This window comes from Mya arenaria, chromosome 8 (assembly GCF_026914265.1).
Source record: "Mya arenaria isolate MELC-2E11 chromosome 8, ASM2691426v1".
Lineage (NCBI taxonomy): Eukaryota > Metazoa > Mollusca > Bivalvia > Myida > Myidae > Mya > Mya arenaria.
Window position 1 is genome coordinate 59,889,068 of NC_069129.1, and position 144,179 is coordinate 60,033,246.

A 144,179-nucleotide genomic window follows, 5' to 3' on the forward strand; every position below is an offset into this window, starting at 1 on the left:
TCTCACTAAATAAACGTTCAGCATACGAATCCATAAAATTCCTGGTTCTCTGCACGAACCATATATGACGTCAAACCTATTCTGGACCTATGCCCTACAGTCCACTGCTCCCGCACCAAAAGACGTACAGTCAAACCTGTATTAAGTGGCCACCTTTGGGAAAAGGTAAAAGTTGCAGCTTACTACAGGTGGCCACTTAGTCCAGGTTGGACTTTTCTGACACTGTTCAAACAGAGGTCGATTATGTATCTTAACCACCACCTCACCCCACAATCAGTATCATAAGTACCATTAGAAAACGAATACAAATGTAGAATTAACAACTTTATTGCAAAATTACAAATAGAATGCAATAGATTAAAGCTAATACATAGCATACACAAACAACACCAAAAATTAGTCCACACAACTACATGTAGATTTTTGAGTTCAATTTTAGAAGTTATCAGTCATTTTCATTTGCTTAACTTCCGTCTCTAATTTAAAGTGGAATTACATTGAGCCGACATGTCACCCTGTGAGTCAAAAACCATGAATACAAACGTTTATGTAATGGAAAAATGGCCTGACGATATATAATGAGATTTGTTATTTTTAATGTTCGCTACACAGAGTTTTAAAACCAGTACTAATTTAGTTCCTATAGTTGTTGTTATTTTTTATAATTGTGAATACTTTTTTTTTATATCTTAATGGATATAAATTATTGGCGGAGTCAATAGAGGTATTGTACCCGAAAAATTAGCGGTCGTTCTCGTGCCACAGGTACGAATGAACAGCAGTGTTTCATGAAAATATCGTTCAAATGGTTCTGATATTAGTATTACACGACAAAGTAAAGGTACAAGTATGTTATCGATTGGAATGATATTTTTGCTACATCATTTGAAAATCATTTCATTTTGTTAAAAGCCAAGAGACCCAATCGTGGCAAAGAATAGACGTCAAGTCAGGGTTGTTAAAGAGAGTCATTTCCGGGGATGAAGTGTATAACGCTTTATTAGTGAGGGTTCACGTAAGGCTAGTCAATACTTACTTTGTTATGTCTTGTTGTAAGTGTTTCTATGTGTCAGGAAACATTTATTTGACGGAATTATCTACTCTACTCGCAGGGAAAGGAGGTAGCAGAAAAGGCAGCAGCCGAGCAGCGCCAATTGGAGAAAGAAGAACGCGAAAAACGGAAAGTAAAAGAAGGGACAGAAGACACTGCTAAAACAAAGGCGAAAGAGGGAGAAGCAAGATAGAAAGGCCAGATTTGAGGAAAAACAGGAAAAGAGTGAAATAGGACAGCTTGCTCAAGTGAAATACACCGCTGTTTGTGGTGTGATTTGGACGAGTAAAATATAAGAGTGTTGGTGTGATGTGGTATGGGTGTGACGAGTGCGAGCGTTGGTTCGACTGTAATTGTTTGGACCAGGGAGAGAGAGAGAGAGAGAAAGAGAGATGCTACAGCTGTCGATCGAAGAAGACTGTCAGTGGTTTTGTTCGGTGTGTAAATCATGGTTGTTTTTAACGATGGCGCTTACAGAGCATCCAAATACAAGTACTTAACATTTATATAATGCAAAAAATATAAAATATTCCATTTCGCTTCACAGTAACAGAAAACAGTTAAAAATAAATCCACATTTCATTGCTCAAAACTTTCAAAACTGACTTAAGAGATAGGTTACAAGTTTGATCTAAATATTTGCAAGGCCAGTGGAAGTCTTTTCTTCTTTAACAAATGTTTAACAAAACAAGTGAACTTTTTTTTAAAATTATGTAAAATACAAATATATCAAAACAACACATACAAATATAGCATATAATACAATTAGCTTACTTTAAAATTGATAATATTACTATGAACATGCAACGAACAAGGTACGTTTGGAAATGTTACCGTCGTGTTATGGCAATCATTTTATGTATATTGTAATGACCCTGTCATTATGCAGGTTACTCACATGGACATTTACTTGCCATCTTCCTGTGGCACTAATATACAGTACTGAGCTATATTTAAATACTATGATATGATTTATAAATTGATAATTTAACGTTACACGCACATTAGGTAATGTCAGTTTAAATTCCATCCACTCATTTTATTCCTGTTGCTATGTACATACAAGGGGGTTCTCCACCCACCTTACATATACGTGTTGAATGTTTTGAACTGATAAGTATAACTGTTGCATCATCTTCTTAACTAGATTAACATTATGTATTCATAGTTGTCCTAGAATAATCATTTATATTTTGAGCCACTTCATTTATATACTGCTTGATTTTATGTTTTGAATTTGTATTTTTAATATTGTAAACAAACTGTCATGGCTGCTGGACCGCCCGGTTGGCACTGGGAGTACCGCCCTACCGGTCCTTCTGTTTTGTCATGGCGGTCCCCCGGTACTTCGGTGATTGGTCAACGTTTCACCGGCCCTCCGGTAATGGTCGGACGTTTCACCGTGCGGGCCGCCATTGGTCAGTTTGGATCACGTGGGCATCTCTTGTTCTCTATATAAACAGCGTTCCTTTCGGGATCAGCAGCTTGACTTTTGATGTCGGATAGCTCGTTTGGGATAGGTTACACCCGTATGTTTGAGCTTGAATTCGGAGTTCGGATAGCTCGTTTTGGTTAGGTTAAAACCGTGTGTTTGAGCTTGAATTCGGAGTTCAGATAGCTCGTTTGGGTTAGGTTACACCCGTATGTTTGAGCTTGAATTCTGAGTTCGGATAGCTCGTTTGGGTTAGGTTACACCCGTATGGTTGAGCTGGACTTTTGATGTCGAATAGCTCGTTTGGGTGAGGAAAACACCCGTAAATCCGATCTATTGGTCTAGTAGTTTGACCGTACGTAAATTCGATTAAGTCTAGTAGTTTGACCTTACATAAATGACAAGTTGTTTTAACAAAAGTTAATTGTTAGCAAATATAGAAAACGTGAGAGCCCATGCAACTTAAACTATTATCTGATGACTATACACGTGTTTGTTGTTCATGATTCGAAGATTAAACTATAAACCGATAAACGTTCAACTTGGTGTTCGTTGTGTTTTAACATCTCCTTGACTTTTAAGGAAATTTTGCCTCGACTGCGTAGGTCGTTACAATTTATTTGCACTGTATTTTTGAAAAGATTTTCGGCCAATTCGAACTTTGTGATAAATGTACAAATACATAAATTATTTTAATGACAAATAATAATTTATATTACTTACTGGTTTGCACAATCAAAATTTAAACATATGAAATAAAAAAAATCGATTCAGTGACGGTTTCCCGGATTAAAACTTCTACAAGTCACCACAGACTCTACTTGTCAAAACTACATTTAAGCTTTTAGAAAACTTCTCATAAACCACTTGGCCATTTTGCTCAAACTTCACAAGAAGCATCCTGGCTTTGGTCTCTTAAATTGTTCCGGTCCATTGCAAATTATTGGTCACAGATATGAAAGAGAAAGTTTTTTCGTAACATGACAACTAATTTAGATGGACTGTTCACACAATTGTTTTGTTTTTAAATTTACAAAGTTTTTGCTGTCTTGTGAATTGAATTGTTTTCATTCAATTGTATTTTTCGTGTACCGAGTAGAGGAGGATTGCTTGTTGTTTGGCGAAGACCTCTAAAACGGCAGATACCTGTGATGATGTTCCATTTGAATACTGCTTTGGTTTCTACCATGAAAGACAGATATGGCCTCATGCAAAAGGATGTTGGCCACAGGGCAGTTCAAGTTGTCTCCTCAGCATTTTTTTTTAAAACATGGCAAAGCAATGATGTCTCCCTTCTTGGCAACAGAAAATGACGACTATTAACAGCTCGATGAAGTCATCAGTAAAATGAAAGAGACAGTCAAGAACCAAGGTTTGAAAATTATGTTATGAAAATAAACTTATCAGAGAATTCGGGATTCACATTTTGGACAGACTTGGCACAGAAGATGAACAGTGAAAAAAAAGATCGAGATAATGTGAGAACTAAAATGAGATTTGTAACCAGACTATAACTTAATTTGAATGAGCAGAAAATGCTTCACCAGCCATTAATATTTTTGTAAGTGCCCAACAGTTCATGAATGTGTAGTGAAGAAACTTTCTAGCGAGAGCAGCTCTCCACATATTGCTGTGGGTCTTGGAGGCTACATCAAACAGACCAGATTGTAAAAGGGAATTCTGAGGCGCAGGCAAGAAGACAAAAGGAAACAGAAGAAGCAAAAGCTTTTCTGGAATAATTTGAAGCACGCTGGAACTCTAAAGATCACAGCTGTCGCTAATCGAACAGAGCGATTGATGAACCTGAACAAAAGGCAGGTAATACATGGAACTGATGATTTGGTGAAATTGAAAAACAATCGAGTGAGTCAGATCAGTTAAAAAACTAAAGATCAACGGCCATCGATGTAGAAATTACTCAGATGATCATACCAAGGGTGGCTTTATTTAACATGAGGCGGATAGCTTAAGTTGACAAACTTAAGGTTTCAGATTATGAAAACAAAATCAGTGGAAATGAAGTGGGCAATAATAGAGAAAATCATCAAGCTCTTGATGTTGTTATGAAAGCTTCATTACAAAGGTAATGGATGGAAGATGCCTTAGCTTCGTCTTTTTATATATCAATATTATGGAAATGCCCCGAGACAGACCAGACAGCGGCTATGCCACAATGGTCTCTTAACTTACCCATTCTTCACAACACTTGTTGTCATGCAAGCTTGACCAGCCAGATAATCCGATTAACTCCTTCAAGTTATGGCAATTTCAATGTCAAAAATTGACTAATGTTGCAAAATCCGGTCCTTAGGGATGCAAACAAATGGCAAAACTGATATTTGATTACTTGCAATTTTTTAGTTTAATAGTCTGATATTCGGACGAAAAATATTACCTTTTTTTAAAAGGTAGATGTTGTTAAAATGTGTATATCTGCCCTTACATATCTTTTGACCATTGCAATTTCAACGACTTCTGTATTATTTTGTATCAAATATTTTAAGCATTGTTGGAACACGAGAATCTGTGCATCTCAGCATTCAGATCTATCAGCCTTCATAAATTTATCAGGCATTTTAGGTGTGTCATTTGCATGATGATTAGACAAGTCACATCACTAAGAAAAATGATTTTGTTTTTGAAACATATAGGTGTACATGTAAAGGTAACTAACATGGTTCGACTGGGAGACAAGCTCCGACAGGTGACTTGTAGTGGGTTGATTATGTGAGACATGTTCAAACTAACTCGTTGAGTTATACAGTGCTAAAATTTGTTGCAGACATTTGGTCATTGTTTGATGAAGGTCAATTGACAACCGGTACCAAGTAAGTCGGATCATTTGCCAGTTTGTTGCATTGTGAATGACCCATTTTTTTGTTTAGTATGCACACAACACATATCGTTCTTTAGGTAAGAAGGTAAAAAGGGTCAATGTCAAGTTTATTTTCAGTACAATACTTGAGAACAATATAACCATCAACTCCTATTGATAGGATGCCCTTGATAAATATACTTCAACTATTGCTTTTGGATCAGTAGGCAATGTTCACTTCAAAATCTCATGAAACATTGATCGCGTTTAATGATTTTTTTTTGTCTTTATACTACTGTTGTTCACGTTGGTGCAATTAAAATAAGTTATTGATGCATTTTCTTACTCGCACATACTGTTTCAATATTCAACGAGCATTATGTAGCATGTAGTATGAACATATTTTGTATATTAATATTAATGAAGAGAAGGCAGTTTGTGGTAAGATTGGATGTAAATGATTTCGGTGATGATTAAGTTATTGAAGGATAAAGACTATCGGCAATATCAATTTAGCGCCTGGTCGACTTGGTAGGCCCACAACTTGAGCCTAATACTCACGCCTTGACTCAAAGGTAACAGCTGTTGGTTGGCTTGAAGTACTTCGCCACCGGGAACATTCAACTATCCGATGGTGATTTGCAGGTTGTATCACAGCTCAGAAGAGTTGGAAAACATCTTAGGGGGCTTTAACCGGAAATCACGAGTTCCTAATGTTGTGGGCGTCGGTGACGGGACCCACATTAAAATTCAAGCCCCTGCCGAAGATAAACCTGCTTACGACAATAGGCTGGACTACCATTCCACAAATGCACAATGACTGTTCGACTCCAATTACACAAGGTTTATTTTTTTCTAAGCTCGCTACAGAGAGCTATAACCAATGTCACCTTTTGCATGCTCAGTATGGCCCACCACATGTAACGGATAAGGCCGCACGATGGCCAGGCAGCACGCACGACAGCATAATGACAGTCAGCAGAATTCAGAATATTATGGAGAGAGGACTGCCCGGGAATGGGTACAACTATATGTTGGGAGAGAGCGGAAACGGGTGTAAGAAGTGGCTATTGACTCCTTACCATCGGAAAGTTGATCAACACCAAGATGCGTACAATGGGTATAACAAAGTTAGCACATTTCATTGCGTAATCTATTAGCTCAAATAACACTTGTGTACATTATTTTTATGGTTTTGCACTTGGAAGACATCCCGAGATATCATTTATCAATTTAGTGCCCATAAGACCACTAGATACGCAGTTGGACGTGGAATTTGGCAGTTGAATATGTTTTGCACGGTGATATCCGCCTTCACCCTGACAAGGCGTGTAAGTGAGTACAATGCAGATAAATAACCAATCAAACCACTATACTATTTGGTAACCTTTTTGCTGGTTAATTGTTTACAGGGTAAATGTTGCATGTTTTGTTTTGCACAATTTTTGCAATGAAAAAAACCTACTTCTGCCTGGGGAAAACTTTGAGGCAGTAACACATATGTATTACCAACGCGTACATGTCAACGTGGAAGGGCTGTGGTTCAGAGATCATATTGCAGCCTAATATTTCCAGGTATCATTACTCATTAACATGTTTATTTTTTAAAACATATCCGTCTATAACTTTCCAATTTAAATTCGTGATCAACGCCTGTTTCCTGAGTATTAAATGAAAAATAATTAATCTCTTTTGGTCCATCGACAATTCTTTAGAATTCTGTAGTTAATGATTTTTAAAGAAGGTGATATAAGGTATCATTGCTTAATACTTTTCAACGCTTTATACAAGGGTCAGTCGTAAAGTTCCCGGACTTTCCTTATAAAATTCGCATTTTTTATTCAATCGTTTAAATACTCAAGTGATATTAAACTTTGACACGTTACAGTCCGGTAAACAAAAACTTAACATATTTTTAAACGATACAAATATATATATATATTTTTTTATAAAAAGTCATTAATGTTGTCTAGGTGTTAAGGAACAGTTTAAAATTTTACATACTTAGAAACAAAACATAAATTTATTTTCTCTCTAATCTTTAAATTATGGCGCGTTAACGTCATAATTTTAGACATGATCTGGTGAATACTTTCGGAAAGTTTAGACGTCATATCCGTTATAACAATTGAGAAATCGCAAGCTGAGAGTCGCTACCACGCAACAGTTGCAATGGGAAAAAAAACAACTTTGACGTCATTTCGTACGGAGCTACGTGCAGTGATCAAGTTATGCGCAAGTGCAGAAACGTTTAAATTCATGGAAAAGGACATTTATAAAAAGGTCAGTCGAACACTAGTCTTTGAATGGCATCAGCGCTTCATGGACGGCAGAGATGAACTAAGACAATCACAGAGCTGGTCGGCCAACATTTAGCGACAAAGATGTTTGTGCTGTAACATGCGAAATTTCCGACCACAGACGAAAGTAGGTTGACTACATAGCATCTGCCACGGATTTGAGCCATGGAACAGTTCATAAAATTCTTAAAAATGAGGTCAACATGAATAAAGTATGTGCGCTCTGGGTGCCGAGATTGATGCCTGTCACAGAAAAGGCTCCTATAGATTTCGCGTTATTCCCAAGGTTAAAGGGTGAGCTTCGAGGCCGGAAGTTCGAATCGCTACAGGAACTGGCGATTGCTGCACGGACGCATATCCAGGAATACAACCCAGTGTGTTTCAGATATATATTTGATAAGTGGGTAGAGCGACACCAAAAATGTATCCGTGCGTGCGGTGAATATTTGAAAAGGCGTAACGTTAATCGTGACGTCGCGTTATTTTTGCTTTGCAAAAATGCTCCGTGCTGTTCATGGTTATGTGTAAAAGGGTTATGCTATTTTATTGTATGTTGTTTGTTTTCTTTAAAATCTGCAACACCACTTCCAAATACATGTGTCTACCGTACTGTTGTATTATTTTGGTTATAAAGTAGACAGTTTCGATATGATAAGCAGTGTCCGGGAACTTTACGACTGACCCTCGTACATCTATTCCACAATATTTAGTTGCAAAAATATTTACTTCTCTTATTGAAAAAAACATTTGCTAGGGAGAAAACTTCTTATATGGCAGTTCATGATAAATGGATATGCATATATGTCATTGAAGTATAACTTTTGTACTGAATAATTCTTAACTAATATTCGGTATATGTTTATATAAGCAAACAAAAGGCATTCCAATTGGTGCTATCTACGCACCTCAACATGCAGGCCTCTAATACTGCTATGTTAGTGAATATATGTTTGAAAATATATAAGTCTGATTGACGATATTTTAAATTTGAATAATCCGGTATTAACAGATAATATTAAATCGACATACCTTTCACCATTGCAACTTAATAAATCTTATACATCAAATTTAAAAGCATCCTATTTATATCTGCAACTCGAAGTAAGGGAAGATAAATAATCTTTATGATAAACGTGATGATTTTAACTTCAAATTATTTAATTACCCTTCTTAAAATTGAGATGTTCCTAGTTCGCCATCATATGGTGTTTTTATTGCTCAGTTGATAAGATTCGCTAGAATATGTACAGATGTCAACAATTTCAGCTCTCGCAGTAAATTTAAGAAGGAAACACTTCTTAAACAGGGCTTCAGATATCATAAATTAAGGAAAACTTTCTCATATATGTCAACTGTCATTATATTAAAGTATATTAGTAGTCTCAAATCGCTGATTGCTAATAATATTGCTCGTCCCGATTTTTATGGTAATGTTTTACAGAAAATTAGTAAAATTAAAATGTTTCCAGCAGCTAGTTGGGCAGACAGACTCAATAAGTTGCTTGGATTTTACTTAAATCGTGGATATATTGGCAACACTTTGAAGCAAACTTACCGTCTTGTTTTGAAGATGAATTCCTCTGACAAAATATATGGAATAAAGCGTCCGTACAATAACTTTACTTTCAGTGCTTTGATTTTATGAAGAATTTGCAGATTCGTGTTATCTTTAAAACCGTTGTTGGCTTATCTATGTCTAGAGATCTCGCCCTTGGGCCGTATTCAATATGTATCTTAAATTGGTTTCATCCTTAGATTGGTCGTTTTGGTCTTAGATTCTCCCTCAGTCCTACCAGAATCTAAACAAGAGCTGTCACAGTATGTGACGAATGCCCCCGAATGTGACATTGACCTACGAACAAGGTCAGTACATGAAAAGTTGATCTTGCCTTTATGTGTCAAATACATATGGCAAGTTATTTTAAATTTCCTCTGAACATAAAAAAAAATACCACCCATACTTGACAACCTACACTGTTATGTCCTTATATTCAGAATTCCCTTGTGAATAAACACTTAGTGTATCTTTCACCTTAGAGGTAGGGACATGGGTCTTGCACAGGACACGTCGTCTTCGTATGTGGAACACATGTAGCAAGTCATTTTAAAATCTGTCCATGCAAGGGAAAGTTACAGCCCGGACACGACAACCTATACTCTATGTCCTTGTATGCAGCACTCCATTGTGAATAAACACTAAGTGTGACCTTGACCTTTGAGGTAGGGACACGGGTCTTGCACGCGACACGTCGTCTTGGTATGTGGAACACATGTGGCAAGTTATTTTAAAATCTGTCCATACAAGAGAAAGTAACAGCCCGGACACGACAACCTATACTCTATGTCCTTATATGCAGCACTCCATTGTGAATAAACACTAAGTGTGACCTTGACCTTTGAGGTAGGGACACGGGTTTTGCACGCGACACATCGTCTTGGTATGTGGAACACATTTGGCAAGTTATTTTAAAATCTGTCCATACAAGAGAAAGTTACCGCCCGGACACGACAACCTATACTCTATGTCCTTATATGCAGCACTCCATTGTGAATAAACACTAAGTGTGACCTTGACCTTTGAGATAGGGATACGGGTCTTGTACGCGACACGTCGTCTTGGTATGTGGTACACATGTGGCAAGTTATTTTAAAATCTGTCCATACAAGGGAAAGTTACAGCCCGGACACGACAACCTATACTCTATGCTTATATGCAGCACTCTATGGTGAATAAACACTAAGTGTGACCTTGACCTTTGAGATAGGGACACGGGTCTTGTACGCGACACGTCGTCTTGGTATGTGGTACACATGTGGCAAGTTATTGTAAAATCTGTCCATACAAGAGAAAGTTACCGCCCGGACACGACAACCTATACTCTATGTCCTTATATGCAGCACTCCATTGTGAATAAACACTAAGTGTGACCTTGACCTTTGAGGTAGGGACACGGGTCTTGTACGCGACACGTCGTCTTGGTATGTGGTACACATGTGGCAAGTCATTTTAAAATCTGTCCATGCAAGGGAAAGTTACAGCCCGGACACGACAACCTATACTCTATGTCCTTGTATGCAGCACTCCATTGTGAATAAACACTAAGTGTGACCTTGACCTTTGAGGTAGGGACACGGGTCTTGCACGCGACACGTCGTCTTGGTATGTGGAACACATGTGGCAAGTTATTTTTAAATCTGTCCATACAAGGGAAAGTTACAGCACGGACACGACAACCTATACTCTATGTCCTTATATGCAGCACTCCATTGTGAATAAACACTATGTGTGACCTTGACCTTTGAGGTAGGGACACGGGTCTTGCACGTGACACGTCGTCTTGGTATGTGAAACACATGTGGCAAGTTATTTTAAAATCTGTCAATACAAGAGAAAGTTACAGCCCGGACACGACAACCTATACTCTATGTCCTTATATGCAGCACTCCATTGTGAATTAACACTAAGTGTGACCTTGACCTTTGAGGTAGGGACACGGGTTTTGCACGCGACACGTCATCTTGGTATATGGAACACATGTGGCAAGTTATTTTAAAATCTGTCCCTACAAGGGAAAGTTACAGCCCGGACACGACAACCTATACTCTATGTCCTTATATGCAGCACTCCATTGTAAATAAACACTAAGTGTGACCTTGACCTTTGAGGTAGGGACACGGGTCTTGCACGCGACACATCGTCTTGGTATGTGGAACACATGTGGCAAGTTATTTTAAAATCTGTCCATACAAGAGAAAGTAACAGCCCGGACACGACAACCTATACTTGTGACCTTGACCTTTGAGGTAGGGACACGTGTTTTGCAAGCGACACGTCATCTTGGTATGTAGAACACATTTGGCAAGTTATTTTAAAATCTGTCCATGCATGGGAAAGTTACAGCCCGGACACGACAACCTATACTCTATGTCCTTATATGCAGCACTCCATTGTGAATAAACACTAAGTGTGACCTTGACCTTTGAGGTAGGGACACGGGTCTTGCACGCGACACGTCGTCTTGGTATGTGGAACACATGTGGCAAGTTATTTTAAAATCTGTCCATACAAGAGAAAGTAACAGCCCGGACACGACAACCTATACTCTATGTCCTTATATGCAGCACTCCATTGTGAATAAACACTAAGTGTGACCTTGACCTTTGAGGTAGGGACACGGGTTTTGCACGCGACACATCGTCTTGGTATATGGAACACATTTGGCAAGTTATTTTAAAATCTGTCCATACAAGAGAAAGTTACCGCCCGGACACGACAACCTATACTCTATGTCCTTATATGCAGCACTCCATTGTGAATAAACACTAAGTGTGACCTTGACCTTTGAGGTAGGGACACGGGTCTTGTACGCGACACGTCGTCTTGGTATGTGGTACACATGTGGCAAGTTATTTTAAAATCTGTCCATACAAGGGAAAGTTACAGCCCGGACACGACAACCTATACTCTATGCTTATATGCAGCACTCTATGGTGAATAAACACTAAGTGTGACCTTGACCTTTGAGATAGGGACACGGGTCTTGTACGCGACACGTCGTCTTGGTATGTGGTACACATGTGGCAAGTTATTTTAAAATCTGTCCATACAAGAGAAAGTTACCGCCCGGACACGACAAGCTATACTCTATGTCCTTATATGCAGCACTCCATTGTGAATAAACACTAAGTGTGACCTTGACCTTTGAGGTAGGGACACGGGTCTTGTACGCGACACGTCGTCTTGGTATGTGGTACACATGTGGCAAGTTATTTTAAAATCTGTCCATACAAGGGAAAGTTACAGCCCGGACACGACAACCTATACTCTATGCTTATATGCAGCACTCTATGGTGAATAAACACTAAGTGTGACCTTGACCTTTGAGATAGGGACACGGGTCTTGTACGCGACACGTCGCCTTGGTATGTGGTACACATGTGGCAAGTTATTTTAAAATCTGTCCATACAAGAGAAAGTTACAACCCGGACACGACAACCTATACTCTATGTCCTTATATGCAGCACTCCATTGTGAATAAACACTAAGTGTGACCTTGACCTTTGAGGTAGGGACACGAGTCTTGCACGCCACACGTCGTCTTGGTATGTGGAACACATGTGGCAAGTTATTTTAAAATAACATACAAGGGAAAGTTACAGAGCCGGACGGACGGTCTACTACTTTTGGGTAAGGGGCCATTATAGTCGCCCGGACACAGTCAACGGGCCATCCATAGTTAAGGGGCCATGGCCCCTTAACGGTTGTCCAAACAACACTAAGGGGCCATTATATTATGTCCGTCACGCTCTAGTTATAGTTTAGCACGCGGCATACGTCATAAACACTACGTCATAAAATTTGAAAATAAGGCACGCGGTTATGGCAGTTTGGTTAGACTGGATGTTATGTGCTTATATCATTGTGTTATTGGATGTATTATTAATAATATGGCTGCTAGAGTTATAAAACAAGCGGCAAGTGCTAAAGACTGGTGTTTTACACTAAACAATTACACTGAAGAAGATTGTACAACACTAGAACAGTTAGATGTGCAATACATATGTTATGGACGTGAAGTAGGAGAAAGCGGCACCCCACATATTCAGGGTTTCGTGCAGATGAAGAAAGGGATACGTATGACTGCATTAAAAAAGATCACACCTTTCCATAGGGCACATCTGGAAAAGAGACGTGGAACAGCACCAGAAGCAAGGGACTACACATCAAAAGATGGTGAAGAGAACTGGGTGGAGCGTGGTTTCATGAGCGAAGAGGGGGTGGGGCAACTCACCACCCTTACTGAGATGGCCTTACAAAACCACGATGCTGAAGACCTCTACACACTCATAAACGCAAAATTGATGAGGCAGTCGGCGCCATCAAGCAAGTTAGAGAAAAAAAGGTTAAAGTCAGCCACGAGTAACGCCCAATTAAAGGTATGGCAAGATTGGTGCGTACATCACTTAGACTGTCAAAATGATAGAAAGATACTATGGATAGAAGAAAGTCCATGTGCTGTCCAACAACCTCCCTTGTTTGAACAAAATGTCGAGAGACAGATGGGACATTCACCGCTTGACCAGACTGACAGACACCATCGCAGATGACAACATTATCTGGCAAGAATATGACGGAGAAGCACCATGTGAATGTCACAAGTGTAACCAATGGACTGAGAGATGTCATTGTAACCATGAGGAGTGACCAGTACTATGAGTTTGGACTCTGAAACGAACTATGGACAACAACAAATGCTTTTCATTGTATATATGTTTATTAAACTATGTTAACAGTTACACGAGTTATGTCACTGTAGCCTCTCCGGCCGCATCCGGCACCTTGTCCGTCGTGCATATGAACTTTTCGCGGGCTTAGTCAGTGCAACTAATTAAGATCACCGATTGTAGGATGACGTCCGGTAAATCCTAACAACAATTTCACGTCGTACTCCACATGTCCTCGAACATTCATTATACCGGAAGTAGGATAATGCACTCCATCACTAACCAGGAACTCCTCTTTGGTATAATGTGACTCCTTTGACATCACGACCTTTGCCTCTTCGTACATAAAGGTAAAAGGACCGGCAGTCCCCCCAACATCCGGTACAATACCAGTCTCTGTAATATCAACTACCATACGACGAAATATCTGGTCAACTGAGTAAGTGCTACTGTTAATGACAGCGGTCAACCAGGACAAAAAGTTCTGCTGTTGGTGGTCACTTCTTGTAAATTGCAGCCACTTTGCGAAATGCTGAGAACGCAACCTCCTAAAGTACTTGAACGTAGGCTTTGTACTACCACAATACAAGGTCTTTGGCTTGTACATCTTGTTTTCATCACCAGTACCATCAGCATCCTGCTTTTTAATTTTATTATCGTAATCCCAACAGTACATTATGTCTGTCTTGTTACGGGAACGTGTCTCTGTGTTCACTACCTCCATCTTGGCACCATGAGCATCTTGACTGGCATAGGATATCGTTTCTTTGATATTGAAGTTAAATACTTCAGCTTTAATCCAGTTAGGTTTATACTGTTCATAAGCAGTGAAAAAGTTCATCACACCAGGAGCAAATTGATCTGTAGTAAGTGTATTCTTACCAATACTGAATGGCTCAATGAAGAACACCTTATAATCTGGATTGCTGTATGTCAAAGTGTCGTGCTTGTACTGCCTTCTCGTGATGTCAAACACAAAATGTTGACTTTTCTTCACACCAAACCGATATCTATTCTTAGGGTACACCCCTCTACGTAAACGTCTGCCTCTACGTCTTCTAATTAACCTCTTCCGTCTGAAGACCTTTCTTTTCTTGCGAAAAGCTCGCTTCTTTCTCCTAAATCTTCTTCTAGCAGCGAGAGCTCTTTTACGTGACCGCATCGTAAGAACGCTAAACGTAGAATGACGGAAAGTCCCTAAGATATATGACGTCGACTCGTGACGTCATCATCATCACGTGGATGCACGTGAATTAATTCCTGACCAATTAAAATAACCAATTAACACTAATTAGAAATAGTCCCACGATAGTCCCGCGGGCGTGGTAATACTAACCACGCCTCGCGGGACTATTTTCAAATTTTCCTATTTTTCACTAAAAAACGTATGGACACCGGAAAATACACAAAATTGAAAATGGCCCTTTAACCATAAAAGGCCCCCTAACCAAGTTTGGTTGCACGGACGGACGGACGGACGGTGCGATTTTAATATGCCCACCTTCGGGGGCATAAAAATGGACTTAGTAGTTGCAAGAATCTGAGATTTCAACTTAGATCGTTTGTAAATGTTAAGAAGGCGTTAACCTTCCTTTAATATTTCATTAAATAATAAGATTACGGTATGTTCTATCGTTCGGTACAGGTACCGAGCTAGTAGATAAGTCCAAGGGAGATAACCGGGAACCAGGACCTGGGAAGAAGGGAGATGAATCCGAGGCATGAGGCCAGTGGCCGTATTCAATATGTATCTTAGATCGGTCATATCCTTAGATTTGCCATTTTTTCTTAGATGGGATCTTAAACCAACTAAAATCTAAGAATCCGACTTAAGTTTTGCACAAAACTAAGATTTCTACTTAGATCGTTCTGATAGTTTAAGGAAGCGTCTACCTTTCTTAAAGGTGATCTTAAATATAATTATTGCGGCGATTAACGATATTTTTCTCTTTTTTTCACCGAAAAAACCTGCTTCTAACACACGCCGGTAAGTAAATTATCCTTCGTAATAGTTCAGTGTAACATGCTGTACATTAGGGAGTAGTATTTCAATGTGAAGGACGAATAAGGAAGTTTACCAAAATGTGAGTTTTTTTTTGAGAAGTCTCAGTTTCTGTGACTCTTATTTTGTTCACAGATAAGTAGATTTGTTTAAATTAAATCATGAGAGACGCTACGGATATGTATGATTGTGTGATAATTTCACAAATACCTTGAACATAATAAACATTTTTTTTCGCACTGTCGACTGTTGAAAGCAAATTATGCATTTTTCCTAAATATATATTTATTGTTTGATCTCAAATTAACAGTTTTTTGTGTTCTTTAAATATGTAATGTATTTGAATTCACATTATACAGAACTTGACATTGACAGAAATGGTTAAAATATGCAAAAATGGATATTGCCTCGGAAAATGAAAGATCATAAGTTTCAAATGTGAACGGGTGTTTTTATGCAGGACTTGTTTTAGGTCTGAGTTAAATCATAATTCGAGTCTTGCTGTATGCTACCCAACACATCAGTTTCTCCGTGCTATGAAGCAACAGATTGTGGCCCGGATTGTTCATACATGAAATATGTTTGGTAAGGAAATCTATCCGTGATTTTTAAGGTATGAATATTATGTATAATTTTGAAGTAATAATAATGGCGAAAACACTTCAATGAGTATTATTTTACATATTTCTTTCCTTAAGGTGAATCATAACTATCATTTCAGTCCATGGATCGTGCACCGGATTTGGATAATCTTCAAGATGGGGAAATCATCGAAAGATACAGATTTGACCGGAATGGAATAGACTTCTTGGTTGCATTATTAGGACAGTCGATACAGCCCAAAGCGGTAAGAAATCAGGCTTGAGCACAAAGCAGAAAGTTCTCATAATTTTAAGATACCTGGCAACAGGCCCAATTCAGCTTAATGATGCTGACATACATGGGGTGAGTCAGCCAACCGTGTCAAGGGTTTTATCCCAAGTAATTGCAGCCCTTTCTTCGCCGGAATTGATAAGGCGTAATATCAGATTGCCACGCCGAATTGAAGAATGCAGGCGGAATGCTGAGCATATCAGAGGCATTGCGCGATTCCCTTATGTTATTGGGGCCATAGATGGGACTCATATTAATATCGTGGCACCTCATGTTCAAGAGGAAATATATGTGAACAGGAAGGGACAGCATAGTGTTAATGTCCAAGTTGTGTTTGATGGTTCATACAACATCATGGATGTTGTTTGCCGCTGGCCCGGCTCAGTTCATGACAGCCGCATTTTGAGAGGAAGCGGCTTGTTTCACCTGTTTGAGAATGGCCACATGCCCCAAGGGTTCCACCTACTAGGTGACAGCGGATACCCTGCCAAGAGGTGGCTGTTAACACCATACCTGGCCCCCTCAACACCTGCAGAACATGCGTATAATAGGAACAGTATTCAAGTTACAATCAACATCTAGTAGTTTCCGGAAATGCTTTTTTCAAAATATCTTACAGCTGTCATGCCTTATATGGGATTGATATTCCATTACATGCTTTCTTGTTAGTAAGAGATTTATAAGTATCATAATTTCACTGTTAGTAACTTTGAAATAATATTTTGCATTAATGTGTCTCACAGTTTTGATTTTTTTTTATCCAAAGACCATTTCTAAAAGCACTGAAAGTAGTATTTATAAGTTACCATACTGCAATTTATGAGATGGTTGTCCGGTTAATGCACTCACTTCCCACCGAGACAATATAGGTTCGATTCCCGGTCTGTACGTTGGGTTGGTGGTCACCAAGCCGGACAAGTGGGTTTTCTCAGAGTACTCCGGCTTACCCCACAACACAAGACCACACTCTCGCGAAAAATCTTGCAGAATTATAGTGAATTAGTATCCAGTGCAAAGTTAGTGCAGGGGATTGCAAGGTTTCCGAAAATCACTGGGGCCATAGACGGTACCCATATTAACATTGCGTCACCCCATCAACAGGAAGAAATTTGTGTAAACAGAAAAGGAAAACATTGTTTAAATGTACAGGTTTTTTTTACGGATAGTACAATTTAATAGATGCTGTTGCACGCTGGCCTGGATCCGTGCATGGCAGTAGAGTTTTACGAGAAAGCTCATTAAACAACCTTTTTTTAGGCTACATGCCACGCGGTTTCCATCTGCTTGGGACCAGCGGCTATCCAGCCAAACGGTGGCTGCTTACCCATTTCCTAGCTCAGCAAACCCACGCCGAAGACGCCTATAACATGAACTTTTCAAAATTATTTTTACTCTACATAATCTGAAATGCATAGCCCTACATGTATTGATCTTGTAACATTGTGATCGATTTTGAAATTAATTAATTATAGAGCCCAAATTATTTTGTTCTGTTGTCTGATCTCCTGGATGTAATCGGAATCAAGACAAAAAGTTATGCAACATTTAGATCAACATAACATTAGCAGCTCAATCTCTGTTTTATACACACGCAGGCTGTTTCATCAATAATATTTATTAAAGGAGCAACAAAGTCACCCGAGCTTTGGTTGAGAGAGGGATAGGCCAGTTGAAGAAGAGATTTGGCATTCTACATAGGGAAATAATCCACAAACCAGTTAAAGTGTGCAGGTGAATTATAATATAAGATGAACAATTCTAGTGTATCATAATTTATTTGAAAGTTTACTTAAAATAAAACTATCACACTATTAATGTTAAAGAATATACAATACAAGTACATTAAATCATTAATTGTAACACCTTTACTTAACACATGTACAGCAATAAATTAGAACAACAATCTTTTTTATGAGTGTTTATTCAATACGGAATTCAATATAGCTGGTCGAATTTGTGTTGATTTCAGTAAACATTTATAATAAATTTTGAATTAAGATTTAAATGGTCACGCGAGTGATACTATACCTATTTCAGGAGTAAAGGAATTGCACTATTAAGATAAATTCTCAAATTTTTTAGGTTAGTTATAAATCAAATTTACTCACTCAATACGTGAGTAAACTAATTATTCACTAATCTCAAAATACAACAACACAAACAGTTTAGGAATTGGCAATGTATTTGGTGAACATGTAAACAGGAAAAGACAGTATTCGGATGCTGGAAGATTGGTAATAGCGTCTAAGCACATCTGGATCTTAACCTTTAGAGTCAGCAACAACTTTTAACGGAATATTGAAAAACGCCATGAAGCAACTGGAACGAAACTTAATATACGGTGAATCTCAAATCATAAACGTAACAAATAAGTTACTAACTTATGTAAGACACTCACAATGGAACTCTGTAAATGAAATAAATATACATATTAATAGAACACATGATACAGCAAATTCAACCTGAAAATAGGGATGGGATGGGCGGAAATATGATCAAATTTATATCTTCACTTTCAGACATCGTAAAATACATTCTAATGTCACCAAATACAAAACCTCGAGTGACGAAAACAGAATAGTTTCCCCATATAACCAACCAAAACACGAGTCCACCTGAATACTGAAGTACCACGGGTACTTGAAACAATCTCATGAAATCAATAATGTATATATTTTTCGGAACGTAAATAATTGTATATAACTTATATTTAAAAGGTTAGTTATTGCTTGTTGTGTTCTGCAAAACATTTGCAAGCAGCGACCCATTCCCATGGCAGCTATAGCAGACGACAATGGTGGTGGAAATGGTGATGATGGCAGGGTGCAGCCTCTAGCTAACAATCTTGTTGGGCTAAGATACAGAGACCACTTTGTTTCAACATACTTTGGTAAAATAATTTTATTTCAACATTAACATTACCAAGTATGCTTCAGCAACTTTTGTCAAGTTATGCCAATGTTTATAAATATATTATTTTGTTAAAAGTATCAATCAGGTTCAATCTTTATGATAAACGTGATGATTTTAATTTTAAAATAGTTTATTACCCGTCTTTAGATGGAGATGTTTCTAGTTCATCATCATATGGTGTTTTTATTTCACAGTTGATAAGATTCGCTTGACATTTACATATGTCAAATATTTCAGCTCTCGCAGTAAACTAATGACTGAAAAACTTTTAAAGCAGAATTTCAGATATCATAAATTAAGGAAAACTTTCTCATAATGTGTTAATGGTCAGGGATATGTACAGGTGTCAAATGCTTCAGCTCTCGCAGTAAACTTATGACGGAAAAACATTTAAAGCAGGATTTCAGATATTATAAATTAAGGAAAACTTTCTCTAAATATGTTAGTGGTCATTATAATATTATTTATAATTTTATAAAGTACAATAGAAGCCTTAAATCGCTGATTGCTAATAGTTTTTGCTCATCCCGATTTTATGAGTGCTGTTTTTCAAGAAAATCCGTGAAATTAAAATGTTTCCAGCATGAAGATGGGCAGATGGACTCAATAAATTGCATCGATTTTATTTAAACCGTTGCTTTCTAGTTTTTGAAGATAAATTCCTGAAACAAAATAATATGGTTGAATATATCGTCCTTTTTAACTTTAGCTTTTTGTCCTTTGATTTTATGAAAATTGTGCAGATTCATGTTATTTTTAAAACCGTCTTTGGCTGGCTCCGAATGTTCCGGCATGTGACGCCATTTTCTTGAAATATTTTACATAGAAAAACATTAGGAAGAAAAGATGAGCTAATATATATCGCTTTTATTTTTTATTCTTTATTTGTGCCAAGTCTTAGTACAATGATGCCTTTTATTATGAAACTGACAGCGAGGACAGAGCTATTTAACCGTTGTTGTTTAGGCCATCCTTAAAAAATTGTATGTTTGCTGTAACGCTACCCATCATTTTTACAGTGAGTAGGTAGGTAAGGATTTTTTTTTCCCCATTGTGTGCCTTAAATTACTCAGTAAATAAGTTTCTTATCATTTCAGATTGCTTGACACTTCATTTTGGACAGACCTCATCCATTAATCCATTATCATGTAGTACAGTGTGATGACTATCATCAGACATGTCTCATTCCATCATCCTCATTTGGACAGATCCCATGGACACAGACTTAGATACTTCATCAGTGTGTCTACATAGTTGTACAACAAACTCTTAGGATTACAATATAAATAGTTACAGAACATTATGATAATAAATTTGGTATTTATAATGAACATCCAAAATAAGTTTCCTGTTAATAAAGTCTAATGCATTGCATCATTTTTGTTTATTGGCTTTGTTTGAGTAACATTTTTAGAAACCTACTCACAATGTTCCTGGGCAATCTCAGTCATCCTGAGTTGTTTACCAGTTCTATAAAGTTCCCATACCCCTATCAGTAACTGAGAACAGCAAGAGGGACCAAAATGCTGTAGAAATCATGTACAAATCATGACCCATGAATGTGTTGTAAACCTGGATTTTGGGCTGACCTATGATATACCATGTTAAAGTAAAGCTTACATCATTTTGATTGCTCATGATTAGTCAGGCTAGACAAACCAGGCGAGACAGTAGCAGTCAGTTGGGCCTAAAGGAATTTACAGCCTAGGGCCGGACCCCTGCTACCTTGCAGACACCCTAATCTCTTGAAATTGTGTATTGACCCTTAATTATAATGGATACACTAGGCAGTGGACAAATAAGTAGGTACAGGCAAGCTAAACTTCAGGTCCCACTCAGGGTGTAGTTTTAATTGTGATCGTGACATACTTCAGAGTCTAGTCAAAGTCATATAAGACACTTTTATCGTAAGTATCTGGACTGAATTGTGTAGGATTTTCCAGATTCGAGGACACCTGCACCGACGCAATTTTCTCAAAATGTTCATCTATTTCAGGGTCAATTGCGACATTTTCAGTTAAAGCGGAAAAGACATCAAACCAGGACTCGTTTGTGCTGAATTTTCTAATGGAGTTTCGAGCATGGAATATGGTTTCAGGCCCCTTTTTCTCGATAACTGTAACCGCAAAGGTTACACGCTCGCCTTAGTCGGCCATTTTGTCGATAAAAACAAAAGTCAACCGCATGACGTAATATAAATGAGCCGAAGGAAAATAATGAGCGGAAAGAAAATATAATGAGCGGAAAGATTATTTTCCGTACGCTCGGAGATGCGAATTTTTTTTTTCGTCCTGGAGGGCCTAAAAAAAAAGTTGAGTCGCGGTAATTTCGTGAGTCGGTCGCGTTTCAGCAAACATTCAATTTTTTAAGGATGGCCTTATTTACAGGTATTGTTTACAATTTCGAAAGATCATGCGTAGCAGAGTTCAAAAATGTGTATCTTACTTAATTTGATTAAGAATCGGATTTTTTTTACGATTTTTCATAACTCATATATTTTGTAAATGTTTCTGCCAAATAAGACACAATTTCTAAAAGGACCACTATCACTAGTAAAATCCTTCAATATTATTTACTTTCCCAGCAAATATATGCATTTAATGAAAGGTCATGCCAAGTCGAGTTCAAACATGTATATCTTACCTAGTTTGATGAAGACTCGGAACACTTGAAAATTACAAAAGTATACATTTGAAAATTTAATCAATATTTTGTAGACATTTGTTTCATATACCTGTGTTTTGCGCTTAAACACACGGAATTCAGACTTATACGGACAATGTACACACAGAAATAAAATCTGTATCGAGTTTCAGGCTTAAACTAAGCAATCCTCCGAAAAACAAAAAAAACACGAGTAAACTGTGTTACAATGCGGGTACTCTGCACCTATTTTAAAGATCCTACCTTAATATTCACCATCCGTAAATGCCGAAATTATAGTTTTAGCGGGCGAATTATTCGCAATCTTGTTCGGCCGATGTAATATAGCGTTCATGTGATACTCCCCAGTGTATTAACAGACAATGACTAATGTTTAACAAATTCAGTTTAAGCGTTATATATTTATATATATTTTATATATATGTTAAATACTTTGAATTTAATGTTTTATTCATAGCAATAATTCTGATGAATTTAATTTAACATTTCTATATTGTTACTAACATAATTCACAGCATTCATCTATATATGATTTATTTCCATGGGTTATTATTACACTAGCTATATGTCATATGCCATAGTTTTTAAAAAACTCTATCGACATTATTTCTTCTACTGTACCTGAATTAACAACACTAATTGTAATAAACAATATTTTGACATCCTGTGATGCTGTCTTACAAAAAATAACATAAAAATAAAAGTATTTAACTTAATGTCCATTTCTTTTTTAATCAGCTCCCATATAATGGGTGGTACCTGACGATGACGAGAAGTTACATGTTCTGGCTCTTGAGGGAGCCAAGTTACTACTTTATCTGAAGTATACCAACACTGTTCGTCGATCAGCGGCCAGAAGTATCGGTTGTTGCAATCCTTGTGCATGACCTGAATTTGTTATCAGTACATGCATTAGCTACTAGTAGTAAGCAGTTAGTATAGCTTGCATTAGCATACTTATAGCACCTGTTATGATGAATTGAATATAACAAAATCATACCGGTAATGTTTCAAATGCATGGCTCTCCAGTCAAATGAATTAAATTTACTTTTATAGAAGTACTTACCATGTCACTCTCGTCAACTCCTATTATACCGGGAAACGGCAACCCGTCATATGAGACCACCGCATATTGACCGATCAAAATTTCATCAACGCATGTAATCTTCAGTAGCTGTAACGAAAATATACACCAAATTAAATAATTTTATCACTTTAACAAATATTTACCAGCGAATGTACTCGCTTTATATTCTATGCGTATGTATTTGGAAACAAATATATAGCGGTGAAAATTATGTGTCATTTTTATTTTAACGGATAACAGTTACTTTATTTGTACGTCCGTTGCAATTACCTCAGGAGAATTTTGCATTAGAGGCATCTTTTGTTGGACATCAGGTATTTTAGTGTGAGTCCCGAGTCCAGTAGTGTGTTGGTCACATGTCACGACTCCAGTTGCGGTTTGGTCACCTGTACCGAATACTTGGTCACCTTCAGGGTTATTTTTCTTTAATAGAAAGCAGTTGTAAGCTATGTTGTTTGAAATAAAGTGTTTGATCCGCGTCAGTTATTAAATTGTGACATTAATGTGAAATGATAGCTTTACGACACAAACTATACTTTTAGTTCCTGTCATTGTAAACGTGTGAAATATCTTTTTTTTCTAGAATCACGATGAAGAAATATTTATATTTCTAGCGGAACGCTAAGACGAGTGGCTAAGGTACACTGCTTTTCCTCTTACTGGTTGTCTTTCTCTTGCAGATACTGTTTTGCGGCTTAAGAAACAAAACATTCTTAGTATATATACATACTACTATTATATGTTCATTATTATTATTATTATTATTATTATTAACACTACCATTATTTTTTTTCCATCTGGTTGAAGATAATGTATAGGAAATATTCAAGCACCTCTATTAACAAAAATGGCGTCAGTCTTATCAGGCTACAATGATAAATATGTCTAAATGTCAACGTTATTTTTGTAAACAAAGTTACTTTAACATTTCTCACACATTATCTTTAATTGGTTGATTTATGATTTCAACATTATGTTTCGATATATTCTATCTAAGGTAAGAACGGAGTTGACCATATTTTTGTATACACAAGCAATAACCGTCTTACCAGCAAGTTTTTCTGTACTTCTCATAAAAACGTCATTGTGGCCATATTGATTAATATAATGAAGTTGACATTATAACACTGGGACATAATATGACATCGTTATAGAATAATTGTAACTTATAGGTATTTAATTGTAACTGTTTGTGTTATGAGAACTATTATATTAACTAAAGGTTGACAGCAAATATTAAAAGATATTTCAAAAATATCAGATAAAAAAGTCGTAAAATATTTTTAGTAACCCCGTTATAGGGACATTTCTATTTTACCCTCTTTGTGTAACTCAGTCCTGTATTCTTACCCAATAGGTAAATATACCACCTAAAACATTTTTGAGTTTGAGATAATATGATATCTCAATAATAAACAACAAATAAACACACATTTATTTATTTGTTATTTTTAAAGATAACATGCAGGTCATGGGTATGTACGTTATTTGGGTGCTTTTCAAAATCATGAGGCAAAAGACATAGGGGTTGAAAATCCATACTAAGTCTTCATGATGGTAACCTATTTTACATTAAAATAAATACTTCCAATTTACACAAAAATAACTTTGGGGAAGTATTAAGAAATACACTTTCGGAAAGTATCAGGAAATACACACATAGAACACATTTCGATTTTAAAGACCGGGGTAAAAGTATAAAAGGCAGACAGTCATAAAAATGGCCACTTGACTTGACCTAACAAAGATGTCCGCTAGTATAGACTGCCAGTACAGTTTTTCAAATATTCAAATAATTAACAAACAAATATTGCTAAAATTTGCAAGATGGTTTATTAAATGTATCATATACATATCTTGTGAATTTCAAGTGTCATACTTTCAAATATTTTTTTCATAACTGTCAAACAAATTCAAATTTCCCAGCAATGTTGATTGACAGATCTTGAAAGTTCATGACCCTCTAACAGCCAACTGAATTTTACTACCAAGTCCTGTTTACTACAGGTTTACTATCATAGTATGAGTATGTAACTGCCACATGGTAGGAAACGTCCATTATCTTGGATGATATATACTATCAAATGGCTTATTATGTCTCCCCCTCTCTGGGGGAGACATATTGTTTTTGCCCTGTCCGTCAGTCCGGTAGTCCGTCAGTCCGTACGTCACACTTCGTTTCCGATCGATAACTGGAAAACCGCATGACCTAGGATCACCAAACTTGGTAGGGAGGTTGGTCGTGAGGTGTAGAGGATCCCTATTGTTTTTGGGGTCACTAGGTCAAAGGTCAAGGTCGCGGCGACCCCCAATATAAAAAACATTTCCGCTCAATATCTTGAGAACGGTTTGACCTAGGTTCACCAAACTTGGTAGGGAGGTTGGTCATGAGGTGTAGAAGATCCCTATTGTTTTTGGGGTCACTAGGTCAAAGGTCAAGGTCGCGGCGACCCCCAATGTAAAAAACATTTCCGCTCAATATCTTGAGAACGGTTTGACCTAGGTTCACCAAACTTGGTAGGGAGGTTGGTCGTGAGGTGTAGAGGATCCCTATTGTTTTTGGGGTCACTAGGTCAAAGGTCAAGGTCGCGGCGACCCCCAATATTAAAAACATTTCTGCTCAAAATCTTGAGAACGGTTTGACCTAGGTTCACCAAACTTGGTAGGGAGGTTGGTCGTGAGGTGTAGAGGATCCCTATTGTTTTTGGGGTCAATAGGTCAAAGGTCAAGGTCGCGGCGACCACCAATATAAAAAACATTTCTGCTCAAAATCTTGAGAACGGTTTGACCTAGTTTCACCAAACTTGGTAGGGAGGTTGGTCATGAGGTGTAGAAGATCCCTATTGTTTTTGGGGTCACTAGGTCAAAGGTCAAGGTCGCGGCGACCCCCAATTTAAAAAACATTTCCGCTCAATATCTTGAGAATGGTTTGACCTAGGTTCACCAAACTTGGTAGGGAGGTTGATCATGAGGTTTAGAAAACTCCTATATTTTGGGGGGTCACAAGGTCAAAGGTCAACGTCACTGTGACCTCTAATGTAAAAAAATATTTCCGTGCAATATCAGGAGAATGCTTTGATCTAGGTTCACCAAACTTTGAAGTGAGGTTGGTCATGATGTCTAGTTGATTTTGCGCTCAGTTGGTCAAAGGTCAAGGTCACTGACCTTGAGGTGAAGAACCGGTTTCTGCTCAATAACTCAAGAACGTTTACACCCAGGAACTTCATACTTGGTATGCCAGTTAGTCATGACTAGTTGATGGCCCCTATTGATTTTGGGATCAGAAGGTCAAAGATGAAGGTCACAATACTGTGAGGGTTCGTCTCCAGTCCAAAAGTACAAATTTCATGTCCATCATTGATTATTTCTCACCTACGACCACACAATGGGGGAGACATGCGCTTTTTCAAAAAAGCAATCTCTAGTTATAACACAATTCGTGGAAGTACTGGTCAAGGTATATGAGACTTTATTTATCTAATCGCAAATGAGAAACCAATGGACAAATTCTTCTGTACCACTCTATCAGAATCATATAACACCACAAGCCATGTAAATGTTTACAATCAAAACTGCTGAACAGGACCAACCTGATAAACCCGATTAACCACGCCTCATTTGCCAAATAGGCTTAATTACTGTCCGGTAGGATATTTGGGGTCATGCACCCCGGCCTTAAAATCCAAATATTGCGAAGATTTCAAAAAATATTGGCGATTCATTAGTGTCTTATGACACGAACCTAGACTAAATCATATTATTTTTTTGAATAATATAATTAGTATTAAACTGGTATATGTGTTTAGTCATGTGCATAATTAATCGTTTGTTCAAGGAAAAAATTAAAAACCCAAAGTTTTTGCTGTATTAAAAACAAAACAATAATGAGAATGAAATCTACATTTTCCTCACCTAATGCATCTTTTAAGACCACATACCAAATTTTAAGAATGTAATGTAATTTAAAATTGCAGAAAAAAAATCATTTCAAAATTGAACTTAATTTTCAGAGCATATACATGTGACACATATTTACAGTCAATATATATTTTTTTCTATTTTTGAAAATACCGTCTTATTATCTTACCTGCACCTAATGAGCCATAAAAGCTCACAATTGCAATAGCAATTAAGTGATATTTATGTTTTACTGTTTGACATTTTGTTCGAATTTCTTTCGAAGTATATTTTTTTTTAAATTTATTCATCATATTATAATTTATCCATACAATAAAAGCTGAAAGAGAATACATGTTCACAAGTGATTGTTCAGGTAGTCCAACAGATTGTAATTGTTTACTCCAACTACTTTGTAGGTGGATGGAGAACCCCACATCAGGCTCATGATCTCCATTACGTCATCTACTGGGTCGATGGTGACTTGTATATCCCACAGGTCTCGTAGAGACTTGATCTTTCCCATGAAGGGAGTTACTCTGTTGATTTCTATGCTGCAGGATACTAGTAGCTCCACACCATACAGCCAAACATGTTGCAGATTGACTTTATGCAGTTGATTTTGTTCTTCTGAGCATCAGTCTGTTGCAGATGTCTGCCGGAGTGTAGAAGATTGCAGTGGCCAACTAAGGGATCGTCCTGGAAGGTTTTGCCTGGATGGTCATGCAAGTTCCAGTTTCTTCAAAGGTCCGTAGGTTTCTCTCTTTGTCGTTCAGGTACAGTCGCGAATCTAGTCTGTCCATGCTGATTTTATGTTTTATGTCTCTAAGGGTCACCCTGAACATATTCATTAAGGGTGCCTGTCTGGTCTTGTCCTGTTTTAGTATCTTGTAGAAGTGTCTGTCATCATCGGTCCATGAGGCATATGGCTTCTTGTACAAGTATTTGTACTTGTTCTGCAGCTGCCAGAAGTCTTTCTTGACAAATTTCTTGTTATCCAAACTGATGTCATCTGCTTTTCTTTTGAAAGTCAAGACAGATCTGCCATCAGGCTGTCCCAGTCGATTGGTTCGGACATTTCCACAGCAGTCTGTTCGTTTTGGGTATTGACATCCTTTATCGGTGATATTGGCCTCATCGTCTCCGTCGGAGCCACCATGTTGTAGGGCTGTGGTCTCGAGGTCGAACTTCGGAGGTAAGATAGAGGTCGGCTTCTCGAAGGTCGGCTTCACTGAGGTCTGCTTTGCAGTCGTTTGCTTCAGTAACAGCTCGATGATATTTATTAGTTGGCACAAAAGTTCCTTCTTCTGTGTTTCTGCGTTTCGTTCCGGTAAGTCTATCAGTACTTCTGATATCTTCATGATCATCACAATCCATGGCTGGAATTGTGATGAGGTTGCTTCCATTTGACATTTTGGTCGAAGAGCTCCAAGGTAAGTTTACTTTAACTTCAACATACAGTGAATGACGAGCAAATGAGCTACTCGCTTTATATAGTAGTGACATATGTCTTCTCAGAGGTCCGTGCTTACGTCATAGGACCAAAAAACTTTTAAAATATTCGAAATGTGTTTTTGTGTTTATATCAAAATCCCTTCATTGCTATTGCAATTGTGAGCTTTTATGGCTCATTAGGTTCAGGTAAGTTAATAAGACGGTTTTTTTTTCAAAAGTAGAAAAACGGCCCACCATCCGTCCCCTTACACCTACCAGTTAGTGTTGCACCAATGAGTGTAGATTTGCCTCTCATTAGAATATGTGTATTTTAAAATACATGTATTCGAATATTCTAAAAAAAATCCGCGAAAAACCATCGACCGGATTTTTGCTGATGAGAGGACAATCTACTCGTTGGTCGACGCTTCTTAAGTGCGGAGCACTAGTTTCACTGCGCCTACGTCGCTAAAAAGCGTCGACCGTCGACCAACGAGTAGAATATATAACATGCATTTATACTCACGTCTACGTTCATAAAATCTTCTAAAGACATTTCTGGGTACATTATAGACAGTATTCCTCAACATTACTTCAGTATCATACTTTTTCCTCAAAATTCAACATAATGTAATGATGAGAACTACAAAATACAGGCTACAAGAACAACTGACAGCAATCAATCACATAAATATAACATTTATTACTATTCAGTATGAAAATAAGAAAATATCATGAATGATACTAAAGAGTACTAGAATTCAAACATACTTTGTAATGCACATTAGACCCTACAAAACTATTTCTAAACAATGGAATACAATGTGTGTCCATAGCGTGGAATAAAGTTATTGGTCTCAATGCACAGGCACTATCAGTTACCATTTAACACTTTTGTCAACATGTTAAAACTCAATAGATGACTCTTTGTCACTGGCATCCTATTCAATAGAAAAGTATTTTATTAGGCATGACTCGAGAGTTAATTTCAAGAAATTTATCAGTTTTTGATTTCCACAAAGTTTTTTATCCACCTGGCTTGTACATGGTTTTACTCTTTTCATCTGTCGGTGCTCAAATGATCGAAGAACTTTCTTGCAACTCAACAAATTCTTAGCATTGCTTGTATTCTAGTTAGCTTTTTGCACTTGAATGTGATTCAGTTGATCAGCTCACTTTTTGTGACTATACCATCAGCAATAGTGTCATTTTTGTGTCGCCTGAAAAGACGACATATAGGGGTTACTTTTGTCGGCGGCGGCGGCGTCCGCGTCCCATTTTCGCTTGTCCGGGGTATATCTCCTAAACTATTAGTGGTATCAACTTGAAACTTCATATGTACATAGATCTAATTGAGGGCAAGTGCAGTGCACAAGAACTGTTACTCTTGCTTCCATATTTTTAGAGTTTTGCCCTTTGTTATTTTTCATGCTTAAAGTTTTGTCCGGGGCATATCTTGTAGAATATAAGAGTTATCAACTTGAAACTTCATATGTAGATAGATCTCATGGAGGGCAAGTGCAGTGCACAATAACAGTAACTCTTGCTTTCTTAGTTTTAAAATTATTGCCCTTTGTTAATTTTCATGCTTAAAGTTTTGTCCGGGGCATATCTTGAAGAATATAAGAGGTATCAACTTGAAACTTCATAGTTAGACAGATCTCATTGAGGGCAAGTGCAGTGCACAATAACAGTTACTCTTGCTTTCTTAGTTTTAAAGTTATTGCCCTTTGTTAATTTTCATGCTTAAAGTTTTGTCCGGGGCATATCTTGAAGAATATAAGAGGTATCAACTTGAAACTTCATAGCTAGATATATCTCATTGAGGGCAAGTGCAGTGCACAATAACAGTAACTCTTGCTTTCTTAGTTTTAAAGTTATTGCCCTTTGTTAATTTTCATGCTTAAAGTTTTGTCCGGGGCATATCTTGACGAATATAAGAGGTATCAACTTGAAACTTCATAGCTAGATAGATCTCATTGAGGGCAAGTGCAGTGCACAAGAACCGTTACTCTTGCTGCCATATTTTTAGAGTTATTGCCCTTTGTTAATTTTCTTGCTTAGGTTTTGTCCGTGGCATATCTCGTAAACTATAGGAGGTTTCAACCTGAAACTTATTCCGTAGGTATATCTGATTGAGGGTTCAAATGCCACCTACACTTGAAAGTTAAATGGCAACATCATTGTCTATAAATGAATAAAATGCCAATCTAACAGCTATAATGTCGACAGTAAATAATTCGTCAGGCGACACATCCGACTCGCGGAGTTCTAGTCTTCATCAAGTTTTCTAATTGTAAGCAGAAAACTTCACTTCAGTGTGGCATTCTTTACCAGATGGTAAATTGTGGAGACCCATGCAATGGATTCTCTCCAAAGGGACTGTTTTGCACGTTGTACTCATTCTGAAATGACGCTGCTTCAACCAACTTCTTTTCTTGCCTTCTTATTTTAACCTTACTCCTCTTATTTTGTCATTTCCTGGACTTTTTTGTTTGTTCATTTTGCTTCTCATTATTTCTGCTCTTCCTCTGCTTTATTAGTTTTTCCTTTTATTTTATTTGTAAATCATACTAAGTAATGTACATGTAGCTGTCTTCAATCTTGAACTTTGGAGCTATACTTGGCAGATTAACCTCTTTTTTCAGTTTCTCTCTGTCATAGGTAACTTCCGATCTTTCTAAGTCACTCGTTGCAATTCATAGACTTCACTGTGTTTATGATGTCAAAAGTCTTATCTTCATTTTATTTCATTTTTTCTGTGATGATGTCTTTGGAAAAGGAAGCTCAACTACCAGCTTTTCTACTGGGGTAGTCATTTCCTGTACACAATTATAATCTGCTAAACATATCAACATTTTTTCGTCCCCTGTGCACTATATTGATGCAGATAATACATTGCACATATAAAAGCATTACGTGCATTATTTCAATTTTATTTGACGTTTTTTATTTGTGGTAATAATTAAAATAAAATATTAAAACTGTAAATGTTATCGTATATGCCTCAATATTTAAACTATATTTTAAATTAATTAAAAATCCTTTAAAAATACATCTTTATATAAAAAAATTACCAGTATTTATAGTACACTTAACATCCAATTGCTTCACTATCAAGTGATGCCTGAATATTATTACATTCACATTTCACAGAATATAGAAATAGCTGCATATTTGTCAGTTATGACATTGTTATTGAGACCTGCCCAAACAGGATGCACAGGGGACATTGCTTTAAACCATACAGATGCTTTACAGCTCTGTATGTGAGAAGCGTAAAGCTGTTTAGCATCCATTGTCACTTTCTTTCTAGGGAAATATAGCAGAATAAGCTTATTTGGAGTTGCAGTAATTGAAAAATGGGCACATTACAAAAATGACATAGCTATAACATTTTAGTGCTCCGTGGTATACTTCTTTTGAACATGACATACCTCCTTTCATCAGTACAATGAATATTTAGTGGATTGTTGTCCATCGCCGATTTGATTTCAGCAGAGAATGACCGGTGCATGTGCAAAAAGGGTACCGTTGCAGTAGATTCCACAGAGGGTACCGATATGAAATTAAGCACCGTGAGAATATCATTTTATTAAAACAATATAAATCTGACACCTTCTAAACTGAAAAGATGCACAGGGTACATTCTGGGGAATAAAGGCAGCTATCTAAGATCCAGACAAAATAATGAATTTATAAAACTGTTTTTGTTCAAAGCTGGCAAGTTAACGTGATTAAAAGAACATTTGGGTTTAAGATAAATGGTGCTGAAAGGGAATGCTAGTAATCCTAATGTGAATTTAATATTTTACCTCCTTTTTTTTTTAAATGAAATGGGATCGCCACATGTCATTAAAATTTTGTTAATATCATTTATAATTTTATATTAAAGGTATGTTTTAAAAAATGATAAAGGGTTATGTTACATAAAAAAGAAAAATTGAATTCAATTTTAAAAAATAAAGCACATGAATCAAGGCCATCATTTAAAATTACACACGTTTTTGGATGCACAGGGGACAAATTTAGCTACATATTTTTTAAAGTTATTTACCGATCGAGCCATCCGGCTGAAACTCAACAAATTTGTTAACAAGTTTGATTTGCCCTTAATTTGCCTGCAAACACTACCTAAAATAAAATGACTTTAAGTTAGGATAGAGAAAAGAGAAAGCCTCATTTCATTGAAAAGAACCCGTTTCTAGAACGAGTGACGTGGGGTCTCATTCCTTTGATAACTGTATCAATAACATGAAATTTTAATCAAAATACCTTTTATACAAAGGTCAAGGTTGTCGTGTTTTCGTTTGACAGTTACAACTATAATAAATAAAGAAAACACACCTTTATAATCACCAGTAGCTTGTACATTGATACTGTGCCTTCGTTTTCAATTAACCTAGCCACCCTTGTCTACTCCACCGGGAGACTGGATATGTATGCAAGTTCCATCTATGCACCCAACGATCGAGGGAAAATTTGTTTGGGCATAAAATGCCGACTTTGCCGCTTGAAGATCGGCGGCGTCTGTATTAAATTTAATGGTCCTATCCCGTAAATCGAAAAGTGCATTCGTCACGTCAGTCACCGTCCTCGAAACTGTCGCAATGTCTACACCGAAAGTGTCTCCGATAACCTGTAGAAATGCACTTTAGGCGTAAAACCTCAGGGCTATCATAACCTGCTGCCGAACAGTCAAAAGAGTGGTTTCGTTGCGTCGGACGTTCCAGTCTGTCACTCAAAAGAGACTACTAGTCTGCCGATGTTGTCGTTGGAGAATCTGTATCTTCGACGTACTTCTTCGTTGTCAAAGTCCGTAAACTGTCTAACCATCTGTCCAAGTGTCTAGGGCATCGGTGAGGAGCGTTCACAAGGTCGGCCATCTTGATTCCGGTAACTCACACGGTAAATTATTTACCAATTTTTTGGAGGATGGTAAACATTACCGCGTTAAATGGCCTGGTAAAATCCCGAAATATTTTTATACAATCAATTACCAACAGGTTACCAGAAAAATAACCTATGGTAAAATATTACCCGGGGTAATTCTGTTTGTACAATTGGCTGCTGGTCGGTGTTTGATACTTTGATATGCTTAATTACAGTTGAATAGCTAGTCACTGTTACAACTGTTCTGGTTGGATGTATATTACGTTTGCAATAACAACTAATATTCAATATCTAGGTCTGTAATTAGCCACATTGATGGAAAACCAAATCCTGCATGCACAAGGCATAGAACGCGATCATGTTGGGCATCACAAGTCTATATGTATCGGAAATAATACTTACTCTAAATGAAACTAGGGGTGAAGGTCGTCTCACAATATTGAAATTTGTGACGTCATGAAGTGCATGCGGAATCAGGGCTACAAAGGGGGTAATCAATTAGTGCCAATTTACGGACTAGGAGAAGCAGTTTCCTGCAGTTTTATTTCAAGACCGTTCCATGACTATAAACCGATCGTTATCGTTTTTTTTTTCTGACTTACATAAAAATACAACCTGTTACAAACAAAAGGTGAGAAATGTAGTTTATATAAAATAAATGGTAACGTTCACAGTCAATATATTTGGAGGGTAAGTGAAACGGAAAAAGGGATTGAAAATAATAGTTATTACTTTAATTGAATTTAAAATAAATACGTAAACGAACAAACTACGTCACTTAATAAATAAGTAAGCAAATAAAATAAATGAATAAATAAAATAAATAAATAAATGCATAAGTTGTTTCACAGTTTTACGAATCAAAGCGAGACAATGAATAAGATTGTATTATAAAAGAAAATTACAAATTATACAACACAACAGATATAACGGTACCAGGTTCATGATTAATATTATATAAACACACAACCAGTCGGCCCCTGCTTCAAATCACGCCCTCAGATCATACCTTTCAGCCGGACACAGACACCATGATATCATCAACTCGATGCACCTTCACTTCCTGTCACACTCATACCAATCAACACCCTCTTAATCACCGTTTACCCTACCACGGACATCACACTCCACACGCTTACTATCTCTCAGCCAAACGTCCAAATCGCTCCTTGTCCGCTCCCTCTCTCTTCTGCTTCTCTTTCTGTATCTTTTCCACATCCCTATTTCTTCTCTTACCAGCCTCTCTTCCTCCTCTTCAAGCCTTCTCTTTCGCTTTTCCTCCCGCTGTATTGAACGCTCCTCCATTGCAATCCGCTTCCTTTTATCTTCGGCCGCTTTGTCCTGATCAAAATAACGAGTTCTGTATATTATTGCAAAGTTAATGTGAGTCAATATTATTTTTTTCAACATTTTCATTTGTCAATTTAAAGAAACAATAAGTCCTCTCGAACCAATTCGTTTGTCTATTTACATGTTTAAATGGGCAAATCTGAATAAGTAAAACATTAATAGACCCTTAATTAACTCTGTGTAGTACTATATGTGGCAAAGTAATGAGCCACCCATTACTAGTTTCCTTGATGTAACAAATGTTTAAGTAACAAATGTTTAAATAGAGAAAAACTAGGATTCTATCACCTCTTATCATCAGAAATGTTCTTGTTTTTGAATAAATAAAAACAAATCTGCAAAACCATCGCAGTGTTTGATATGTTACTTGTGTACACATTAGCATTTTAATTTTCACAATAAATGACATATAAAATTCATTCTTTTGAACTGCGAACAACATCCTTAGTTTCATTTTCATTCTCAGTCATTGTGTTTACATAGATCTTCTTCATTGAGTAGGAAAATTGTCTATTTTTGAAATATAGCCAAAATAAATGTCCAAAACATGGTATGTTATGTAAAGGAATCGACGTTACATAAGGATCTAGTATTGTTTCTGCATGGAACAAACAATTTAAGTTTTAAATATTTTATTTAACTTCATAACATCAAAAGTACAGCGTGAACATTTCAGTAACATCCAAAGAATAAGAAAATAAACTATTGACATAAGTTAACAAAACTTGGGTACATATTTTCCTAATTTCAGCAAATGTATCGTTACATGAAAGAAATAAACTGTTACATCAAAGTAATTTTATACATGAATGTATGATTGATACTTCGCATTACAAAAGGGACCATACACAATGTTTTGTCAACATCAAAAGTACAGCGTAAACAATTCAGCAACATCCGGTGAACAAGAAAATAAACTATTGACATAAATTAACAAAACTTGGATACATGTTTTTCTTATTTCAATAAATGTATCGTTACATGAAAGAAATAAACTGTTACATCAAACAATTCTGTACATCATGAATGTTGCATTACAATATGGATCTTACACAATGTTTTGTCAAGTAAAAGATGTTACAGTGTACTATCAGATGGCATTGCTACTGTTGAATGCTGCGATATGTATTCAACAATGAGATGAATACATTTGTCATAATTTTTCATCTAGTTGATACCTGTTTCTCAGTCCAGGAATATCGGAGCTTTCAACCATAGCAATAACATCTGTAAGATGATACCAATTTGTGTCTCTTATTTTTATTGGCCAGCAGAAACTGCTTTTATCTTTTTTACTATTTCGGTGCATACAGTCTACTAATACAGATGATAAGTTTGCCTCTTTCACATCATGTGCTTTTCCATTGAAATTCACAAGAACATATTTCTCTTTATACATACATGTGTCAAAATTTGTGTCAATGTCACTTATCTTGTCCCCATGTTTCTCTCCCATACTTACACCTTCACGGTCATTTAAACCTGTATTTTCATGTTCTGTCTCATGTTGTTCCCGATCATCGTTTGCAGCATCATCTTTACTATAACTATCTGTCCCACCATTTGAACCATCTACCTTCGCATCAAAATCTTTCACTTTCTGTCCATACTTTTGCCCCATCTATCTTTGGATCATCATCTGTTTTATCACTATCTGTACCACCATTTGAACCATCTACCTTCGCATTATCATCTGTTTTATCACTAGCTGTCCCACCATTTGCCCCATCTTCCTTCTCATTATCTGTTTTATCACTAGCTGTACCACCATTTGAACCATCTCTCTTTGGATCATCATCTGTTTTATCACTATCTGTCCCACCATTTGAACCATCTACCTGTTCATCAGCATCTTTACTATAACTACCTGTCCCACCATTTATCTTTGGATCATCATCTGTTTTATCACTATCTGTACCACCATTTGAACCACCTACCTTCGCATCATCATCTGTTTTATCACCAGCTGTCCCACCATTTGCCCCATATATCTTTGGATCATCATTTGTACTATCACTACCTGTTCCACCATTTATCTTTGGATCATCATCTGTTTTATCACTATCTGTCCCACCATTTGAACCATCTACCTTCTCATCAACATCTTTACTATCACTATCTGTCCCTACTTTTGCCCCATCTATCTTTGGATCATCATCTGTTTTATCACTATCTGTCCCACCATTTGAACCATCTACCTTCGCATCGCCATCTTAACTATCACCATCTGACCCATTTACCTTTGAAACGGTATCTTTACTATCACTTTCTGTCCAATTATTTGCCCCGTCTACCTTACCCATTTCTATATTCAAACTGTCGACACTGCTTTCCATGAATTCCTTGAATGTGCACTCCGTTCCACCAGCTTTTCTGATTGCATTGGCCGTTCCCATCTCTGCAGTCAAATCACACCCATAAACTTTCGTAGCATTTTCTGAATCTGATATATCATGTGCAGAACTTCCAACTTCAATTGGTCTTTCCATACGTGATTGTATGCATGAACTTGCCAAATACCCATAAATTATTTGTTTTTTTTGTGATGCTGCGAATCTCTTTTCTGTAAATTGATTTATGTTTTCATTTGTCACTTCCCTTTCATTTGGAAAAAAAAAACATCTCTGAATACTGAGCATACTGCTTGGATGTTTTACTAGTAGTCCCGCCAGTTTGCAAGAAATCTTAATTCAGGTAAATAATTCATGTTTGACTTGTTCAATAATGATTCTGACTCGCATTTCTTCTACATGTTCAGTGTCACTGTCAGCAAAAACACTTCCAGTTGATGGTAAACAGTTTCCGTCAGAATGAACTACACCTGGAAGAAGCCGATTGTCAAGTATATCAGACGGAATATAATCAGCTGCATTGATAACAACTTCTATACCCTCTTTCAGAATACGTACCTCATGTGGGTCAATGGTAAGTTCACCAATTTTATCATCGATCTGCTTGCATTCAGTCTGCAGCTCACAAAATGTTCTACACTTTGCCAGTTTTTGCAGGTATGTTTTGAATTCTTTTTTCCTGTCATACGGCTTCATCTGTTTATCATCGATCTGTCTTTTCTGTCTCTTTTCTGGAACAATATTTTCCTGTTCCTGTTGTCTTCTCTTGCGCGACTCTGTTTGTTTATTACTACTGTCATTTTCAGTGGTTTTCTTGTTGTTTGCAGTTGGAACTGTCTTATTGAATTTACATTCTATCAATTGCACTACATTTGTTTCAAAATGTTCACACTGCTGAGAACAGGAACAACTTGAATTTCTGTAGTACACCTCACTTTCTTTGCTTTGCTTATTTACTAAAATTTGATGCAATTTGAGTGTTCCAGATATTAGCTTCAATTTAACTTCATCCAAGATACTTTTTTCCTTTTCGATTTTGTTCTGATCGACTAACCACAGTCTAGTTTTACAGCTTTTCAGATTTTCAACAAAGTCATCTGCATTTGCTATGTCATGGCCATACTTGACTCGTCTATCAGCTTTTCGTTTTAGAGACCCACCAACAGCATCTGGAATACCTTTGCCATGGCCAGCCTCAAAGAATGACCACCTTATAATATATTCAAAACCAAATTTTACTGGCTCTTTTGTTAGAAGATAAAAAATTCCTTTCTATCTATATTGAGATAATGGTCCATCACTAAAAGATTCAATTGTATCCAGATCCTTGTGAGATGTTTTCAGTTTACATAAAACTTGGTTTAAATGGCACCAAATGGCAGCAGGTCCATGTTGCATACAATCAGTAACCGTGCTAAAAATTTGCCCCTTCTCCTTACCAATGTAATACACACCTGTTTGTAATGAAATTTGTTTTTTTGACGCCCCGAAATGCATACTTTGGACTTCGTTTGCCAACTTACAATTATAGTTTTCCGAAAAATCCATATGTATTAAACATTCGTTAGGTCCAAGATTTTCGCGACGTTCTTTGAAGTACCTGTACTGTCTTCTACAATTGTAAATGTGTTTCAAGTATTGGCAAAAACTGGACTGAAAAGACGATGCTCATCCCCAACCGTGCCTTTTTTGTATCTTTGCTTCTTTGGATTGTTGATTTCTGTTTTTTCCCGCACCCATTGCTGCCAGTTTACTTCCTCTGAAATACTCTTTGTAATTGACAAATCTCTTGGTTTCATTTTACACTTAGGGCATTCCCCATATATGCATTTGTTGTTAGTTGTGTCACAAACTCGATGTAAAAGCTCTATGTTGTGACAGAATTTGCACATGTTTGACGATCACTTTCAACAGGAAATACAACCCAGAATGGTCGCAACTTGCAAAACAAAGAATAACTCAATTTGACATTTCTTCTTTCTGCTTCAAACTTTGAATAGAGATTCTTTAGCGTATTTTGCAAAACTCTTTTTGGTCTTTTTTTTCTTTCCCTTAGTCCTTGTGTTCTTGGTGCCAGTCAGTATCCTTGAATTGTCTACCCTTAGGTAAAAGGCGGTCACCTTACCTTTATACGATTAGTAAGGCATGATTTGTCCTTTTTCTGTCTTCTTGAAGTTTCAATTCCTACTGCATTTCGAGAGGTTGTATGTATTCCATATTTTCTTAAAATTGACCCTGATATTAGGTTAGAAACATTCTTCTTGTTTCCTTTACTCTCTCTTTGTATTTTCTCTTAGCTGATGGACGATCATATTGTTCATGAACAAACTCCTTTTAGCAGCTTTATTTTTCAATGTAATGTTTCTAAGGAGTTTTTTGTCTTTGTTCTGGGTGAGTCCTGCGTTTCCCCCTTTCTCTTATCTATCTTTTCCTGTACATTTCTGTTTCCTTTTTAGATAATGAATTTCTCTGTCCTTAGATTTCAAATCCCTGTAGCACTTAGAACGTAGTCCATTTTGGATATTCATTTCATGTTTCTTTTGCCTACTACTGCCTTGCTGATGTTCTGGTGTCACAGGTGAAGAAGGCGGTGTTAATATTCTTTCTTGTTCAGCCTTTCTTCTTTCTTTTAGTTTTCTTTTCTGCACTCGCCAAATCTTTCTTTGGTGCCTTTTTTCTCTTTGTGTCATATCTGTAACTTGTTTTCTTTCCCCAATGTTTTGTCCTTCTTGTACTTTTCTTTGGAGTCCTGCAAATACTTTCTTCTTCTTGTTTCATCCTCATCCTGTCTGGCACGAAACTTTGACGCTCTACGTTTGACATCCACATTCTAAAATAAAATTAAGTGTTACTAGACAATAATGTCGTTACTCTACGCTTATCCCATCAATTAAGTTACTGATCACCATTTATTTTACCAATGACACTTGACGAAGGTCATTAAGTGCGACCTTGATCCTGTGTATGTCAGCCAGTCCATCCGGTCGCCCCACTATATACCAAACTCTTATACAAACTTGGAAAACCAATCTAATAAAACCTTTGGAAAACCTGGTTATTTGCATTTAGCACATACTCCATCACAAGTGTATTTTTATACGTTCAAAGGTGTATCACATGTAAAACAAATGTGTAAACATATATTTTTCAATAGATATTTTAAAAGACACTAAAATGCCAACTCAACTTTTATGAAGACAACAGGTGGGACCTTTTATTAATGTCATAAACCTTTAATTTATTGTTTAAATAGTTGTACACTTGCCATTGTTCTCTGATATAACAAAAATATTCCCTGATATACGAAATAAAGCGTTACATCATAGAATGTTACAGGATGGATATATTCAACCTTCCCTTCGCTTGCACCATCATGATATGTATGTGGGGTCCTTAACAGACGGTGCAATGTTTTTCTTTTAGTTCAAGAAAATACAAGTGCAATGAATTAACTACTTGGTCATTTGCATAAATGAGACAATAGTGGTTACATCATAAAAACAATTCATTTATATTTATTTACCTTAGCGCAGTAAAGGCTTAATTTTGAAATTTTCATAAATCAGCTTCTTTAAGGTTCCTCCTTGGTCGTCTGTATAAGGCTACTCTTCAAAAAGAGGTAATAGTGTATCCATATACCAGCGAAAATAACTAATATATTAGCTGACTTTTCCACAATGTTACACCATTGAACTCTAGATGAGGTACACACTTTACACATCAAGAAACGTGTTAAATATAGTCATATTTAAGGGTTATACATATTTAATCACTTAAACTAATGTGGTTTTACAAAATAATTACACAAATGACATTTGTCCTTATTTTATAATTCCTTTCTTTTGAATTATGTTTTTCATTTTCATTTTGTCCTTTTTCATTATCAAACCTGATTTAATGCATATTGATGCACATATGTTAGAGGAAAATTCAGGGTTAAACCTTGATGTCGAAGTGGAGCAAAACCATGTTTATCGGCACAATAAAGAGGGTCAATGATGTATTCAAGCAAAATGTCTATGTAAACTTATGTAGCAAAACGAGTATTAATTGGGCTCATGGCAAGGAGGGAGGTCGGCAATTGTTCCCACAAAAACTGCGTTTCGTTATAACCAAATAGCTTTTGCTTTTCGTCATAACAAAATAAAAACATTTATTTAATTGATTTGTTTTCTTGTTAATTAATTAATGAAAGGCATATCATGTAGGTATATTCACTTATCAATAAAACAAAGTACCCTTCAGAGACAAAAAGACAAATATGGGAGGGTGTAGAGAGAAACTTTTATGCCCAGTCTACGGGAACTCATCGAACTGTAGACCTGCTAACCAAGAAGTGGGACAACCTTACTCAAGTCCATCGCCCAAAATTCATCGCTTACAAAAGACAGCTTCAGCTGACAGGTTCATAATTTTTCTCATTTTACATACATTTCTGAAATTAAATAATAAGTAAAATCAGTTGATGTTATTTATTAAATGAAGGAAAGGGAATACCACTGTTCTTGCAGTTTCAGTAGTACATGTAATTGTCAAATTAAAACTGCATACTGATTTCCTGTTTAGACATATTTATATATTTTAAAAGTGAATTTTGACACTATCACATACTAATTATGTATATAAGTCTTTTGTTAATGAACTCTCTTCATAAAGGATTAATGGAAATGAAAAGTAATGTCTCATCTCTATTTTTTTCGGCCAAATCAGATCGGATGTTGATCTCCATTCACAGTCTGTGAATCAGTTTAAATAAATTAACAACGGCATTGTTATGTTTAAATACTTCAAATATATCCAACACAAATAAATTAAGAAAGCTTTCTCCTTCTCCTGAACAATTTTGAAAAATGAAGTTTTAATTTTAAACCAAAAAATATATTTTCTTCAAAGATTTAACAAAAAAAGAAAAACAGATGAATTTGATAAAAATTTGACTTACTACAGTTTTCCACCTCAAAAGTCAGATTTCATTTAAGTATATGAGTCATTATATATTTTGGCAACAATTTGATAAAATTAAAATTGAAAAATAAACATCATCTTTTCATAATTTCTTCATTTTAGGGTGATGTGGGGATGTATACTTTATATAAAAATGATCAACAGCATTTTCAATTCATTTATGTTTCAGTAGAATTTGATCAATTGTTAAGGACTTTACCATCTTGTTTTCCCTACTGTAACACCTACATCTGAACACATATTTTCTATTCAAATACAATGAGCCAGGCAACCATTAATAAATATGAAAAGTGAATTGTTTTTCACTATTTAAATCATAAGATATATGGATTTTAATTATAATGATCCTTATATTTATCCAAATGAATTTCACTTTTTGAAAACATACAATTTATAGCACCAACTTGTTAAAAATGATAAAAATTGCGGGTTATTTTGTACAAAAATAAATAAAAATCATGAATAGGGACACCCTAGCATGTCAGAATCACTATTTGTAATTCAAAATATTGTATACAAACAACTTACATCAATACCATTTTGTCCCTGTTACTGTAGGGACACTTGTGTTACACGAAAGACAATTATATGTTATAGGAGTGACATTTCAAGGCAATATTTTTATCTTTAACTGTTTTTGTTAAACATATGATTAAGAACTAATACTCTCGAAACTAGGAATGTATTTAATACTAAGACTACTTAAACTTTACTAGGTAACAAACACATTTTAACATTGTAAGGTAATAAAAGTGTGAACACGTTACATGATGGACGGTTATTGTTACAGTAAAGACACTAAAGTTAACATGTAACATGTTGACATTATTGTCTAACTCATTGTATTAAAATAACGGAAATAATTACATAATGATGAATAGAAATTTAAACACTAAAACCCTTTAACTAAACTGATATGCGAATGCGTTTACATTATAAGCAAATCTCAGTTTCAGTAGTGACAAATAAATTGACAAAAGTGAATATTTACACTTTATGGGCACCGTCTCCTACACAATTTGTCATTCATGTCTAATTTTATGAAACTAAAAATAACAAATGACTGCATAATGATAAATGGAATATAACAGTTTAAAGATCTTGGTTTATTGTTTTTCGAATGAGTTGTTAGCCTATCTGAGTTACAGTAGTGACAAAGAAATCGACAAGCTGGTAATTAACACATAACTGACAACTTGGCCAGTTTTTTCAACTTCCGCTTTTTAAACATTTAGGAACGTAATCTCCTCACACCGACGAAAGTACGAGAAGTTTACGTATGTTCATTTTTAGCAGAAGTTGAAAAACTGGCCACACTTTTCACATATATATCGAACAGTATCATAAATTTTATAATAACTGAGTTTGAAATGTTTCAGCCCATGAATGTATCCCTTAACACTGTCGATTGGTGTAATGGCACGGCTCCATAGTTACCCATACATCTAAACCAAATTGTTTCATTTATTTTAAAGTAAACGCCTTTGACATGCTTTGGACAGGAATGATTCCCATAACACTGTCGATTGTATACCAATCTTGATCTTATTTACTCTTGACCAAGTGATAATGTTCGCTTTTTTACTCTCAGTTTGTTTCATACAGCTAACACGAATTTTTGTTCCTTGAGCGTCCACTAAAATACATTGATAAGGTATTTTATTGTAAAGACTCATTACATATTTTCCTATGCACATCATAGGGTTGCTGATGTCAAAAGGTTCAATTGTATCATTGTCACACTATGTCTTGGTAGTCTCATGGATACCATCTGTCGGAGGTAACTCATTTGGAACATTATCGAGACAATCTCATTGGAAACAGTGTTGTTGGCGTTTTCAATTGGAGCACTTTGACTGATTACTTTTATAGGATAAGTCTCATTTTTGCATTCTTTCAGAGCTCTCTTTTTGTATTTCTATTTGAACTGTCTCATTTGTGCTTTCTATCATATCTGTTTCTTCTGTGTTCAGGACCGTCTCATTAGTGCTTTTCAACGATCCAGTCTCATTTGTGCTTTCTATTGTATCTGTTTCTTCTATGTTCAGGACCGTCTCATTTGTGCTTTTCAACGATCCAGTCTCATTTGTGCTTTCTTTTATAATAGTATCACTCGTGCCATCTAGTTTCGTTTCGTCTATCTTTATAGTATCATGTGTTTGTTTGTCCGGAACAGTTCCATTGATGTTTTTTACGGAACAATCTACTTTGTTCTTTCTATTGGAGATTGTATTTATGCTCTCTATCGAAACAGTTTCATTCAGGGTTTCCAGTATTACTGTCTCAATGGTGCCATCTATTGGAACAGTGACATCTGTTACTTCTATTTGAACAGTTGCATTGTCACAATCTGGTGTAATATAAGGATTGGACGACTCTTCTTGACCAGTTGATACATTTATTGTATCATAATTGTTTCAGTGCTATGTTTTGATGTGAACAATTAATGTTTCTGTCAATGGCATATCCACCATCCGTATCCTTGTGAACATACATTGTTACGCATTTGTCATTTTGATCTAGCTTCATATCATAATGATCGAAATTTCTACATCTTCATTTTTGATTCCCTTTTCACAAACATCAACATTGAGTTCAGACTCATTCAAATGTAGTTGCTTTGAATGACATTCAAACCCGTTTTTGCCATTGTAGCGTGCGTGGCCAAAGACGCGACAGATCCCTTCAGGTAAATGCATGCTCAACCCTGAAGGAGTCGACTGGTCTTATAATGCAGTATATTCTCCATCCACACGGAGACCTGAATATGCCAATTTGCATACAACCAACCAAGTACACCAACATACTATATTATACTTACTTCCGCCTACATAGAACGTTACATTACTTCTGCCTCCGAAAAGACTCGTCTCGAGTATTGGCCTGGGAAATTCGTGGGTAAGGCAACTCCGGTCCGGTAGTTATCTTCATCCCACCGCTGCCACCAATTGTATCATGCGAGGCCAACAAAGCAATAGACGCAACAGATCCATTCAGAGAAAAGCATGCTCAACCCTGAAGGGGTCGACTGGTCTTTTTATACAGCTCTTCTTATGTTCAATCCCGTCAATCAAAACCATACCATCCAGGTATTTGATTTAATTTCTAACAAGTTCAGCTATTATTTGTACTCTTATTTCTTCTACGTTATCGGTTTCACCAAATGCAAGAACACTTCTGCAGGATGGAAGGCAATTTCCGTCCGTATCAACTATACATGGGCATAGTTTTGTGACAACATATGTAATGCGTTGTATAATATAAGGGTCTTAGTACTCGTGTTGATGGACGTTTTATTTCAATACAATATACTCTAGCTGAATAAAAAAAATACCATTTGATGGTGATAAATAAAATGAAGCATATGTAGTCATTAATGTTTAAACTCATGTAACATGTGTTCCCTCATGTAACAGTAAAACACAAAACAGCATTTCCAGCTTGAACATGGCTAACATGTTGAGGATTTCTAATAAAGATATACTATTATAATGTATATGATACAACTAAATAATTAAAAGTTAAATTTTCCATGTTATCGCATTTACAATTATCAAAATAGTCGTTGAAAATATTTCCTTTAACAAAAGTTGGTCTCTCCTGTAACACATTTTCCATAAATTATCATGTGCAATGACAAAATGTATATTATAATTAAAAACTGTTTTCCCGACAAGATGACATTTAAACCGTTTAGCATTTAACTTTAAAATCATAATCACATTGTTTAAAGCTACTTATATGACATACTATTGAGGTTTTGTCTCTACTGTCACAAAAACGGTCTCTCGTGTAACATAATAATCAGATCTACGAAACAAGAAACCGAAATGTTAGCATTTTCATCTTACAATGAGTTATTATTTTATACATTGATGTTCTGACTATATTATGTGATAATTTATTACACTATTAATGAATACAACTATATTTTCGTAATTTTTATGTATTGAGTGTCTCTCTTGTAACACTTTGCATCTCTACTGTAACAAAAATGCCCGTTACATGAGTGAATGTTACATGAGTGAATTATTCGCTTGTTTTTATCAAAATAAAATTAATACCTTCTACCTACGATATAAGCAACACATATTATTTGAATCTTCATTACATACAGATGTAATATCACATAAACTATACTCATACTCAAATCAATGGAAGAAATATACAGTGTTACATTAGAGACAGACATACAAATTACGCATCTACTCAACGTCCTTTAAGATATCAATTACTCCACTGTACTTCTAAAATGATCGGCCATTTGTCAAATAATGTTTTGGGAAAGATGACTCCTCAAATGGAGGTTGATAAACCACTTAAGTCATGAACGGATCAGTTATTATTTTGAACAAATCTCTTATTGTTACATGAGTGACTTAAACGTTGGGTACAGATTTTGGAAATCATTTTTTTGATGAAGGGATTGAATAATTGTACCTTTTTATGCATTAGTATTTCAGTCAAACATAGAATAAAGTTGGCAGGGTAATTTTGTTTACATAACTCTTGGCAGTTAAAAATTACATAACCATAAATACACAAAATATGACCTGGAGACAGTCAAATTGTGTCATGTTTACATGTTCTAACATGTAAAAATTATGTTTCTATCTGTTTAATATATCAAATGATCTGCTTCCAATGTGCAACACACCATAAAGTTTCATATAAAATCAAATGTTAAAGCTTAATAAGAAGAGTGCTTGAACGCAACCCCTGGGACAGCAAATGTTGCCAAAATATATAATGACTCATATATTTATGCAACACTGTCGTAACTTGGCTTACGACAGTTTTCCACCTGATATTATTTCAATTTGAGGAAATATATTTATGCAACACTCTAGCACTTTTTGTCTTTGTCATTATCGATGAGAAATATGGTTTATAACTAAATAGATAATGGACAACTTATATATTTGATAATTGTTACAACCACGTAGTGCATCACTTTTGAAATTGCTCATAATTCGAGTTGAATACACTAACTTAACACTTAAATAATGGGAAAGGGTCAAGATTTTGTTCATCCTGTGTCTAAAATTTAACAACAATGTTTAAGCTTTATCAAAGCATAGATTTATGATTAAAACATACATTCAAAAACAGGTGTAAGTAACATCATTTTCGGAAAGCTATAAAGCACACTTTCAATACTATCATTCAATTTTGAAATAATGTACATTTATTTTATATTCTTTACTTTATAACAATCATTCAATCTTTTCTGTACTGTTCATGCCTCTGTTTCGGGCTGCACAGGCCATATAAACGGATTCAAATCTACTTCCAAAAACTCTATCCCAGCTTTATCTAGACGGTAACACTCAATTTACTTCCTACCATTATAGAGGTCCAATACATATGGCCGATGATTGTTTCCAGCCATTCCGAAAGGAAGTATATAGGATTTTGGCAAACCAATCGCCACACAAAATGGGCTAAGAGAAAAACCTTGGGCGAAGTGACTGACGCCGTGAATGCTGTCGGCAACGGTCCAAGGACTGTGGTACAAGTCAAGTGAAAGTTGAGGAATTTGGAAAATATTGTTTTTATGGTTATTTTTTGGAATTGTATAAGTGTGTTTTGAGTCAAGATAAACAAATTGGTTTCAATCATTCCAAGAAAACTCAACAATTTCAGTAATGGTGTCCGGAGTAGATACATAAAAAATATAAACAGGTATTTCATTTCTTACCATTAAACCGACGTATCCAATGGCATTCGTTTTTGCTGTGTATAATAGCCAAACCACGAAACTCCGATATGGTTTGTTGTCATATGTTAGTTTTAACTAAGTATGCCAAACTATTTTTTTTGTCCATTGAACTTTAAAGCTAAGTTATAGTTTAAACATTTATTAAATCATTTGTCATTTCTGGAGGAAAAAGTAAACTTCAACAAATGGTACACATACTTTGACTTTGAAATTTTCAGCTGTTTTAGAGCTTTGACTTTCCTTGGTGATGCTTTGGACAGCAAAATATCCACAACTTTCGCAAATTTTGTTGGTGATTTAGGTAAACTTTTCCTTACTTTTGATGTTATATTGTACTCATTTTTTTTTAAGACAAAAACGGACTTCTTGTTGATGTTGATAAACTGACCTTTAGTTTTGCTGCTTCTATTCTATTTTTCTTTCTCTGTCCTTCTTTCTAATCCACATCTTTTTTGCCACGACATTTCCTGTCGTTATTTCCTTTTCTTTTGCCTATTGTACTCCCTTTTGTTTCAATAATGTTCCTTTTTTGAGGTTTAGCCTTTGAACTAGGTGTTGAACTTTGGATGCTTATTCCTTGTTCTTTCTTTCTCTCCATATACCTGTGAATAAGTTTAATCAAGAGCTATTTATAAACATTTTGCTAAACATGTGTTAATAATGGTTTTGAAAGAGTTGTACTAGTGACCAAGTTTTAAACTCCACATGATCCAGTTTCGAAATTGACCCAGATTTCATTGACGCAATTTGAAACAAGAGACCACAGTGATCTTGACGCCCACCATAGACCCATTTGTAGATGTTCCAAGTTTTAAGACTAGCTCAAATCATTAAAGGTTATTCTGCGATCTTCTATTCTGTTCTATATGTCTAGGTTACATTTTATATGACGCAGCTAAGTGAAGTTTTGCCATGTGTTGTGATCCATTTCAGTGTTTAATATTCTATGAAATGTACTAAATTCAATGCTACGTCGTACTGACCTTTTTTGTCTGCGCCTCTGCATCTCATTTTGATGTGGTTTTTTGGCTTTAGATTGCTCATTTCCTTTTTTCTTCTGCAACTCCCTTTTCAGTTCCTCACGCCTTTGTTTGGCTTTCACCTTCTGTTTATCTAGATATATTCTGTACCTTTCTGGATCTTTTGTTTTCATTTTATTTCGAGACAGGGCAGACTTACTCTTGTGAGTTCCTGAAAACAATTAAACAAATATTTCTTTCTCCATATATATGTCAGCAAAATGAATTATGAACTAGAGAGCTCTTGCTTCTGAATTAAGTAAACATTTTGTATCCCGCCATGAATTTAGTGTTTATTCTAGGAAATAAGGCATGCGTGGTGTTGTTCCCCAAAGAGGGCTGGTTAAATAAAAAGGGAAAAACATTATCATAACCATAGTGTCTTTTTTTTTCTTTAAAATGTTAACAGTTTAAAAGTACCTGAATTAAGAAATGGAGAAAATCAATCAAGACAATGATAGATTTCTATTTATTATTTTTTTTTCTAATATTGATTGTTTCAACCATATATAGTGAAGAGATCCTTTAATTTTTAAGTAAATAATCACAAAATGCGTGAGGTAGGAGGTTAAAGCTGCACTTTCACAGATTTACTGTTTTTCCATTCCAAATTTAATGTTTTATGGTATAAAATTTATACCATAAAACATTAAATTTGGAATGGAAAAACAGTAAATACTATACTATAAATTGTTACTGACAGTTTAAGAAAAATGCATAAAACATCAACTTTGGAGAGGAAATATGAAAATCTGCGCTCTGATCTTTTTCATCAGTCTTTTATCACTGGTTTTCAGATATTTACGTAAAAAACTGCTCGTTCAAAGACAAAATATAAAAAAGTTGTCAAAACGTTCAATCTGTGTCTATGAGAAGAGTCTGTGAAGTTGAGAGAAAACAAAATTCTAAGTTTGTTTATGAAAACACAGTTCTGTTTGTTTGGATTTTTGCCGCCTTTAACAGGACACGTGCCTGGATAGGAGATTTTGTTGACTACCCCAGGAATTGTACACATTAAACCAGAAGGTAAATCAATAGGATGGCATTTACAACTTAAAGTCTGTCAAAAGCTGACGTTCACAACATCAATGGTCACGACTGTTTGTACAATGGGTTAAGTTTCAAATTAACTCTGGTGTTAAGTGTATTAAGCTTTTGTCTGTCAAAATGACTTTAGCAACTTCATAAGAAATGACGTTAGCCTCATTTTTCTGTCATGATATGACATTCGCAATATAATATCTGTCAAATCCTGACGTAAGCAACGAAAACATCCGTCACAAACATACGATCGCAACTAATTATTCCGTCAGAAAATGACGTTCATCCATGCCCATGGGTGTTTTTCAAAATAAACAGAAACTATAGAAGCGATTACCTGTTGCCGGCGAATCAAATGCATTTCTGACCTCAAATACAAAATATTAGTCTTACAAATTGACTGGAACCATAAGAAAACAACTTATTTGGAGAACGTCATTGGTTGCGAACATAAAATAAAGTTGACAGAAACGATAAAACTTCAAAAATACAACCTAAAAATATCAGTTTAACCCGCGCCCGCCATGTTCAAGCATTCGGTTTACTTCGGTGTTTACCTCAATTAACCCAATCAGAAAGAACCAACGGAATGTAAATCTCTAAGACAGTGTGCGATGGGTCGAACGTCACTAAAAAAAATGACGGAAGTTATGTTTAATTTTTTTTTAATTTTATACGAAAGTCCTATAAAAACTATCGATGGTGGCATTTTTTTAACAAGGATGATTTGTTCCTATCTACTTAGGCTCATTAAACATTCGTGCTTACAAGCTTGAGTTTTTTCACATTTTGCAAACGTCACTCGATTGACAGATGTTGCAGTACGATCATACCAAAAATGAAATCCGTAAAATTTCTTTCATTAATCAAACTAAACAAAATATTATGTTATTTTTTATTATTGAAAAGTACTTATATTAATAATAAACCGTACTTACCTAGGTTGTTTGTCTTTGAATTGAAAAAAATATACCAGGTAAATAACATGGTGTAAACGCTGGGACTTGACTTCCGTCAAACTGACGACGGATGTGCTAAACATCTGCAGTATTTCCCCTCAAAATGTCAGATAAATAGAATTTGAACAATTTTTGCTAAGAACTATTTTCAAAACTCTAATTTACCAGGTCTAGTAATTGAAGATACATTACACAGTCATTCAAATTTCAAGCTTAAAAAAATTGACGGACAAAATGACGTTTTCACAAGTTTTAAATGGAATCTGTCATAAGTTATCAATTTCTCATGACATTTCTTGCTGACCAAAACACTCCCTATTTCTGATTAAAATTTTAGTTTCTTGGAAATGGTGGGTGCCTGGAAGCAAATATTTTCCTAGTCATGCTACAATGTGTTTGTTACTTGATATTTTCCAGGAACGGTCTCCTTTAGAGGTTGGCTTGCTGAGTGTTTTAAGCAAACACCACAACAAAGTCCTCACATAAAAGGCCATTGCCGAAGTTATAAGCAACACAAGCAACGTCTGCAGAACAGGTGTTTACAACTTTTCATTAAAATAATCTGATGCTTGTGCTTATGCTGCTGGAAGATAATTCCTAAACTAAACAGTTTAATATGACATACTTTAATCATGGTTATCTAACATCATTTTTTTTTAATTCCCTATACTTTTATTCAGCCCATTTTTTCTATAAATGCCGAACAGGTTTAATGTTCGAGTTGCCCACTGGTGTTAGTTTTTGGATGAAAGTGTAAATAATCGTTTGTTATAGGGGACACGTTGCTGGAAGAAAGTAACTCATTTCAAACAAGGATCAACTGGTTGTGAGAGTAGTACCAGAGAAGTTGGTGTTCAGACGGAGATTGATAGATGATAATTGTTGGCATGCTCACATGTACAAATGAAAATAAACATTTAACTCATGCTATGTTAGTTTAGCTTAATCCAATAATTAATATTTGTCTAATTTGAAAATTCCTGATATACTTGTGTTTGTCGGTAACAATGATCTTGTATGCGATTATTTTAGGCAAAAGATATTTATTACTCAATCAGAAGAATTTGATGGTTTGAATGTCAGCAATTATTTTACAATGTTGGGGATAATTTTGAAATTTCTGTTTGTAATTATAATGATGTTACTGTTCTGGCAAAAAGTGAGTCTCCTTTCATGAAGAAGTGTTTTGTCAGTTACAGAATCTTTTTCAATTGCAGGCTGTTTAAAGTATGTGAAGGGTTATGCTCATATTTTGTTTGACCTTTTGTGTCAAATTTTAAAAAAGGTCTGGAAAACAGATTTATTTTCATTATTTGCATATAAATTCAACAATAAACAATTTTAAACAAATTAGGGGTAACGGTTTCAAGCAGACAGTTAAACCGTAACCTAAACACCCGAAAAAACCAAGCAGTTGATTTGATATCATCAGGGAAGAACGAATGGGAACAAACAGCTTTGACACCTATGCCAGATGGGCATGGATATGTAGCTGCATGGAGTGACATGACCAGTGATCACACATATATTTGCCACAAAAGCATTTCATATGATGAGCACAATGCACCCAAATCATTTATGATTATAATTGATAATCTTGATTACAAAATCTATATCCGTAACATGACCTGTGAATATCAAAACAAGCTTCATCACTATGTTCAGATGATAGCTGTATGTGACAGGGTTGATTCCAGTCATTTTGATGATAAGCTGCCCTCTGGTTACCTTCTTGAAACATAGAGTCCAATGTTTATACCAAGCCCTGAGGACAATCCCTGTGAGGTGACATTGTCAATATCATAGCTTCGACAGTGGTTAGTTAGATGTATAAATGTCGAAAACAATGTTTCGTATAAAGGATACCGAGTTTAAATTGAAGGGAATGAGCATAAAACATGTCATTTCTACCTTATGTGAATATATTAGAACACAGTTAATCTTTAAGCATTTACCAATCATTTAATATTTTTGCGCTTTCTGCTATTAAAGACACGGTTACAATCGTGTCATCAGTAATTAATATGTTCCATATTAGTCCATGTTTCATTGTGTGAACGCAGGGAACAAGACACTATCATTTGTAAACATATTTTTCATTCGAGTCGTTATCTGTGTACATGCACCATATTTTTCATTGTATAAGGTAAACACACTGTTTGGTTACAATCATTTAAGCGTTCATTCTATATTTGTGTAATTGTATGTGTATTGCTGCTTGTTGTTGATACAGGTTATGATTGTTTTTTTAAAGATAAGATCGTAATATATTCATCAAGCACATATGATTGTGCATTTGAAAGATGATTCATATGACAGATGACACATAATAACTGAAACATATGGTAGATATTAAATATTAAATGATAGGTAAATGTTAAAAGATTTACAGTGATCTACTATAGTCTCATACAGTGTTTTATGCACATTTCTTTCACATTAAACTCAATATCCTTCATAGGAACCGTTGTTTTTGACATGTATTCATCCTTTTTCGAAAATTAATACAATGTTATTTATTGTGTTATATCTTGTATGTGAGTATTAGTGCATCTTTAATAATATGAACCCAACATGCATGTACTCAAATCTTCTTGCAGATTGTTTAAGTAAAATGCTGCAAGAAAAGGATGGAACATTCCTAGCAAGCCAAAAACGGTTTTAAAGATAACACGAATCTATTATTTTTTTTAAATCAAAGCACTGTTAGAGATATCCTCATCCCATTAACGGTACATAGAATTGTTTTGTAGAACATGTAAAGGTAGATGAATTTTATTAATTTCGTTGACTTTACATATTCTGCTGAGCATTTTGTTATGGAACTGCTGATGAATAAAAATTAAAACTGTGGATGTGCCAGTGCATTAATTACTTGGCTTACTACCCTGGAGACGGATGGTTGGGTAACATGATGTATATCTCCAAAATTGAGTTAAATCTCCCAGTGGCAAGATAGCGCAGCGTTATCAGTATCTTTTATGTACTGTTCTTGCCTCTGTTTCTGTCTGCCACAGGCAATATAAAAGGATTCAAATCTACTTCCAAAATCTCTATCCCTGCTCTATCCAGACGGTATCACTCAATTAACGTTCTACCACTATAGAGGTCCAATACATTTGGCCGATGATTGTTATGGAAGGGTATTAACGCAAAAATTACATCTTACTTTCTTACGTTACATCGTGCTTTCTAACTTGTACATCTTGCATTCTGACTTGTACATCTTGCATTCTGACTTTTACATGTTGCTTTCTTACATGCACATTATGCTTTCTGCTGTGTGCGTCTTGCTTAATTGTATGTTGATATCGTTATTTAACGATCAATTATTATTCATTTGTTGATCTGGTATATTAATTCAATAACTTAACCTGCAACTGTTTGTATTTGGGTCTATTTACTCAGCTTGAATGACGAATGTCATAAGATAGAATGACGCATAGCCGAAAGCCGAATGCAGCAAGCATAATACGACGCGACATCTGGTGTAATAATATATGACACCCAAATTATGCTAACAGGTGGCGCTACAGTTATATTCTCGGTAAAGTCCGTATTGCGGTTCGGATTCAGTTTACCAAGTTACGTCCCTTTGTTTTAAAATTCCATTTCCACTATGGAGGAAATAAGGTAAATATATATACAAAACGATTTAACCAATTTTTGTATTTATTACTGAAACTCTGTGGGTCAAATTATATTTCCAGCTGACAATGACAAGTTGCACATTTCCAAATCAATGATTTTAGAATTATTTTTATTTATCAACAAAATAATTATAAAATAGAACAGTTGTTCAAAGTGCTTGGGCCATAAAAAAACTTCTTAGTAAAATATTTCATCCTCTTGAAAAGTTCCTAATTTTTGACATGGCTTATTTCCAATACCTGTGACCATCCACAACATTTTTTAATGTGTTTTTATTAATTAGGACATTTTCTTGCCTATTTTCAAACTAAATTTGTACACACACTGTCATATGTTTTTAAATTCAACTTGTCATAAATGTCATTTTTTACTAAGTTGAAATTATTCACTAAGATGCTTTATGAATACGGCCCCAGGTTCTTGTTGACAGTGTCAGCTTTAAACTGAATTGGAGAAACTGCTGCCAAAATCAGCTGATTCTGAGAAAAAAATAAAATAAATTGTCAAAACTGTCATTCTGTGAGAGTGCAGCTTTAAGACGAATGATTTCATACGATTAATTGATGAGTACATAAAAAACAAAATGTACAAAAATGGTCCCAAGAAATGGTTATAAAATGAATATTGCATGTTGGGCTGAAGATGCCTTTTTAGTAGTTTTCTTTAGTTATAGCCTTCATGATATTGGAAATGTATAGCAGATCTTATTCATTTAAAACAAAAAAGTTTTATACCTTAAGGCAATAGTATTTGCAATACAAACACCACTGAGAATGTAGAAAAAAATGTTTATTAATATCTTCTATGACAAACAATTCATTTGATTAACCTTATATTTTGTCATTGGTGTTTTGTTTCTGTTGTAGGGAAAACCATGAGCAGACGGAACTTTCGCATATAAAATCTGCTATAAGAGACAGAATCATCCAGGTCGCTAATAATGTTGGCAATTTCCGGACTGAAAACATAGAATATGAAATAGACTCAGTAAGGACATTACTAACTCAGTTGTCCTATCATGTAGATGTAAATATGAGTTTTGATAAAGTTAATGAAGCCTTTGATATCCTTATGAGTGCTGAATCAGAAGAGTCTGTCTGTCAGAAGAAACCAAATTTATTGTATACTTCTGCAAAAGGCCGACCTTCTTATAACATTCCCGAGGAGACACTTTTATATTTTATTGAAAAAGGATTTACATTAAAGCAAATGTCGGATATGATGTCAGTCAGTACAAGAACAGTCAGCAACAGAATGGAAGACTATGGGCTTTCAATAAGGCAGTCATACTCTTCCATAAGTGATGAAGAACTGGTGGCAGTAGTTCAGCAGAAAGTGACCCAAATTCCTTCCATTGGATACAAGTCAGTTAAAGGACATTGGATGTCAGTAGGCATTCGAATAACAGAATCACGCATTCGCAGAATAATGAGAGAAGTTGATCCACTTGGCGTTATGCTTTGCAATGTTCTCTGCAGGACATACACCATCAGGAGACGGTCATACTCTGTGCGAGCACCAATGGCATTATGGCATGTGGACTCTAACCATAAATTGGTAAGGTTACTATAAATAGTTTACTTAGTTATTTTGTATGAACTGTAATCCATACATTTCAATTCTTATCAAACAAAGTATTTTAGATAAGTATATAGTAGTGTAGTAGTTACGAAGTGCCAATAACTATCCAGCTCATACATCTTTTCACTGTATATTTTATATTACACTTAACCTCATGACAACTGTCAATCAAACTGAGTTACTCAGTCATACATGCATATATTTTTATTCATAACATTAGTTTTTTTAACATGCCTGTCTGATATAAGTATCATTGTATGAAATTTAAGTTAAAATGAATTAATATTATCATTGCATATGATTTGTTTTATTTCAGATGGAGATTCATCTTTCATGGTGGCATTGATGGCTATTCAAGACTTCCTGTCTACCTACAAGTAGCTGCTGACAACACTGCTGCTACAGCTTTCACTTCCTTTCAAATAGGTGTTCAGCAGTATGGCATACCAGAACGTGTCAGGACAGATAAAGGCATAGAAAACATCAGAATAGCTGAATTTATGCTTCAGAATCATGGTGTTGAGAAAAGAAGCCATATTTCTGGCAGAAGTGTACATAATCAACGGTTTGTAAGAATATTCCTCTTTTAATTAGTTTGAGTTTTAGAAGTAATGTTCACCATTTAATACTTTTTACATTGTAGTTGTAATATCATACAATCTTTTGAACCAATTTACTATACAAATGGTCCGAAGACTCAAATGAGTCACTATGTAGACATTTTTCATTAGGCGAAAAAAAATGTATGTTTGTTTCTGGTTTCATGCCCAAAAAGAAAAGGGTAGGTGGGTAGTAATTCTTTAATCTTTTTAAAAGGCAAATTGATTTTTGAGATTTTTCTGTTACCCAAAACTACAACTTATATGCTTATGAACATCTATACAATCAGCATGAGCAACACTGGGATTGTTTAGACCAAAAACACTTCTTTCTTAACTTTTAAAAGAAAAAACTCAACCAAATGATAAAAAATATTTCTCAAGGCAAAAGGTTTAGGGTCCACCAGGCAAAAAAATAAGGTAGGTCGGGAAACTGCAAAGAAACATATATTTTTTACGCCTTAATGATTATTATGAATTTGACCATACCATTATGTTTCATCCATATATTTACTTTTGGCATTTGATTATGTTTAAAATGTAATTTGTGAAGACAGTTAAAATTTAAGGTCAGTCTCTCCCAATTCCATTTCTTGGGAAACAGTACTAGCATCTATTAAGAAAGGACATAAGAAAGTACTCTTAAGGGAATAAACCCATGTTTTTGTGGTTAGCAATAGAACACATGCACGCTACATTTTATAATGGAAGTTTAAGACTGTACTTGCCAAAATCGTGTATAGTAGGACATTTATATAGTGATTTATGTCCCAAATTTTATTTGAAAGAAAAAGATTAAATTGATCAATGTCAGCCATTGTTTATTATCAAGTTCTTGTTGAAGGTTAACTACATATGTTTTGATTTCAGAATTGAGCGGTTCTGGCGGGAACCGTGGCAGGGATGCACCTGCACCTACTATGAGCTATTCCGTACAATGGAACAGAATGGAATTCTTGATGTAGACAACGAGGTCAACCTCCTTTCTCTTCACCTTGTCTTTCTGAAGAGGATTCAAAGTTCAGTGGACCGTTTTGTACATGCTGTTTCCAATCGACCACTACGGACAGAACACAATAAAACACCCATGCAAATGTGGATTATGGGACAATTCTTGGACCCAAAGATTCAGCTTACTGCTGAGGTAACTATAGCTAGGTACTAATTTATTAAATTTTAGCTCATCTATTCGAAGAATAAGGAAAGCTATACTGGCGTTGGTGTCTGCATCATACCTTGGTTAAGGTTTTGCATGCAAGTACAAATTACACTATTGTGTACCAAGTACTTGATGTATTGCATTTAAACTTTATTCAAGGCTTCCCAACTATCACACCAACTAAAAATGCAAGTAAGATAACTCTTTCATGCATTTAAAGCCTGTCAAGCTCAAGCTTCTTCATTCCTATTAAATCACAGATTAGTGAATCACTTCTTTTAATGTGCATTTGATTACCTAATCGCCAATATTCTACATGATCACAAGCGCTGTAATGTGGTTTTACAGTTTCTATGCTAAACCAAAAATGAGTAATGCAAATTATGGCCCTTTATTTTTTTAACTTAGAAACTGGTTAAAGTTTTGAGTGACACTTCTTTAAAGTCCATATCCTAGTAACCAATTGATTTATTACATTTAAACATTATGCAAGGTGTCTCAACCATTACACTAACTAAAATAATCAAGTAAGATAATTCTATTTTGCATTTAATGCAAATTATGGCCCTTTACTTTTCGACTTAAAATTCTGGTTCAAGTTTAGAGTGCAACTATATTAAAGTCCATATCTCAGTAACCACTTGATTTATTACATTGAAATGTTTATGCATTTAATGCAAATTATGGCCCTTTATTTTTTATAAAAAAAATTACAGGCACACATTGCATCATGCATTCATTTCTAAGACAAAGCGTTACTTTTTTAAATACAGACAGAGCTTGAAAATGTTATTGTTTCTTCAATGTCAAGAAATCAATGCATTTTTCAAGTGGTGAGCATTATTGGTGTCTTGATCATGTGACAGTTCTTTTTCTTGATAAACCATTAGTGTTTGAGCTTATTATCATTTTAAAAGTTTGCATGTATACTCGTTTTGGGTTATACGAGTCGTACTGTCTCCAATATTGGAAGTTTTTAACACCCCTTATACACTGTCAAAGCAGTATCATAGATGTTCATATCAATGATCACTCTAGTTCCACCTCTAATACACCGAAGGTGGTTGTATATATTTCAGGAATCAGAGGTTTATGGCATGGACTTTGGTATTCCTGAATCTGTTTGCAATGGTGATGAAGAAAGTATAGTTGTACCACAACTGTTACAAGTGCAGGAAGTGAACTATCCTGAGGCTGAGATAAATGCAATACTTGAACAGCCTGTTGACACACCATTCGAAGTACAAATGTACATGGATGTATGTTCTCTCTTTGAATCCTTTTGATTGGTTTTCATAAAAATAACAGATAGTTCACACAAGTTTTGCAAAAACAAAGGGACATTTGTATTAACAACGAAAACAAGTACTCTTAAGTTGGAGGTTTGAAGTCTTGCATTCTTGGTATACATAAATGAATAAGATATCACTACAGTACAAATTCATGTGGACAGTATAGTGATGATTGATTGTATGATATTGCGATATTGCATGCACTATGGGTTGTCCAGCTTTTGTTTTATTTTTACTGTTTAACAGGCCAGTGGTCTTCATATTTCATATACGATATTTTTCTATGATAACATTGATTACTTTTAGTCAATGTAAACAATAAGAGCTGTAAATTGGACCGATTGTTTGGCATGTTGTGCAATGAATGGAAATAATTAACCATATTTGAATGCAAGTCTCACTAACCTCTCATTGTCATTTGTGTTTAATTTAAATTTCAAACAAAGCAGAAAAAACTTGCGATTGTATTGTCACATCTTATGTTTTCCTCACATTTAAAATTGACCAAGTTAAATAACTTTTGTCTGACTTTATCCAACTTATCTAGGCACTTTCCACTTTAGACTTGGGTAAGGCCAGGGTGTCAGCTGAATAGTTAAGCATAATAGCCATGTCCTAACTTTTTATGTTAACCATTTTGCACAACAACATCACAGCTGTGACAATTAAATCGGAATAGCCTTTTTTTATATAAAAGTACAGCATAACACAAAGAAACACTTTACATGGTTTAAGATTTATTACAAACATGATGAGTTTTTAAATATCATAAATGTTAAGTTGTGCCTTGTCAAAAGCCACGTAATTCAGATCAAGCAGTATCATCTTGGTGATTACAAACAACAAGATATGCTTAAATACAGCCACATCTGTGGCGAAAGTGAAACTGTTTCATTAGATAATGGATACAAATGTTTATCACTTGAATTATGTGCCTTGTCAGTGAAGGAGGGCTATATGCAATGTTTTGTATGTAGTTATAAAAACAATAAGTACATGTATGTGTTGTTTTTTTATATTAAAAGTAAATTGTGTAGTGCACTTGCTGACAATGATGTTTCATGAACAAGAGCACGGCTGAGAGAAGCCTAATCCATATCCATAATGTCTCAGATAAGATTTGTTTTCTGCATTATGTATAAAATGTATATTGTGCATAACAGTTCTGTATTACATGACCCATGATATCATTTATTTGCATCATTGTTCAAGAAAACATAGATTGTAATAACATATAAATACAGGATAAGGATGTATTTATACAAATATTGTTTTTATGAAATACAAGATTTAATATATCATAGAACAATGCAATCTGAAAGACACTGTTTCATATTGCTCCATGAGAGCAGAAAAATACTCTGTTAGCATTATTCATTCTAGAATAATTCTTAAAATATGTTTACAAAGGGATTAGGCAAAAAAGAAAACCTCAATTTTATTGTATTGACCTTACTTAAAGGTCATAGGTGAAGTCCAAAAATTATGTCTTTATTTGTGAAAATTCATGGCTGTCACACAAATTACAGTCCATATGGTAAAATATTGACCTATCAGTGGTAATTTGAAAAATCAGTTTTTGTTCTAAATGTATAATTTATAAAATGGCAGTTCTACATGTGCCATATTGATGATGGATTTTTTTAAAAAATATGCCATGAAAGGTCTTTGATTACAACTTGGTATAGATACAAGAGAAAACATCATCTTAACAACAACTGTCTCTAGAAAACTGAGGCACTCACAATAAACAATTTGCCACATATTCAAAATAATGCTATAGATAGATCATTGCAATCTATTTCTTGATTATTTCTCAGCTAGGTAAAGCGTCTTCGAATGTATAAAAGATGTGGTCCAGTCTATATGGAAATAATTTCTACAGTTTACATATAATAAACAAGAGTATCGCTAAAAGCGATGGATGCCTCCCAAACAGAAATGTTCTATGATACGGCACACATTGTAATACAATGCACTTGGTATCAGATGAATTGTTGTAGCAGCATTATACACAAGTTGAAAAAAGTATGGCCTCAACAAGCACCAACTTTATAAATTTGCATGATTCTTGTGCAGTGCACTTACTCACATTGTCATCTACCTATATATCAAGTTTCATTTTAATCCCATACCTAGTTTCGAAGTTATTTACTCGAAAAGGGTGTGACAGACGGGCAGACAGACATGCAAAGGTACAAAGCGGCGACTATATGCTGCCCTCCTTTAAAAAGCATAAAAATGGGGCCCCTCCCAATGAGCAATCAAAATCATTTGAGCAATCTTGGGGTGGTAATCTAAGGAACATTTTTACAAAATCTGTTCAAATCTAGCCATCTTTAGCAAAGTGACATAGTATGGTAAAAACATGGCTAGCAAATGAACTTTGTTCTATTCTTTAAAGATCTCTTTACTTTGGTCATACAACATTACGCAATTCCAAAACCAACAGCATCAACAATAAGGCTCAAAAAGTGCTTTTCAAAAGTCTCGTACTCCTGAATACGAGCAGTCTGTGAGAACATAATTGAAGGAGCACATGTGTTGACAGTTGTTAAATTATTTGATGTGTGGCTAAATTCAACCAATCAACATTCTATATTTCGTGGAAGTGTTTCACATCCTATGAGAGCCTGAAGAACATGTCCAGTGTTAATCACCACCTGTGTCTCAACTCCATCGTAAATATCAATCCATGGTGTGGACAGTGTTCCGCCTGAAAAACGAAACAAGGGCTTGAACAGAATAATAATTTCTACCTGAATGGAGTATATTGCCCATATTGTTAAAACATAGATGGTAGGTAAGTTTAGATAATCATATCCTTACTATTTTCCCAACATACATACAATGACCAGTTCACCAGTAATATATAGGTTTTATCAAGAAAAAAGTAACAATGACAGACTATAATGCTAGTTCAAAGATTGGCTTGTCCTATTGTTGTCTCATCAATACTCAAAAGATCAATTTTTATGTGAGGTGATTGTTAAAAAAAATGCAGTGGCCCAACTCAATTTTTGTTATGCAGTTGGAATGAAATAAGGTGTTTTTTTTTTCTTCTATTTATTTTAGAATCGGGGGAAGAGAAGTATATCCCCACAGGTGCAGAAAGAAATAACAGTTTGGAACATTTTGCAGACTTAAATTAATAAATAATTGGTTGAGCCACTACAAAATTAAATTAGCCGAAACCTTCATGGGGTCGGGCTGTCCTTTTACATTTAGGGAAAGGGGCCGGGGCCCTGAGAAAGAGGAATTTAACATTATTTGGCTAAACAGAAGAATTTAGCAAATTGACAGAAACAAAACAAAAATAACATTTTATTTAATGCTTTCCGGTGGTTTATTGAACTATAACGGTGGATACATTTTAAACATTGATTTTATGAAGGAGGGGTACACGTCAAAAGGTTACGCCCCCTCTAACTCAAAATCCTTGATCCGCCCCATAGGCATACAGGATTTGCAATAACAGAGGGTGACACATGGGGAAACAGCGTGCGCTCCTTCCTAAAAACTACTTTTAATATGAATTATTATGTTGGCAGAGGGGTTGGATGCCATCTTTAAACCACTAGTGGCATATTAAAAACAGAATACGTTTAGCTTTAACTGTCTAACGTCTCGTAAAACTGTTACTGTGTTAGCACAGGGCTTGATGACAGAAGTTCATATTAGTCCATCTAGCCATAATAAATAAGTTCAACTAGCCAAAATTATATTTTAAACATACTTCAACATGTACATTTGTAAATCATCAATATAATGCATTGCCATAAACAAAGACCAATTCTTGTTCAAAATTATAACTTCTTCATAACCTAATATTCATAATATAAACAGTGTTCTAATTTGAGAAAATGCAAAGTATATGACGGGTTGATTACTTGACAGGAGAACCCAGGTAAGGCACCGATAGACTATGTAAAAGTGTTGTGTGTTTCTTGATTTACATGTATAAATGTGGTTCCTGTCCTTCGGTCGCTTTCGCTAATCGATGAAGGCGAGCGGGGTTCTACGTCATTTTGACAGAAAATGTATGGCGAGTATTTGTGATAATTCGCTATCTGAAGGATTTTCGTCGTTGACTGATTTTCTCGACAAGGATACTGGTGTTATCATGTACATTTAGGGCCACTGCATCTAGGAGCCAGGTATTTTGCTAATAGCTTACAAGGAAGTTATAATTTTGAAAGAGAATTGGTCTTTGTTTACATTTTCGCTGGGCGAGCATTCCTCACTTCATTATACTTACAGGATAGTGTACTTTTGAATTTTGTCAAATCTCATTTTATCACTGTTAAAGTTTATGGCAATGCATTATATTGATGATATACATGTTGAAGTATGTTTAAAAGATAATTTTGGCTAGTTGAACTTATTTATTATGGCTAAATGGACTAATATGAACTCCTGTCATCAAGACACTACGTGTGTTAGGCGAGACGGCAATGTACACGATCATGTACATCAGACGCCTGTCGCCTTTAATCCAACACTGACAATTCTTTATTACTTACCAAAAAAGAATGAATCTGCAACTGCCTTTTGGTGTATATGAATAGCAGATGTTGTTTATTTATAACAAATGATCAGATGATAAAAAAATCAACCACATGACATCAACCGTAACAAATAAGATTATGGCTAAATTGCAAATAAGGGACATAACTATTGTGATTGATATTCCGGATACTCGTATATTTTCGGTAATTTCCGTATGGTTCCGTACATGTTTCCGAACTTGCGCCCTCTGTCGTAAAAAAGAGTGTAGTTTGCAACCTGCCTAGTTGTATTTCACAAAGTGCGTGCTTCCATGTATTATTTATACATGTATAATCGATTAACATAGGTTTCCTATTTTTGTACACATTAAATGTAGACAGTTTACGATCATTATAATTAAACTGAACTGATTTTAGCATCAAACATATAACTTTAACGTAGACAAATTTGAAGATAGTCAAATAACGAACGATTCATGCAATTTAAAGCAAAATGTGCAAGTCATAATGCAAGATGTGCAAGCCAGAATGCATTGTGTGCATAATGCAAAATGTAAAAGTAAGAATCCAAGATGTACAATTCAGAAAGCACGATGTAACGTAAGAAAGCAAGATGTAATTTTTGCGTTAATACCCTTCCATTGATTGTTTCCAGCCATTCCTAAAGGAACAAGAAAGACCATTGATGCAAAGCATCAAAGGGCGCCGTTTAATAGTTTATGCACTTGTTAAATGTTGAAAAACAAGGAATGTCAAGGCCAACAAGCATATTATGGTGCATTGAACCGCATCTATGAAATTCTCAAAATGTTTGTAGTTTTCTGCATGACAACATAGGCAAAAGCATTGAAATTCAAGATTTTCAAGTTGAACATTTCATTAGGGGTGGGGTACATTAATGAACAAGACAGAATTAGGGTGCTTGTGCACTGTACTTTTTGTCATTGCCACATACCCATATACCAAGTTTTATTTCAATACCATACGTAGTTTTAAAGTAATGCTCTGGTCAAGAAAAAGCGGCAAAGGGCAATAATTATGTAATTAGCTTAAAAACAGCTATAGTCATTGTGCACTGCACTTCCTCTCGTTGTGCTAAATACCATTGAATGATGTTAAATGAAATTCCAAAAAAAGTAGTTTTCTAGTTATGCTCCGGACAGGAAAAGATACAAAGAGAATAACTCTTGCAATACGCTGAAATAGAGTTATTGTTCATGTACACTGCAGTTCTAATCATATAGGGGGAGGGGGCAACGTCACCATGCTGGAATGACAACTTGTAGGGAAGAATAAGTTACCTCATTCATCATGAAGAAGTGATATGAAATAACAATTTAACAATTTGTGTAGTACTTTAATAAATATTATCATTACGTCCGAAAGTTGCAAACATAAATAGAACATAATTATTGAACTGTAAAGTTGCAAACATAAATAGAACATAATTATTGAACTGTTATATAAAAAGTGAACATTGTTTACTAGATGAAATGCATTTATAACATAACATGCCTTGTTTTTAGCTGTTTAATAATACTAATGTTAACTTCTTCATCTACATAGTAAAATAGAGTAGAAAATGGATGTTTTAGTTGATATTAACACAATAACAGCATGTGTCTTATTGGACAATGGCATTTTTTTCAAATATGATAAAAATAACGCATTCAAACTGAATATGTATGAAGGAAATAATACTGTTTCTATTTTTCACAAAGGTTTTAATATACAACAATGCACATATAAGCATGAATAGGCCAAATATGCAAAAAAAATAATAGTATACAATGTGTGAAAGTGATACTGAACACTTAAAATAATTTCTTTGTGCATTAAATGAATATATACCAGAAAAGCAATACTAAATCAAGTCCAAAATGTATAATAACATGAAGAACACCCCTTTATGAATATCTTCATAACAAATCAGAGTACATGTAAACAATAATCATTTATATCATTAGTATCAAATGTGTCCAGTTTAAAGTGTGTTTTCATTTACATTAAATTACATTGTAATATATACCAGAAAAGCAATTATAAAAATCCTTAAATGTATAAGAAACTGAAGACAATAAAGAATAACACCCATTTATGAATATCTCCAAAACAAATCAGAGGTCACCTATATATAAAACAATAATCATTCGTATAATTAGTATCAAATGTGTCTAGTTTTTGTGTGTCTGTTCATTATCTTTAAATGAGCATCTTTAAAGTGAAACTCTTATTTGAAATCAATACATATAATTGTATATATATATAACATACATCAAATTGAATGAAAAAACAATAACTACTTACTAAATAATGCATTTACTGAAATATCGTTTACTGATAACAAGCTTGTCACCCTGTTTATAATAGCAGAATGCATGACAAATATTAAATGATCAATAGGTGATTGCTAAAAGATTTACTGTGGTCTACTATAGTATCACAAGGCAGAAATACCATGTTTTAAGTTCATTCTTATTAGCAAATTGAACTCAAGATCCTTCATTAGAAACATTGTTGTTGACATCTATCAACCCATTTTGAAAAATGAAAACAATAATATTAATTATCATAAGTCTTATTGGGGAGTAAGAGTGCATCTTTAAAAATAGTGTGTGCATTTTTTCACTTAAATATGTAACAATTCAATTTGACAAATGAGACAAAAGTTAGGAAATAGAAGTAGTAATTCTACTTAAAACAAAACATCAACACAAATTGACAAAGCTCAATATAACATGAAATCTATATTATGAAAACACAAATCCTTAAAGGCCATAATTATTTGAACTGAATTAAGGTATAATTAATACACACTTTTATAAAGCTTTTACGGACAACATAGTTATTATCATGGTACGTTATGGGACTTTTATCCAAATTTTGAAGATTTTTTACTGTTAATTAAAAATATTTTGTCTTTATTTGATTTTTTTTTCACATTTAAATAATCTAAAAACTAAACAAAATATTGTAAGATTTGTCTTGAATGCGTTGCTGATGTGATTCACCTTCCATGTGTACATTTGTTGCATGCACTAAGTGTGTACCTGCAAATGACAATTGTCCGATATGCCAAACAAGCATACTGGGACTTGTAAATGATACATGTCAATTCGCTGAGTTTTCAGAAAAAACTGACGAGGACAACTTCACTGATCGGTATAAATATATATATTTATACCGATCAGTGAAGTTGTCCTCGTCAGTTTTTTTCTGAAAACTCAGCGAATTGACATATATATATATATATATATATATATATATATATATATATATATATATATATATATATATATATATATATATATATATATATATATATATATATATATATAAGTGCTGGGCACATAGCCAGTGTGTTAGTAATTGTTAAACTCATTACCACACTAGGAATAAAATGTCTTAATCTTTAAATATACTTTTGTCACCTGAGCGGACTCAAATGAGATTAGTTTAAGAACAGTTTTGGTTTAATATTTTAAGTTAACATTGCATGACTTATATTAATGAATGACAATTTTATGAAAATATTCAGCTTAACAATACAGACCGAATTTTTTGGTCGAAATGAATATATAAAAATATGTATATATACTACTACTAATACTAGCAACCGTTTATACTAAATAATGGAACTATAACTTACAGATTAGTTTTACAATATTCTTAAGGCTAAAAGTTATTAAGCTTATACAACAGTTATCTATTATGTCTGAAATACATTTATGTATATCAAAACGTATTCGTTTTTCATTAAAATTACAATATCAACAAAGTTACATGATAAAAACGAATATACACGTAATACATATACACTAATATGTCAATTAATCTAGCTTAAATTGCATTGAAAACGTCTATACTGAGTTTTAGAGAAGATCCTCGTTACCTCGTTATCTGATATAACTTATTTAATAAACTTTTGCATATCTTGTCTACGCTTTTACACGTTCACGTCCTATATCAAGTATAGACTACATTCTAGAACCAAATAATATTAGACTTGACATATAGTACATTTCCTCTGATCAAAATATATAGGATCTTACTTTATATAATGACTCCCATGACTTGTATTATCGTCCACTCACATTAAACAAAATCGACCTTTTTCAATATCCCATAAGATAAAATAACGTTAAAGTCACGCTATATTGTTATAGAAACATACTCTTAGTACAAGAGTTTTGTGATATTTTCATTCTTCATCATGTGTGATTATTTAAGGCTTTCTCCAAAGAAAGTAATTAATAAAATATACAAGAGTTTTTAGGTTTTTGTTGAAATTTCTGCCATATGCCGACATATCAGTTTTGCAATTAAACTGGTCAGAAGGCCAAGGTATTTATCCTATTTTGATATATCCTAGTGCATCCTGGTCACTTACATTAGCGCATATTTTAATATGTTTTATCATGCATTTCTTGCGATACAGTATCTTCTTTTTACAATTCCGGCATGTCAGTTTATCCTTTATCGTTGTCATATCTTCAGACATTTCTTGCTTTGCTTTTTTACCGATTGTTGAGGCATTTGCTCCAACTTGTTCAACCTGGCTCGTATTTTTTCTTTTCATGTTTACATTTGTTGCTGCTACGGGTCTACTCGGTGTTGTAATTGTAGTGCTATAATCACCATATTCATATCTTCCTGTCTCAGCAGTTTTGGATTCCTCATGCACATGCACAAACTGCATAGTATCTTCCAACCCCTGTATTAAACCATGCTCTGTCTGAAGTTGAATTTTTGGCGCTTTTAGGTTTGGTGATATAAATGTTTTGGTTCCCATATGACATATTTTCTCTTGCTTGTTCACTGTTTGTTCGCTGTCAGTGGGGAAAGGTTTATCTTGTGTTCCCTCGTCCTCTTTCTTTGTTTGCTTCTTGCAATGTGTTGGGTTAACGTCTTTAGTTACAGGTTGTGTTTTGCCTTCTTCAGATTTTTGACCGACGTTGCGCTTAACGCTCCCAGTGAAAAGAGGCTTATCTTGCATTCCCTTGATCTCTTTCTTTGTTTGCTTCTTGTCTTTTGGGGGGATAACGACTTTAGTGACGGTTTTGTTTTTGTCGTCTTCTATTGATTGATATACATTGCGTTTTACGTTCCCAGTGGGAACAGGCGTATGATCTACACTGCACTTTAGAGTGATACAATAATCGGTTGTTATATGCGATATGTTGATAATACCGACCACTTCCAATTGATCTTCATAACTGATCAACCTTTGAGCAAACTTACAAATTTCATTCGACAATTCGGTAGTATCCGCACTGACTCTGAAAATACAAATATTATTATGTAACCAGGGCAAATTTTATTCAAAGTGATAACCATAGTAAAATATTTGAATTCTTGTGAATCAAATCATTATTGTAACTTGAGGTTATTTACTGACAACATAGTTTATGATACGAAAGGATCTTTCGCACAAAAAGGAGCTTAGGGAAAACCCTCGAAATAAGTTAAAACCAAACAATATTATAAATGAAATAAACCATATATTCGTATAGCAACGAACTTTTACGATCCAGACATCGTAAATTGACTGCGTAGCTATTAAAAAGACAGTTTTATAATTTGAATAAATGTGTGTCATATCCCAACAAAACAATGTTTGGATTCGACGGGGGCAGGATACGATGTTCGGACTATCGCGCATGAAAGGATCGACGGGTTGACTTAATGTTTAGTACACATATTTGGCACATTAAAATACAGATTGACCTTGACTTTAGTTACAAACTTATGACAGGTATAGTGAATTAACATAATTATGCGCGTGTTTCACACTATAAAATACAAATCGAGTCTTCCTTTGGTTCCAATCTACCAAGCTATGGTGGAGTTACGGCCCCTTTTCAAATATGTTTACATAAGTTTTGCCTTATTTTATGGTTTGTCATTCCTTTGTCTATGCTTCGTGTTGGGATATTGACCGGTCTGGTTGCAAGTTCAGTTCAGTTTTTTTCTTAAATCAAATAAGTCGAAGCATACCTGTGATTTTCGTCGACGCTCTGCTGAGATTGACCTGCGCCGACCTCTTCGTTGTTTATGTTCATTTCAATTTGCAGCGTCTGTTCATTTTTCTTGTCCTTCTTCAAACAAACAACACCAAACACCTTTAGTTGTTTCCTTGGAAGAGCAACACTGCACGCCTTCTTAATGGCTGTTTTAAACGCTTTGATGTTTGAATCAAACATGACCTGAAGAAAATCGTTATCATTATTCTAAATTATAATTATACACATGCTACAATTCCACAATGAAGATATCTGGAACACACCAAAAGTTAAATAATGTTAGAATAAAAGGTTTGGAAGAAAGACGAAAAATAAGAAAAAAGGTGTGATCCAGCTAAAAGTAAAAGCAGCAACAGCGGCCATTTCAGTTAAGACACTGTTTCGACTTAAGATGGCGTCGGATGTTAGATAATATTATGAATTTTGTTTATTCTTTTACACGACATTCTAGACCAACGATGGTAGAATATTCTACAAGAGAACTGTTGATGGTCCCAAGATCCTTATCCAAGACAAGTACAGTGTCGAACATTTCTTGCCGAGTGACCAAACGGCTGATGTAGACAACCCATGGCAGACAACCTATGCTGATGCCGCTCGTGTATCAGGATCTGCAGCTAGTGTGGAGTGACAATTGTGTAGACACACCAATGATTGTGTTGTTTAAGTCAAGAATATACACTCATTAGTACAAGTATTTAATATGTAATAAGATGATACGATGAAACCATAGTCTGCGTATTAAACATTAAAGCATATAGTGTTAACTTGATGATAGTTTACTCGTATATTTACAAAAAAATATAATAATGAAAAGTGATCTCATGATATATCGTCCAGTTTGTAATATATATCCTTTATTTAATGTTATCCAAGAAAGAGTTTGTTCGCAGTTTAGTACAATACTTTAAACTCTTCTTTGGTTAAGTAATAACATACCACACGGTAAATAACATTGTTTACCAGAACTACTATTATTATTGCTGTAAAACATTATGTAAATAATTCGACACTGTTTCACTATCAATGTGCATACACATAGTACAGTTGTTCATTATTATTCATATATAATACATATAAACATGTATATATATGCCTGTATTAAGCTGCAGTTAGGATTAATATGGACAATCCATTTAAGTGAAGCTTCACATCTGATATATTTTCTCATTATATTTGTTAAAACACAAACTACCTTACAAAGCTTGTAAAAAGTGATTTGCACGATAATTTCATTAATCAGAACAGTTCGGGTAAGCCCAGGGTGTAAACATATTGTTTATTTAGTAAACATCCAACATTTTTCAAAGGTCTAGACAAACCCACACATGCTAATTCTCTTTAATCATTTAAAGTTGGTATCACCATGATTTATCTTTGTCTAGGAAATAGCATGTGTTATTTATTTCATATTGATCACATATGTTAGCTACTTGATAAGTGTCATTATGCTAAATGTTTTGTTCAAAATTACTTGTCACGTTATCTAAAAATTAATTAGATCAACTAATTATGTATTCATCAAATAACCGGTGTCTTTAAATTATTATTTCTCTATGATTATGCAACACTTTCCCTTACACCCAGTAGATTTATGAGAATGACTAGTTTTCTACCTATTCATTCCTTTACTGATGTATTCATCTTTATTCTTTCTTCTCCTATGTCTGACTAATTGTTTTCCATAGTGTGTCTAATATATATTAATCTGGGTATTCAGTTATATGTGGTCACTTCGCTGGAGGCATCGCTAATATCCTAAAACAATGTGGAGATTGTATTGTTATACCACTAACGTCAATTATAAATAATAGCATACGGCTAGGAATATTCCCAGAGTCATTAAAAGAGGCTATGGTTTTGCCGATATATAAATCTGATGCAAGATCCGAGCAATGATCCAAATAATTATAGACCAATTTCTATCCTTCCAACACTGTCAAAGGTGTTTGAACGGCACTTGGCAGATCAAATCAAAACATTTTTAAAAAATATGAATATCATACATAAATTTCAATCAGGGTTTCGAGAACAACATTCTTGTCATACAGCGTTGATAAGAATAATTGATGATTTGATTGATGGAATTGACAATGGAAACTATGTAGGTGCTCTCTTTCTTGATTTACGAAAGGCGTTTGATCTAGTAGATCACCAAATACTTTTACATAAATTGAAATTATACAACTTAAGTGATAATTCCGTCCAACTGATAACTTCGTATTTGAAAGATACGCACCAAATTGTAAAGTTTGGGGATTCCCAATCTTCACGAAGATGTATAAGGTCTGGAGTTCCTCAAGGATTCTTGGACCTATTCTTTTTCATATATATATTAATGACATAACCTTTAAAATTGAAAATTCCTTGATTGACTTATATGCTGATGATACTACACTATATGCAAAAAGTTCAAATACTCAGGCAATTGAACGTTCGTTGCAAATAAATTTAGATATGGTATCGGATTGGTGCAAAGTAAACAACATGGCAATACATCCACAAAAAACTAATTGCATGTTGCTGGGTTCAAATGCTAAGTAAAGGAATGCATGTGCACTCAAATTTTTCGTAGACAAAGTACTTATTGAAAATGTAACTTCGAAGAAATTGCTTGGAATTGTTATTGATTCATCATTGTCGTGGAATCTGCAAGTTGAATTTGTCTGCAAGAAAGTTACTGCAAAGATAGCCATTTTAAAAAGATATTCAATTACTTTTTAACGGATCAAATGAGACAATTGTTTTATAAATCGTATATACTCTCTATGTTTGACTATTGTTGTAGCGTTTGGGGGAAAAGTAAGCAAACGCATATGTGACGCGTCATGAGACTTTTGGCCCGAAACCGATAGCCTCGATTTCGAGAAAAACGTGCGCAAAGGTGAAGTGTAAAAAATAAAAAAGTAATGAAGTTTTTATCGTAAAAACAACCATTAAACAATTTGTCACCCTCGATTGTTCAGTCAAATATATTCTATAAAATGTAATGTTCATAGAAATAGTGTTTTTTAACCACTTCCTTTCGTATTGTTTATTACTTTTGGTGTTATCTCCCGTAGTTGTCATGAGCTAATTTTTAACCCAAATTTGAGGATGTAGGTCAAGCTGAACCAAAGGCATTTACCTCAAATTAGGAATTTGTTGGTAAGTAGAATTATTTTCATTGTTTAAGCATATAATTTTACAAATGTGTATATCTTTAATGTAATGCAATATATTCTAAATTCGGTCAAATGGATGGAAATTGATCGCAGGAAAAGAAAGCGGAAGTGAAATTTGACAGTCTGACATTGAAAATGTAAACAGATCAAAATCCAGCAGATATTCTCTTTTTCCATAGTTATGATGACTGAAAAAAGGACATAATCATTTTTTCATCATCTTACCGCGGCCAACTATCAATACAATTATTGATGGATTTACGAATTAATTTTGAGTTGCAGTTTAACTGTCTTTTTAGCTATGTTGATGAATTTAAAGTTGTAGATGAACTTTTTTTTGCAATGTTGATTTATGTGCATAACATACCATCTCATGAGGTTCAGGTACATTGAAATAAATTTCTGTTATGATAAAGATGATCATGATGATTTTGAAAATAATAGACTTATGCAGATGGGGGAAATGTTTAAATAGAATTAGAGCACAATACTCTAAAAGCCAGGACCAATATTAATGACTAGCTGCAAGCTGCTTTTTGAGTATGCATGACATTCAGACTAACAGGAAATTTCTTTGGCATGCAATATTGTGTACATGTTGATCTGCCGGGGCATCACCCCAACTATACACAGTTAAAGATTTGTATTTCTGTAAATACATATTTTTAAAACATTATGATCAAATTTGAATTTCAGGTCAAGCACCTGCTGTACATAGAACAACAATCCATAACAGCTTTGACTATGCCGAGCAGGTCTTCTACCCATACTAGGCACAGCAAGAGTGCCCTGCTTTCTGTAAATCATATGGTATATTTTATTTATAAATTGAGTGGTTAATACAGTTTTGCCATTTGACTAAATTATTATAGGAAAAATGGAAAATCTTTATATTTTGTAAATTCACTGAAAACACAGTGAAGCGCTCATATTTGCTCTGCGGCGCTCTTGTTTAAATATTTTATATCACCTTTATTCAGTTCTTACTTGAACATAAAATGAAAGTGTAAATATATATACATCTTTTCTATTTCAAAGTGTGTTTTTCAGGTTCACAGATATCTCAGTGATAAGTGTTTAGCTGTTATGTGGCCAATGGTGTGGTACCTTATTTTCAACATCATCCATATAGAAAAGACTCTGCATACCTGCACATTGACAACTTTGTTGGGTGGAATAAAAACAATGCAGTCATTGGGTATGATTGACAAAAGCAGTGTTGAAGTACATCACTTATGCACTGCATATTGACACATGAGAACATTAGAATAACAAACCAATGTAACATTTATTATTGTTTTAATACAAGTAAGCAGAAATCTCAAAATATTCATTAGTCTTATAAAAATAGTTGGGCTTAAATCTGTTCTCTTACTTCTCTAAATGTCATGGATTGAAGGCAATCAGTTCAATAAATTGTATGTAATTCTATGTTAAAGGGTCTGATGTATTCTGAAGGGAGAGACACAGCATTTACTTAAATGGAAGCAGGTGACATAAAGTTCAGTCATGTGTGAGATTTGGTCTGTGGAAGGTAAGTTGTAAGAATGTTGTTTTTGTTTTGTTTTTAATTTTGGTGCTTTAAATATTGATTTAAAACCAAATTAAAGGATTTTGTGTATACAAATATTGACATTTGGTACTTTATTTAAACACTGAAGTTGGTTATAATACCTTATTATATAAAAGAAAGCTTGTGTTAAAACAATAGGTATTATATCATGATATAAACAACATGTTTATTTATTTAGACCAAATGGAGGCAGCACACATCCTTTGTGGATTGATGACCTTGGCAAACTGGTTATATTCTTTGACTGGTTGGAGTACACCAAGTGACCCCTGAAGTCCATTCCAAACGTGAGGAAATATCATCACTTCAGGTATAACAAAAGTATTATAGACTGTATCACTGCCTGTGTATGTATATCTATGAACATAAGTCAAAAACAATTTTAGATATTTTGTCCATTTTATTCAGATGTGAGTTTTGATGTTCAAGTTAATTTGCATAATTTATTCCACACACTAAGTAATGTACATATATGAACATTATTTTGCAGAACTTCAGCTGACAACCCAGTGAGTGAATTCATGAGAGAGCATGCCAAGGACAGTGAGATTGAAGTTAAAATTGACAAGCCCACAACAATGGCTTTTCCATGAAGAGTACCCTGAATGCATCCAACTAAAAGAACTTAATGCAAAAAGGCTCTGATCCTTTAAATAAGTGAAAAAACTAATATACTGATATGTGATCTTTATAAACTAAATATAAGATTTGAAAATGAGCCCGTTACTGAGCTGATGAAAACGTGTATCATTTTTTTATTGACAGTTATTTATTCAATAGAAACATGTTTATGTGATTTTGAGTGAAAAAACTGTGGTTTTAGCAAATGATTGATAGAAGGGTGCTACACCCTGTCTTTTGTTGGTAGAGCCCCTCTGCCATAATGGAGACCACTATATGTTTATTATTAATACAAACTTAAAACAATTTGGCAGTTGAAGCCTATAAATGCTTGAATTGAAGACATTTATAGTATTTTTTGTCAATATTAGTTACTTCACAGCCTGATAAAATGTACCTTAGCCACCTTTCAGTTTTTCTTCAATATCTTTATTTTAAAAACCTTCCTGAACCCTATAAACATTTTCAGCTTTAACTTTTACCTATGAATAAGCATCGAAAATATCATTTGTCATGTACTATGTGACCAATTGCATATACCTCTTTAAACTACATAATGACGTGTACATGCTTAGTTTGTTAAATAAATTATTTTCATTATTGTAAAATGTAAATGTGCCCATTTATTAACTGATCTAATTTTACAATAGTGTAAATTGTGTAGGATTGTTATGTTTATTAAATTAAGAGTATATATACTACCATTTCATGTTTTATGAGCAATGAATGACTATACAAAAATCACATTTGAGGTAAATTGGTAAAGTTGGTGTGATTATAATCATGTTTGTGGCCTGTTGCCATGATAACCAGGATAAAAAACAAACCCTTAAATACTATTCAAATAAGATAAATTATAGTAAATTACAGGGGTAACATTCTTTAACTTCTAGATATACATTGGTTTGTATTAGGTGCAAGTTCCAACCTAATGTCAACTTATTGTGAAAAATTGCCAATAAACTACGGTACTTGGCGAATAGTTTTTATTTTTTCGGAATTATTTTTGAATGTCAAATACATACACCATGTACAGTAAGGTTTTAGGATATCAATTAACAAATCAATTATTATTGAATGCTTCATATGGCATTTGTTGTATATTTAAATGCAAATTTAACCCCAAAACGCCTTTTTCAATAAAGGTTGCCATGGTAACCAATTAATTTTCATTTATTTTCTCAATAATAATTGAGAATGGTTTTGAAAATATATTGTTGTTGATATAATGTGGGAATTGTGTATATTGTAGTGATGAATATTTATTGCATCTGTGAATACAAATGTTTCAATAAATTCTTGAACTTAACCGAATTTCCAGCTGTTTCTTAACCAAGTGCCCTTCTAGTTTTTGTCATAATTTCGTTAAAAATAGAGTTTTTGAATTTTCTTTTCAGTATTTTTATCCTAAAGAATAGTACAGTCAGAAATTACTCATATCTCATTTTCGCCCAAAAAGTGGTTTCGGGCCAAAAATCCCGTGACTGGTCACATATGAGACGAATCACAATGCTTCAAAAAAGAGCTGCAAAAATTATTCTCTTTAAGCCTTTTAGAACGCCATCGCATGAATTATTTATAATTTTTTTTTAGAATGGCTTCAATTTGAATACCGTTGCAGATATCAAACGGCTGTTGTGGTATTTAAATCTATTAGTAATCTTACACCGAGTTATATAAGAGACATTATTAAGATATCTAGCAATACAAGATATGGATTACGATCTTCTACGCGACAAGACATTGCTTACATTCGACATAAAACACAATACAAGAAACACTCGTTTGCATGATACAGTGGGAAAGTTGGGGATTTTTTACCAGAAGAAATACGTAAGTCTAACACGGAAAAGACATTTAAAACCCGCTGCAAGAAATTCTATTTACATCATCAATCGCAAAATCCGTTGTAAAAATTGAATGCATAATTCCATGCATACCACTGACATAGTTTATACATTATGTTGAGTAAGGTGTTAAATAAATGTGTGACTGGCCTACTTACTCATTTAAACAATTTTGATGAGATTTCATGTTAACATTTAGTTACAAATTGATTTATTGTTAAGCGTTAATGTGTTAAATGAATGTATTATATTCATGTTTCTTTATGTTTTCGTATTACATTTTGATACGTTCTTTTCTAAATGACATAAATTTTTGCTTACAATTCTATTCTAAGTATTTTTACATGTCAAAACGATCATTTATTCTAGTTATAGGCCATGATGAAAAAATGTTGTAATGCTTTTCAACAATATGTTTTTTTGCGGTACTGAAATGTGTTTTCTCATTTGTGTTTTGAGTATTTTTTGCATCACATCTTTTTTAGATGTGTGTGTATGTGTGCGTGCGTGCGCGTGTGTCTGTATGTTCTTTTAGAAGGCCGCATTGTAAATAAGACGTGTGTTATGTTTATTTATAATATGATGTCTATGTCTTAATGTGTTACCTTCTTTAAATAAAGTTATTATTATTATTATTATTATTATTATTATTATTATTATTATTATTCTGAATAATACCATGTAAAACATAGGTATTAAACAAGACCAATTGCGAGCATCCATCAGATTGTACTACGCTAAAAGAAATGGGGTTACTAGGTCAAACACTTACATTTGGTCACCAACTGCTATTGTCTTAGACTTTATCCTCACCTTAAAGCGGATGGTTGTGCGTATTGTTGATCAATTTGTCTTGTTTTCACAGCTTTTTCTAAACATTTGTTTCGTTTAAATTGCAAGTGACTTGACAGAAACGTATTTTAGTATGATAAGTACTTATTGGGTAAACAGTACTCTGTCGATATTAGGTATATATTTATATATGTACATCACTATATTATTTATCGTTTATCCAACGATGTTGAATAGAATTCTGGTCCGATTACTGAAGGAGGGTGTAATTCGCTATCATTTATTCACTTGAATACTCGCAGTATTAGAAATAAATTATCATACATAAACGTTCAAATATCAGGTTTTGATATATTATGTTTTACTGAAACCCACCTTTCAAATGAAGCTTAAGACTCAATTGTAAAACTAAATAACTTCAATATTTATGCTGTTTATCGTAAAGATGTAAATAATTTCTCTGGGATTCTAGTAAACGTCAATAATGATTTAGTATCGAAACGTGTCACCGAGCTTGAGAATTCTCTTTCTAACTCAATTTTGAATGAATTAAATGCAGTGTTAACAGATATTTAGTACGTACATTGTATAGGCGTCCAAATACTAGAGTTTGATCGAGTTTGACACGCTGGTCTAGTATTCAAATTGCGACAATGTGGTATAACAGAAAGTTATAAACAATTGGTCTAAACAATGGCTTGTAAATTTTAATGCAAGTAAAATTGAAAGAATGATATTTTCCAACCGTTTTCCAAGATTACCAAATATTCAATTAAACAACGTTAAAATAAATTTTGTTAGGCACCACAAGCACTCAGGTCTTACACTCAGTGACGACTGCAAATGACATGAGCACATTATTCAAATTACAAAATCAGCATCAAAGGTATTAAACTCAATGAGGATGATCAAATTTAGACTTAGCAGAAAAACTCTCAGCAGTATATATATATACGTATATATCATATATGCGACCTCTTCTAGAATATGGCGCTGTGGTATGGGATGGATGCACAGTGTATGAAATAAATTAAAATAAAATCAATATGAAGCCGCGCGTATAGTCACAGTCTTAACACAATAGATTGATAATCTAATAAAAAATAGGTTGGGTTTCACTTACAGACAATACAAAATACAGAAGTTTACTCTCGTGTATCAAGCTAAAAGTGGCACACTACCAGTTTATTTACAAGATATAATACCGCCATCAACAACAACAAATTAATATCTCCGAAATAATAGCAATTTCGTTACTATTCTTCGCAGAACAGAGTTATTTTCCAGGTCTTTTATACCATCAGCATAAGATTTATATAATAATTTAGAACATAACAATACAGCATCTCCTTCAGAAATTTCAAAGGTCCTGTGGTTCCCAGGTACTTTCTGTTAAGAGAACGTGTATACTCCGTAATGCATGCTCGTATAAGGAACCATTGTAGTAATCTTAATTTCGATCTCTATAATAGCCGTTTGATTAATAGCTCTAGATGCTAGTGTGGTTACCCAGTTGAAGATGCAGAGCAATATTTCTTAGGTGTAATTTTTATACATGTTTCGCGCAACACGTGAGTTTCACCCACTTAGCATTACGTCGTTATTATTTGGAAAACCCTCACTCTCCGACGATGAAAATATTGTATTATTATATTATATTATGAACACTTATTCATTTTTCATCCTCCGGTTCGCCCAGCTCTGAAGAAGCTAGATCTAACTCTTAATTAATCTTGTATTTAAAGATATGGTTATAAAATTAAACAAATAGTTCTATACAAGTCAAAATCTGACACAACTTTTAAGCAAAAATGAAAGTACAGCTTTTGTTATCGACATGGTTAAATCGAGCGAAAAGTGTGTCAGCGCGGAGTTCATATCATATTTAAATCAACATCATTGAGGGGAATAATCTCGCCGAAAAAAATATAAACAAAACTTCGTTATTTCCGTAAAATTCCATCTTTCAATGAGTATAAAGGTACGAGATGAAATTTGATCTACGTATATTTTCTGCTTTTACAATAGCAAATGCAAAACGGCGTTCAGATTTAGTGATACACGGATTAACACGCTGAGTAATCTTGATAAAATAGTTAAAAATAACACTGATCATTTAACGAAAACTATCAAATAGAAACTAAAAGTGAAGTTTCTAAAAAATTAAACGGTGCTGACTAATATTTTTCTCCGGACATTCTCATCGACCAAAGCAGAAGTTTCGTCGGTCAAATGGAGATATACCGGACATGTCCAACGGACATTCGCATTGCCTGTCCACATTCAATATTTCGGCTGATTATGATCAATGGTGAAAAAGAAATATTTTGTTATTAAAATATACTTTAGCTACGGATTGGTCATATATTGCCAATGTATGAAGGGTGCGAGCATCTGTGCCCATGGAAACGACTGTGACAGGGTTTTTGACACGTGTATCGATATTGAAGCAATCAGCGGCCATCAAAAATTGGTGGAGTAAAGTAAAGCAATGACAGTATGTGGCAAATGCAAACGACGAATTAAGACTGTATCACACTTGTCTTTAAGAGAAGATTATTAGGAACAAGCTGTTAACACAAACTTGAAGTAAATAAATAGATGTAAAGAAACGATAGGACACTTCCACCGAGGATGTAAGCGATTCAAAATGGCGAATACTCGTCTCAAACTTTAGCGCTATTTCAATGTTTACATCATGTTACTGAACTATTATGGAATGCTAGAGGTGCTAAATAAAAATTGTAGTTCAAGTGTAACTTCTTACTGATTATTTCTAAAGTGTTTCACTTAACTGGTTAAGACAACTGATATCATAATGATCTGCTAAACGTTAAGGGTCGGCAGCAATGCAAAAGTCGATTGAGGGACCACAATTTTAAATGTTTTAAAAAATCGAACTTCTATTTATGTTTGAGGTTCAATATTTAACAAGCATGACTTATATATCCGATGCAACATAAAAAGCTGTAATTAGGAGTTTAGCATTTTTTAACGAAAGAATATTTTATCAAATTTCCAATCAAAAAGCATTACGTTTTCCCGGAAATGTCTTAATACAAAAATAATATGTTTGTGAGTCAAACTGATCGGAACTGCCCATTCAACAATGTCTTGTGGCTTTGTGTTGATATCGGCTATTTTGAAATAGATATATGCATTATTGTAACCTGGAAATAAATTTCATCCACGAAATTTCATTATTTTTCTGAATAACTAGATATCATCAAGATCTCTGAAGACATAGGTAGTCTGGGGCATTTTGACATAAAAAGGAAGTACTCGTGTTGACAGACCTTTCCGTAATAATGTGAATGCTTTTTGATCCAAAATCTGTTAAAAACCTTTTTGAAAAATTTGTTTAACTCCTTACTTACCCAAAACATGTCGCCAAGAGTAAATGTTCCACTCCCAAAAAGATCGTTCCTCAAAGCTAAATAAAATATGTATTTTTAAACGTTTTAGTTTTTGATCTTCCCCACCCACTTTTGCATCGCTGCCAGCCCTAAACCAGTTATAATTATATCAGACCCTAAACTTTCCTCAGTTTTCATCAATGATTGCGTGGTCCTATTTAAACCGAATACTGAAACCTTCGGAAAAAAGAACACAAAGGATTTGTATTACACGGCACAACTTTCCATAAGCTTAATAAGTACCGCAAGTCACCCAAAGAAAGAATATATACATATATCTAAATTGACCCAAAGAAAATGAGAAACTTCACCTTTTTTTAACTTAGTTAGTTATTCATTCAAGTTAAACAAGAGGGCCAAGATGGCCCTATAACGCTCATCCGAATAAACTTAAAAAAGTGATCTGGACTTTTCTATAATAAATGGGCAATAACTCTTTTGTGCCTACAAAGTTTGTCTAGCCTGGAAGCCCGTATGCGAGAAGTGAAACAAACATGAAAAGTATGTATTTGTTGAAAAAGCTACAAAAGGCCATAACTCTTAAAATATTTAAGCTGGAGATACATAATTTGTCACAAACCAGATGACCCATATTCGAATTTGAGCTAGAAATCAACGAAAACACATTTCTGACAAATTTCCAGGATATTTGGGCTGATAATCTTACTGTTAGAGTATTTACAAGGTTTTTCATATTTGGCTCTATGGTCTAGTTTTTGACCCCAGATGACCTATATTCAAATTTGAGCTAGAAATCAACAAAACAACCTTTCTGATGAATTTCCTGGATATTTTGGCTGAAAATGTTACCTCTAGAGTGTTAACAACGTGTTTCCATATCTGTGCTCTGTGACCTAGTGTTTGACCCCAGATTACCCATATTCGAACTTGAGCTACAAATCAACAAAACAACCTCTCTGACAAATTTCCAAGATATTTGGTTTGACAATGTTACCTCTAAACTGTTAACAACGTATTTCCATTTCTGGGCTCTGTGACCTAGTTTTTGACCCCAGGTGACCCTTTTATGAATTTGAGCTAGAAATCAACGAAACGACCTTTCTGACAGATTTCCCGGATATTTGGACTGAAAAAGTAGCCTCTAGAGTGTTAACAAGGTTTTTCCATATTTGGGATCTGTGACCTAGTTTTTGACACCAGATGACCCATATTCGAATTTGAGCTAGAAATAAACGAAACAACGTTTCTGACAAATTTCCAGGATATTTGGGCTGACAATGTTACCTCTTAAGTGTTAACAAGATTTTTTCATATTTGGGATCTGTGACCTAGTTTTTAACCCCCGATTTTCCATATTCGAACTTGGCTAGAAATCATCAAAACAACCTTTCTGAAACAAATCAAGGATATTTGGGCTGAAAATGTTATCTCTTGCGTTTTAACAAAGTTTTTCCATATTTGGGCTCTGTTACCTAGTTTTTGACACCAGATGACCCATATTCGAATTTGAGCTAGAAATAAACGAAACAACGTTTCTGACAAATTTCCAGGATATTTGGGCTGACAATGTTACCTCTTAAGTGTTAACAAGATTTTTTCATATTTGGGATCTGTGACCTAGTTTTTAACCCCCGATTTTCCATATTCGAACTTGAGCTAGAAATCATCAAAACAACCTTTCTGAAACAAATCAAGGATATTTGGGCTGAAAATGTTATCTCTTGCGTTTTAACAAAGTTTTTCCATATTTGGGCTCTGTTACCTAGTTTTTGACACCAGATGACCCATATTCGAATTTGAGCTAGAAATAAACGAAACAACGTTTCTGACAAATTTCCAGGATATTTGGGCTGACAATGTTACCTCTTAAGTGTTAACAAGATTTTTTTCATATTTGGGATCTGTGACCTAGTTTTTAACCCCCGATTTTCCATATTCGAACTTGAGCTAAAAATCATCAAAACAACCTTTCTGAAACAAATCAAGGATATTTGGGCTGAAAATGTTATCTCTTGCGTTTTAACAAAGTTTTTCCATATTTGGGCTCTGTGACCAAGTTTTAGAACCCAGATGACCCATATTCGAACTTGAGCTAGAATTCAACGAAACAACTTTTCTGGCAAATTTCCAGGATATTTGGGCTGACAATGTTACCTCTAGAGTGTTAACAAGGATTTTCTATATTTGGGCTCTGTGACCTAGTTTTTGACCCCCGATGATCCATATTCGAACTTGAGCTAGAAATCATCAAAACAACCTTTCTGAAAAAAATCAAGGATATTTGGGCTGAAAATGTTATCTCTTGAGTGTTTACAAGGTTTTTCCATATTTGGTCTCTGTGACCAAGTTTTAGAACCCAGATGACCCATATTCGAACTTGAGCTAGAATTCAACGAAACAACTTTTCTGACAAATTTCCAGGATATTTGGACTGACAGTGCTACCTTTTGCGTGTTAACAAGGTTTTTCCATATTTGGGATCTGTGACCTAGTTTTTGACCCCAGATGATCCATATTCGAACTTGAGCTAGAAATCATCTAAACAACCTTTCTGACAATTTAGGATATTTGGACTGAAAAAGTAGCCTCTAGAATTTTCTAATATTTGACCCCAGATGACCCATAGTCGAACTCGTCCGAGTAATTACTGGGACAAACATCCTGACCAATTCGTGACAATTGAGACAAAAATGTGACCACTAGAGTGTTAACAAACTAAGTGTGGACAGACGAGAGACGACGGACATTCATCGATCCTAAAAGCTCACCCTCAGCCTTCGGCTAAGGTGAGTTAAAAATACATAGTGGTAAAATATTTTTAATTTATATCCAAATATAAATTTTAATAATCAATTTACTTCATATACTTAAAATAAACTGTATTTACCTTAATATACAAGTACAACTGGGTTACTCCAATTTTCACAAAATTCAAGACGAGAGTTTATCAGCGTTGCAAAGATTAACAAGTTAACTGTGTGCATTGACGATTAGATTTGACCTGATAAACATACCAATATATATATATATACGTAGTATTTATGCACTGCTGTTTGTAGTGTTGTGTGCTGTTCTATGTGTCCTGTTTGTGAATTTGTGTTCTATGTCTTTGGCGCTGCCCATTGCCACTAAACCGGGTTAATGTTTAAACTTTTTGCTACTGAGCATGTTTCTGTAGCTTTTTGCATATATATTGATCAGTGTTTCAAGGTTAACCCTTTTTACTCCGTGTATTGATTCACTATCATTATATTCCGCAGTAGTTTCAGTATGTACATGCACTGTATTATTTACGATTTGATAGCGAAGTAGCAAAATGGCCGCATGAGTACGTTCGATAAATGCATTGAAAGTAGAGTTGACTGTGTTTCCGCACGGAGTTTTAGTAAGTACATGCATTGTGATCTTCCGTTTTCATGTCTTAAAGCAAAATGGCTACATAAGTGTGTGCGTTGCAAAGCATAAAAAATAGTGTTTACTGTGTTCAGAAGGAATATATTTATAAAGTTAGATTGTGCCTCATTACAAACTAGGTAGTCGATTTTCTTAAATTATGTATCTACCTCTTTGGCATGTTCAAGCATGTTTTTATTTATGATGCTGTTAAAAGGATTCCATGTTTTTTATTGGAAAACTTTTAAATACATGCATAACATTGCAATACAATTTACTTTTTCAGCTCATTTACTGAAGGAAAGGAATTATTGTTCTTAAGAGGAAAACTGTGTCTGGTCAGAGGATCGAAACATTTAAGCACAGATATTTTCAAGGCACAAGTAAGGCACAGAGAGGAAGACGAAAAACGAGTGTGTGTATTGACAATCTTCAACTTGCGACAATGCCTAAAGTTGATTATGAAAAACTCTTAGACAGGAGGAATCCGGAAAGAGGATATGCTTCAAATTTGGCACGATTATACGATGAGGGCGACGATATTGAAGAACACACGACAACTTTGAAACATACACATACCGAAACTGGTGAACCGTCTAAAAGAAAACTATTTAAGAAAAAGGATAAAAACTACCGGGAAAAAGTACCATTTACTTTTAAACGATCGGTTAAGGCGCTCGTCCTACATGTGAAAGTTATTCTTCAAGATCTTTCTGAAAAGAGGGGGCCCGTTGAAAAGTTTGTAATTGGTAAAACACACGCTAGAAAACTGAAAAAGGTTCCGTTTGATCCGTTCAAATTTAACACATGGCGACTTGCTGATGGCGTCAACGGACGATGGACGACTTCCTATGAAAAGGAAGGATACGACGGTTTGATCGTTCTTTGTGCAATAACAAAGGACCTCCTCCCAAAGGCTGATCCCATTAACAAGCCTCAGTTGCGTCTCGCTTTATCTGCATCTGCGTCCCTCCAGGAAACAGACGACAGCGAGGATGAAGTTGAATGCGAGCTTTATCACCAGCAGCACTATATTCTCGCCCTTGAACAGCAACTCATCCACTATTTCGCCTATGTGGAGCAGGATCCACGCCTGGGCAACCTGTCCGTGTCCACAGGAAATATGGAGCGACAAAACGCTGTTGCTGGTGTCCTTTATGTCGCATTTAAACTTAAACGTTTGCAAGAAGAATAAAAACAAGGAGGGTTTAATGTTTATGAGTACAGTAAAGATGCAAGAACGAATCTTTTTGTCAACATTGAATTGTTTTGAAAATCTAAAATCAGTTTCTTTGAAATGTTTCTTACGGCTTTAGAATGTTTGGGCATAAACTCTGTATTTACTTTGTCGACATTTGGATTGAATGTTTTTACTTTTTCCACGTTTGGATTGGATATGGTCATCATTAAACCCGCTTAAATGGAGCACAGACGAAAACATCACACGTATCTATGGCTTTTTTCAGAGAACAGAAACAGAAAAGAACGCTTCATATTCAAAGTACTTTAAACACATATTGTGTTTTCCATGTCATGTACGAACTGATAGATGTATTGTTGTATGTGTTATACATTGTATCATTACTTTCACGGACAAAGCACGGGAAACTGTCCGTGGCTTTGATATTTTTAAATAAGTTTCAAATTGTAGTGAAGTTCATGATTAAAAAAAAATAGAAAACAATAATGTATTTATTATTTGACCGAATTGTAGCTAGCATACGACTTGAAATCGGAAATAAATTTAATTCGAACTATATATTTTTCTTATTTTTAGGCCATATAAACCCTGAATAGAAGTAGGGGCCAAAGAGGACGTACGTATAAATAGAGCCAATATAATTCGATATTGAAGTCGATCCAGGGTGTGTTCTTGGTGCATGGATATGTTGTTCCCTATATTTTGTTTATAAATCCAACATCTTTGGTTCCTGAAAGGTTTGATTTCTCTGTACCTTAAAAATACCGCATAAGCTACAATAGGACATTTATATCAAACCAAGATTGCTCGGTCACCTAAGCTGTCAAATAAAGATAAGGAAGTATTTCATACTCGAGGACACCTGAATAAACGTCTTATAAAATAATCCTGGTCTCTCTCTTTATTTTGATGTTAAATTTATTTTCATGTATTCATTCTATTTATAAATGGTAAAATAAACCCTGTAGCTGGTCGATATGCATTTTGAGTGGGCGAAGTATCAATTGCGCACATGCCGGCTTTATAAACTGCTTGGTGTACGTGACAGTAACTTGTTTACTCGCGAAAGCTATACGGGTTATGCGAATATTCAGTGAGGCAGATCCAAGCGCTTCGTTAACACAACTAAACTACAGGTACTTGAATGTGTTATATGGGATACGAAATTATTATCGTACCATCGCGTAATCATTACTGTTCTATCGTGTTTTTATCACCGGGGTTTCGCGTTTTCCTCATTGAAATGTCGCTTTTTCATAATCGAACTGTCGCGTGATTATCATCGACATGTCGCGTGTTTATCATCGAACTGTCGCGTGTTTATCATCACGCTGTTGTGTTATCAATATCATACTTTCGGGTGTGCATTATCGTACCGTCGTGTCACATCATCTTACTGCCGTGTTATCACTACCCTAATGTCGTGTTACCATGAACGTACTGTCGTGTTACCATCATCGTACTGTCGTGGTATCAACGTATAATTGTCGCGTTATCATAATTTTACTGTCATGATATCATCCTCATACTATCGCGTGTTCGTCATCGCGCTGTCGTGTTATCATCGTCGTACTGTCGTGTTATCATCATCATACTCTCGCGTTATTATCATTTTACTGTCGTGATATCATCCTTATACTGTTGCGTGTTCATCATATTACTGTATTGTTATCTTCATCTCGCTGTCGTGTTATCATCATCGTACTGTCATGTCATCATCATCTTATTATTTTGTTGTTATCATCGTACTGTCGTGTTATTATCATCGTACTGTCGAGTTATCATCGTACTGCCGTGTTATCATCATCGTACTGTCGTGTTATTATCATCGTACTGTCTTGTTATCATCATCGTACTGTCGTTTTATCAACATATATATATATACTATTTACTATATGCACATTGTGGGATGTTTTATTTTTTTGTGTTGTGGGCAAACATATGACAGGAAGTGGGAGAAAAAAATGGATGCTTTAACTATAATTGGTGTTTGTTTTTTAATACTTAGCTTTATAACATTATTGGGCATTCTATTTTTTCAATGGAAGTTACTAAAGATAGCACAGTGGTGGAGCTATTTAAATAACTAGAGACTTTTAAAAAGGACTTAAAATGGATTACCTTTTGGTTATAGTTAGTATTTGTGTGGTTATACTTTGCCTTGCACTTTTAACGATGGCCCTTTTGGGTGTATTTTTATAAAAGACACATTCATTTAAACAGATTTGTGGTGTTATTGCCATGTAGATACAAGTGATATTTCTAGACACTTTCAAGATGTATAAAGATGTTAGAAAGGAAGGACCTCTTAGTGCAGTGTGTTTGCTGTAATTGTGTAGAAGACCTCTCATCAGGTTGGTTGGTTGATTTGGTTTATATTACTGGAATGTTAGTACTTCACTCGGGATAAATTAATGCACTTGGTTGACAGGCCTTGCTTTACAAGATATGATTGTTTGAAGTAACATTTTTTTAATCATCGGTTGGACTGTCCGGTGTATGAAACAATCATGTTTCATGTATAATTAATTGACTATCATTCAATGAAATTCATAGGGGCGAAAGGACTTGAGGCTGGAGTCTGGTTTTCCAAATTTTCACAAGGTGGGGAGAGGAATTTTTCTGACGCGAACAAATGTTGATCTAAAAGTCATGAATTCTGAACATGTGAAAATAATTTGCCAAGGCCTGCAAAAAAAATACATTTGGTTCGGGTAACCTGACAATACCTACGTAAAAGGCGCCGACCCTACCGTTTAAATTGTCAATTTGAAAAAAAAAGTGAAATAAATAATAAAAAATATATATATTTTATAATTGCTTTTCAATATGTAGTTTAAAACCTTAAATGCTTATACAGAAGATAACACCATTCTCCAATGATGAAAATTACATTCTTATATAAAGCCTTATAAAAAAATAAATAAAAAAAATATATAAAATTAAGCCTACCTACCCTACCTATTTTTTAAAAGGATGTTACCCTAACCAAACAATTTAATTTTTTAGGCCCAATCATAAGCGCATATGATCAAATGCATTAAAACAAACAAAAAGAAAAAAAAATCTATTTGGCTATCATTGGTGGTTCTTAATAGCATGGTCTTTTGATTTCTGTATTTCAGGATGGATATGGTCCATACCCAAGGAAAGCAAGACAAAAAGGTGGCGACTCTTCTGAACCGAGACATGGTAGACTCCATTAATCTACTCATAGCCACCAGAGCAGCTTGTGGCATTCTAGATACAAACAAGTATGTGTTTGCCAACCAATTAGATGGACACCTAAGTACCTGGACAAGTCTGCGTGACCAGGCAGTACAGGCCCAGTGCAGTAAACCCGAGTTGATAAACTGCAACTCTTTGAGGAACTCTACATCGCAACAGTATGTCAGGTGTGTTCCTTGCATATCTTTACTCAGTCCCTAAATGTGTCACATATCAATCTTGAAACATCTTCTCCTCTGAAACAGCATGGCTCAGAGCTCTGATAATTTTATGTAGACCCATGTAATCAGAGTTATACACAAATGGTCCAACCCCAGGAATCATGTTTCCTATGGAAATATATAGGAAAACCTTTTAAATCTGCTTTAAAACTGTGGGGCACAGAGATTTGATAGTTGATATGGAGACTCAGCTAATGGACATTTACCATGATTGCTCAGAATTTGCTACGCTCCTGGGGATCAAAAATGGCCACACCACAGTGACTTATGTCTATTGAAATGTATAGGAAAATCTTACTGAAACTGCACAGCCCATAGCTCTAATAATTAGTATGTAGACTAACGCCACTGGGGTTAAAAATGGCCCTATACAGAGGGTCATTTTTTTCTAGTGGAAATGTACAAAGAAAACAATATGACAGTCTTCTTAGAACTATGAAACTGTACAGTCCAAAGCTCTGATATTTTGCATGTAGGATTATGTAATATACCTGTACAAATATTGTTTAAACATTGCCCGTTTGGGTTAAAAACCGCCCTGCCTTTAGGGTCACAAGTTTCATATTGGCAAATATAGGAAAAAAACTTTAAAAATTATTCATTTCTGAACTGCTTGGCCCCAGACTTCAATATTTGATGCTTGTGAAACTATACTTCCTATAGAAATGCATGTAGGAAATTAATTATTAAAATACATAGGGCCAGTAAAGTATTAGGCCCCTTGTTCTTATAAACAGCTCATACTTATTTCTTTCAGCTGATGGATCTCAATGATGGCGAGGTCCAATGGGTGTCCAGCCATTTGGGGCACACAGTCAAAACACATAAAGATTTTTACAGGCTGCAAGAAGCAGCTATAGAAATCGGAAAGGTTTCAAAGCTGCTGATAGCAGCAGAAAGTGGGAAACTTTCAAAATATAAAGGGAAATCTCTTGCAGCCTTACAATTTGATGGTATGAAAATTTAAATAAATTAGACAATATTGTAAATTCAACCCAGTGTGTAAGCTGAACTGCTGTTTAACAACTGCTGTGTTTTGTTTGCTGTCCATAAAATGGCATAACACTGTATTATTTGCAAATTACATGGTTTCGAAAATGATTAAATATAGTCTTTTTAACTTGATTATGAACCATTAAACAATTCTCTTATGTCTGTAAATTTTTCACAAAGTTATAGTGAAAGTTATCAAGTTGCTGCTATCATCAGATCAGGTAGAGATGGCCATTGATCATCGGGCTGCAGGAGCATACAGATTTGCCCTTTTGTGGCAAATGTTATGATAAAAAGGTAGATGTCTCAGGATGAGCAAACTATTTTACAGAGAGCTAAATTATTGTACTCTTATAATTCAGATGATGATGAATCCGATAATGATGAAGATGATGATGATGAAGAGGCAACAAAAGACGATTCAATAGACGATGCTCTGGCCGGAGACATCAATGGTAATTAAGTGTATATGTTCACAGTTTGTCTTGTCCTGTCACAACGAAGACAGCATCATATTTCTTAAGAAACAGTATGAAAATTGATAAAACTATTCATTTTTCTTAATGTCAGATTGTACATGCAGTACAGTAAATCTAACTCACATCAAAAAGCTTATTTTTACAAAAAATGTAGGGATACATGAAGAAGTTAATATTCAACATTGGCCTGTCAATTTAATTTCATAAAATTTAAATATGAAGTTTTGATTACAAATTTTCAAGATCTGTTCTGGGGTTTGCACAAAAATGCAGTTTTAACTATACTTCTGGTGATCTTTGTATAAAATAAGTGATAGCTGATCTGCTGTATGCTTTTCTGATTCCAAGTATGTATTTGGTAATGAAAAAATATAATGAGCCAATTTTCTGTACATTTACTGGAATGTGTGACATAAAAGTCATTCTACACGTACATATTTACTATAGAGTGTATTGAGTTGATTCAATCATGTGTAGTATTGGTTAAATGTTCTTTTTTTATTAGATATGCCATTAGCTGATGGATCTGACAGAAAGGACGAAGTGGGGGATGATTCACTCAACCAAGAAATAGTTATGTCTCCCCCTCTCTGGGGGAGACATATTGTTTTTGCCCTGTCCGTCAGTCCGGTAGTCCGTCAGTCCGTCAGTCCGTCCGTACGTCACACTTCGTTTCCGATCGATAACTGGAAAACCGCATGACCTAGGATCACCAAACTTGGTAGGGAGGTTGGTCATGAGGTGTAGAAGATCCCTATTGTTTTTGGGGTCACTAGGTCAAAGGTCAAGGTCGCGGCGACCCCCAATGTAAAAAACATTTCCGCTCAATATCTTGACAATGGTGTGACCTAGGTTCACCAAACTTGGTAGGGAGGTTGGTCATGAGGTGTAGAGGATCCCTATTGTTTTTGGGGTCACTAGGTCAAAGGTCAAGGTCGCGGCGACCCCCAATGTAAAAAACATTTCCGCTCAATATCTTGAGAATGGTTTGACCTAGGTTCACCAAACTTGGTAGGGAGGTTGGTCGTGAGGTGTAGAGGATCCCTATTGTTTTTGGGGTCACTAGGTCAAAGGTCAAGGTCGCGGCGACCCCCAATATAAAAAACATTTCTGCTCAAAATCTTGAGAACGGTTTGACCTAGGTTCACCAAACTTGGTAGGGAGGTTGGTCATGAGGTGTAGAAGATCCCTATTGTTTTTGGGGTCACTAGGTCAAAGGTCAAGGTCGCGGCGACCCCCAATGTAAAAAACATTTCCGCTCAATATCTTGAGAATGGTTTGACCTAGGTTCACCAAACTTGGTAGGGAGGTTGATCATGAGGTTTAGAAAACTCCTATATTTTTGGGGGTCACAAGGTCAAAGGTCAACGTCGCTGTGACCTCTAATGTAAAAAAATATTTCCGTGCAATATCAGGAGAATGCTTTGATCTAGGTTCACCAAACTTTGAAGTGAGGTTGGTCATGATGTCTAGTTGATTTTGCAATCAGTTGGTCAAAGGTCAAGGTCACTGACCTTGAGGTGAAGAACCGGTTTCTGCTCAATAACTCAAGAACGTTTACACCCAGGAACTTCATACTTGGTATGCCAGTTAGTCATGACTAGTTGATGGCCCCTATTGATTTTGGGATCCATCATTGATTATTTCTCACCTACGACCACACAATGGGGGGAGACATGCGCTTTTTCAAAAAAGCAATCTCTAGTTCAAGAAGAAAATGGTACATTTCAATAACCTTTAATACATTCCTAAAGTTATTATGCCCCCCTTTGAAGAAGCGGGGATGCATTGCTTTGCAAATGTCGGTTGATCAGTTGGTCTTTTTGTTGATGGACCAAATGTTGTCCACTCAATAACTAGGTTTGACCTACATTCATTAAACTTGCAATGGTATATACTTTTCAGTTCAATCTTAACCAATCTTAGTGAAAACCTTTGTGGGTATATTATCTGATAATCAGCAAAATCGCTTACGTCTTCCCAGGATTATGGCCCTTGATTTATCCAAATTTGGCCAATTTTGCTCTCTTAACTCCCTTATTTTTAGTCCCAATCATCACCAAACGTGTAGAAAATGTTTGTTAGCATAATATCTTAATCAAGTTGGATAACCAGGGAAATCTCTACAGGCACTCCAGGATAAAAGCCCTTAAATTGTACACATTTGTCCAAACTAGCCTTGTCTGGTCACTGGCTCAAATATTTTCAGTCTGATCTTCACCAGACTTAGTTAAAATGATTGAGGGATTATGTCTTGGTCAAGAGAGAACAAGCAAACTGCTGCAGGCACTCCTTAATGATGGTCCTCGAAATTTTCCAAGTTAGTTTGTCTACCCTCCAACTTACATTTCAGTCTGATATTCTCCATATAAAATATTTGTAGGCATATAATCTCAGTCAAGTTTAATAGCTAGGGAAATAGCTATAGACACTCCTGGATTATAGCCCTTGAACTGTTTAGCCAATTAAGCCTTTTATTCTCTCTAACACATTTTTAGTTGGAACTTCACTAAACTTGATAAAAATGTTTGTATACAAAATATCTCAGCGTATGAGACAGGCTGCAAATAGTGTTGGGGCATACATTTTACGTACATCTCATGTTGTTGTTCATGTTTCTGTCCTTGCGCATATTGAGCACAGCAGAGTTTGACCGAACCTTCTGGTAGCGGAAGACCCTTGATGCCCCTCTGAGTGAGCATGTCTGATACTTGTGCAAGCAACTATGTCCAACCAGTGATGTTAGAAAGTCTGAACAGATCTGTTAGAGCTAGAACTTGGGCTATGTTGTGAAGCACTAATTATTATAAATTTGAGATCTTTTTCATGCATCATTATAACAACACACCATTTGCAGTTGTCACTTGGAACTTTGAAATCAATGTCTGGAGTACACTTTTGTGGCTTTAGTAGCTAACTTTTGCAACCTTTTATTTTTAACCTTTTTAAGAAGGTAAAGCTTTTTTTTGTATATTACATAGAACTATAGTGCCTGTTTCAAACAATAATATGATCAGAAAGTGTTATATGTATTTTATAGCCATTGACTCATCAAATGACGAACCACCAGAAAAACCTCCTTACCAAAGACCCCAGAGAAAACGGCGTGTGAAGGCTGCTAGGAAGGAAATTTGCTCAAGAGGTAATAATAATTACCTTTCACAAGTTCGGTGCATTCCATCCATGCATCTTTTGTTTTGGATACACACTTTGTCTGGAGCATAGCACTAAAACATTTGAAGGGATTTTGTTTAAGTTTCAGATAGTGATAGAGGAAACTGAGAGAAAGTGCAATGTATAATGCTCATTAGTTTGCCTTGCTTATCTTTGAATTATAAGCCTTACTGAACTCACTCTATGTAAAAATAACTCTAAATACTGTGAGTGTTACTTTTTGAAACTTCGCACTTTGGCATAAGATTTTGAGAGACCAGTAATTTTACAATGCTTATCTCTTGAATTACTTCATTAAATGTCTTGTCCAGAGCATAAAAGTAAATAGAGAACAACAAAAGGGATTTTCTGTACCCTTTACACATTTGACAGAAAATTGCCAGAAAGTACAGTGTATAAGAACCATTCTGAAGTACAGTGTACAAGAATCATTCTTACCTTCTCATATTTTGTTTTCAAGTCAAATGATTTTTTACTATCATCTCACATGGTTGTACAGCACAAGCATCCAAGGCATACATTGGAGTGCATGCATTGGTTTTGTAAATAAAATGTATTTAACATTCTTACGGTTTGAATATCAGAATGCTATTATACTTTTTTTTTTTTTTTGTAATTACTTGTTAAAATGTGTAAGTAGGCTGATTGTTCTAATTAAATTGGGGTGGAAAGCTTTTTTAAAAATATCTGAGGGCTATTACAGTAAAACATATAACCCACGAGGGAGGCAATTATTTAAATGGTATATGGGTGGGTGTCTTTTTGCCAATGTGGACCCCGAAAGGGTAAATTTGCATTTGTAGGGGGTTGTATATTTTAAAAGTGCCTTCCCTCGTGGATTATTTGTTTAAATGGAATAGCCCTGATATATGTATTGCAGTATTGGTATATCCTGTAAAAGTAAGTGAGTATATTTGTTAAGCTACTGTAAATATAGGAAGATTCCTTCAGAATATTCCTACATTTTTTCATTATTTATCTATATGTATGTAAACATTCATAATATTTATTAACAAAAAGTGTTGTATTTCTTTTATCTAGCCAGAGAATCATCAGTTGAAGAATTACCAGTTGCACGGCTTTGTCAAAAACGCCAAAGAATACAACATGTAATGCCTGCCCAGAAGGAATCTTCATCAAGGGGTAACAGTTATTAATTTGTATATGCCCGTCTATGAACAGGATTCATTATGGTGTTTTCTGCCCTGTATATTCATTACCTTTGAGTAATTATGTCTCCCTCCACATAATAGGTAGGGAGCCATTTTCATGTTGTGCTGGCTGTCTGTCTCTCAGGATGGATGTCAACAAATTGTTTTCAAGCTTCTTCTCCTAAACTGCTGGTCATACTCCAGTGAAACTTGAAATTAATGATGATTACTTTAAAAGCCTCCATATGCTTATTGTCAGCATTTTCCATTTTGATGAATTTTTAGAGGACCTTAATGTGTTGTGAACTTGCCAATAACCTTCTTTAAATCAAGCTTGAGCATATGCATATTTCTCATGATTTTCTTTTTAATGCTAGAGTCTTGACACATGGAAATAATACATTAAGACAAAAGTGTTGTGTACAATACCAATCACTTTAATTGCTTTACTTTGGAATTATATCCCTTTACTTAAAATACTTTGTCTGAAACTACATAGCCAAGGTCTTTGATATTTGAAGTATCACCTAATACATTACATAGACGTATATAAGTAAACCCTTTGAAAAAGAGGTCAAGTTTGTCAGAAAATTCCTTTTTTAGTGTTAATGATATGTTTCTGTTTATATGTAGATAGCCATGCAGACATGGATAGTGATGACTCTCTTCACGATCCCACATACACTCTCGAAAAAGGATCAAGTGGAGAAGAATTAAAAATGTGAAAAAGGAGATGGTCAGAGGAAGAAAACATCATTTTCAAACAGTGTTTTAAAAATTGCCTTGATGATAAAATTATGCCAACTAGTGTTCAACTAAAAGTGGCTGCAAAACGGCTGCCAGAAAGAGGAATTGCGCAGATAAGAACTAGAGTTCACAATGTAATAAAAGGAAAACAAGTAATGTAAACACTTCTATGAAAAAGCTTTTGTTATCCCCCTGCCAACTGGTTGGGTAATGGTCTCTGTCCGTCCTTCATGATGCTGACCTAAAAACTTTATGGACTGAAAGATCACAGAAATGAGAAGTTCAGAGAATAGGGTTCTTCACATTAGCTGTCATTGTATTTTTGTCATTGCCTTGCATTTGTTGCCCTTGTTTTTTTGTTGTTGTTTTTAAGTTCATCACATAATTAATTTTTATTTTCAGACTGAACTATTAAACATTTATGTCTTACGGGGTTAGGCAGGGGATAATGGCAATGTTACTTGGATCTTGTTAACGCTCAAAATGTTAGAGAATCCTGTGTTGTAGCCCTTCCAAACATGTTTGACTCTTTTTTTTGAAAGGTTTAAGGGTCATTGTATGTTATGGTATCAGTCATTTGTCTGTCTGCACCAACAATATCATACTTTTGTGGCTCTGTGCAGGCCCGTATCTCAAAGATCAAGATCAAACCTTATGGTTCTTTGTCCGGGACATATTAAACACCCTGAAGGATCTGAAATAAATTTGGGCATATATTTCCCCAATTTGTGGAGCTCTTGTTAGGATTATTACTTTGCCGAAAAAAAAATGACATTTTTATGCTCCCTGCATATAACTCTGTACAGTTGTAGACTTTTTTTGAGGTTGTGTCATGTTTAAGCCTTGGTCTTAGGTTCAAAGTCGAGGTCACAGTTTATGATCAAAGGCTACCAATATTGCTGATTTTGAATATATGCTTGTTTCTCCTAAATTTTCTGTTGACTATGTTGTCATTGACTAACAGAATGGACATTGTTTATTTTGTTGCTCATTTTCTAAGGGAGAAAGAGACTTTGGAGGGTTTTTATTGACTATGGCCTATAGACTGGTAGTTCCTGTCAATTAGTTTGTTTTTTCTTGCCCCCTTATGTAGCTTATAGTATTCAAACTGTCCTTCGGTCCATTCTTGTCCGATGAACGTCTTGGTGCATGGACCAACTTTAAATTAATTTTGGACAATTTTGTTTCCCCCTAAAACATTAAACAACTTTTGCTTGTCCAATCATTTAATTTGTCATGCATGGAGGAATGTTAAAGTAACTTGGTGCAATGATCATTATACCCTAAATGTATACACATATATCTACCAGGTCTCTCAGTTCTAGGTCAACATCATAATTTTACCCTTCTTTTTTGTCTTTGTTATGCATGGAGGGATTTTAAAATAACCTCGTCAAAATGTTCATCTTCACACAAAAATGTGTAGCAAATATAAGCCAATGTTTCCAAGTTCAATGTCACGCTTGTTTTAAAAAATGGAAGCTGTTTTGTTACCTAATTTTTAATTAGAAATATTTGGTTGTAAAATATTAAATTTCAGAATAAAAATTGCATAAACATTTGAGGTTTACAAATTTTATTATTCTATCTTGTTACATGACTATTAATTGTTAAATCTGTATATGACCAAATGTTTATACAGAGGGCAGTATTTTAAACATTAAACAACAAGAATGGAATATTTTCAGCTAAAATTATTGAAAAGTATCTCTGCATTGAAATGATGACTTTGATACAGTTTTTTCTTCTGAGTTATTTGAAATACTGCAGATATCACATTAAACTCTATATATTTCCCATCTGCCCTAAATGCTATATTTTCATATACTATTATTACATATGTACTTGTCATCTGCCCACAACCTGTCTTCTTAAGTTCCCATATATTAAGCATCTGCTCTTAATGCAATATTTTTTATTTTATTTTAAAGATGGAAAGATTCCTGACTTTTATTAGTGTTTTGAGTATTTGTTTGAAATGTTGTGTGTTAAAAAATATGTTTTGATATTGTTATTTAACAGCAAACCTTTTAGTACATATATATGTAATATATCATATATATTTCTTTGTTTAAAACAAACAAAACCTGGATTTGTTGATGTTTTCTTTAAAAAAAGGAACTGCTCCTAATTAGAATGCTCGTTAAAAAAGTATATAATGGTTTGTTCGTTCAAATGTTTATTATTTTACAACATACAACTTCTATTTAAAGAACACTGGATATATCATATGTTGATATATGACACATTTTCAAATTTCCCCTTGTATTATGCTGAATTGTTTTGGTCTTTCTAAGGTTTGTTTTTCGTTCCTATTAAAAAGCATATTTTTCTTGGTAGCAAGTCCGGCAGTTTAAAAACCAACAACACCATTTGTTTAAATAGTAGTGTTTTTTCTTCTACACATTTTGCAGGTGTTTTAGCTCGACTATTCGAACAATAAGGAGAGCTATCCTAGTCACCCGAGCGTCGGCGTCGGCATAACCACTTATGTTATAGATTTTGTATGAGTCAAATATTGACATATGGCTTTGAAACTTCGCACACTTCTTCAACATCATGCCCCCAACCTGTACACAGGAGGAGGTAACTCTATCAAGCATTTTGACAAAATTATGCCCCTTTTTTTACTAAGAACTTACGTTCAAGTTTGCGTACCACCTCAAATATTTTCAAAGTCCATTGACATCTGGCTTTGAAACTTTGCACACTTGTTCACAATCATGCCCCCAACCTGTACACAGGAGGAGGAGGAGGTAACTCTATCAAGCATTTTGACAAAATTATGCCCCTTTTCAACTTAGAATTTATGTTAAAGTTTGTGTACCACCTCAAATATTTTCAAAGTCCATTGACATCTGGCTTTGAATCTTTGCACGCTTGTTCACCATCATGCCCCCAACCTGTACACAGGAGGAGATAACTCTATCAAGCATTTTGACAAAATTATGCCCCTTTTTCGCCTTAGAATTTATGTTAAAGTTTGTGTACCACCTCAAATATTTTCAAAGTCCATTATCATTTGGCCTATGAAACTTCGCACACTTGTTCACCATCATGCCCCCAACCTGTACACAGGAGGAGAAAACTCTATCAAGTATTTTGACAAAATTATGCCCCTTCTACTTACAATTTATGTTAAAGTTTGGGTACCACCTCAAATATTTTCAAAGTCCATTGACATCTGGCTTGGAATCTTTGCACGCTTGTTCACCATCATGCCCCCAACCTGTACACAGGAGGAGGTAACTCTATCAAGCATTTTGACAAAATTATGCCCCTTTTTCTACTTAAAATTTACATTAAAGTTTGCGTACCACCTCAAATATTTTCCATTCAAATTATGTAAATATCTCAGCACATCATGTATTGCATTGAAATCTAATCTAACAGTGATCCATGCATGTTTTGCCAAAACTTTTCAATCCATACACCAAAAAGCGGCGGAATAGTCGAGTTGCGCTGTCTCTGTGACAGCTCTTGTTATATTTGTGAGAATATAAGCTATCACTAATATCAACAATAATTATATTAATATTGCTCAAGCTCTTCAATTTGCTATAATTCAATTCAAGTTTATGTATTTGTAACAATTTAAATGTGAAAATGAATGTGTTCACGTGATTTTGGGCAATTGGTGTTACAACTTATTTTCTAATCAGACTTGCAATGTACACATTGTGTTTAGAAAAGAGAAATACTTTTATTCCTTTGATATTGGTGAACATTTAATAACGATAATTAAAATCAACATAATATTAAGGTCATGTGATTTACAACATATTAGCAATGACCGGTATATAGAACTCTCAGCTTACTGTATCAACATCAGGCTTGATCCCATTGTAAATTTTATGTAAGAATGTATATTCTGTTTGTTTGGTATCTGCTACTCGGTGAAATAAATTGTTTATTCATAATACACTTGTATGTTATTATTTTGGTGTCAGTCAAGGCGCTGACACTATTTTGATTTCACTCCTGTTTGTGTGTCACTTTACAGAAGCGAATCAGCTGAGCGGATTGCAATGAAACTTGGTGCGCTGATCGTTGAGTCCTAATTGAAGACAGTTTTTAACCAGGGTTTCACATACCTTTCATGGGATTGCGTTTGGGGTCCCTAGGGTCAAGGTCACTGTTACTATGAAATAGAAAAATGGTTGAAACTAAATAACTTTAGTTAGGGTTGATATATCTTGACCAAACTTGGTCTATAGGAAGATTTTACGGATACCTTTCATGGGATTGCGTTTTGGGTCCCTAGGGTTAAGGTCACTGTTACTAAAAAAAACGGTTGAAACTGGATAACTTTAGTTAGGGTTGATATATTTTGACCAAACTTGGTCTATATGAAGAGTTTATGGATACCTTTCATGGGATTTCGTTTTGGGCTTAGGGTCAAGGTCACTGTTACTAAAAATAAAAAAAATAAAACGGTTGAAACTGAAAAACTTTGGTTAGGGTCCACATATCTTGACCAAACTTGGTATTAAGGAAGGGTTTATGGATTCCTTTCATGGGATTGCGTTTGGGGTCCCTATGGGCAAGGTCACTGTTACTAAAAATAGAAAAACAGACACAGGCTGAAGTTTTTCTTTCAATCAACGAAAACTCGTTTCGTTGCATTGCGGCGTTTGTTTTTACTACCTTGATTTCCACTGACAAATGCCAACTATGCTGGCGCTATCGAGTTCATGAAACAGAGATATGGCCAATCGCACAAGGCTATCGACATATATATGCAATCTATCATTGATTTACCAGCCCCTGACAATTGTGTCTCAAGCATACGCAATTTCCACGACAAAATGGAGACGCACATACGGGGACTGCAGTTGCTTGGTAAGTGTCAGGACACATACGACGATATGCTAGCGCCTCTAATTTTCAGGAAATTGCCGCCCGGCAACCCAAGAAGTCTCACACGAGAGCAGGGGAATTCGCAATGGGAGTTACAGAAGCTGCGCCACGCCATCTACCGGTAAATTGAAATTACCGAAGCGGGACAGACACACAACGAAAGAGAACCTTTCATCCTGACTGCAGTGTTTCACACAACGAAACGTAATGGAAGTGAATCAGACGGTAACCGGAAAGTCGGAAACAACGAAAGGAAGAAATGCATTTTCAGCGATTTTCCTCACGACAACGAGTGCAAAACCATCACGTCGGTAATCGAACGTAAATTCATTGTGAAATCTAAGGGTTTCATGTTTTAACTGTCTGAGCAATCGTCACATTCAGTCAGCTGTCAGTCTCGATAGAGATGTCGCCAGTGCAATGGAAAACACCATACAAGCATCTGTGAGAAGACCGCTACAGCGACATCTACAGGAACGGTTACTTACAACGACCAGTCCCCATATGTAAGTGCAAACAATTAAACGTCTACCTTGCATTCCTCGTCGAATCAGCCCAAGTCCGACGTTTTGCTGAAAACAGCAGTAATGAAAGTGAGTTAGGAATCGTTTGTGATCGATGCCAACATATAGATGGGTGAAGGTGACCAACGTTCGTTCATTACGTCTGAAATGGCATGCAAGCAACAATTCAAGACTGAAGGAGTTGACGTCATTCATACTTCGACGTTTGGTAATCCTGTCCATAGCAAGAACATCTTCAAACCGCAACGGTTCACGTCAATGCTTCTTAAGCGAAAAATTACCTATCCGGGTCTTGATTGTTCCAGTTATCGCAAAACCTATTGACAATAGATGAAGACAGGCCGTGAAATAATTGTAGTACCTACAAGGCTTACAATTGACACAACCTGTAACGATGTATGCTTAATTTAAAATATATGGACAGGCTACACAAATCACATTGATTTCCTTACCTGTTGCCACAAAAACAACAACATTTTACTAAACTGATTGTGTTGAATGGTCATCGTCAGTAGCTCAATGCCGTCTCGCACATACCGTTACGCGCTTACGCCTTAAAAACCGAATTTCAAGCATACGTCATTACGTAAAGAGTGTTCTCCGTTCATGCGTAGTTTGTCGTCGAAATACCGGTAAACCATACAGCGCAGCAGAAGCGCCACCACTTCCACCGTCCATTACAGTCAGAGATGACTCATCTTTCACTGTATCAGGCCCAAACTCAACGTGCTATGATAGGGGAAGTGACATTTAAAAGTGATGCATTGAAATGTTATTTAAACATACTTAGACCTCAAGTGTAGGTTACAAATAATTTGTTATCTTCGGTGGCCCGTAGTATGTCACGAATTGGGCGCCAATACGATCGCTTTGTTTGGCGTCCGTGGCGTCGTTGGCATCACCTCCGTAATTATTATATATAATATGTCAGATTATGAAAAAGATGCAAACACGACAACGCGATCATCCCCGCAATATATATTCAATATATCGTTTTCAATACAAGTTACAAGTTTCTATTGGCAAATCGGCATCTTGCCTTTGGTCATTTACACATTGCATAAATATCGATATGGCCAAGACACAAACGTACATGAACAAATATTACAAATATGATATAATATGAAGATGTTTTGCTTTTTAGGGAGAAATACATGCATAGAGATGGTGTGTGTCCAAATAAAATTTGGCGTGATTTCAAATTTCCGTCTTTGTCTTCACGCACAAGAGTATTTTCAATGAGTTTATCAACAAAATAAAACATGATTGCTAAGTGTAGAGTACATAATAAGCTTGCGTGTTTATCAGAACGAAAACACTCTGAAATGGACTTAATTCAAAAAGTAATTATAAAATGTATACTGTTGAAAATATAAGTAACAGTAAGGCTATTATTTGACCTGCGCCGCTAAAGCCCAAGCGGGTTGCTATGGTGACCGGAAAAGCAAGGTTGTAACTAGTTGAACATTATTTTATTTTTTTACAAATGAATACAGATTGTTTAAAGCATTATGTGTGCAAGTATCTATGAAAATATGCATGTGGTGAATATATATGTCCACGAAGAAACCAATACTGTAGCAGACTGAGTGAACAACGTCTCCATTGTACAGTGTGTATCAGAAATTTACCAAACCGCGTTACAAAGCTTATCTTTTCGTGTCTTTAATTGATACTGTCGCGACCCCATTGCACATTACCCCGTTTCCCGGTACTCTGTGCGTGAATCTACTGGTAGTGATAGATTTCTTTTTTTCTGTTTATTTTGTAACTTAGTAATGCATTTTTAGAAATTTAGATGCACAATATGCCGTCTTCCCCATTGCAACACGCACAAAAAAAACGAGTTCAAGCTCAGTATACATGCTTTGTGCCAGAATTGATTTTGAATAACTGTGTTCGTTGATCATTTTATCTTTATTTTGTTGCTGGTGCCCCAACCCCTTCTCCACGTGGGACATAACATAGGCACATAATCTGAATGAACTTTAAACAGATATTCAAAAGTTAGCCAAGTCGTCGATCGACTCAGAAAAAAAAGTATGAAAAAAACTTTCGTTTGGAGGGTTCTCAGAACGGATTTTGGTTAAGAACCGTTAGACAATCAATCGTGACGGCATTGTAAGTTTTAGTGATTAGTATAATGATCGTGATGCTTACTAACATACAGGCGAATATAATTGCAGTTACTGAAATTTTCGAGAATGCCGTCCTTAGTCTTAAAGTTATTCGACATTTGAACAGGCCGACACGAATAAATGTCTGCCTGTCGCTGTATCTCATCTAAAACACTGCCTGTCTGGCAAGTAATCCATTATCAGATGTTTAAGAAGGTTTGGAGAAGGGTTAGACATTTTAACCATTGGTGTAGCTACATAAAGGCCTTGTAGGCCCAGGCCTACAACTTTAATGGGAAATGACACATTTGAATAACTCCAAAAATGCAACAAAAAATAATAGCTCGATCAAACACTTCAAAAGATTGTTTTATTTTCAGGAAAGCAATTTGGTGTTTATTATTAAACTACCTGCAGGGTGAATTGCTTGATATGATTGTAATCATTGCAAGTATAATTGAGTGTGTGAAATGTGCATATAAAAGTCCCCAAACTCACATAGCATCATCGGGCCTACAAGTATTTTATGCCCTAGCTACGACCCTGCATTAGAACGAACTATATATATTGTATCAGCCCACACTGCAGAGCGAAAGTGGGCAGGATAGTGTATTGGGTCATCTGCCCGTCAAATCAACCCATTACATTTGTTCTTCGCAGAATCAAACTATATTAGTATATATTGTTTTCGGTACTTAAAATGCATATATATATGCACAATATATCATCTACAGATATCTGGAAAGCCATCATCCCATATCGTCGGTCCAAGGACAACTGCCCATTTTAACGTCCATATCGGTATATATATATATATATATTGGTTTGCTATGATTCTATAAGCCTAGTACATAGTGTCGACAATGTTCGTCGTATTTATAGAAACCAATTTGGAATGAAGTGCATCCAGCAAAATACATATGGTGTGACGTCATAGGGGTGTTTGCCGACCCCCTTCCTCCCCTAAGTGGTTGTAATAACTGGATTTGATTCTGATTTGATATTGATTATAAATAACATAATACCAAACGAACCAGCACTGTTTGATTCATTAGAAGAGGCACTGGATGCCATTAGTGATCACGAAGTGAAGACCACTACACGCTTTGTGGCAGTTGCCAAAATCGTTTGGGCGAACCGGTATGGCGCAAAGATAGATACGGCTTGTATTCAAATAGTTTTTTAGTGTTGTACCACGGGGAGTCACATGATTAAAAAGTACCACGCCAGCCTGTATAATTATTGTAATTTTAGTTACAAACATGTATAAAACAACCTTCTTAAAAAAACCCTTCATGAACAAGCAAATGATTTAACTGATTAAAGACAAATGAAACATTAAGATACATGATAGCGTATCTTATACCGTCATAGCAAACTTAAGATAAATTGACACATTTAACTGGTATCTCATATATAAATTGTCCACATATTCGCAGGCAACGATCTTTATAGGTTGATTTACGAACCTTAAAGCTCAAACGAAATGAGCTTAATATACATATAAACGATGTGAAGTGTTCGACTGGGAAATTGCCAAACTTTAGCATCGGGAAGACATTTCACTGTCACCATGGTCCCAACAAACATAAAAAAGACAAGGAAAAATACAGGAAGGTAAGTAATTGGTAAAAAACATACGCTTAAGATATGGTTCCCGATTTCCAGAGAAGAAAGGGAAAGCAGTGTGATAGTTGGATAGCAGCTTATATATTCAAATAGCTTAATATAACATTATATATGTTATGGTCTTATTTTGTTTTTGTTGTTTTGTCGCATTTCATGTTTATTATATACATGTTTTGCAAGGACGAGGTAGAAGGTGATGTCGGCCATTCCGCGTACACTAGAAGGGATAGACGCTCAACACAGCCCACCAAGAAATTAGATTGCCCTGCCACCGTCATCATCAAAGAGATTCTTTTTATATGGGACATCCTCATTCCCATACACAATTTAAGAGACTTTAACTGGGATAATCCATTGAAGGACATGTGCTGCAATAACGTGGACTTCTATAAAAAAAAATTCAAAAGGATTCACCAATCACATATTTGTTTTGTTTCGTGCTGATCTTGAACGCCCAGCAAACTTGATGGTTAGAATTTATCGAAAGCTGCAATAAAAGGCAGCTTTATGTGCGTGAAGTTAGCGGCCTAGCGGCGTGAAGCAAGCGGCCTAGCGACGTGAAGTTAGCGGACTTGCGGCCTAGCGGCATGAAGTTGGCAGCCTAAGCGGCCTAAAAAAATTCTCTATCTCAAAGTTATTGTGTATGTGTTTAATTGGAAACTAATGATAAATTAATGTTTTTAAATCATACATTATTATAGCGGCCTTATATTGTTTTCTATTTCAAAGCATTTTTATATTAGTTTTCATCTAAAACAATGTTCATTCATTGTTTTTATTCAAAATTCATCACTCTGGAGCGATTATTAACATTAGTTAAAAAAAGTCAGTCAACCAATCCAGCTGCATAGCGGCGTGAATGAAGCATCCTGGTGGCCTAGCGGCCTAAAACAATTTTAGCCAGCGGGGCCGCCAGGCCGCGAACTTTATGCCACTAGGCCGCTAACTTCACGTACATTGTTTAACGCAATATGCTCATTTCAGACCTTGGTCAGAGAATTGATATGTATTTTCCAGCCTACAGTCATCATCATCCAATCATAGTTTCACTACATTTCATAAGTTGCTTTCACTCCGAAGTGCACTTTTCCCATAAGAAGTCGATTCATTCGCTTATTCTGTCCATGTGCTATTTTTTATTAAGTGTTTTCAACTTTTATTTTCTATTTCAAACGCTAAGACCGCTTTTTGCAGACTACAAGATTATATACGAATACATATTTAGATCACGTGATACAATTTAAAACGGCTACAGATTAAAAAACAAAACAACAAAAAACATGCATTTTAATGCAATTTGGAACTGTTATTTACAATCCAAAATATTAATTTTTTATCAACCAATTGTTTTTAAATGTTAGTTTCAATTTCATAAGAATAATTATTGTCGTTTGTTTGTCGCTATTTCTGACAATAAGGTACTCAAATCTCAAATTAACATATGTTTACATTGTATACTATAAACACCACCACAGTGAAACAGATAATCCGATATGATCATAAAAACATACATGTATTTGTACTGTATTGGTCACTTGATGAAGTGGAGTGTTAGCAAGGCCTGTGAATACGAACAGATCACTTGAGTGTCACTCCCCTCGTACCACTGAGTGTCCCTTACGGAAATGTGGTTGGAGTGTGAGTGAGAGTAGATGTTCTGAATTCGGCCCTTAGTCTCATTAATCGTAACAACTGGGCTATCTACGGCAAGCTTTATAAATGCTGGATAATGGCCGCGGTATTGCGATTGCAAGTGCTTCATGCCTTACTTGATCATACATAACCTTTTACACTAAGTCTGTAACATGTTTAATGACCAAAATAGTTAAAACACAAGGTAACATGCTGTCATGTCATGTTTGTGTGTTTGAATAAGTATTTGAATAAGTTTAGCACAAGTACATTTGCTAAGAAAGCATTATTGCCTCGCAATGCATATGACGTTTACATACAAAAGTTGAGTACAATATTCACTGAAAATACGATGTTGAAGTGGTATCTTAACAATATAAACACTTTTTGAATAGGTGAGTAACAAAAAAAGGCAAGAGCAGCAATAATGGGTGCTTTTGATGACGGTGTGAAGAAGTTTAGTGTCACATTCAAAGTGAACGAGAACCACCCAGTTGACAAGGTATCCCGAGAATAGCTATATCATCATGTCGCAGGGTTGAGCCTTGAAATTCCCGTATATTTTGTAGTTGTATTCCCTTATTAAGTAGGAAGCCAAATTACCCATAATTTCATGGTATATTTAAGCAGGTGTTAATCTCTTTCAAATGAATGAACAAATTAATATCTAATCTTCAATAAAACAATTTGCATAGTACCACTCAATAATCTGAAATTAGACCTGATTTTGAAGCTTGCATGTATGTCACAGAGAAAAGACATCAGTTCAGCGTAAGATCCATGATCTCGCGAACGAAGGTGTTACAGCCCCCGAGGACATGAGGAGGTATCTTGACGTCCACGCAAAAAACTACTGCAGACGTCCATAAAAACAACAAGCGATTCTTTCCGTCAAATAGGACCCTACGCAATCATACTCTCTCGGCTACACGGAAAGATGGCTGAGATTGTCAGAAAAAACTAGTTGAGCTGGTACAATTTCAATTTTAATTGAAATGATGATTACTCTATAAACATAATTCATACTATCCAGAACCCTAAAATAAAAAAGTTTTTAACATACATTCAAGAATTGTAATTGGGCAGTGTTATAAGAAAGTTATGTAATTCTGGTTTATTATGAAATACATTTGTTTTAATTGTATTTATTATTAACTTAAGTTATAATTGAAAACATAAATACATATTAAGCTGAATCAGTGGAAGAGTAAACACTCTGAAGATATGGTGTTTGTAAGACAAAAACAAACGAATGCAAATGGTGAAAGGCAGGTAAAGAGGAAAATATGTTCAAGGAAAAACGAGGACAGTTCAGTGTTAATGATGTTACAGTTTTTCTTTTTCTCTATTCTCTAAAAAGTTTCTCAGCAGCTAAATGAAGCTACAGGCCGGCATCATTTTTTATTAATACAATGTAAGTTTTAGTTTTAAAATGAAATTTTAAATCATTAAAAAATAAACGTACGGACATAGCCAATTCCGGTATTAAAGGTATACCTCAACAATATTCTGCTTGTTACAAGACAATAAAAAAAAATGTCAAACCTGCAATCTGTGAGAGTGCAGCTTTAAAATTAAACTTGGATTTAGTTTACAAAAGTCTATTCCTGTGGTAATTTTAAACAAAATTTGTTGTTAAAACGTTTTTGGCTAAAATTGATCAAAACTCGCCAAGACTCGTATTTATCAATTAAATCAAACATGTTAAAGCTGCACTCTCATAGATTGAACATTTTGACAACTGTTTTATTTTTTGTCTTGAAACGAGCAGGTTATTGTGTAAATATCTCCAAATCAGTGATAAAAGACTGCTGACAAAAAATCAGATCGCAGATTTTCATATTTCCGCTCCAAAATTAATGTTTTATGCATTTTTCTTAAACCGTTAGTAACGGTTAGTAACGGTTTAAGCCATAAAAAATCAATTTGGAATTAGCATGTGCAATCTGATCTTTTTCTGCAGTCTTTTATCACTGGTTTGCAGATATTTACTCAAAAGTTTGCTAATTCCAAGACAACAAAAAAGAGTTGGAAAACTGTAAATCTGTGAGAGTGCAGCTTTAAAAGTATTTTGTATTGAATGACCTTATTTTGCTAAGTAGAAAAACAAGTAATTGTGATAGTCATTATTCTTGTTTAGTCCAAAACACCAAGAATATCAATATTACACTAATTATGCCCAAACTAAAATATTGACTTTGCTTGATCCTTTATAAGGTACTTAAGATGTTTCCAGGAATTGGAATTTGGTTTGATAAATTATGTATTGAATAACAACTAATGTATGCGGATGGAAAAATACCACCCTCGGGCACGCTGCATGGCTGGTAACTCGGCAAGCCTCGTTACCTTGCAACGCAGGTGCCCTCGGGTCGGAGTTTTCTATCCGGAACGGGAACACATGACAGATATAATTTATTAATATGCGTGCCCTTAGGTCTGATTTTTCTTTCAATACCGGAAACACATGAGAGATACTTAAAATATCCCCTCTATATCAATAATGGAAGAAAAGATTTTGGGGCAGTTCACTTACCCTTCTCATATTTATTGCAATTCTTATCAATACTGTGTTTGTATTTCAGAAAGGCTTATACCTATCCAAGCTGCTGATCATTCCACGTAGTGTGCTTGGCTCATACTCAGTCCCGTCCTTCTGCCGCACACAGAGAATGAACTCTTGAACTAGTATGTTCAGTTCCTCCGGCGGAATCATGCAGACTCTCCGCAACTCATTTCTGCTGTTTAGGAACTGGTGTATCAACTTCATGTTGGATTTAGTTTTGCTGTCTGTGTTCTTGTTTTTTTGGAGTTCACGGTATTCAGCAGGAGTATACTGGACCGGAGCAAAACGTTTACTATGCAAGTCCGATGGGTTATACTGTGGTTCAAAATGTACGGCTTTACGTTTTTGAGCTGAATGATTCATAGCGATAGGCTGAATTGACTCATGGACCAAAGGAGCATGGACTGTGTGGTCAGCAGGAGGGACGGTATGGAGGTTCAACTGGGTGAATGGGATGGACTGCACACTAACTTCATTGTTATTGTCTAAATCTAGCTCATGATTTGCAATGGTCTGCATGGCCTGATCAATGTCATTGTGCGAAAAACAATCAAATAGGTCCTAAAAGTCTTGGTCAGGCAATCCTTTCACTAATTCATGACGTGCAGCAGGTGTGTACCTTGTACATAGAAAACGTACTAAGAGGCTTGTAAATGTCAATTATTTTGCCTTTCTCACCATTGCTGCCTATTTGAACGACATCTCCAATTTTAAATTCAAGCAAAAGAGACATTTTAGTTGTTTATTGTGATGTTTATTTATTTTGCTTACTTTTAGAACACAACCGGAAGTGGATTGTGCTCGCACCTGTTACTTTTACTATTTGTTGTTTAAAAGGTTTACTTGTTGTATTTTAATCTGAATTTGACAATACTTGTGTATATTTATATTTACGACATTATTAAAGCAAAAAACACACACAACAGTAGAGTCTTCTATCTTATTTGATCGAATTGTACGCAAGATAGGTTGCATACCATATTTGGTAAAAAAATTGCATACCATATTTGGTAAAAAAAGTAGTCTTATAAATAACATGACGTCACAGCGCGTGATTCATCTGGCAAGGGGGTGCCAGATGGAGTTTTCCAGCACGGCTGAATTCAACGGAAATACCTTTCCGATGTGCCAGAAAGTACATGGCAAGGGTAATCATTCTTGCATTAAATTTAAATTGTTAATTATTCTGCATTTATGTTTTAGAATTTCGCTATTGTTTACCAGTCATTTGAAATGACTGGCCTACTCAAACGGTATGGTGGCCAGATGTACATGCTGGACGCAACATACCGAACCTCGAGATTTGCCTTGCCACTATTTTTTTTCTAACAGTGGCAACAAATGTTGAAAATCAAGTAGTAGCCGCCTTCATATATCCGAAGATGAAAACAAGGAGAGCATCAATGACGCGATCGGCGTACTTGTCAAATCAAATCCTGATTGGAAACCAGCATCTTTTATGAGTGATAATGATGAAAAGGAAAACGCCACAATGCAGTCCCATTTCCCAGGTAACGCGTTATTTGTGTGTGGGTAAGCTTGTGGGTTGCCCATTCGGCGAGTGCTCCTTTATAATTGTTAGTCATTTTAGGTTTTCTGGAGCATAGTACACAGACAGAATGTAACCCTGGTTAGAGCTGGCTCTTTAACGTGCACCAGTGTATAGCACCGTCACACGGGACCCTCATTTAACGTCCTCCCGGTAGGCGATTAGTATTTTCAGTGATCCGACGGGGAATCGAACCTGCGACCCCTGGATTGATAATTTACTGTGTATGTTTGTGTTAGCATACGTATATCACGTTACATTTGCGTCTAGTTCGACGAGCATTGTGCCAGACTCTAACATTTTGTGAAGTGATGGGGAAATATCCTAACAAGAATTAAATCAGTAAAAGAAATCGGTTTATACATTGATTTTAAAGATCTTTAACAAAAACACCGCATCAGTGTCAAAGAGTTTTACAAGTTAGAATTTGACAAGTGACTACATTTTTATTGATACATGTATAACTAAACGCCTAAACCTGCGCATATATTCGCTTTATCGTTAAACCGTTCTTCCTGAATGTTACACATTATATTTGCACAGACGCATGGGGGTTGCTTTGTGACTTCCACTGCATGCAGGCCTGGAATAGGTGGGTCAAAGCGACAAAGCATGGGTTGCGAGAGGGCTCGAAAACTCTGCAAGCGCTGCGAATAATACGAACGGCTGCCACCATCATAGACTTCAACAAACAACTGGCGGAGCTAAAGGACTCCAGACTATGGCCTCTAATTGCCTCGTTCATTGAGAAAGAGTGGCTTCCCTAAAAACAGGTTTTCAGTGTCTTATATTTATCAATTTTCATTTCATTTCTCAGCCGACCTTATGCTGCGAGTTCCTGTAAAGTTCTGCTGTATGCCGAACGTTTGTGAAATCCTCCGTGACTATTTAACAAATTTTAAATAAACAAGTGTCTCCGCATATCCCATTACATCAAATGAAGTACACGGATTCGTCAAGATACCAGGATTTACATTTCATTTTCCGACTCATAAAAACAAAAACATGTATATAGAAAATGATATTAATAAATTTTATAATTCAAAAAGTAAAAAAAATAAAAAAAAATATGAGCACAACTCATATTTGCATTTCTTATTTCTTGTAATTTATCCGCATTGTATCGTGATTATAAATGGGCACAGTGCTACCGTTCTAGAGAAATCTTTGTCGGCGTTCACACCAACAACGCCATTGAAGGTCTAAACAGCCGTTTCAAAATGAACTAATTGCGTGGGAAGACTGAAATGACACTGACAAAGATGGTCACAGTATTGATCGTTTTCTACCGGAAATGTTATGAAAGGTTAGGGTGTTGTTGTTTTTTAAATCTGGCAACGTTTTGTCATTCAAAGGTGTTTAAATATCAAACTTAATATTTTGGTCATTAAATACTTTGCTTGAAATTAATACAGGCGAAACTATTTTCGTCGAAAACAGTATCAATATTAAAAATGCATTAAGCAGACTGATAAAAATAAACTATTCCATTATCTGTCCAAAGGTACGTGGAAAAAAAAACCTGAAGATGAGTGGGGCTTTGAAGGCTTACCACACAGCAGTACAGGAATTCCAGAAAAGGAAGCCATTAAAATTCATCAAACATTGCCTTCAAAACATGGAACTCTCGATATACTGCAAGTAGGCATTGTATACATGTATAACAAAATAATACAATAAACTGCAGTAAAGTAAAAAAAACTAATTGTCAGTACATGAACAATACCAAGCACACATGTTTTGCACATTTCGCACATTGCCGCGATTTTTCCTTACCGCGGACTTTATCTTTTTGGTCGAATTTTTAATAGTGGCGATTGAAGCTTTTTGCTTATCGCATTCTTATAACCCGTCTTGTTTTAAAAAATCATGTTTATTCTTTTAACATGGCATTTCATTATTAAATTATATTTACATGTTATAGGTTTGGTGTTTTATTAACGGATGGTGACAATATGTTATATATATGCAAACTGAAATCCGGGAAAATGATCAGCAAATCATATTGTGAATGTTAATGCTGATTCATTTTTAAGAGAGGCCATATGTTAAGAGATGACGGCCTCATTTAGGCACCTCATTATGGCATGTAAACACATGTTCCGGGTCATCACTGAGTACGGCACCTTCCACTGGACTCGAATCTACGCACAATACAGGGAATCGGCGTTTCTAAATGTTGATACTGCAGCGCTAGGTATAATATACACTTATCTCGTACTTTAGTCGGTAAGCTTTACATATTTCAATAATGACAGTTGCCTTGCCCTTTGTGTAGATAAAACGTTTTTTTAGCATAACGTGCAATGTATTATGCCGTCATCGTTAATTTCAATTTTGTGCTCCAACTGGATATGCGCGAGTTCATTTAACTAAAACGCAATATACCAAAACTGGATCCCATATAGTCATGTTTAACCCAAAAAACGTAATATACCAAAACTGGATTCCATATAGTCATGTTCCATTGTTTATGCAAAATGCTGCAGAACAAGCTCAGTAGCAATAAGTTCAAACATAAACCCGGTTTAATGGCACTAAACGCAAAAGACATAGAACATAAAATCACAAACAAGACACATAGAAGAACAGCACAAAACTCCTTAAACAGCACAGTGCATACATACTATACATAAAAACTAGGTTTGTTTATCAAGAATTGTTAGGTACCGCCTTGTAACGGTCAGTAAATTGTAAATTTACTGGGGGGTTTAAACCAGTTCAAACCATAAAAGTTGTAAAACACAATATACAAAAATGGATCCCATATTAGTTTAAACATATTTATCTAACAACAATTGTGAAACAAGTTATTACAACATTATATTAATCACTATCGTTGGTCCTATTTTAAGCGAGAGTGTGGTCTTGTGTTGTGGGGGAAAACGGAGAAGCCGTAGAAAAGCCACTTGTCCCATATATTCATGTTTTACCCTAAAAATGTAAAATACCAAAACTGGATCCCATAAAGTCATATTCAACCTTTAATAAAATCGTTACATACCAAAACTCGATCCCATATAGTCATGTTCATCCTATAAAACGAAATACACCAACTCTGGATCCCATATAGTCATGTTGAACCATATAAACGCTACATACCTAAACGTAATAAACTATTTTTAGACACATCAAAAACAAAGAAGTTTTATAACAGCTTTAATGTTTGTTCGTTTCTTTTTTCCTGCCTTCACTATTGAAATGTACTAAGAAATTATGATCTTCAAAATAAAAGCACAGTAACACTAACTATCAGTATCTTTACAAACACAATTGTTTTTTTTACTTTGGAAAGTTCACAGCTGTCATGACTATATCAGTATCTACATGCCCCTCAGCTTTTGTGACATTGCATCTTCCAGTTTCACTGCCAGCTTGTCATGAATGTTTGCTTGTTTGCGATATTCATTAGGAAATTCTGTTTGTTATAGCTTATCAGTAGTTCATCCTGTTCTCTGACTTTTGCATAAATGTTTCCCTCAGTTCGTCTTTTGTGCGTATTGTCCTTTGTTGGTGGTCCAGCCATGTATCCATCAAACACAACGTGGCTGTTTGGGTAGTTATCGGTTCGCTTGACTCACATTTCTTATCTGGTAGTCCCTGCATTTTGTTATTGATTTCAGAACATGCTGTCCGGGACAAGATCCACTGTGCCTTCTGAGCATCATCCGTCTCACTTTCTTTTGTCAAGCGAATTTTGACAGGGCCCTGTGTTGTCAGTGTACCGATTGCCGATCAAAATTATCGGCTGAAATGACAACGAATCGGTTGGTTTTTGCGCTCGAAGAATTTTGTTTTCGTCTCTTTTGTTCGTCCGTTAACACCGTTATCTTGAACAGGAAATACCAGCATCCACACCGCTTTCTTGAATACAAGCAATTCAATTTGATGAACATTTTAATTTCGTCCAAACAACAGTCGCCTTACATCAGCATTGACAAAACTGCACAAGGCGTCGGCTGCAAAACTACGAAAGGAAACGGACACGACGTTAAACTGTTAAACTTTGGTGTTAGAAGTGGTTATGAAGCTGATATGTTTTTAATTCAGGCATGGAGTATCCTGTGGCATTGTGAATTTAAATTTATCAAAATGCAAGCGTTTTTGTAGCATTCCTGTGCATTTTTAAGGATTTTTTCACCGCCTGTTCCTCCTATTTTCACTTCGTTTAAAAAACAAATTCATGCTGAAATAGCAATATTATAGCAAATATACATGTTATCTTTTTTATGTGTTTAGGGCTAGTCATACCAAATCACATTAGCGACGATGATTTCAAATGTCGGCTGCAGGTTTTGTGGAGTCAAGGGTTTAAAAGTGAATACTAACATTGTATTTTCTGCAATCATTTTGTTTTCTGTCAATGACCCCTCGCATGATCAATTGATATCAGAAACACTCTGCATGTGACAATGCATATACAAAATCAACTGATATTTACCTGAATAAGAAGCTACTTATACCTGAATGAGAGGCTTGATTTACCAACAACACCGAACTTAATGGAAGGCATGCATGTTGTTCGACATTCTGAAAGATACTGGGCTGGGTTATTTACGGACAAAATGATTAAAAAATTTGCAATAGAAAAAGATGAAGTTAAATAGTTGAAATATCTATCCCCACCAAGCCTGCACAATATGCTTTTGTATTAGCCATTTTCAGTAACTTCAGACCTGTCCCAAATATATTAAATTGTACAGTATCGAATTGGATGAGCATTTATATGCTTTATAAGTCACTTTTGCTATAAATAATTAAATGAAACGAAACAGAAATCAAATATTTTTATATATTTTTTTATATTTTTAATATAAGATCTATATATTTTAAAATACTTTATTACAAATAGAAACTATGCCATACCAAGACTTATTTCTATACAATTAGATATAATTGTGACAATAAATAGGATTTTTAAACATTCAAAGCCAGAACATGTTATACATTTATGCAGTTATACGATACTTGGTATTTTTTAAAGATATGGCGCTCATCTCTGTGGCAATCTTGAATAATACTTTCCTAATTGGGAAGTTTTGTGAACTTGTGTTTATAGAAACTACAGACACTGAACTTTTAGAAAACATAAGTTTCATCTCTGTATCAATTTTGTCCGGTTTCAGCCTGTTTTGAGGCATAGTACTTAGCCTTGACTATAAACCTTAAGAGGAGAGTGAAACTATGTTAAAGAGTGATAAGGGAATTGAATATTTTATCTTTAAAACCGTCTATTGCTTAAACCAGCATTTCTAGGAAGGTACATATCAAATTCAGTTTTCATTGTTGAATGTTGTTCACATATTTAGTACACAGCAGGCGTTTAATTTTTAATGTTGAAGCAAAAAATCTTTTAACTTAATAAAAACACACACAAAGAATATGACTTATATACATGTACAAAATATCATGTCTTTATGAAAAGATTGCAATATACCGTTTTTCTTTTTTTTTGTTTTACGTTTTTCTTTTGTTTTGTTTTACAATGTTAATATGTTAAACACATGGCTTTGTTATGATCGTGTTCAGACTATTTACGATGAAAACGAGGTTACACCTCCACGGCACCATACCTTCGCCTACCGTGCAAACCAAGTTAAAAAGTCGGATCATGACCAGGACTTTCTCTAGGGACATAAATTGTTCACTATTGTTCAGGTGGAAAAAACAAAGTTGACAACAAGAGAACGATTTCGACACATGTAGAAGAAAAGATTGGGGTCATGGTAACACCAAAACATCGAAGACATTCTGTCTCACGAGGCTCATTTGACTGCAATAAATTTCAACATCTTTCCTTTGGCGGTGGGGTACCACTCGATATCTGAAATATTTAATATATGTTTTGTTGGTAGGCTTTAAGGCTTTGATTTAAAGAGTATTTAATGTCAGAAAGATACAAAGGAGGAAAAGTGTATTTCTGTCTCATGCCAGTTCCACTTTACCTTTACTTTTAGGAGTCTTTCAAAATTATACTGTTCGTCCTACTTTTATTTTATATAATCATAGAAAGCAAATATTCCAACAACCTCACATCATGTCTAAACTGTGTAAACATAACATACTTGCTCCACCTTGAAACCCTGATTGTCTCTGCTTCTGATCCATCTGCTGAGCAGCTTATCTGGTTTGTTCCTCTACAATTCCCAGCTTATGGTGTCTTGTAGGTAGTTCAGTGTCTTTGGGTCTCCCCCAATGTCGTCTGTGAGACCTGGCTAGCAGAACTAGAAATAAGGGCAAAACATAGAGCAAATAAAAAATTGCATTAAGCAAGCAGAACTACAATGTGTATACTATGTTCATATAAATAGTACATGTATAAAACAGCATTTATCAATATTTTTATGAGAACAGCTTAAATGCATGCTGATTTTATTCTAAATATGTATATTAGTGTTTGTTGCCATCGTTTTATTTACAATGTCATTTTACATAAAGTTTTACATTTCAGACGATATGTAGAACAGCTAACGATTAAGGGAAACACTAAAAACCTGTAGTTTGATAAAACTCACTGAAGCAGTGTTAACACACATGCTATATGTCCATCTTTGCCATGAAATGTTATGTTGACAATAACTTAACATCGCACACCTTATTCCGGAGTGTCCATTAAAGCTGCACTCTCACAGATTGATTGTTTTGACAACTTTTTTATTTTTTGTCTTGGCACAAGCCAATTTTTGCGAAAACCATGGAAACCAGTTATATAAGACTGCTGACAAAAATGATATCGCAGATTTTTATATTTAAGTTAAAAAATTGTTGTTTTATTCATTTTTCTTTAACCGTTAGTAACGGTTTAAGCCATAAAACATTAATTTTCGATCGGAAATATGTAAATCTACGATCTGATTTTTGTCAGCAATCTTATATCATTGGTTTGCAGATATCTACGCCAAAATTTGCTCTTTCCAAGACAAAAAATAAAAATGTTGTCGAAACGTTCAATCTGTGAGAGTGCAGCTTTAAATATATTTAGTGACAAGCGATAAAAATCACATTCCCGTTCAATTCCATTTTGTCCAATGAAATGATATCTTGAGGCTAGCGATAAAAGCATCACACGCTTGTAATAAATTCCCTACATCGATTCTTTGAGGCTAATATAAAAACGTCACACGCCTGTGTCTTATTCCAGTTTGTCCAACAAAATGAGGCTTTGAGGCTAGCCATAAAAAAAGTCACACGCCTGTCTTATTCCAGGATGTCTAACGAAATGAGACCTTTAGGCTAGCGATAAAAACGTCACACGCCTGTCTTATTCCAGTTTGTCCAATTAAATGAGACTTTGAGGCTATTCCAGTTATTTTCCAATGAAATGAGACTTTGAGGCTAGCGATAAAAAATATCACACGCCTGTTGATGTTTTTGTGTTTTGTTTTTTGTTGTGTTTTTTTTAAATTGATACTTCTGGTTAGTCGAATGAAATTTTACTAAAGGCTATTGATAAAAAAAATCACACACCAGTTGTATTTAAATTTGATCCGCAGAGTGAAGCTTTGCCTTTGAAACCTGTCTTGTCAGAATATTTGTTAGATAGTGATAAAAAACACAAACCTATTAGATTAAATTATTCTATGAAATAGATCTTAAAAGCTAATGATAATATATTAAATGCCTTGTATAAATGTAAAGAGTTAGGGCAAATATAAGTGCTTAATGTAGACGTTCTTTAAATGAGCTTGCATCTTTTTCAACACAATCAACTAAACGGCAATTTCATTTGATCCTTAATGTATCAGTTGGATGTATTCCATCATAAAGATTTTACTAGACAAATCGGAGTAGAGTTTTCTATTCTGGCGACTTGAACGTCTAGTTTTAATTGTTGTTTGAATTAAATCTGATTCTAAATGAAATGTTTCCACTTTATTTAAAGTATTAAAACAGAATATTAACAATGAGACTGAAGGTATAGTTACAATTGAACACTTGATATTATAAAACAAATGAAACATATTTGTGAATTGAAGTCATTAATGATTTTATTTTGTTAGTGATGTCGACTGTATTTTGTTAGTGTTGTCGACTGTATCATAATTCATTCTTGTTTTAGTTTTAAAGGTCAAATCAGAAATTCTGACTGAAACTACAACTAAAGAATACAAATTTGAAGACTTAAGTATGGCAAAGGCCTTTCCCAATCTAGCTTCAGAATTATTTCGAACACTTGGAATATAATTTATCAATGAAAGTCAAGTAAACGAATACTTAGGAAGCCCGTGTCCCCTTAAATCAGTAACGATCAACGCTGACTCGGTGGCATCTTAAGTAAATTGTTCAAGGAGAGTTTGAAGTGCCAATGACGAAATCATATATTTTGACAGAATTGTAAAAGTAGTATCATCATTTTATCTGATATGAATTTACACTTATTGAAAAACACACATTTTAAACTTCCAGTAAAGAAATGATTCTTTACTTTAAAATAAAGAATAAAGTCCCTTCACATAAAAGAATCAAACAGTCGTTTTATAATTACTCCTCTGAGAAAAGCATCGAGGTATCTAGAAAAAAAACTTTGTAATGTGTGGTAGTTATGTATGCTTTTTTCTTTAATCTTTGAATTTCCTTTGTTCGGGCCTGAATATTTTAAGTATTCACCTTAAAACAAATTATGGCATCATTTATATGCGAATAGATGGATGCCAAGCAAAAACTGGTGGTATGCCACTCTCGGAATTTCCTGAAGACTTTGCACGTGACAAAGAAACAAGAAGTGCTCCAGGATTCCTTGACGCAAAGCTGGTTTTACCAGGGTCAATTACATGTACCTATTTATTTCGGATTGACCGACAGTACGTCCTTGACTCTTGTGTACTGAGGTTGCCCATCCAAGTTGAGGAATCTGTTTTCGTTTGCAAAAATGTCATATACAGTCCATAAATCTTTCGACAGGAACAATTGGAAGAAGTTGCGTATTATATGATATAAAAGCTGGACCACTGTAACTTGGAATATAATACGAAGACAACATCAGGTTGAGAATCTAGGGGACGCCTGTTATTTAAGAAATGGATATTGTGAACAGTTGCTCCATTAAACAATCCAAATGGAACACAGAGATTCACAGTCACAATTATCTTTGCTTTTTTGCATAAATTCGCTTTAGGCAACAGACCACTATTAACATCAGGTTTCAAATGCCTTACTTTTGATATTGGTCTTGTTTCAGCCACAGGATAATAAAAACTTTGTATGTTTCACATGTATGCAAAATTTATTAAAATCAGATGATAACTTTTCATTGTTAAAAAAACTGTTATTGAATATGACAGTTTTGTTGGCTGGAAATCAGTGTTTGTAATTAATGAAATGTGTAATTTTTGCAGGGCTGTTTTCATGATGAGTTCATTACCGTTTTTTATTTTTTATTTTTTTTTTACATTGCATCAGTCAGTCGACTTAACATGTCATTTCTCTTCACTGCTGCCTCAATCATGCGTGTTAAGAGAGCCTTCATGCTGTTGCATTGGCACTTTTGTTCCTCAGCAAAGCTTTGAAATCATGCAGGTGGCTGACTTTGTTATTTTTTTGCTCTCTTTTGGTCATTGTACTCGAAGCTGAAGGCACCTTTATTGATGCTACTGCTGAAGCATAATGTCTATCCTAGCTGTCTATTATACTATATAAAAACAGGTTAGTTACATCATAGATTACAAATTAAGGTAAGTTATCCATCCAAAATACAACCAACACTTTGTAAAAGTCAGCAACAATTACTGAAATTTAACACCTTACTCAATGTCAGTAAATAGACAGAACAAAGTCAATAGCTAACCGGCCTTGTAGTCAGTCAATGTTATGCAACAAAACAAGCATTACAGGCAATGCTAATTTTGTATTTTTTGTGAACATAAATGTTCAGTCATAAACGCAGTACTGCAAGAAATTCAAAGACAGTACATGCAATTTAAATAAATCTTGGTAAAACTGAGAGACATTTTAATTCCTTATCTTAGTACAAAGTTGTCTTTTGAACTTCTACTTTCTATAGATAGATTTTGACACTATGCCTTAATGAACACATTTTCAATTACCTTTTGTGGAGCCTATTTCCCGCACTGGATGGACAGCCCGGTCTTTGCACAGGAGATTTTTCATCCGCTCCATATACTCCCACCTACTCTTTCCTTTACCAGTCTTCTGTGTTGCGTCCATTATGGTATCTAACAACGAAGAATATAGTTTATGATATTGAAATGTTTTGGGACAGAGTTAAATGACTTACCAGTGTGTTTGTGAAGAGCATTGAAACATACTATCACAAAAGTCATATTTTGTTAGAGCTAGGCATTCTCCTACAATTTATAAATTGGAGGTAAATGTTTGTACGAAACAAAACAACCAACGCCCAATAGCCATTCACAAAATTAACATTGCAAATATAAGGCCATCACTTGCATTGATAGTTATATTTGATCAATTGGTGCTGTAGGAAATAACTTTTTTAGTCACGTTCAATACCTGTATTTCATGGACTGGAACTTCTTTTCACATGCTTCTGATGAGTACAACAACCCTTAGAAGCCATGCCCTCAGAAATTCTCTCCCACACAGCCTTGGACTGAAAGGCGCTGATTTGAAGAGATTCTTAAAATGCACTTTTATACTAAAGATAAAAATGTTTTGAAATAATCATTGTACTCCGGGGTTTGACGGACTACAGTAATGAGCCAGAAACCTATTTTCCTAGTGTCATACACTACGCAAAGTCAGCACCCATTTGGGGCCTCCCAGGCGACCTTCTACAATTTGTTACACCTATAATGTAGAGTGCTGGGCTACTCCGGTGTAACAAACGGAGTATTGCTGACTCGTTGTAGGCATAACGCCGAACTAGTGTTCTCAGATACAAGAAGGCATGTATTGGGGCAAGAATCGGGTGCCTCAGCCGCATAGTCCGATCAAAGAAGGGATTTTTGCGATCAACTTCCAAGTACCCTCAACCACAAATTAGGCTTGAAAACTCTGTAGACTTATTTCTCTTTTGAGCTAAGAGAAGGCTACAGAGTTCACTTTCAAGCACAACTCTTAAGCACATAGAGGTAAGTTTGCTTGCTTTACTTGCAGGTAGGAAATGCTAACTATGATCGCAGAAAGCATTTCCATTTTTGTATCGCACCTTATGAGCATTGGTTTGAATTTTGAAAAACTGAGACAGCGCAAAAGGCAACTAATCGACAAGGCACACTTAGGAATAAGCATCCGATTGCTAAGATTTCCCCTCGCATTGTAAAGACTGTGTGGAGTGTCGGACCACGGCGATACAAAGAGGTTGGCACTCCCTATCTTTCATTACCCGTAGCGTGACATGGTGAACATAAGCGATTCCGAGTATTGGCTTTTGTACACCACCTTACACCAATACACAATTGGTCTAACGACACCTCGCTACTCACGCTAGCCTTTAAATTACTTTTGCCAAATCAATTTGCTGAACGAAATCATTGTGTCGTTCAAGAGGAATGTTTGTGATGAATGAAGTTTTGCACTTCGAAACCAAACTAAGAGTTTTAACAAACCTAGTAGATTTCGGTTTCTTTGCCAAAATGCAAGTCTGCATACATACAGCTCACTGGTAGTTCACTACCCATCTACATTCTAACACTTTTGATTAATGTTTTTGAAAAGTGCTTGATCTTGCAATATTGATTTAATTTTTGAAAAGGCGTGGGGATATAGTAATGGTAGGCGCGATTCCGTGCGTGCGTGTGTGCGTGCGTCCCTCCGTTCCACATTCATTTCTTTGCATCTCCTCTTACATTTTTCATGCGATTTCTATCAAACTTTCATAGATTGATGATCATAAAGAGAAGCAGCGCATATTGCCGGGCTTTACTGATTTGACCATTTTTGAAAGAGTTATTTCCCTTTGCTTATTTTACATTCAAAATTGGTTTCTTCGCAACTCCTCTTACGTTTTTCATGCGATTTCTACCAAACTTTCACAGATTGATGATCATAAAGATAAGCAGCGCATATTGTCTGGTTTTCCTGATTTGACCATTTTTAAAAGAGTAATTTCCCTTTGCTGATTTTACATTTAAAATTGGTTTCTTCGCAACTTTTACGTTTTTCATGCGATTTCTGCCAAACTTTAACAGATTGATGATCATAAAGAGAAGCAGCGCATATTTTCGGGTTTTCCTGATTTGACCATTTTTGAATGAGTTATTGCCCTTTGCTTACTTTACATTTAAAATTAGTTTCTTCGCAACTCCTCTTACGTTTTTCATGCGATTTCCACCAAACCTTTACAGATTGATCATATAGTGAAGCAGCGCATATTGTCCGGCTTTCCCGATTCGACCATTTTTCAAAGAGTTATTGCCCTTTGCTTATTTTACATTTAAAACTAGTTTCTTTGCAACTCCTCTTTCGTTTTTCATACAATTTCACCAAACTTTCACAGATTGATGATCATAAAGTGAAGCAGCGCATATTATCTGGCTTTTGCGATTCGACCATTTTTGAAAGAGCTATTGCCCTTTGCTTATTTTACATTTAAAATTGTTTTTTTCGCAACTCCTCTTTAAGTTTTTATGCGATTTCTAACAAACTTTAACATATTGATGATCATAAAGTGAAGCAGCGCATATTGACGGGCTTTCCCGATTTGACCATTTTTGAAGGAGTTATTGACCTTTGCTTATTTTACATTTAAAATTGGTTTCTTTACAACTCCTCTTACGTTTTTTTTTATGCGATTCCTACCAAACTTTCACATATTGATGATCATAAAGTGAAGCAGTGCATATTGTCTGGCTTTTGCGATTTGATCATTTTTGAAAGTTATTGCCCTTTGCTTATTTTACATTTAAAATTGGTTTCTTCACAAATCCTCTTACGTTTTTCATGCGATTTCTACCAAACTTTCACACTCAGATTGATGACTATTTAGTGACGCAGCGCATATTGTCGGGTATTCGCGATTCGGCCATTTTTGAGGGAGTTATTGTCCTTTTTTTACATTTAAAATTGGTTTCTTCACAACTCCTCTTACGATTTTCATGCAATTTTCACTTTCACAGATTGATCACTATATAGTGAAGCAGCGCATATTGTCGGGCTTTCGCGATTCGGCAATTTTTTGAAAAAGTTATTGCCCTTTTTGTTTATATATTTCAAATTGGTTTCTTCGCAACTCCTCATACGTTGTTCATGCAATTTCTACCAAACTTTCACAGATTGATGAGTATATCGTGAGGCAGCGCATATTGTCGGGCTTTCGCGATTCGACCATCTTTGAAAGAGTTATTGCCCTTTCTTTATTTTACATTTAAAATTGGTTTCTTTACAACTCCTCTTACGTTTTTTTTATGCGATTCCTACCAAACTTTCACATATTGATGATCATAAAGTGAAGCAGTGCATATTGTCTGGCTTTTGCGATTTGATCATTTTTGAAAGTTATTGCCCTTTGCTTATTTTACATTTAAAATTGGTTTCTTCACAAATCCTCTTACGTTTTTCATGCGATTTCTACCAAACTTTCACACTCAGATTGATGACTATTTAGTGACGCAGCGCATATTGTCGGGTATTCGCGATTCGGCCATTTTTGAGGGAGTTATTGTCCTTTTTTTACATTTAAAATTGGTTTCTTCACAACTCCTCTTACGATTTTCATGCAATTTTCACTTTCACAGATTGATCACTATATAGTGAAGCAGCGCATATTGTCGGGCTTTCGCGATTCGGCAATTTTTTGAAAAAGTTATTGCCCTTTTTGTTTATATATTTCAAATTGGTTTCTTCGCAACTCCTCATACGTTGTTCATGCAATTTCTACCAAACTTTCACAGATTGATGAGTATATCGTGAGGCAGCGCATATTGTCGGGCTTTCGCGATTCGACCATCTTTGAAAGAGTTATTGCCCTTTCTTTATTTTACATTTAAAATTGGTTTCTTCGCAACTCCTCTTACGTTTATGACTATATAGTGACACAGCGCATATTGTCAGGCTTTTGCAATTTGATCTTTTTTGAAAGAGTTATTGCCCTTTCTTAATTTTACGCAATTCTTATGTTCCTGAGAAACTACCCTTACCATTGATTTGCTTTCGTTACAAAAAAATGTCCCCATGAGGCGGAGGATATAGCTGTCTGTGACCGCTCTTTTCATTCAAGCTAAACTTTAGAAATTGACAAAACAACCGCCTTGCACCTTATACCGCCGCATAAAGGACAGTGAGAAACGAATCTCGTCGACCTATGCTGGCACGAGAAAACAAATCATTTTGTCAACAGCATTTCGCAAAGATGAAACATTTTAGAATGAAGTGCACATTTTGCTCTTGTTACCAAGCCGTGAGAACAAACTCCGTCGAAGATCAAACTTCTCGGCTCGTTTTGTAACATGTGCACAATACTAAAATGTTTACCATTTACCAATATATGCTCCAACCAATATCGTCATCAATATGACAATACCAGAGCTTTATAAATTTCTGAATTACTGCTAAAATTGTGTTCAATCACAAATGTTCCTCGGTTTCAGCCTTGACCAATTCTGGCTGTTTCTCATAAAAAAATATGATGAAAACCCGTTTGACTGTGGTTTCAGTGGGGAAAAAAACAGACAAAAAAACAAAATGTCACAATTTGATGAAAAAGAATGGTTTAACTTTTGTGAACAATACTTTGGACGGACAAAAAACAAACAACAGTACTCCCAATAACAAACAAGACCCGCGTTACTGGTGTAAGCAAGACAGCACAAACAAACAAGCAAGCATATAAATCAGTATTTCTCAATTTAAATTTCATTTTTGAAATTATTTACTGTATGTTAAATGTTCATGTTAAACACGAAATTCAAATGTTGGAGGATTACTGAAAAAACAAAAAGCAACGGCACAAAGCACATATAATACAAACAGTAATTTAAAACAAACAAGTGTGGATAGGTAACTTTCTTCAAATAAACAATGATACTTCAAATCATTCATTGACGAATTCTGTCTGCTGTCTACTGTCGGATCCCCTGTGTATGGCATCTCATCTGAAAAAAAATGGAATAGTGTAAAAGACGAAACATTCTTACATACAATGGTAAATCAATATGTTTACTCTGGTAAATTTTGATGTCATTAATAACATTGGATTTTTTACAAAAATGATAAATGCTTAATTTCAGAACTGATTATGATACCCCTCAGTTTTGATTTACATATGACAAAGCAGTACACTAAGAAAGTGCTTAAAATCATGATTCGTTTTGACAACTTTTCAAGATTTTCAAAATTTTTGACTTTGGATTTACACCATAGCGCATCCGCGTTTTAGCTATATATCTACCAAAGCGCATTTGCGTTTAAGCGATGTAGTTTTTTCACACTGAGTACCCATCCCCCTTATGAAACTTTTTTAAAATTGGTTTTAGAACGATTCAGTTGAATCACAAAATTAAGCACAAAAAGTGACGATGTACAAATATTTTAGGGTGACGAACTTTTTTGACAACTCGCCCAGCCAAACTCAAAGTTTTATATTATATCTTTAAATGTTTGAGATTGGCTGGGCGAGTTGTCAAAAAAGTTTGTCAGCCTAAAATAGTTGTACATTGTCACCTTGTTTGCTTAATTTTGTAAGTCATTTTGTCATTCATCATTTGGTTTGACAAATATAAGTGTAAAACTTATGATAAATTTTTAGCATCTTCAAATAATTTGACATTCATCTTTTGGTTTGACAAAAAAATAAGAGTAAACTTTATGATAAATGCTTAGCATCTTAGAATAATTTGCCATTTCAGCTTTTGGTTTGACAAATAATAAGAGTGAAATGTATGATCAATGCTAAGTGTCATGAATTGATTTGATATTCATCAATTTTATTTACAAAAATGAAAACCTCAATGAGTAAAATAAGTACAATACTTGTTCAATTTGTTAACCACCAAACACATGAATCTTAAATGATCTTGTTTTCCCTTCCAGATGAGATACAATAAAACTTAACAATATAAGCATCACCTCACTAATTCTCATTTACAAAATATGTTCAACAAAATTTCAAGATGCTAAACATTTAGAATGAACACTGGCAAATTTACTTCAATCAAGTTTATTTTTGCTGGTAGCAACATCTAATAAGAAACTTGAGAATATTAACTTAGTTACAAAACTAGAAATCTTACAATACTTTCCATTTTCCTTGACCACAAGAGAAAATAACACTGCATGGAGCTTGAGCCTGGTCATGGTTACAGCAGACAGTTCTGAAATAGCATCATATCAACAACAAAAAACAAAGCAAATGCAATATTCTCACATTTTCTTAAAACGATCCACATAAGCAATTTTACTTTTGTCCTCAACCAAACTTCTTTCACATTGAAACATTCTGCAAAACTTCTCACAAAATATGGTGCATTAACATGTATCATTTGTAGTGATAGGCAGTCAAATGAAACTATGTTGGCACTATGTTAAATGAATCAAACACTTATCACCAAGATAATTTCATTTTGCTGCTCATTGTAACTTCCAGTTAGTTTTGTTTGTTGTAAGATATCTTACTTTTTATTCACAAAATAATGAATAATGAAAATATTTACTGCATGAAACTGGAACGTTGTGGCAGACCAACTGTTTGCACTGTGTTGTGGACCGATAAAGACTCTCACGAATCGCCATTATTTATTTGGAAGAAAACCTATGAAATGACCTTTCACCTCCCACAAACAGGTCACAATCGGTATCGTCTATGACGAAGGTAAAACTGCACTCTTAAAAAAAGACCGTCTGTAATACTTCTGTACCTTTATTCAAAATTTCATTTAAGTGCTTGAATTAACTTAATGCTTTTACATAAGTATTATAAATGATGTATCAAAGTAGACCAATAAAAAGATACACCAGGTTATCATGTATATATGAGCAATAAAACAAGCTCAATGCCTTTGAAGACTTCAAAACGAAATGAGAATGACACAGCATTTTAAATAAACCTTTGCAAAAAACACATACCGTCATTGTCCATGTTATCCGATAATTGTGAAATATAGTAATAGTCAGAAGGTGAGTCCAGCAAACATTAGCAGGGCTCGCCACAAGAAATGAAATGCACCGTAAATCCTTCAAACATGTAAATATTTACAGCCATAAAGTTCCAGATAAAATAAGGTCAATAACAATGACGTCATGTATTTAGAATCATCGATAGCCTATTTCAGTAATCATACACTATAGTATATTTCAATAAGGTATTGGGAAATTACATTTTATATCAAGCAGGTGTAGTAAACAAGTTATTGAAAAAAAGGAGTTGAATGTAAATATGTATTGCTATGAAAAGCTCTTTTTAAAATTTTATATTTCTGTAAAAATGCAAATTATTTTATTTGTGTGACAGGTGCTGGTTGGGCTCAGAGTTCTGTCTAAAGGAAATTTCTTATCAGATGTAGCCGACCTGTACGGCATATCGAAGCAAACAGCGTCAAGGGTGTTGCATGAGTTTGAAGGCGCTGTTCATCGAAATATAGACAATATAAGGTAAGTTATTTAAAGAACATAACTCAATTATTGTGTTATTTGTGTGCAATACCCGACCTTTCTTCGTCTATTTCTGTTTTTGTCTCTTGTCGTATACCCTAAATTACGAAGAGCGGTATATATATATATGCCATCATACTAGTATAATGCACAATGCAGTGAGGATGGACCTTAAACATTACAGGTTATTTGACAGAGTTTGATATTCTGTAATCACAGTATAGATTAATATAGTTTCGAGTTTAACGCAGTAGTAATGAAACTCTTTCTAAAAAAGATGCAAAATTGCCAATATCGTAGGTAAGCAATACGTATAAGTAATGACTATATGACTTCATGCATACTAACTGATGGATTGAAAGTTCATATTTTTAATAGTAGTATTTTGTACTCATTTATATTTAAATTATACAGGAACATATTTCAATAATTTGAATTGAAATTGAAAAATGGTCCGACGGGAAAAGATCATTCTCTGATGAAAGCTGCACACAAATCTGTTATTTACTTGATGTATTTTAATATAGGTGCAGTCGACGGAACACTCGTACCTATCATTGCCCCGAAAGACAGTGGCGAAGGATTCCATGCTATAAACGTGATGGCTACATGTAGCCACGACAGAAGGTAAACCGTTTTATTTGATTTTTAGTTAATTTATTACCTATGTATCTAGGTAATGATATCATCTATCGGCATTCTGTAATTGCCGACCTTAATATTTAATCAGTGCATTTTGACATCTTTTTAGCCCTTTTCCCGTTATATATTAGGTTCATCGACATTGTCGCCAAGTGGCCAGGGTCACCGCATGATTCTTCCGTTATGAACACCTCGTCGTTGAAGGTAATGGCTATATGACTGAATACTTAAGCCATGTATTATATACAAGAGTTCTGCTGGCATTTGTTTATCTATTCGGAAACCCTTGGAAAAACTATTAGAATCATGATAGGCCAATGCATCAAGCCGAAGAACTTTACTTTCGACTACTGTACTTGTTTATCCTTTAAATATTAACCAACCTCAAACATTTGGGTGCACATATTTTGACAGTGTACGCGACACATGTTATTTTCTGCTTAGAAATGCAAAACATACTGATTTTCAAAACCACTTCTAGTCCATTATCTAACACAGGAACACATGGAGAGTGAGAGGCCAGGGATGCTGCTGGCGGATAGTGGTTATTTACTCACTACCAGCCTGCTAACTCCACTTGCTAATCCCATAACGCCTGCTGAAGCAAGAAACAACAACGCGCAGAGCAAGGGAAGGATGTTTATTGAACAGAGTTTTGGAATCCTGAAAGGAAGGTTTCGGTGGATTATCTCAATCCTTCCACCATATACCTCATCGAACACAGACTTTATAGTTGAACCTTTTTTAAGACTATAACACTCTTCATGTTTACTCGCCCATATACTAATGCTTTTTTATACGACACTGTTTCTTGTAACGTTCTTGTTATGTTTACAATTTACAGATGTCTCCACAAAACCGGCGGTGTGTTGAGTTACAGTCCCGAAAAGTCGTGTTCATTTTTTATGGCATGTGCCAGGTTGCACAATATGTGTTTGAATTGGGGTCTGACACTGGACGATGCACAACTAGTGGACCCAGGCCAAGATGCTATGGAGGCCTGAATGGGACAACCAGGCTTGCAGGTGCAAGAACTGCGACGACGAGTTGCGAACACTTGTGAAATTGAACGTAGTTTGTTTATTCAATTTCCTTTAATGTAAATATTTTTTGATCGCTTTGTGTAAATACATGATGCAAAGCATAATACAAATGAATGTGTGTACTTACTTAGTGATGTAAAAGTAAACAACAAATATACAGTACTGTCACCTTTACCTGGAAGGTGTTGGTTGCAAATAGACTGAACATGTTGCCCTGTTTATCAGAGTGATCATATTGTACAAGTATTACAATCAACTGTTATTCAAGTAATATATGTAATTTATGCAATGCATAGGAATTGTCAAAATGGAACAAAGAACAAAGAAATGCCAAATCAAATCCTTCGTTTTCCAAAGTCCCGTTTTAATGCTGGTAATATACCACAATGTTAACACATTTATAAACATACAACAATACGGCGTTTTAAAACGCCACATTAAAGCCGTATTTTTTATTCGAACATGCAATTTTGCAAACCTGAGATTTGAGCTAATTTGCAAATTATTTAACCGACCCATATTTAAACTTATCAGAGATGTGTTCATTCAAATAACCTTAAAGAGTTTCAATGTATGAAATTGGGAGAATAATTTCTCATTTTCTTAAAGCTGCACTCTCAAAGATTTACCTGTTTGATAACTTTTTATGTTTTTTTGGTATTTAAATGAACGATTTTGTTGCTCTTATCTTTATTCCAGTAATGTAACAATGATGACAAACAATCAGCTTGGTTTCATAAATCCTGTTTTATGGCTAAACGCGTTACAGCGTTACTTACGGTTAAAGGAGAGTGCATTAAACATAATTTTTAAAACTTAATTACAAAAATCTGCGATCTGATTTTTTTATCAGCCGCCTGATAGTATTGGTTTCCTTTGTTGTTTTTGTTGATCAATCGTGTCCACTTGTTGTTTTTTAGAGGGTCACCCAAGGCAGCTTCCTGTAAAGTTTCATTGAATTTATTTGGAGCAGTAGTTTCAGAAGAGATGTTTTAATGCAAAACAGGAAGTCAGTCATTTTGATGTGTTGCTGTTGTTGTTGTTGTTGATCAATCGTGACTCCTTGTTGTATTTTTGTAGATGGTCACAAATTTGGCGAGGTAGTTTCAGAGAAGTTTTTTAGGCAATTGTTGACGGACGGACGGACTGACTGACTGACAGACGGACGCCAGACGAAGACCGATCACAAAAGCTCACCTTGAGCACTTCGTGCTGCGGTGAGCTAAAAATACATAGGATAAGCTTCAATTCAGTATAGCAATACACTTCCAATAAATTTGAAATTGATCTTTAGTTTAATAGCATGCACTTTTGCATAGGATTGATTCATATGTTAACAGGTAACGTTTTGTTTATTGTGGGTGATTATTATAATTACCATTTCCTCCCAAGAATCCAGGTTTATCGACATTAACCCATTTCCTGTCTGCCTGACTTCTGTTCCTTCTTGCTTGTGCCTTCCTCTTTACATTGCTCTGTAATTTAACAAACAATAACATATGTGATATTGTATATTATGGCAAAGTATTAGTAAACAAAACACATAACATTATATCAAATTAATATGAAACAACACCTGGAAATATTCTGCAGAACAAACAAATAAGCCGATATAATATTTAAATCAAGTTAATATAGCAAAAGAAACTTATAGGATACTAAGATCTGATATAGATGTAAGGAAAGCATATATACACTATTGTACTAGTTGACTTGTTAAAGCTGCACTCTCACAGATATACCAATGTTTTATGTTATGCACCAGTCAATTGTAACCTCCTAGATCCACAGGTATACCAGGGATATCCTTAGAAATGGGCCGTGGTTTTAAGTGGCCCTGAGTAGTTTTGTCTTTGCGCCAAAATTAGCAAGGAATGGGCCTGTTCTAAGTCAGGGATGCGGTGACATTTGGCGGTGATTTTACCATCAGTTTGTCTCCGCAGAGCGGGGATTTTACCTAGGGTTGGCTGGACCAAAAGTCAAAGTCCCCGCTATCCCCCTGACCTGGGAGGGGCGTGGTTACAATTGACTGGTGCATTATGTCTTAAACTGTTACTAACGCGTAAGGGAAAATGCGTAAAACATCAATTTCGATCTCATAAAAATCTGCGATCAATTCTTTTAGCAGCAGCCTCATACAACTGGTTTCAATGCATTTTTGCAAAATCGTCCCGTTCCAAGAAAATAAATTAAAAAGTTGTCGAAACGTTTACTCTGTGAGAGTGCAGCTTTAATACATGGTTTCCTTTCACTTCATTGTTAATTTTTGAGAATGTTTTGTTGTTGATAAAATACCCATTTGTATAGTTTTAGGATATTGCTTAATTTCAGTCCAATATCCAGTAAATAAGACACACTGCAAGTCCAATGCAACCAAAATACCCTCATGATTTTCATCCGAGTTTCAACAAGCTGTCTGCTGCACATGATGAATTATGTTGAAAACATAATTTTCTTTAGCACATATCACCTGTTATATTACTTTATCTAGTACCTTCGTATCAGTCCACTTCTTTTTCACCTCATGGGCGACTCTGGAGTTTCCCCCTGATATTGTTCACCCTGCAAAACAAATTTAATGAATTGAATATGTATATATCAATCATGAACATTTTGTGAGTAAGCATATCTCTTTCTTCTAGCGTCCAATTTGGCCCTCGTTTCTTTCCTTTTCCCGTTAAAGACATCCTCTGACAGTTATAACTTGTTTACGTCAAAGTGACTACAGACAGCAGACAACAAACATCACTTACGATACGATTTTTCGTACGATCGTTGATAATACGCTCCCAGCCTCCTGATCGAGTGACTTAATTTTGTTACCTGATCTGGTGACATTCTCCCAATTAGAGAGCAGTTTGCAATAGTACCTCTATTTGGTAGTATTTGCGCAAAAGACGCTTGGTTTTCGCATTTTATCGTATTCTTTATCACTTATTCATTGACCAGTACAGCTTTGAAGTTAATTTACGAATCAGTTTCAATCAGCCATTTTTGTTTACACTTGAGAGAGGGTATAGATAAATTTATCACTGGTCACAAAATCACAAATTTAAAGTCTTACTACCATCCCTTGCCATAGTACAAACAGTATATTATTACTCTCCCTTGTCATTGTATATATACTATATTATTTCATGGGTTACTCTTTGATGACTTTAAACATGTTTTAATTGTTCACGCTTATAAAAAATACTGAGAAAAATAATGAAAGAATACCCAATGTTAATTTGTTGTTATATTTGACCTATTCAATACAAATCCATACCTTTCACAGGTGTTTCTCAAAATGGACAACCTTTATTCATGTGGTGAAATAGACATGGTAACATTTTTAGTTAATAACTAATTTCATTAAGAATTATGTAACAAAGCATTAACAGACAGGTTTCAAATAAATTATACAAAATTTTATGCATATATGCATGTGTTCATGTTTGTAATACTATATACAACCCTGATATACAAGTAACATTATTTCAACTATCTTAAGTATACATGAAGTTTGATGTGGAATAAATGTATTGTGCAGCACCAAAAAACACTTATGATCACATAACCATCATCAAACAGATAGATTGTCAAATTTATTTAATGAATGATGACTTCATTTGCAGAGCCAAGAGGTGACAGTGGAAGTACCTGTGAGCGCCAGTCCAAGTTATATAGAAGCTGTCGAAATTACAAAAACAGGCAAGATACATTCATTCTAACATATAATTGTCAAGCTATTTATTCATGTTATTTTTTATTATACCAACTTTTGTTTGTTTATTTCTTATTTGCATTTTCTGTAACCGATCAGACTGAAATATACATTTATATACATGTATATGATAAGTAACAATGTACATACAAAACAAAAGTAACCATACAATTTATTATAATGTTATAAATGTTTTGCAGATGACAGTCCTGCAACTATTTCTAAACACCACAAGGGACCCATACATGTGGAGTATGTTAGGAACAAACGGACCAGACAGAAGTCGTTTTCAAAGAGATTGAAAACATTTAGGGCTCAGGTAATCAATTTCCTATTAAGTTTCATCCTTAAAACTGAAGTATAAGTTCAAATATTCTTCCTTTGATTTGCCTTTAACACTCTTATTGAACAGTTCTTCCATTCTTCATTCTTTTCTTTCAATTCCAACAATATCAATAATAAAAATCATTCTTTTTTTGAAATCCAGGTCGTTAGAAAGAAATGCTCCTAGATATTCCTCTTTGAGCAACTGACTTTCTGCAATGAAATTCACCAGCTCTTCACTTAACTCAATGTCATCATTTCAGCTTTTATGCGTACATTCTACCATTGGATGAAGAACATTTCTGGTGACGCAACATCTCTCTAATTGGAACTATTTTCCTGTAGTCCACCTTTTGCTTTTCATTGTAAGCTTTATTTACTGTCTTGGTTGTGCCAGCTGTCATGTCTAGGGTTTTCTTTCGAAGCTGTAAAATAAAATTTTATGTTCAAAGAAGGTAAAACTGTGTATTAAAAACCATTTACAGGCTGAGGCATTGAATAGGATGTGTGGCGCTTCCGGGTCGTTTGTTGTGGTAGCCGAAAGTGGGAAAAGATCAACGGGTAATTTCTCTGAAAAATCGCACCGCCATGTGATGACACATGCGGGGGATCATGCAAGGAAGTCACCCTAAAGACAAACCCCCAGTGACACACAGTCCCATGAAGACCACAACTGTTAAAAAGATTGTAAATATGCCAGGCAAGACACGCATGCGTAAAGATGTAGAGGAAAAGGTCCAAAACAAATGTGCCATTTGTAAAGTCATATATAACTCAAGAGCGGACAAGGCCATCAAAAAAAGGCGTTGACAGCACATGGCGCGGCTGTGATCGAGATGGTTGCCATTACTGGGCACATGCATCCTGTATTAGACAAAAGATTGTTAGCAGGAAGAGTGTTGCAACTCTACGATTCTTCTGCCCAGTACATATGTAGTTCCTGGTAATGGTTGATGAATTGAAATGTTGTGTTGCTTTTAAAATTATTTAAATAGTTTATATATTTTAATAGAGCCTAATTATATCTATATATCTGATGTTTTTATTTATCAATTAGCAATAAATTGTTGTTAATATCTTCTTGTTGTTTTTTATTTCATTACCTGCATTAATCCATCCAGTTTACTGAAAACTCTTTGCCATTCAGTATCTGAAGGTACACCTTTGGGCGAGATCAATTTTTTAGCTTCTTTGTTAATTTCTTCAAGGCATGCATCACCGCTCTGATAGTGACCGGTGTTTCCATTTCTATTCAATGCTAATGATGATGAGACTACTTCTTTTACTTTGTCAAGCATCATGGCTTCAATATATCTGTTCAAAGCTACATATCTTTGGTAACGAGGATGATTTCTGGCAAAGTAAAGAAGAAACATTTTTTCATGCCCCGCAATTATAGCATCAGCATTTCCTCAGCGACAGCCAATTATAAACAGCATCAAATCTCTTGTAATGCATAAATCCGGCATTATTCAATCACGAACACATAATAAGACTATAACTACCGAAGTCGTACCTTCAAACACAGAAAATATCCCAAAATCTCAAACAAAAAAAGAGTAATAATCAGCTCAGTAGAGCTGCTGCTGAACGGTCAATTTTTTGCCGAAACTCGTAACATCCTTTTGTGATTGTTTTACTATATTTTATGTTTCATTTTGCTTAAGTATCATACTTTGTAGCATTTTACGACACATTCTGTGTATGTTTGAGATGTTATGCATAGCGATTTGCACATATTTATATGACTATATGACCATTACTCGTTTGATAACTATGAGCAAGCATAGTTGTTCGTGAAGCTTTAGTGACTCCAACAAGATTACTATAGATAAAAGCAATAAAACACGAACAGTTGATACATTTTGTTTTTGTCTCCCACGCCTGGCAAAGAACTGGCAAAGTGCTTGATGGTTCTGATTTCTTTCAAGTTCTTGAGAGTGTGATTGCTGCTCTGCAACAAGTTCAGTATGGCACGTTCTGTCAACACTCGAGTCCTTTTGTAGCAAACACACCAAACAGGGGTACAGTTCAGAACACTGATGGCTTTTCGAAATTTGAGAGTTTGTCTGTTTGCTGACTGCTGTCTCACCAACCAAACGCTGTAAACAATGATATATGTTGGTACACTTGTGACTTTTCACAGTGTCAATGTCTTTCTATGTTGTATCACATGAATACCTTCTGAACATCTTCCTCAAACATAATCTGATGGTTCTCTTGAATCCCATGATGTGTTTACTTGGTCAGAGGATTTTGACAAGTATGACATGAGAAGAAAAGATAAGCTTTTTATATGAACTATATTCGTTCTACTCATTGCATTATTTTAAACCATGAACCATGCAATCTACAATGCTAGGTACTTTGCTTGCTACTAAGCTACTGTGCTACCATTTTTCAATCGAGAGAAAATAAACAATCAAATCGCATTTCAACGCATTTATTCAATGTTAAAACATCAAAACAATTGTTTGAATCTTTTCATTCGGAAAGTATTTTATGAAGTATCATAAATGTTTGAGCGTATTGAAAACTAATGTCAAAAAATGCTTGGTTCAATTTCGTCAGTTTTAACTTCTTCGTCTTCCAATGTCCTCAAAATTATCACTATCATAAAAGTAACCGTCACAAACGTAGCAATTTCTCATATAACAAACTACGCTGTCTGGGTTGTCATCTTGCATGGATTCGATTTCGCGCGACATTTGTTCTTCAGCATCTCGCAAATAATCTTCTGCCATTTCTATCAATTTTTCATCTTCATTGATATCATCCATGGGTTGCTGTGAACAAGATTCACTCGACATGTTTTCTTGCATCTGCTCTTTTTCACTTGTGTTCTCACAAAACGTTGTCTGCTGTGTCGATGCTTGACGGGACATAATTGTTTGAGATTTTTTATAAAAAGTACCTAATTTTCAGCCCTTATAATATGAAAAAAAAAATTCACTAGTACATCGCATTCCATGATATAAATCGAAAAACTAACAGTGAACTCGCTCATAATAGAAATATGACGGACATAAGGAACCTTAATTTACAAATTACCGGCTTTGTAGCGAGACTATGTATGGGTGATAACAAGCACGAGTCTACGTTCAAAGATATCGTCTCGATACTTGACAATATTGAAAAAAAAACTTTCTGCAAAACAAACTAGCAACGACTGAGTACCGCAAGAAATGTGGCGCACAACAGCAAAATGTGTTTAGTTTGACCAGAGATAACGATCGGCATAAGCAAACTCATTTGCACAACTTAAATACGGACGATAGTCAACTATTGCACGACGAAGTAACACGCTTGACATTGAGTCTGTCACAGCTGACTGCGGAAAAAAATGGTAAAATGTTAAATTTTCATATTTTTCAATTTCTATGAGAGTACAATCCTTTGGTGTATGTAACCTGGTAGGTGTAAAGGAAGGTCGGTGGGACCTTTTAATATATATTTTTTTATTGTTAAAAAAAACTTACTACAATCTAACCATCACCAAATAATATTTGAATACATATATTTTAAAATAGACATATTCTAAATATATTCATTCAATTTTGTTTAGATATTTCAATGTGAATAAAGAAACACACTTTTGTATGAAAATAAAAATACGATTTATTAAAAATGACGTAAGCGCGAACTGGAGAGAAGACATGTTCAGAAGGTTTATAAAGAGAATGTTATCTCATTCAGTTATTCATAATGCCGATGTTAAAGTAGGCAAATTAATGCTCGAGATGGAAATTACGTCATGGATCATCACGATGATAAAGATCAACGAAATACTAATGGACTTACCGACAAAAACGCAGAACGTCTGAAGTTTGAACTTTTATACCAGTTAAAAAACATCATCGACATGTTAATAGCAGGAAGCAAACCTCAACCAGACATGAGTCAAGAAGAACAACGGCTTTATCCAGCCTCCCCAAGCGGACCTCGCGAGTGCGGCTCTTCGATCCAGCTGTATACCAGTCCCGATGCCGAGACCTGTTAGTCCAATCCAGGATACGAAGAAGATGGAAGCATCCGAACCAATCGACTGGGACAGCCTGATGGCAGACCTCTTCTAAAGAAAAGAAAAATGGAAAATGGCATCTGCCTTGCCAGGAAAAAGATTCTAAAGAAAGATTGCTGGGACTTTGAGAGTAAATACATGTATTTATAAATTAACAGGAACACTTTATGGACCACAGTACATATTGAACGGCAGACTCCAAGAGTAGCGTCGAAGGCTCAGGTACTACCTGGCTTCAGAGTTGTTATTGACTGCCAATGTCACTATAAGTGGATGTAAATAGTTTGTTATAATTTTACATTATTTATAAATAAAGGCAAGATCAAAAAGTCAATGAAGATTGAACACAGTGAACCTCTGATGCAGGGTCTAATACACTAAACACTCAGCTACTCACAAATATAATGTATTGTTTTTTATTATCAATATCTATAACTTTAAAATTTGATATATTCTATAAAAATAATTACATTTAATACTTTCTTCTTTTCTTTCCTTACCCCGTAATTATATATGTTTTTGGACTAATATATCTCCTCATCCAATATATATCGCTTCGACAACCTGTTTCACAGAGGCCTGCCCCTGCAATTCCCGAAAAAGATGCTGTGTCCTTAAGTAGTTCTATGATAGCCTTCGTAGTTGTTGACATATCTGACGGTCCAGCTTGTCCCTGCTATTCCCGAAAAAAGATGCTGTGTCCTTGAGTAGTTCTATGATAGCCTTCGTAGTTGTTGACATATCTGATGGTCCAGCTTGTCCCTGCTATTCCCTCAACCGGTCTTTCCTAGGATGGAGCGTTAAGCCATATACTCTGTCTTTGCCTTTTTAGTCTGCAGAAGACTGCATACAGACTATAAATTAAAGATAAAAAAATAACACTTTATTTAAACACGGAAATGGGTAATCAATGGCTTATCAATTGATGCGGTATATTTATCGTATTAATTCGTCATGCCACTGCCAATGTCATACATGCAAAGTTTTGTTGTTGTTGTTTTTATTTTGTTCTAACAGTTGATTTCAATTCATGTCTATTTTATACATTCAATATGTTCACTAAATACATCAAAAAATATTTGCCCACAATTCCTCCATTTCACCTTTATATGGCTCACAGTTCTTGGCCGATTGCTGACCGCATTCACCGCTTAGGTAACTTCCCAAATGCCTTGTCACATTTTCGTTTTCCCTGAGCGCCATTGCTAAAGGAGTTGATCACTTTGTTTTTCTTCATAATTCCTATAACACACGCATGCACGTAGGTAGTCTTAAGACCGCAAACCCCAAAGAACTACTTCTATTCATGTCGTTTTAACCCATTTTTTTTTGTCTCAATGCGCTCTATGTTTAGTAGCAGAATGACGTCGAAACCATAAAAATAGATTATCCGAGTATGAGTTATTGCTTGTTCGGCTATTTCCGCGCAGTATTTCTGTATTCCGGCGTTTTATTTTTAGCAGAATATAACTATTTATATATAATGTTATATTTATCAGATTAGTGTGGGTCAAAATAATAGATGCTCTGGTAGGAAGGTAACATACTGATATTCACTCTGAGTTCAGACCAAGATGTTTTAGAAATTATTACCGACCGCAAGTGTACCATCGCCTGCAGGGTTTGTTATTATAACCTTGTGTGACCATGAAGCACGCTTATTTGTAAGGGTGTATTTCTAATATAACTTTTATGAGATAAGAAACAAAAATGATTGTCTGAAAGTCAAAATAGTTGTATCCCAGGTTTCGCGTTGCTAATGCTTCAAATACTATAATTTGCCTGCTATACAAAAACAAAATACTATTCATTCTTTGATTTTTAGGCGTATACTTTTCTAATAAGATGTTCACATTTTTTGCGTAAAAGCTTCGTTCCGGTGTATTCTTGGCATAGTTTTGGACATTAGGCTTTCAATTTATTCTAACACACATTTCCTGATACGACAGTGAGTAATGCATACTTTTGATGAAGCAAAGTAGTTCGGATTTAACTTGTAAAACACACAAAGAGTGTGAAGCATTCATAACACCACTAGTATTATTTCTACACAGATATTACATAAAACATAAATAACATTGATGTATCAATAATACTTGAAAAGACACAATCATATTCCCATTCTTAGAACAGACAATTTCCGATAATCTAGAAATAGTTTCAACTACATTAACTGACTAATTTTCTAAAAATAGTTTCTACATACATTAATTGACCACATGTTTGCCCTCACTGCGGGAAAACGACCATCTGATGAGCTCTGCATTTTCAATCGGATAGGAATTATTGCTAAAGTTATTCGTAAAAATAAAATCATTTTCCTTAAGCAGTTAAAACGTGTATGTTCATAAAACTTGCATAACGTATGATATATAATCAAAGCACTGAAAATCTTTAGAAATGCACTTATCAAGAACTTGATATTTCATTTAAAAAAACAATTAATGCACTTAAAATTAATCCAAATAGTAAGCTATACAAACAATTCAATTATGGATGGTCATCCATAATCGGTTCCACCCAAGTATCTGAAAATTGATCGTACAATCTTATTTTGACAATAACTTAATTGCAGTTTTGTAAAACAGTCAATTGTAACCACACAAACCCCCACCCACCCCTCCCAGGTCCGGGGGATAGCCGGGGAATGGGCCGTGTCTTGACTTCTCAGGATCCCAGCCGTGCCGGGTGAATGCGGTGGTTTTGTCGTCGCTTTAAATATAGCGGGCAATGGACCTTAGGGTCCCTGGGATGCGGGGGCATTTGGCGGGATTTTACCATCTGTTCGTCCCCGCAGGGCGAGGATTTAAGCCAGGGTTGGCTGAACCAAAAGTCAAAGTCCCCTGACATGAGAGGCGTGGTTACAATTGACTGGTGCAATGTTCTTGTAAACATTGATGCTTGTCACAACATTATGAATAATTCTACACACACTAGATCGCGAGACCCCATGGACGTCGCCTGTCTCGGAATAAAAATCTCCTTTTGCCAGGTATCGTAAAGTTACTAGCACCTACAAAATGCGATAAAAGTAGCATAACTGTACTCACTTGAGTTTCTTCATGTACACATTTAAGTTACTTCCGTCATCAAAGTAATCACAGCAATGCCATTGTCATCATTTATATAATTTACATTTAGTCAAAACAATTTCCATACACAAAAGTGCATCTATAAACTCTTTAAAATGAACGGTCATTTGTTGTTTCGTTATGCCACTAATTTCTCGTCATCAAATTGACAGATGTAACATGACCAGTGTTTCGGTGTTCGGCCATCTTTCAATAAATGGAAGTAATGCCTTATGGCTAGTTATTGATAGACAGAAAACTCAACAATGTATACACAGTGGAAAGATGAACGCAAAATGTTCTCTTTACAGTACGTGAGGTGTTATAGCTAAGATATTTTTCAGACTTCCAACTTAACCTTCTATTTACCTGCGTTTCAGGGTCGATACTCCTGCCTCTTCCAGACTTTCTTATGTCACCTCCTATCAATCGCATTAAATACACAATACTTTATCTATCGAGACGATACCGGCTTACAATATCAGAATCTCTCAGGTTAAATAGCGTTAATCTGTCTCGATAAATCCTATCAACAGGGTTTCTCCTGTGCAAATTCAGAATGCCAATGGAGACCATCTTGATCGTTAAGCTAACGAGCGCCTGTAACCGGTCGTAGGTTTACGATCAGAATTAACGATAAAGCAGGTGTACGTTGCGTCTCTGAAACGGTGTCGATCGGTAATTTTGGTCGTACTACCAAAATCAGCTAACGATCGCCTTAACGATCGTCTCTGAAACGCACACCAGATCTTTATCTTTGATGAAAATGGGCGGAAGGGAAAAGAAACAGTTTACATCTAAGCTCATTGTGACAAAGAACGGACACGTTTTCAAAATGAAAAATCATTCCCAGTGGACATATAACCGCAAAAATATGCTTCAGTGGCAGTGGCCGTTTTCTGCCGTCGCTGATATTTCCACGTACGTAACGCAGTATGTAAAACCTTTTACTTATCTACTTAAGGATGACGACAACAGACGTAAGGATCTTCTACATATAGTTCGGTTTTCTAATGAGAAATACGTTTATATAAATTCCACATCGTAAGATTGAGGACGTTCCATAGTCATGGTTGTTTGCGGCTACTGACTCTGGCTTCATAAAAGAGGGTTCCATCAGTTGTTAGTGAAATGCTTCATTTCCAACTTTGGAAAAGTGAGACCCGTGTAGCTGACCATGGATAAACATGACAGTCACGTTTACATTAACACCAGCAAGGGTGCAACTCAGATAACATAATGTTTTGGGGATTCCCTGGACACACAAGACACATCCTTCAGCCTTTAGATGTTTAGGTAGCATAGTTTGTATAATTACATGAATAGTTGTGATGTTTTCTTTACGCATGTCATATCAGTTTTCTTTACATGAACTATACATAGTACATTAATATGTTTTTCATAAACATGTTTACATATATGTTTGCAAGAGTTTGGGACACTTCAACCACGACTGTGCCACCGTGTGAAGTTGTATTGATACGCTTACTTGGATGTTACCTTGGGGGGAAACAAAGTTTCCGTGAATCTAACGAAACGCGATATACCAGGCGAAACCAGCCTCGGTGCACCAGGCTGTTGACGTAACTGGTATGTGGCCTGTAAACCGTGACGCGATAGATAAGTCGCAGTTTATTGACCCGCTGTTCGCAAACAGAGGCACAACCAGTGGTTGGTTGACCAATCCAGTTCTTCAATGATAAAAAATAAATTAAATTTATATCATAGTTAATTATGTATTCGGTCAAAGGAATGGACCCCTTTAAAAAGCATAAAACGCAGTTGTATTTCTATGTGCACTGCTTGTCATTCGCATAGAATTAGCTGCACGTTTTTAACCATTTCATGAAGCCTTAGGTTTTATCATGCCCGATATATGGTACCTTAACCACCAATCCTCTGGTGGTCAAAGCCCTGACTTAAGAGCGTTTAACCCAAATCATTATACTGCCAACTGTTAGGCTACTTGGGGATACGCCAATAAAGCGTGAAAAGAACTAGGTAGAACGCGGTCGCGTTATTAGTACACAAAAGAGACTGGACAAACATGTGGTAAAGTTAATTACAAATTACCATGGTCTTATCTTTCGATTGGTTTAAAGTATCTTAACGCATTTTCCAACAATTATAAAAGGTGATGTAACGTTAGCTATGTAATCCCAGAAGTTCAATATTTCATGCATTAATTTAATGAGTGCATGTATAAAAAATGTATTAATTAATTAATAAGGAGCGAGAAAAAACAGAATGAAGAAAAAAAGGACCGAAGAAGGAGGCAGGTAATAAGATGGAAGCCATTGTTTAGGATGCAGAGTTTAAGAAAGGTAAGAGAAAAGCTCAAAAAATGGTTTGGGAGAATAAAATAAAGCGTAAAGATGAGGAGAATGCCATAAGGAAACATTTCAGCGAGATGAAAAGATTGTCGGGAAATCGAAAAAATAATTTAGCAGTAGGGCATGCAGCTCAGTATGTTTGCTTCGTATGTGGAGAGTGTAAGCGCGTAAGTGATGAACAGAATACAATTGAATGGTTTGGGATGGATGGGATCGACGTTACCATGACCACTGCCTGAGTGAGTATGTAGTAAATAGTATGTTAAACGTTATATGTGAGTTTGGCATTAGGTTTGTAAACAAAAGTTTAAATGGCTTTTCCAGTGAACAATGAGTTTATTTGATAAATGTTTGTTGTTTTTCTTTCACCATATTTAAAAATGATTGTTTATGTTAGTTTACCCGTTCTTAAAATTCTAAAATGTCCCCTGATGATTCTCTATGAGATTTCCAAAATAATTACTTTGAAATATTATTGATGTTGTTTTCAGAGGTAATAGAATAATACTCAGGGAACTATGATTTCCTGCGTTTCAAGGTACAAAATATACTGATGGTGTTAGACTACCACAATGCATATCATGACCAGCGGCTACATTTTCTATCGAAGCGGGTGTTACGGTTTGCTTGCCCCTCACACAGGTGGAAATGGGTATATGGCTTCACTTTCATGTACTTGTACATTGCAGCACAAAAGTGCTCTTCCTGTTGAGCTAACCTTAGCTGCCTTCGTTGAATTTTATATTGAACAGATATGAAGTATCAGGTGAAGATCAGAGCTGCATGCGCATATGAATTTCGTTGTAGAAACTGCAACCTTATCAGACATTAAGGAGGGACAAGCATTCTATCGGGACACTTGTCAGCTGCTTCAGTATTAATCTCTTC

General features: G+C 35.2%; 6 protein-coding genes and 2 long non-coding RNA genes across 15 annotated transcripts; 5 read left to right on the top strand and 3 right to left on the bottom strand.

Moving 5' to 3' along the window:
- The first annotated feature begins 13,047 nt into the window (after positions 1-13,047).
- On the top strand, positions 13,048-13,707 carry LOC128244403 (uncharacterized). The gene has a single exon (XM_052962413.1). It carries the CDS (start codon positions 13,048-13,050, stop codon positions 13,705-13,707), a length of 660 nt encoding a protein of 219 aa, XP_052818373.1.
- A 20,973-nt stretch (positions 13,708-34,680) lies between these two features.
- On the bottom strand, positions 34,681-39,088 carry LOC128244404 (protein PIF-like). The gene is made up of 4 exons (XM_052962414.1): positions 38,969-39,088; positions 37,848-38,183; positions 36,549-37,136; positions 34,681-34,929 (listed from the first exon to the last, which is right to left on the bottom strand). Exons 1-4 carry the CDS (start codon positions 39,086-39,088, stop codon positions 34,681-34,683), a joined length of 1,293 nt encoding a protein of 430 aa, XP_052818374.1.
- A 15,496-nt stretch (positions 39,089-54,584) lies between these two features.
- On the top strand, positions 54,585-60,274 carry LOC128244714 (uncharacterized). The gene is made up of 5 exons (XM_052962766.1): positions 54,585-54,628; positions 55,513-56,203; positions 56,544-56,792; positions 57,697-57,970; positions 59,065-60,274. Exons 3-5 carry the CDS (start codon positions 56,728-56,730, stop codon positions 59,269-59,271), a joined length of 546 nt encoding a protein of 181 aa, XP_052818726.1. The 5' UTR covers positions 54,585-54,628; positions 55,513-56,203; positions 56,544-56,727; the 3' UTR covers positions 59,272-60,274.
- On the bottom strand, positions 60,002-66,935 carry LOC128244716 (uncharacterized). Its single transcript, XR_008262976.1, has 2 exons — positions 63,801-66,935; positions 60,002-61,993 (listed from the first exon to the last, which is right to left on the bottom strand). It is a non-coding gene; the product is annotated as an uncharacterized LOC128244716 (long non-coding RNA).
- A 198-nt stretch (positions 66,936-67,133) lies between these two features.
- On the bottom strand, positions 67,134-84,204 carry LOC128244711 (uncharacterized). The gene is made up of 3 exons (XM_052962757.1): positions 84,070-84,204; positions 69,783-69,991; positions 67,134-69,064 (listed from the first exon to the last, which is right to left on the bottom strand). The coding sequence occupies exons 2-3, from the start codon at positions 69,986-69,988 to the stop codon at positions 68,134-68,136; spliced, it is 1,137 nt and encodes a 378-aa protein (XP_052818717.1). The 5' UTR covers positions 69,989-69,991; positions 84,070-84,204; the 3' UTR covers positions 67,134-68,133.
- Positions 72,860-75,472, top strand: LOC128244715 (uncharacterized). Of its 2 annotated transcripts, none has more exons than XR_008262974.1 (6): positions 72,860-72,955; positions 73,669-73,782; positions 74,023-74,170; positions 74,412-74,506; positions 74,724-74,855; positions 75,036-75,472. It is a non-coding gene; the product is annotated as an uncharacterized LOC128244715 (long non-coding RNA). The 2 variants fall into 2 exon arrangements; XR_008262975.1 differs by lacking the exon at positions 72,860-72,955 and adding an exon at positions 73,082-73,356.
- Positions 84,205-84,252: 48 nt separating the features above from the next.
- Positions 84,253-95,881, top strand: LOC128244713 (uncharacterized). Of its 6 annotated transcripts, none has more exons than XM_052962762.1 (7): positions 84,253-84,319; positions 88,902-89,171; positions 89,963-90,178; positions 90,581-90,673; positions 93,738-93,839; positions 94,913-95,014; positions 95,656-95,881. In XM_052962762.1, the coding sequence occupies exons 2-7, from the start codon at positions 89,165-89,167 to the stop codon at positions 95,745-95,747; spliced, it is 612 nt and encodes a 203-aa protein (XP_052818722.1). In that variant the 5' UTR covers positions 84,253-84,319; positions 88,902-89,164; the 3' UTR covers positions 95,748-95,881. The 6 variants fall into 6 exon arrangements, 5 of the variants coding, with proteins under 5 accessions (XP_052818722.1, XP_052818720.1, XP_052818725.1 ...); XM_052962760.1 differs by lacking the exon at positions 84,253-84,319 and adding an exon at positions 86,656-86,912; XM_052962765.1 differs by lacking the exon at positions 84,253-84,319 and adding an exon at positions 86,659-86,912 and having other exon boundaries at positions 88,902-89,162; positions 89,983-90,178.
- LOC128244712 (uncharacterized) lies at positions 84,438-86,332 on the top strand. Of its 2 annotated transcripts, none has more exons than XM_052962758.1 (2): positions 84,438-84,567; positions 84,862-86,332. In XM_052962758.1, exon 2 carries the CDS (start codon positions 85,021-85,023, stop codon positions 85,768-85,770), a length of 750 nt encoding a protein of 249 aa, XP_052818718.1. In that variant the 5' UTR covers positions 84,438-84,567; positions 84,862-85,020; the 3' UTR covers positions 85,771-86,332. The 2 variants fall into 2 exon arrangements, with proteins under 2 accessions (XP_052818718.1, XP_052818719.1); XM_052962759.1 differs by lacking the exon at positions 84,438-84,567 and adding an exon at positions 84,574-84,715.
- Positions 95,882-144,179: the final 48,298 nt, after the last annotated feature.

What these genes read in the sequence shown, in the direction of transcription:
- LOC128244714 (XM_052962766.1), top strand. Translation starts at nt 56,728, where the DNA reads ATGCTTCAGAATCATGGTGTTGAGAAAAGAAGCCATATTTCTGGCAGA. An exon ending in AGAAGTGTACATAATCAACG is followed by an intron (nt 56,793 to 57,696) that starts GTTTGTAAGAAT and finishes TTTTGATTTCAG; the next exon opens with AATTGAGCGGTTCTGGCGGG. An exon ending in AGATTCAGCTTACTGCTGAG is followed by an intron (nt 57,971 to 59,064) that starts GTAACTATAGCT and finishes TATATATTTCAG; the next exon opens with GAATCAGAGGTTTATGGCAT.
- LOC128244404 (XM_052962414.1), bottom strand. Translation starts at nt 39,088, where the DNA reads ATGAAACCAAGAGATTTGTCAATTACAAAGAGTATTTCAGAGGAAGTA. An exon ending in TTACCATTGACCCACATGAG is followed by an intron (nt 37,137 to 37,847) that starts GTACGTATTCTG and finishes GGCGATGCGAAG; the next exon opens with GTAGATGGTTCAAATGGTGG. An exon ending in CAAAGATAGATGGGGCAAAA is followed by an intron (nt 34,930 to 36,548) that starts GTATGGACAGAA and finishes TATTTTGATCAG; the next exon opens with GACAAAGCGGCCGAAGATAA.
- LOC128244711 (XM_052962757.1), bottom strand. Translation starts at nt 69,988, where the DNA reads ATGTTTGATTCAAACATCAAAGCGTTTAAAACAGCCATTAAGAAGGCG. An exon ending in AGCGTCGACGAAAATCACAG is followed by an intron (nt 69,065 to 69,782) that starts GTATGCTTCGAC and finishes TTGTATTTTCAG; the next exon opens with AGTCAGTGCGGATACTACCG.
- LOC128244712 (XM_052962758.1), top strand. Translation starts at nt 85,021, where the DNA reads ATGCCTAAAGTTGATTATGAAAAACTCTTAGACAGGAGGAATCCGGAA.
- LOC128244713 (XM_052962762.1), top strand. An exon ending in TGCAGCCTTACAATTTGATG is followed by an intron (nt 90,179 to 90,580) that starts GTATGAAAATTT and finishes CTTATAATTCAG; the next exon opens with ATGATGATGAATCCGATAAT. An exon ending in TCTGGCCGGAGACATCAATG is followed by an intron (nt 90,674 to 93,737) that starts GTAATTAAGTGT and finishes TGTATTTTATAG; the next exon opens with CCATTGACTCATCAAATGAC.
- LOC128244403 (XM_052962413.1), top strand. Translation starts at nt 13,048, where the DNA reads ATGGCTGCTAGAGTTATAAAACAAGCGGCAAGTGCTAAAGACTGGTGT.